Raw genomic sequence first — 133,886 nt, 5'->3', positions numbered from 1 at the left:
TTCGTTAAGTTTCGTATATGCCCATCTACCATGTTTCGGTCGGCGTTAAGTTTCGTCATATATATATCGTACAATATTAGTTAAGTATTTTTTTTAAAGAAATGACAACCCACGTTTATTGTTCAATCTTCTGAAAGTATTTAACTTATATAATAAATATAACAAGGAGAGTTTAACTGTATTACGTTATAATATCGATCGATTTGATTGATGAGGGAGGGGGCGACGGAGAAACATGATGCTGATGATGGCATTATTCGTACAACCATTTATTTGCGAGGAGTGGTGTATACAAAATATTTAAACCACTTGGTGGGAAACTATTGACAGGACCATAATTGAACTCTGGTGCTATGGACGATTGAACTTTTTTGTTACGTTTGTGCTATGGTCTATGAGCATTTTCATCAGGTTGAAGGTATATCAATAATGGTTTGATTTATAACATTTGCGAACAATTGAAGGTTAAACCCTTTTTATTCTTAAGTTTAAGGATATATATGTATGTTTTCTTTTTTAATTCCTAGGACGGTAGACATTGTGACAGCGAATGAAACGACAAAATGGTAGCTAAGCAGCATTTAAATACGTCTGCCGTTTGGCTTGTCAAATAACACATACATTCTTTTATATTTCGCTTGTCCTGTTTTGTGAATCAAGTGTTTTGCAAATATGCAGTCGATAAGTATAGCATATTAAATGATCAGTTATGCCTTTCCCTTAGTGTAACTGTTATCACCTAAGATTGTATTAGCGTACCTATACTCTTTTTTCTCCCTTTCCCATTCACATAGTTTCACCTTCATTAACCTCACCTACTTTCCCTTTCGCCCTTTCCCGCCATTGTCTTTTCCGTCGTACTCCTCCATCTTTAACAGTTTCTTTTTCGTCTGCATTTCATTAGGTTTCCGATTGCGAGAATTCCTCTCGATTCATTTCAACCTTTCCTGGTACCTACTATGACTTCCCTCCATTGTTATGATTTCTCTCCGTTCACACCTTCACTGGTTCCTATAATTTATCTCCATTCATTCTCACCTTTACTGGTTCCTTACATGATTTCTCACCATTCATTCTCAACTTTCCTGGTTCCTACTATGATTTCTCCCTATTCATTCTCACCTTTCCTGGTTCCTTATATGATTTCTCTCCATTCATTCTCACCTTTCCTGGTTCCTTATATGATTTCTCTCCATTCATTCTCACCTTTCCTGGTTCCTGCTATGAGTTCTCCCTATTCATTCTCACCTTACCTGGTTCCTGCTATGATTTCTCTCCATTCATTCTCACCTTTCCTGGTTCCTACTATGATTTCCCTCCATTCATTCTCACCTTACCTGGTTCCTACTATGATTTCTCTCCATTCATTCTCACCTTTCCTGGTTCCTTATATGATTTCTCTCCATTCATTCTCACCTTACCTGGTTCCTACTATGATTTCTCTCCATTCATTCTCACCTTTCCTGGTTCCTGCTATGATTTCTCTCCATTCATTCTCACCTTACCTGGTTCCTGCTATGATTTCTCTCCATTCATTCTCACCTTACCTGGTTCCTGCTATGATTTCTCTCCATTCATTCTCACCTTTCCTGGTTCCTGCTATGATTTCCCTCCATTCATTCTCACCTTTCCTGGTTCCTGCTATGAGTTCTCCCTATTCATTCTCACCTTACCTGGTTCCTGCTATGATTTCTCCCTATTCATTCTCACCTTACCTGGTTCCTGCTATGATTTCTCTCCATTCATTCTCACCTTTCCTGGTTCCTGCTATGATTTCCCTCCATTTATTCTCACCTTTCCTGGTTCCTACTATGATTTCCCTCCATTCATTCTCACCTTTCCTGGTTCCTGCTATGATTTCTCTCCATTTATTCTCACCTTACCTGGTTCCTACTATGATTTCCCTCCATTCATTCTCACCTTACCTGGTTCCTGCTATGATTTCTCTCCATTCATTCTCACCTTACCTGGTTCCTACTATGATTTCCCTCCATTCATTCTCACCTTTTCTGGTTCCTACTATGATTTCCCTCCATTCATTCTCACCTTACCTGGTTCCTGCTATGATTTCTCTCCATTCATTCTCACCTTACCTGGTTCCTACTATGATTTCCCTCCATTCATTCTCACCTTTTCTGGTTCCTACTATGATTTCTCTCCATTCATTCTCACCTTACCTGGTTCCTACTATGATTTCTCTCCATTCATTCTCACCTTTTCTGGTTCCTACTATGATTTCCATCCATTCATTCTCACCTTTTCTGGTTCCTACTATGATTTCCATCCATTCATTCTCACCTTTTCTGGTTCCTACTATGATTTCTCTCCATTTATTCTCACCTCACCTGGTTCCTGCTATGATTTCCCTCCATTCATTCTCACCTTACCTGGTTCCTGCTATGATTTCTCTCCATTCATTCTCACCTTTCCTTGTTCCTGCTATGATTTCCCTCCATTCATTCTCACCTTTCCTGGTTCCTGCTATGAGTTCTCCCTATTCATTCTCACCTTACCTGGTTCCTGCTATGATTTCTCCCTATTCATTCTCACCTTACCTGGTTCCTGCTATGATTTCTCTCCATTGATTCTCACCTTTCCTGGTTCCTGCTATGATTTCTCTCCATTGATTCTCACCTTTCCTGGTTCCTACTATGATTTCCCTCCATTCATTCTCACCTTTCCTGGTTCCTACTATGATTTCCCTCCATTCATTCTCACCTTACCTGGTTCCTGCTATGATTTCTCTCCATTCATTCTCACCTTACCTGGTTCCTACTATGATTTCCCTCCATTCATTCTCACCTTTTCTGGTTCCTACTATGATTTCCCTCCATTCATTCTCACCTTTCTGGTTCCTACTATGATTTCTCTCCATTCATTCTCACCTTACCTGGTTCCTACTATGATTTCCCTCCATTCATTCTCACCTTACCTGGTTCCTACTATGATTTCCCTCCATTCATTCTCACCTTTTCTGGTTCCTACTATGATTTCTCTCCATTCATTCTCACCTTACCTGGTTCCTACTATGATTTCTCTCCATTCATTCTCACCTTTTCTGGTTCCTACTAAGATTTCCATCCATTCATTCTCACCTTTTCTGGTTCCGAATTCTATGATTAATCTCCATTCTCACTTTCCCTGGTCCCTATTATGATCATATATATTTTAAGGCCTGCCCTCATAGAGACTTGATATTAAGTTCGCACGAAAAAAGTTATTTTCAAATCGAAAAATCAAATAAATACATGGTTGAAAAGTATGTGTAAAACAGGGTCTACAGTGCCGACATGCAACATTCTTTTTACTACTCTTTAGTTTCTTGTCACCCAAATAAATACCGCCCTATTCTTTCTTGTCTCATATCCCGTATCCTTAATCATCCTCTCTAATATCCCCCTCCCACTACCCTTACTAGTGCATATTGAAAGAAATTAAAATAGTCTAATATGTTTTAGACGTCATACAACCAGTGATTTTTTTAGGAATTACTTTCACTGCCTGTTCCTTCCAAATTGGGATTTTTTTTCAACTTTGGGGAAAATACAAAATCATGCTAAAATAGCAAATATAATAGCAAATACACATATTTTCACTTTTTTTATGCTGTAACAGAGCTAGACTTGTCAAGATTTTGTTTATTTTTTTTAATAAATGCATTGCTTTTTAATTCATTCAAATGATCTTTATTCAATTAATTGGGAAAATATCATGAATTTTTGGGGAAAATGAGCACTTTTTCGCTAGGGAAAACAGCCTTTTGAAGGCAGTATATTGCATCCAAAAATCACTGACAACTAACTTGTTTATGAACAGCTTGATACCCACGACTGCCTATAACGGTTTAGGTCGATCACGGGTACCTAGCCGACAATTTTGGTAAGTAATACTTCTGTTATTTTACAGTTTACTTACACTGTGGTTCTGTCGAAAACATCCACCAGTTGAGAAAACTTTCCAGTACGCACAGACGATCTTAGCGTCATCATTTCGTTCACACTTCTGTCCTGACATGCGCACTTAATTACATGACGTCACGGGGAATAATAGTTTCCGAGTAGTAAATATTTTAGACATGCGTAGTTCAGTGTAAAAAAGGAGTCAGGTGACCGACGCATGTCCGAATTTTTAGTAATCAGTGGATATTTGAAGTGACACTCATAAATGTTTCATGTCAACATTAACACTATAGGCAGACACATGCTTGTCACAAGTCATTAATAAGTAGGTGTTTAACTTTGTTAAATTGTCCGTCAACGCGTGTATGCGAGTAAGTATCGAAACGTATTAAAATCCCATAACGGATATGCTATTGTCCGTACTAAGACACCATGTTGGTATCCTATTATTACGTATAGTAAATATTGTATTATTTTAAATGTATCCAGTGATAAATGCTGTGTGCAGTATCAAATACGTGAATAAGCATGAGCAGTATATCACATCGCGTAGAAAAACATCGACACCTCACCCAGATACAGAAGCTGTGTATTACACTCATACTCCGCCACCCGCCTGGTCCGAGTCACGACAGGTCGACCATTAATTCTGACACACGCCATGGTTTAACGTATATTATTATTGTCCACAACCATCAATAAAAGTGTAAGCAGCTTTCATGCCAGGTTGGTGTCTGTATGTATACATATTTCCTTGTATTTACTTAAGCCAAATCGTTGGGTGAGTCAGAAAATAAATTAAGTAAGCTGTATTAATTCATCAACATACATCAGTCGCCTATCTATATACCATATAATGTGTGACCGACCACTATTCAAATAAGTTCTGGTTTTTGACGGGCCTTTTCAACAGTTAGAGGTAAATGGAATGATAGCCAGTTCAACAGTTATAGGTGTGTTGAATGATGAGCCAGTTCAACAGTTAGAGGTGACTGGAATGACGAGCCAGTTCATTAGTTAGGGGTTAATGAAATGATGAGCCAGTTCAACAGTTAGAGGTGAATGGAATGATGAGTCAGTTTAACAGTTAGAGGTGAATGGAATGACGAGCCAGTTCAACAGTTAGAGGTAAAAGGTATGACGAGCCAGCTCAACAGTTAGAGGTGAATATGGAATGATGAGCCAGCTCAACAGTTAGAGGTGAATGGAAAGACGAGCAAGTTCAATAGGCGAAAGTCGAGCTGAATGCCGTCTGAAGGAGCACATATGTTCAGTGTCAAATGTATACTTCCTATAAGCACACAGCAGTATAAGCACGGACTTTGTGCTATGTGCAATAGTGGACACCTGTATTGACAAGAAGAAATTATAATTCTTAGGACAGCCTGTATATCTTTGGAATCTCATTGCAATTCTAATTCAAAGAGTTTGTGTATGTTGCTTTATGCTTTATTCCGCAAATGATACTCACTTGACACAAAGTATCTCAACATTGAACTGAAGTGCTTACGTTCGTGCTTCTGTCCATAACCAACTGCTTTGTCATGTGTAACTGTTAAACAAAAAACTTGTACTAAAACCGTTTCAAGCGTCTGAAGTAGCGGACTTGATAATTAAAATAATCCGCTCATATATTCGTCAGCTCATATATTCTTCCGCTCATATATTTCACTATTACATGCCTTTGGTATTATTTGTTCAAGCTTAGAAAGCATTTATACATTCAACATCAAGAGTCATTGGTTGTCTGTGTTTATCTCTTAAAAATCCACCTTTGCAATATTTTTATTTGACACCAATGATAAAATTTGTAATATTAACAAAGTCCTATCAATATTTTCACTCCAGTTTTGTTTAAGCCGAATTCTCATTGATAGCAATATTTCAGCTTTTGGCTTACTCTATGAACGAATATTCTAATATATACGATCGGATTACTTGTAGTTTTTCATTAGTATGAAGTGGTGTATACTTTCTTCTTTTTGCCATGAATTAAATAGGTGTTTATGCAACAACCATTTAATATCTTTCATAACAAACTTATGTTTTTCGTACATTTTTCCTGGTGTAAAATTCAAACATATTTGACATTGTTACGGAAAGGTGAGGAGTCGTTCACAACTGCGGCCGTTACTTCAGCTGGTGGGCAGATCACACAATAGTATGTTGACCACTAAAAAGTAAGGTTATCCACGTTTACAAAACAAATGGTTATACGACTGAATCTCATCCCACCATCTTTAACCATTACGTAATAGAAATGTATTTCGCGCTTGGCCAAACTATTTGAATAAATAATTTTGACCCGTGAGCTGTGACCTATTGGACAAGTCCACGGTTATATTTCTTTATAGGTAAAGTGTGTTACCTTCACTTGTGCAATGAGGATATTCATGAACACGGGTCGATTACTTGGAAGAATAGCACTAGCTGTCCGACTGCAGCGCTTTAAAATAATAAAGCACTGGTCTCACTGATGTTACTAATAACTTGTGGTATAATCATGTTCAATATTATGTAGTAAGCTGCACACTCTCAATGAAGATGTTAATATGATACCAAATGTATCCTTCCCTTCCTTAGCTCCAATCTGGACGCCGCACTGGCCTGCATGTGCACGCATAATTCCTTAACAGACAGACGGACGGCCTAACACAATATATTGAACCCCCTTTCGGCTGCTAAACGTGACGTGAAATGCTTGGTCGGAACGTGCGAATTTTGATAGCTGGCTTATTGTGTATCCACAGAGAAAACAAACACTTGATCTAACCACTTTAGTCGAATATGTATATTTTTTCTTCAAAAAGTCAGTCTTGTGAATTAAAATGATTAATTATATTTAATATATTTTACATTTATGGCTTTGTGAAAGCGTTAAGATTAGCTTTAGTTTACGTTTCAAATAGCGTTTAGATATTTACTTGTATCTGTGTCATATTGCTTCCAAACAAAGTTGAAACCATCATAAATTGAAAACGACCTCAATATAGTAACGACATATTGTTTGTATTAAACGCCTACTTCACCTAATATTTGGTTTAAAAAGAAAAGTAAATGAATCGTTAGTCACATGAATCTTAATAAAATAAACAAAACTGTTGTAAATCAATTTCAAATTTTATATAAACAGATCGTTTACTGTAATGTATCAAGTAGCGTAGTGAATGGGACGGGAGCACGGAGAGAAGGGGACGGGAACACAAAGGGAAGGGGATGGGAGCCCAGTAGGAAGGGGACGAGAGCATGGAGGTAAGGGGGTGGGAGCCAAAAGGAGACCAATCAAGAGCATGGAGTCGACGGTAGGGACAGAGGCCTGGGTGGTATGGGACGGGAGCACAGAGGGAAAGGGATGGTCCGAAGGTAAGGAAACAGGTGCAGGGAGCCCTGGAGAGTAGACGGCAGCCTAGATGGTACGGGACGGAAGCCTGGGGGAAAGAGGACCGGATCATGGAGCCGAGGGTAGGGGACGGAAGTTCGGAGGGAAGGGGACGAGTTCAGAAAGGAACGAGTGCACGGATGGTAGGGGAAGGGAAGCTTTTGGGAGGAGACCCGATCCTGGAGGGTTGGGTACGGGGGCCTGGAGGGAAGGGGACGGGTCCGGGAAGCGACGGGATCGCGGAGGGAATAGGACGGGAGCATGGATGGTAGGGGACAGGAGCCCAGAAGGAAGGGAACAGGAGCCTGGATGAGGAGATGGGAGCCTGAAAGATAAGGCGCGGGAGCCTGAAGGAAGGGAAGGTGATGGGCCGCGACAGCAAACGAAATTGATTAGCGTCTCTATAAGTTTGGTTTTTACCTTGAAAGCCATATCAAGGTATTGAAATTAAACCTGCCAACATTGTTTGATAAGTTAAAGGTTGGCCTTCAACTTCATAGCATAAGCAGACACGAAGTGTCATAATCCCCATGTATTCAAATGATTAAATTATAGACATGCCTCAAAAGTCTGTCTTTTATTGATCGCCATTTGGCTAAAACAAAGTTAATCTTTGTTAGAAATTGTGTTCCAAGTAGTTTCATTTTGTGTCATTTTTTGTAAGTTTCAAAAAACATGTACTTTAATTCATTTATGAAAACATGTTTAAGTTCGTTATGTGTATAAGAACCATTACTGTAAAATTAATGCATAACAACATGAAGATTAAAAAATACTGGAGGTCAATTCTGGTAACGCTGGGTGCCTCTTTATCTATTTTATTCCAAAACAAACTGTTACGCTTATCACTTGAGTCATCTTGTGTCGTGTTTTAATTTGCAAGTTAAACACAGTTTGAACGCAATCTGTTATACCGAATATGTTTCGATATTATGTCGTTAATAAGGCGGCCCCAATGTGTATACATCAGTAATGTCCACAGCACAACTGCATTGAGTTAAGGAAAGTGAACCAGCATGTTAGTACAAAATACTTATGATTTTATAATCATTACGTAGCTCACATTTTCTAAAGGGAAGATTGAAGAATAGAACACACTGTATGACGTTTCCATCTTTTGTTGGCACTATTTAAAAACATGACAAACAATACCTTAAAAATATTGATACATAGCATTCATTGAAATACATGTATTTGGAAAACATTACACAATTTTGGTACAGTTTTATGCATGGCTTGGTAGATAGATATTTCTGTAACAATTAAATCATTCTTATCTTAATCTTAAAAATGAAAAAAAACAGCAATACACAAAAAACGTGCATTTTTGTTAACACATACAAAACATGATAAAATGATTTGTTTCTTAACATGACAAAATGAAATATGCAACATAATTTAAAAGAGTCCAAAAACAATACACATTCATTGTAATCTAGGATAGCCCAGGTTCTTATCATTGTCCAGTCTTTCATCCACATTATATGCAAATATTTAAAGAGTTAAAAATGTTAACATGATAAGAATAATTGCATACAAACATTTTAGTGTGTGTATATTGGAGATTCAAATCTCATGTGGGACAATGTTTTTTCCAGTCCGATGAACAATAAGTGCATTCTTGAAATGCCACAATGCCACTATTTGTAGTCATGAGGTTGGTGCTGTAGTTATCTTTGTAGTTTCAAGGTCGAATAGGGCTCCTGTCTGTCCTTGGCTTTTTTGATATGGGTGATCCAATGTGACTCTGTCAAGGATCAACATGTGATTAAGCTATTTTTATTATCATCATAACTATGTGAGTTCTGCTACTTCCTTTACAGAATAAACAAGAAATGCCACAATGCAACGAAACCTGGTTTTCCATGATTGACAGAAGAACTTCAGCTTTCATTGTGAGATTCGGTTTCAACTGTTTTTCTATTTTCAGTAACAGTGGCCTTGATCACAGGGGCCTCAAACACAATCCAATAAAAGGACTCCATAAACTCTTCCTAAATACCAAGTTAAGTCAAGATATGTAAATCAACCGTTTTTCAATTTTTAGTAACAGTGACATTGACCTCAGGGCCTCAAATGCAACCCCATTTACAGTCTCTATAAACTCTTCCTACATACCAAGTTTAGTCAAGATATGTCAACCCTAACAAAAGTAATTCAGTTTCGTAGATAAATTTGTCGGCGCCCAACAATGAAGTATGTCATTCTAATAACCAGGTATTACTATGTGAAATCCTTGTTAATAACAGAGAAAAATAAAAATATGGTATTTCTATTCAACAGTCTCAACACTTGGCAATACTTCTTGAGAGCTCATATTATTTATTTATCACTTTTTTGCTGTTGATATAATTTTAGTCAAATTGATCACTATAATTTAAAATGTAGTTCAAAGAGAAATGAACACATTGTTCTTTTTTATAATGATGAATCAAAATTAAATGTTTGATCCTACCTTCTGCCATTTCTCCATGAGTTTGTTATACTCATGCACATAATAGTTGAACACTTCATCACAATCCCGGCGGACCACACTTTGCTCCGGGTTGTAGAGGTAACAGTTCTCCTTCACTAGCATCATTTCACAGTGAAACTCCTCAAAACCTCCGTATCCCCCTGTCTGTAAAATAAAACAGGGAGACCGTAAATAATCACCCCCTTCCATAAAATCATAACAAAATTTCTCAAAACCCCTGTATCCCCATATTTCCAAAAGAGAGATAAATAATCAGCTTCAAACACCAGCATCATCTCATAATGAAACAACTCAAAACCTCTGTATCCCCCTGTCTGTAAAAGAGAGAGGTAGGTAATCGACCTCATTCACGAGTATCATCTCACTGTGAAACTACTCAAAACCTCCATATCCTCCAATCTAAGAGGGAGGGTAAACAATCAGTTGTCCTTCAACAACACCATGTTCTAATGAAACTAGGGATGCAAACGAATGGCAAAATTGATATTCGAATATTCGGTAATTGTTTCGATCGAATATTCGAATATTCGATTACCAAAATACTTTTTTGGAAGATGTAGTAAACTACTATTATTATTCGCTTAAGTAATAGTCGGGGTAATTTTACCCTACTTTGTCGTAGCGGCGGACCCCGATTTCCCCAAATGAAACTTTGAAATACGCAATTTTCAGGAAGAAAAAACAACGACAATACATTATAAACAGACAAACAACAAAATCGTATAATTTCAATTCCGCAGCCTTTATATTTTTAAAAAATGTGAACCTAGATGGATTCCTAGTCAAAAAGCGATTTGCGCCAACGGAGGGTCTTTCCGTATGACAAGCAGCCTCGTTCTAAGATTGACCTCTAAATTTACTAAATATAACTATGGAAAACCCAAACCAACTCGGGAACTAGTTAAATAATAAAACAAAAACATATCTGGATTTGACTCATCTTTTGTTCAAAAATGGAGGGAATATATCCTTAAACGCTATACTATACATTTCCATTTCAAAGCACGGACATTGTATCGAAACATAGAAAACAGGTTAAACACATCTATGTAACAACATATTTGAGTACATGGCATTATTGGAGCTATGTTGCACAGCTTAATTTTAGCCAATACAACACATTGGTGTTAAAGCCGATTCCTAGTCAGTTATTGTAAAAGTAGGGGGACTTTTTACAGTACCTGACGATATGTCCCTAAATGACACATGACGTGTGTTTAGTGTATTGCTATCACATTCACACCTCTGGCATTAGGGGACAGTCGTTGTAAAAACAAAACAAACAAACTTAATTAACAGCAACAGTGTTGTAGGCAAAATGTTTCTTATTCTCTTTGTTGAGAATAAGTTTTATTACTCTTTTTTTTCTTTTTTTTTTTCGAATATTCGAATACCGATTTTGACATTCGAATACCAAATGTTTGATCGAATATTCGAATATTCGTTTGCATCCCTAAATGAAACTCCTCAAAACCTCTGTATTCCCCTATCATATTGGAGATATGGAGCATCATGTAACTCCTCAAAACCCCTGTATTCCCCTATCATATAGAGATATGGAGCATCATGTCACCATGAAACTCCTCAAAACCCCTGCATTCCCCTATCATATAGAGATATGGAGCATCATGTCACCATGAAACTCCTCAAAACCCCTGTATTCCCCTATCATATAGAGATATGGAGCATCATGTCACCATGAAACTCCTCAAAACCCCTGCATTCCCCTATCATATGGAGATATGGAGCATCATGTCACCATGAAACTCCTCAAAACCCCTGCATTCCCCTATCATATAGAGATATGGAGCATCATGTCACCATGAAACTCCTCAAAACCCCTGTATTCCCCTATCATATAGAGATATGGAGCATCATGTCACCATGAAACTCCTCAAAACCCCTGCATTCCCCTATCATATAGAGATATGGAGCATCATGTCACCATGAAACTCCTCAAAACCCCTGTATTCCCCTATCATATAGAGATATGGAGCATCATGTCACCATGAAACTCCTCAAAACCCCTGCATTCCCCTATCATATGGAGATATGGAGCATCATGTCACCATGAAACTCCTCAAAACCCCTGCATTCCCCTATCATATAGAGATATGGAGCATCATGTCACCATGAAACTCCTCAAAACCTCTGTATTCCCCTATCATATGGAGATATGGAGCATCATGTCATGAAACTCCTCAAAACCTCTGCATTCCCCTATCATATGGAAATATGGAGCATCATGTCACCATGAAACTCCTCAAAACCTCTGTATTCCCCTATCATATAGAGATATGGAGCATCATGTCACCATGAAACTCCTCAAAACCCCTGCATTCCCCTATCATATGGAGATATGGAGCATCATGTCACCATGGAACTCCTCAAAACCCCTGCATTCCCCTATCATATAGAAATATGGAGCATCATGTCATGAAACTCCTCAAAACCTCTGCATTCCCCTATCATATGGATATATGGAGCATCATGTCACCATGAAACTCCTCAAACCCCTGCATTCCCCTATCATATAGAGATATGGAGCATCATGTCACCATGAAACTCCTCAAAACCTCTGTATTCCCCTATCATATGGAGATATGGAGCATCATGTCATGAAACTCCTCAAAACCTCTGCATTCCCCTATCATATAGAGATATGGAGCATCATGTCACCATGAAACTCCTCAAAACCCCTGCATTCCCCTATCATATTGGAGATATGGAGCATCATGTGACCATGAAACTCCTCAAAACCTCTGTATTCCCCTATCATATAGAGATATGGAGCATCATGTCACCATGAAACTCCTCAAAACCTCTGTATTCCCCTATCATATGGATATATGGAGCATCATGTCACCATGAAACTCCTCAAAACCCCTGCATTCCCCTATCATATTGGAGATATGGAGCATCATGTCACCATGAAACTCCTCAAAACCTCTGTATTCCCCTATCATATGGAGATATGGAGCATCATGTCATGAAACTCCTCAAAACCTCTGCATTCCCCTATCATATGGAAATATGGAGCATCATGTCACCATGAAACTCCTCAAAACCTCTGTATTCCCCTATCATATAGAGATATGGAGCATCATGTCACCATGAAACTCCTCAAAACCTCTGTATTCCCCTATCATATTGGAGATATGGAGCATCATGTCACCATGAAACTCTTCAAAACCTCTGTATTCCCCTATCATATTGGAGATATGGAGCATCATGTCACCATGAAACTCCTCAAAACCTCTGTATTCCCCTATCATATTTGAGATATGGAGCATCATGTCACCATGAAACTCCTCAAAACCTCTGTATTCCCCTATCATATGGAGAAATGGAGCATTATGTCACCATGAAACTCCTCAACTCAAACCCTCTGTATTCCCCTATTGTATAGAGATATGGAGCATCATGTCACCATGAAACTCCTCAAAACCTCTGTATTCCCCTATCATATGGAGATATGGAGCATCATGTCACCATGAAACTCCTCAAAACCCCTGCATTCCCCTATCATATAGAGATATGGAGCATCATGTCACCATGAAACTCCTCAAAACCCCTGCATTCCCCTATCATATGGAGATATGGAGCATCATGTCACCATGAAACTCCTCAAAACCCCTGCATTCCCCTATCATATAGAGATATGGAGCATCATGTCACCATGAAGCTCCTCAAAACCCCTGCATTCCCCTATCATATAGAGATATGGAGCATCATGTCACCATGAAACTCCTCAAAACCCCTGCATTCCCCTATCATATGGAGATATGGAGCATCATGTCACCATGAAACTCCTCAAAACCTCTGCATTCCCCTATCATATGGAGATATGGAGCATCATGTCATGAAACTCCTCAAAACCCCTGCATTCCCCTATCATATGGAGATATGGAGCATCATGTCACCATGAAACTCCTCAAAACCCCTGCATTCCCCTATCATATAGAGATATGGAGCATCATGTCACCATGAAACTCCTCAAAACCCCTGCATTCCCCTATCATATGGAGATAAGGAGCATCATGTCACCATGAAACTCCTCAAAACCCCTGCATTCCCCTATCATATAGAGATATGGAGCATCATGTCACCATGAAACTCCTCAAAACCCCTGCATTCCCCTATCATATAGAGATATGGAGAATCATATCACCATGAAACTCCTCAAAACCTCTGTATTCCCCTATCATATAGAGATATGGAGCATCATGTCACCATGAAACTCCTCAAAACCCCTGTATTCCCCTATCATATAGAGATATGGAGCATCATATCACCATGAAACTCCTCAAAACCTCTGCATTCCCCTATCATATAGAGATATGGAGCATCATGTCACCACGAAACTCCTCAAAACCCCTGCATTCCCCTATCATATAGAGATATGGAGCATCATGTCACCACGAAACTCCTCAAAACCCCTGCATTCCCCTATCATATAGAGATATGGAGCATCATGTCACCACGAAACTCCTCAAAACCCCTGCATTCCCCAATTATATGGAGAAATGGAGCATCATATCACCATGAAACTCCTCAAAACCTCTGCATTCCCCTATCATATAGAGATATGGAGCATCATGTCACCATGAAACTCCTCAAAACCTCTGCATTCCCCTATCATATGGAGATATGGAGCATCATGTCACCATGAAACTCCTCAAAACCCCTGCATTCCCCTATCATATAGAGATATGGAGCATCATGTCACCATGAAACTCCTCAAAACCTCTGTATTCCCCTATCATATGGAGATATGGAGCATCATGTCATGAAACTCCTCAAAACCTCTGCATTCCCCTATCATATGGAAATATGGAGCATCATGTCACCATGAAACTCCTCAAAACCTCTGTATTCCCCTATCATATAGAGATATGGAGCATCATGTCACCATGAAACTCCTCAAAACCCCTGCATTCCCCTATCATATGGAGATATGGAGCATCATGTCACCATGGAACTCCTCAAAACCCCTGCATTCCCCTATCATATAGAAATATGGAGCATCATGTCATGAAACTCCTCAAAACCTCTGCATTCCCCTATCATATGGATATATGGAGCATCATGTCACCATGAAACTCCTCAAACCCCTGCATTCCCCTATCATATAGAGATATGGAGCATCATGTCACCATGAAACTCCTCAAAACCTCTGTATTCCCCTATCATATGGAGATATGGAGCATCATGTCATGAAACTCCTCAAAACCTCTGCATTCCCCTATCATATAGAGATATGGAGCATCATGTCACCATGAAACTCCTCAAAACCCCTGCATTCCCCTATCATATTGGAGATATGGAGCATCATGTCACCATGAAACTCCTCAAAACCTCTGTATTCCCCTATCATATAGAGATATGGAGCATCATGTCACCATGAAACTCCTCAAAACCTCTGTATTCCCCTATCATATGGATATATGGAGCATCATGTCACCATGAAACTCCTCAAAACCCCTGCATTCCCCTATCATATTGGAGATATGGAGCATCATGTCACCATGAAACTCCTCAAAACCTCTGTATTCCCCTATCATATGGAGATATGGAGCATCATGTCATGAAACTCCTCAAAATCCTGCATTCCCCTATCATATGGAAATATGGAGCATCATGTCACCATGAAACTCCTCAAAACCTCTGTATTCCCCTATCATATAGAGATATGGAGCATCATGTCACCATGAAACTCCTCAAAACCTCTGTATTCCCCTATCATATTGGAGATATGGAGCATCATGTCACCATGAAACTCTTCAAAACCTCTGTATTCCCCTATCATATTGGAGATATGGAGCATCATGTCACCATGAAACTCCTCAAAACCTCTGTATTCCCCTATCATATTTGAGATATGGAGCATCATGTCACCATGAAACTCCTCAAAACCTCTGTATTCCCCTATCATATGGAGAAATGGAGCATCATGTCACCATGAAACTCCTCAACTCAAACCCTCTGTATTCCCCTATTGTATGTCACCATGAAACTCTTCAAAACCTCTGTATTCCCCTATCATATTGGAGATATGGAGCATCATGTCACCATGAAACTCCTCAAAACCCCTGCATTCCCCTATCATATAGAGATATGGAGCATCATGTCACCATGAAACTCCTCAAAACCCCTGCATTCCCCTATCATATGGAGATATGGAGCATCATGTCACCATGAAACTCCTCAAAACCCCTGCATTCCCCTATCATATAGAGATATGGAGCATCATGTCACCATGAAGCTCCTCAAAACCCCTGCATTCCCCTATCATATAGAGATATGGAGCATCATGTCACCATGAAACTCCTCAAAACCCCTGCATTCCCCTATCATATGGAGATATGGAGCATCATGTCACCATGAAACTCCTCAAAACCTCTGCATTCCCCTATCATATGGAGATATGGAGCATCATGTCATGAAACTCCTCAAAACCCCTGCATTCCCCTATCATATGGAGATATGGAGCATCATGTCACCATGAAACTCCTCAAAACCCCTGCATTCCCCTATCATATAGAGATATGGAGCATCATGTCACCATGAAACTCCTCAAAACCCCTGCATTCCCCTATCATATGGAGATAAGGAGCATCATGTCACCATGAAACTCCTCAAAACCCCTGCATTCCCCTATCATATAGAGATATGGAGCATCATGTCACCATGAAACTCCTCAAAACCCCTGCATTCCCCTATCATATAGAGATATGGAGAATCATATCACCATGAAACTCCTCAAAACCTCTGTATTCCCCTATCATATAGAGATATGGAGCATCATGTCACCATGAAACTCCTCAAAACCCCTGTATTCCCCTATCATATAGAGATATGGAGCATCATATCACCATGAAACTCCTCAAAACCTCTGCATTCCCCTATCATATAGAGATATGGAGCATCATGTCACCACGAAACTCCTCAAAACCCCTGCATTCCCCTATCATATAGAGATATGGAGCATCATGTCACCACGAAACTCCTCAAAACCCCTGCATTCCCCTATCATATAGAGATATGGAGCATCATGTCACCACGAAACTCCTCAAAACCCCTGCATTCCCCAATTATATGGAGAAATGGAGCATCATATCACCATGAAACTCCTCAAAACCTCTGCATTCCCCTATCATATAGAGATATGGAGCATCATGTCACCATGAAACTCCTCAAAACCTCTGCATTCCCCTATCATATAGAGATATGGAGCATCATATCACCATGAAACTCCTCAAAACCCCTGCATTCCCCTATCATATGGAGATATGGAGCATCATGTCACCATGAAACTCCTCAAAACCCCTGCATTCCCCTATCATATGGAGATATGGAGCATCATGTCACCATGAAACTCCTCAAAACCCCTGCATTCCCCTATCATATAGAGATATGGAGCATCATGTCACCATGAAACTCCTCAAAACCCCTGCATTCCCCTATCATATAGAGATATGGAGCATCATGTCACCATGAAACTCCTCAAAACCCCTGCATTCCCCTATCATATAGAGATATGGAGCATCATGTCACCATGAAACTCCTCAAAACCTCTGCATTCCCCAATCATATGGAGATATGGAGCATCATGTCACCATGAAACTCCTCAAAACCTCTGCATTCCCCAATCATATGGAGATATGGAGCATCATGTCACCATGAAACTCCTCAAAACCCCTGCATTCCCCAATCATATGGAGATATGGAGCATCATGTCACCATGAAACTCCTCAAAACCCCTGCATTCCCCTATCATATAGAGATATGGAGCATCATGTCACCATGAAACTCCTCAAAACCTCTGTATTCCCCTATCATATAGAGATATGGAGCATCATGTCACCATGAAACTCCTCAAAACCCCTGCATTCCCCTATCATATAGAGATATGGAGCATCATGTCACCATGAAACTCCTCAAAACCTCTGCATTCCCCAATTATATGGAGAAATGGAGCATCATGTCACCATGAAACTTATAAAACTTACTGTATCAATCTGTCTTATAAAAAGGGTAAATAATCTCTTTTCCTACACCAAAATCAAGGTCACTGAGAAAATCCTCAAAACCTGTGAATCCTCATATCTGATATAGGGGAAATGTTTAGTTGTCTTTTACCAACATCATGTTACTGTATAACTATCAAAATCTCCTGTTTTTAGAGAGGATTATTTTTAGCATCATTGTCCAGCATCATGCCATTGTGAAACTTATGAAAACCTCTGTATCACCCTGTTAATCAGAGAGGGCAGACTTTCAGCATCCTTCACTCCCATCTTGTCATTTTATAATTATAGGCCAAATCACCCTCCATCTACATACATACTTTGAAGAATGTAACTTTATACTTTTTAAGTAATGACAAGGTTCAGTCAAAGTGGTATTTTAACTATTCAAGTCCATCAAAAATAATGGACAAGTATTATCTACTAATGGCTTTCAAACCACATGACAAGTTTCATGAATGAAGCTTTTATACTTTTTGAATTATGCAAAGTTCAAGTTTAAAGTGGCATTTCCACCATTTTCGTTTCCATATTAACCACAATGCATAATCTCTCAACGGCCTTCTTACCACATAACAAGTCATGAATGTAGCTTTTATACCTTTTGAATTCTGCAAACAAGCACATCTGACTATGAAGGGGAAATTACTCTCATACCAAGTAAGATTTAAAAAAAAAAATTGTTAAAAGACATCCAGCCTTAATTCATCAGTAAAGCCATAATCATGAGGCACTGGAGTACCACAGCCTTTAATGTGAAACATTTTTTCAAAGAATTCCACAAAGACACCATTATGACTCGCAGAGACCCATGGAGGATTGAATGTAAGGTTTTCTTATAAATGAGAACTATAGAAGGGTACAACCATCACCTACCTCCAGTTTATTTTTGATGGTGCCAAAGTCCATGGGGTTCTGTACTATGGCATAGTAGTCTGGGGCATCAGCCGGGTCCACTGCAGCAAAACATATTATTCACATAACTCAGTTCTGCTAAACTAAATTCAGACAACACAATAAACATACATCGAAATTAACTGTGCTAATGCTGTTTAATAAAGTTATTCTTAATTTAAGATATTATTTTTTCAATGAAATTTAAAAAGTATAAACTAATTTATTTAATAGAATTATCTAAAGAAAGCAATCTAAGATTAAGTTTTCTGCATGGATATGAAGTTGATAGGTCTCAACATTTAGTCAATAAAGAGGTATGAGAGTGCAGCCTGATGCTTACCTGGCTGTGTGAACCAGGAGGAAGCGTTAAGATCATTCTTGTCCCTGTTCATCCCTCGATACTTGGATACTTTGTTCAATACACTGCAATGTCAAACATGGCCATGAAGGAGGTACAAGCAGCTAATTGTATAATACTCGTTAATTATTTGGTTTTGTCAAAGTTAGCCAAACTGTTAGTTGATTGGTCAATATTTATCAAATAATGGTTTAAACAAAACTAGCCAACAAGTAACTTGTGGACAAGCTATAATTTCCTTTACTGGCAGCTGAATGTATTCTAATATAAATAATAATTCAGAGGTAATACTAACATTCACAGTTTATTTATTCTACTCTTTCTATTACACAGAAAACCTGCTTGAACACTTTTTCCATCTTATGGTAACATTAAACTCCTTTCATGTAAAATTGAGATTTAGGCATTAAAATAAAATCAGTAGCACCCACCCAAGAGCAGCCCTTGACCAGCTACCAGGAGCCCCAGAGCCAGCAGGAGGGGAGCCCGTCACATCCTCCCCTGACAACACCTTCCTCTTCCTGCGCCCAGCAACATCAACACCACTACTGCCCTCTACAAACATGAACAAATATTGTTTTGTCAGGTGAGTTTAATATAATACAGTCAAACCTGTATTAAGTGGCCACCTTTGGGAAAAGGTAAAAGTGGCTGCTTACTACAGGTGGCCACTTAGTCCAGGTTGGACTTTCCTGACACTTTGGCTTTGTTCGAACAGAGGTCGATTGTGTATCTTAAGCACCACCTCACATCACATTCAGTATCATCAGTTCCATTAAAGAAAGTTGAATACTAAATATAAATGTAGAAAAAACAACATTATTGCAAATTTACAAATAGAGTGCAAAAGATAAAAATTAATACATTGCATAAACAAAAACACCTAAAATGAGTCCACACAACTACATGTACATTTTTAAGTTCAATTTTTAAGTATTCCGTCATTTTCGTTTGCGTGACTTCCGTCTCTAATTTAAAGTGCATTTACATTGAGCCGACATAATCATGCCAAGCATGTCACTCTGTGAGTCAAAAACCATGAATACACAAGTTCAATGAGTTCCTCGTTTCCTGTAATTTTTCTTTTAGTGTTTGGATTTGAATTGTTAGCATAAGCAAGAAATTGATTTGAGTCCATCCACCGTTCTTCTTGCAGTACGACCATTTTCTAATATTAAATACACGAGACAGGTTCTTTTAGCGTCAAACACTTTCAATTTGTTTTATTGTCAGCCATAATTAAAATTCAAAAGAATATAACGAACAATGTTATAAACAAGATTTCTCGATAAATAAACATGCATGGAATCTTGTGATGTTATATGCATTTTCATTTGACGACGGAAATATCCGAGGCTGTCGTTCTTTTCCATCAACTTCAGTATCAATTAAAGCTGTGTATTGGCAAAATTACTTGCGGAAGTGTCAGGATTAGTAGCAGCTAATTAGTGTTTTAATGGCTTCACGGGGACAAATATTAGTGGCCGTGGCCGTGTTAGACATTTGGCCGCTTAATGCACATACTTTATATAGTAACAAGAGCCGTCGTAAGACAGCGCGCTCGACTACGCCGCTTTGTCTTAGAATACATTAACGATGTAATAATACCAAGTTTGGTCTCTTTTTGTCAAACCTAACTAAAATTATTCGATTCATAAGGTGACTTTGATGCTGCCCTCCCACCAGCCCGCCCAAACAATGACGCAAGTCATTCAAATAACTTGATTTACCATTATGAAAATGTGGTTAAGAATATACAAATATGCCTTTCAAAGGAAATTAAAAAAAAAATTAAATTTTTTTTACAAAATTCAAGGGCCATAATTTGTATTTAGGCTTAAAACAATATGCCTTTCAAAGGAAATTAAAAAAAAAAAAAAAAAAAAAAAAAATCAATGGCAATAATTTGTATTTAGGCTTAAAACAATATGCCTTTCAAAGGAAATTAAAAAAAAATAAAAATAAAAATTCAAGGGCCATAATTTGTATTTAGGCTTAAAACAGAGTTATGTTTCTTGTTGTAAGATGGTCGTTAATATTTTTGAATTTTATTAAGTGCATTTAATGAACAGTATAGAAGTTTTTTTATTAAAATCCCAACTTTGGCCTTTGGCCAGTAGAGCTAAAAACTGTTAATGTGAAATTCAGCCAACGTTTTATATACATGAGCTTCTAGGGACTACCTGTTGGAACAGTTTCCTCGCATGCAATCTCCTCCATATGCCCGATACTGACGTCCGTGACGTCTGATATCTGCTGGCTGGTAAAATCTTCCATCTGCATGTAGGATGTGTCCATCCCGCTAGGCTCCACTGTCACATGGATAGAGCCAGATGACGCTGAGGCCGTGGATGACACTATCTGGGAACATATAGGCAAGCTTTAGCAAGGTTTGCTATGGTCAACCCAAACATATCTAATTCTGCCAAATACTAAACCAACTGTTGATCTTATAAAACAGTTAATAGAACAAAACATGACTAGAGCTATCACTGGATGTGATTTATAATCCCACTACACCACTTTCTTGTAATACGAAGTACTACTGGAGTGATGTATGCTCCTTGACCATTATGTTTCTTTTGTACAATTGAAGTAAATACCTCAGAAACATATAAAGTTATGGAGGGAAGTATAAACTACAGCAATCAGATACTGTCATAACCATCGTCAAATAAAGAGCAGTATCAACCTGACCTTATGATCTATCTGTATCTGAATGTTTAAGTAAATACCTCAGACTTTTTGAGTGATGCTCTGCATAATAAAAAATATGAAATTTGACAAAGGGCAATGATTAAAAAATACTGACAACAGGATTATGGCTTCTGTGCACTACACTTCTCCTAAGTTTTCTTTAAGATTTTACCTAGTTTTTGACCTCATGTGACCAAGTTTCAAATTGGTCATTTTTTATCAAGATAATCGTTCTGATTAGTTTTTTCTAAGATTTGAACTAGTTTTTGACACTACATGATCTAGTTTTAAATTAATCCTAGGATTCACAAAGGAATATATTCTGGTAAAGTTTCATGAATATTGGACCAAATATAATGTCTCTAGTGTGTTCAAAATATTTCCTAAGATTTGACCTAGTGACCTAGTTTTTTACCCCATGTGTGTGTGGGGGGAGGGGAGGGGTGATATATAATGAAAGGCAATAACAAACAAATACCGAAGCCAGAGTTATAGTTCCGGTGCACTGAATTTTCCACAATGAGATCTAACTGTAGTTTGAAGTCAATACCACAAAAACATATGGAGAAATGGAGAAAAGTAGACTTGTCCCAATGTCCCAGCACAAATAGACAACCAGTCGTTCTCAATTCAACCTGTGTTAGGTTTACATTACATCCATTATGAAAATATACCCACAAATGCCCTACTAAACGTAACCAACAAGGGCTACCTAACCAATCTTTATACAGAATGAAGGAATGAGTACAGTTACTGTACCCAATATATATATACTCATTCGCTTTATGGACAGGCAGATGGACACAACAAGGTTAGCCTACACAACTGTGTTGGGGTACAATAAGGGAAGCATGCTTATGTGTATGTAAATATAAGTTATATTTTTCAGTTAATTGTTGTTGTATATTGCATACTTCAGGCAGTATGAATGCTCAGGTTCATGACTGTTAATCCATGAAGCACACTGGGTACTGCACCTGTTTGGTAGCGGACACTGTTGTGACAGCATTAGACGACCTGATCACATCCTGTAGGGGGACAAACGTGTTGGGCTGGATGCGTATGGCAGGTGTTGATGTGGTGATGGGGGTGGAAACAACCACCTTCTGTACCAGCACCTGCTCCGATGACAGAGAACTCGAGGCTAAGCTGCTTCCTACTGACTCCACTGGAAGAGGGAGAGTGAATACAAAAGGAGAATCAAAGTTATTTAATTCATTTCACAAAATTTGTAAAGCTTATGTTCAGTTAGAACTTTTCAAAATACAAATAATATTCTTTAGTTCAAATTATTGTGGTATTACTTGGAGGATCGCATCAAACACCTGGGAACATGCCAAAGAGAAATTTTTCCCATAAAAGTCAAATCATTATTGACTTCAAGTGTCATTTATAACTGGTTAGGGACCGTTTTCACCTGGAAATGGAAGTTTTTCTTGAATAACTTGGGAAGAACTAAGTATTTTCGAATGATATTTGAAAGGGAGAATGTAAGGCGATTGAAAATAAAAAAAATGATAATCAGTATGATAACATTTACAATGGATGCTTATTTTATGAAAGAATTCATGTGCCAAACATACTCAGTTAGAAACACTGAAGTAACGATGTACTGTACCAATTATTTGCCCACTTTAGAAAAATGTTATTGTTTAATGGATTACTTTTGGGTGAAATATTTTCCTTTTCATCGAGTGGTATAATCAATAAGCCCTTGCTTGAAGAAATATGGTGCAACCAGGTGCAATTTTTATATTACTTATGAATTGTTCATTTTTAAAGAAACATAATTATAAGCTTTCCAATTTTGAATCTTCTTCCCAACACAAAATATCATTTGTATGAAAGACAATAAAAATGGAATCATTAAACAAGATCTTCACCGGATAGGAAATTGTTATGTGCTAAAAAGTGGTCCCTAATCAGTACAATAATGATAAAATACCTGAATCACTGCTGGTAGCACTGTGTATTGGTGTAGCGGTGCCCCCTACCCCCTTGTTGCCGTCCTCTATGAACTGGTAGGGGTCCAGGTCAATCTGTGCCTGGGCCAAGGAGCTGCTTAAGAGGTCGTAGCGAGATTTACTCTCCATGTCCACACCGCTCACAATTACCTTTGAGGGAAAATATTGTGCAAGTTACAGGCATGATTGATATCATAACTGGAAATTAGAATTATGAAATGGAGTTAGTTACTACAAATACAAATGTATGACCTGACAAACAATAAAAACTCCAATAACATCCAGCCACTATCTTCCAAGCACAATGCTTTTATCAGCTGATCTCATGATGTTATCATTAAATGTGAACATCATGTCACTACCCATTACCAACCATGCCCAAGACCCACTAGTTGGGTAAAAATGAGAACCAGTGATCATGACATAGACATTTGGTGAGTTACTCATGTTTATTCTCCTACAATAACCCAACCTGTTGTCCATCAGCATTGATCTTGATACCACTTATGGTTCCCCCTTTCTCCACATAGAACATGCCAGTCTGGGGATCTAGGTCCGAGCTGCTAGAACTGCCCGCCTGAAACAAATTAAGAGCAAAGCATTGTTATGCATTGAGGAAACTATTATCCAATATACAATATTCATTCACATTATTGGGAAAAGCCCATCAATTGCAGCCAGGTAAAAATTTTCATCAGGAAAAACAACAACATCATTGTATATGTTTCCTTTGCAAACTATTCTACAGTCAAAGGTAAATTTGCTTTGAACAGCAATGTGTTGAATATGTTATCGTGCATGAAATATTTCAAATGGTTACTTGAGATGTAAGTGGCCCAGATTCAGCTTGTCCTCCCTCGGATGAGATGCTTATGGGCACTGCTGTGAACATCTGGTCATCCTCAGCAACCTGCCCCGCTCCCTCTGTCTTGGCCGGCCCTACCCCGTCAGCCCCGGGGCCCCCAGTCTCTGTATCATTCTGGTTCAGTAGTGTCATTGCCTGCTCTATAGTGTAGAACTGTTGCTGGTTTAGCTGGTCAGAGAGCTGGCTAATGTCTACATTTGCTCCTTGTTGACTACCAACCCCCGTGGCCCCACCAAGCCGGACCTTCTGTGTGGTGACCCCGCCAACTGTGCTGGTCCCCTGTTGCAGTTGCTGCTGCTGCTGCATGTCTAACAGTGACTGTATTGCGGCCGCAGTGTCCGCAGACTCTGCAGTGTGGGTGTATGTGTTCCCCTGCTCGTCTGTCACGTCATACTCAAACCATTCATTGCTAGGCATGCTTGTTACCACTGGAAAAATGAAACAAAGTTTTAAATGACATTTTAAATAATCAGATATAGACTGGGATCCTTTTATTTTTCTGGGACTTGATGAAATGAGAACAGGTTCCTCTGATTATTATGTCAGTGAGATATAGATCAGTAAATAAGCTGAATGCTTTTTTCAAACAAAAGTTTTTAAAATCTACAATCTACCACAATAGCCTAAATGTCATTCTTTCTGCCTGCCATATATATGACACCCTCACCTTTAGCCTGGCTGGACTCGTGTGAAGCAGCGGCAGATGTAAGGGCAGCTAACTGTGCTTCATCCAGGTTGATGGTTACCTCCCCTGGTGGCCCATCACCACCGCCCTCTGGCACGATGCCTGCTGCTGTAATCAGGTCCTGCAGAATGTTTGACTGTTGACCGCTGCTTCCCTCCCCTGGGGGCTTTACACCCTTCTGGAGACTGGCAGTTATCTGAAAATGTTTGGTGTTGGGTTTATTTATCAGACTAATCAAATTATTCTTTCACCTTGTAAATGAAACTCCATGTCTATTAAAGCCATCCTAATAATTGTAATTTTACTGCACACCCTTCAGCTTAAGTAAGTCTGATTCTCTTTAAATATGCTGGTACTTTGCTAAGTTTGTGTCATTAATGACCCGAGGTATAAGAAGTATAAGAAGATTTGTCCCTAAAGTATACTGATACAGTGAAACTGCGTTCCCTCAAACAAGCGGTCGTTCGAGAACCGGCGTTCCCTCGACGTCGGAGCTTGGTCCCGAACTTTTTCCTTCTATTTTCATATAAAATATACCCACGCTGCATCGAAACCTAATTATGTCGAGCAGTCGAGCAATATCCTCGGTCCCAAGTACACAAATCGTGCACAAAACCTTATGGCTCCCTCGAGGACATTATTTCACACTTTTTCCCGAACGCGTGTTCCAAAATAAACAAACAATTGCTCGGTCTTAAAATTTTCGCAAGTTGTAAAAATTGCAATGACAGTTGAAAGGCAATTTGATAAGGTGTGAAAAACCTATTTTCACTGTTAAAGCATGACCGATATTAGTTGATATGGGCATTTGAGATGATAATTATTATAAGTTAACGCTTTAGATGTGGTCAGAAGGTTCTTGGAATTCACTGCTGATGCTGACCGTGATCTTCAGACGCTCTGTACGCTGTCACGTCACATTAGGCCTAAAAAAAAAAAAATGTCCGTTTCGGGTAACCCGACCCTACCTATAAAAATGCGCCGACCCTAACTATTTTTTTTCTGTTTCTGAGCAAAAAAATATTCGTAAGCGAATAGAGAGTTACAAAGGGCGGATAAATGCAGATTTTAATCAGAATTATTGTTAATATGATAAAACAAAGTCAGGCAATGACAGTAATGTAGGAAAGACTGCCATGTGCAAGAAAACACTATGAACTTAGGACAGATTTTGAAAAAAAAATAAAAAAAAATATCCCTACCTACCCTACCTAGAAATTTTGGGAAGGTTACCTTAAACAAACAAATTTTTTTTTGGCCTTACGATTGAACAGTTTCGCGAAACCGACAAGATGCGCCAATCAACAATCCTTGATTTTAGGAAACTTAAATCTGACTAATGCTACAACATTTACTGTCATTCAAATGTTGATTGTTACGAAAATGTGCTTTTTTGTTAAAATAAACATTTCTATTTATTAATTTATTGTTTTTTCTTTGCGTTTTACATTTAGTTTACGTCAACCTTTGAACATATTAGCAATTTCCACAACGCAACACATAATCGGTGTCTTAATAAAGAGTCTGTTTGACGACTTCAAACTAAAAATACACTGAAAGATAGATATTTCATATCGAACTGGAAAATCTAAAATCGGGTCGTTCGAAACATCGGTTCCCTCGAGGTTTTGACTCGGTCCCTGGCGACCTCGAGCGATCGCAGTTTTACTGTATAATGTTCAGGGTAAAAATGGATCTGAATCTCAAACAATTTGCATGCTTATCGGGGAAGCCCAAATCTTTTAGTGAAGGTCGCAATGACCATACGGGTCATCTACTGACCATGAATTATGTGCATACCAAATTGTTGAAAAGTTATTGATCAGAACAGAAAGGGTGGTGTCAATGCACCAAAGCAGTGTGTGTGTCAGCCATCTGCCGCCAGGTGACACAAAAAGCACTCAGTGACAAATCTATTGTACAATCAAGGCCCATAATAGCTAACCTGTTTAGCAAGATCTCCATGCCCCGTGGTGGTGACAATCACCTTCCTCTGGGTGTCCGCTGTGCGTGAAAGGTTGGCTGTTGTAGTAGTCACAACGTACTGCTTTGTTGGGTCCTGCTTCTGAAGAAAACTCACCAACTCCTGCAACACACATGTACACCACAACATTTGATAGTTTTGTTACACTGATTGTTTTGTATACCAAATTTCCTAGCTTACAAGATAGGGAAATTGGGTCCCGAGTTTAGCCTGTATGTATGGGGCCCATCTTAAAAGGGAGGCTATAAGAAAGTCAGACAGAATCGAGTCAGAATCTTACTTCTACGTTTTCCTCACAATTAGGCTGTGACTATATCATGCAGGCTAACTGGCAGGTTTCAATACAAATTTCATTTATAGTTACATTAATTTATCCATTATTATCAATGGTTATTTAGTTCGCCCAATTTAAGGCCCATAAACTGCAATCCAAACAAACACCTGCAAATTTTTTACTTATTTACACATGTATTGGAATGTGTCATGTATGTCAGCTGCAGATCAAACCATACAATTTGTGACGTCACAGCACGAGCTATTTACAGATCAAAGGCACATGGAATTGGTTTGTATTAAAATTGGTCAGTCAGATACCGTATTAATCCATTTTAATCCAAAATTGCGTCTAGGCTGGTTAGAAAAAAACATACGATCCGAAAATAATCATCGTCTGAGAACCTTCAAATCATGGCCTAAATGTTCACAACAAATATGAATGAGCCTTTGGGTGTATGAAAATAAGACACGTGAAATAAATCCTAAACCACTCTACCTTGTTATTAATCTTCCTCCACATTGGAGAGTTCACAGTTGACAAGAAAATCAGCGACTTGCTTCAAGCAAATCAACAAATTTAGTTGTTAATTGACTGTTAAATTGAACAGTATCACAGACTTGAAGAAATTAATGTTCTGGATTTGCTATAAAAATCGACCCTGTCTTATAAATGAGTCTATACAAAAAACACCATATCTCATATATCAGGCAGGGCTAGCGGATTGCATTATAGGCGGGAAAATACAGTATATTTAGACTCCAGAAGCATTGCCACTGTTGTATCATTAACTAAGCTAGCATAACAATCTTCTTCAAATAATGAAACCATTTGAGAAGAAATAGGACCTAGAATGATCTAACACTGTCATAGGTTGCACAAATGCTTCTGTTGTACCTTTTCAAATGGGCTTGAGATGACAGCTGTCTGTTTAACTGGTGTGCCAGTCTGTGAGCTTGCTACTCCGACCCTGCGAGGCTGAGTCTTTTGTACAACTATAACGTTTGGTTTTGACCCTGTTGGAAACAAATAATAACATACTATATCCTTACAATGTCCTAATACATACACATTTTCAAATAAAATGTCTCACAGCCAATAAACAATTAACATAAGATATCTTTAAAGCACCTGCACAATCATTATGAAAAACCCACTCTACTATGCAGACACTTTTCAATACCTCACTGATAATATGTTTATGGCGTGACAAACTTTATAAATAATCATTTCCAGAAAGTATATCAACCTAGAAACACAAATAATCGAAACTTTAACATCCATTCAAAATCTAACCAGATATTCCTGCAGCATTTTTCACGGCTGTGAGGTGGAGGGTTTTCGGGTTGACAGTGACAACACTGGAGCCTCGGGGAGCTGTGATAATCTTCCCTCCCTGGGTCTGAATGTTCAACACCTTTGTGCCTGCACTCGACCCTGTTCAGTCAGGTAACAGAACAGTTAAATGTAATCTTTTGAAATGTGGGCTCTGTTGTCAAAATAAAATTACAAATAAACAAAACTTGTCTTCAATTCTACATGAGCAATGTATAGACAGGTTAATCTTACTTTTGAATTATGAGTATGAGTAGGGTGATTGTTTGTAAACACATTTTGAATTTGACTTTTTAAAATTTACTACCATCATTACAAGTCATATGTTACCAGTGAGAGATTGTCCAGTGCGTGTAACCATAGTAACCCCTGAAGACTGGGAGCTGGCCCCACTGACCACCACTACCGGGGTACCTGTGCTTGTACCAGACATTTGGCTAGGCTTGGGCAGGATCTTACTGGTCGTCCCAGCAGCACTCTGGGTGATAATTTTCATACCTGTGTATAAAGAAAAATTTAAGTTGTTTATAAAGCTCAATGACTAAAATCTACATTACAAGATAGAGAGAGATTATGAGTTTGGTTAGCAATAACCACTAATTGGTTACATATAACACCATATAATCTATCAGCATTCCTACTTCCCTGTGTATCCATCTAAGTGTATGGTGGATTAGACCCAAGACTGACAACTGCTTCCCTCACGACAATACAGTTTAACAGGCTGTTATTACACAACTGTGCATTACATTTGCCAACAACTACATTCCTAACCGCACACATACCTCCCTCCTGGCGTATCTGTATGGTTGGCTTGAGCCCAGGTTTCATACCAGTCAAAGTCTGTGGGGATGGCTGTACTGGCTGAGGGCTCATGGGTATCACAACGCCTGGGCGCGGAGAGGGTACCTGTGCAGGTATATGAAGTATGCATGTGAAAGAGGGATGGGATAAACCAGATCATAAGCCAGATAGACTTTCTCCATCCACGGCACTAACCTAGTATTCTATTTATCCTGTTACATTATTTATTCAGTGTGTGTAAACCACGTGACAAATTGCGTCATAAATGCTACGTCGGAAGGCAACATTTTGCTTCGAATGATGACTTTAAACAAAGATATCTTCACTTTTTCTTCACAATTTTAAATTAAACGTTAAGAAGTCTACGCCGCTTACGGTGCCCCGCCTTCGGACTTTTACCAGAGATTGATTGACAGTTTAGTTTCTTTACACACTTCGACAAACCTTTTCACAGTGCGGCCGTATGACAGAGCACTGTCAAAACATTATTTTGAAATAGGTTTGTCGAAGTGTTTGATGAATCTAATCACCTTATCAAACTCCGGTAATAAAACGAAGGCGGTGCTCTTAAAGCGGCATAGACTGCCCTTTGTTTCATTTAAAATGGTGTATTAAAAAAAAAGTTATCTTTGTTTTAAGTTTTCATTTTAAGCAAAATATTGCCTTCCGACGTAGCATATATGACGTAATTTATCACGTGGTTTACACACACTGTTATTTAAACACTATAAATAACCTTAGAATTATTAAGTATCTTTAAAAATAAGGGGGACAACTGTTTTTTCCCTGTTGACATCGCTTTAATATAGTCAAAGTAATTGCTTCCCCCACCACACAAGACCACACACTTGTGCAACATCGTGCCAACAAAGTGACTAATATAAGCTATCATAGCTTCCTTCACATTCGTTGTAAAATATATAATGGTTAAATCAAAGAAATTGCATTTTAATATGTCAATATCAATTCAAAACATAAAAAGCTTTTAAAAAAGCATAAACATGGATCGGCCACCAAACATTATCTGATGATGTAACAATTATTCTGCAAGTCGCTGACTACAGTATTCAGGTCATGGTTCAAGATCACGAGTGTTTACAAACAATCGCCACATGTTAGATGGATTTAAATCATGTCGATAGTTGTGGATGTTCTGAACTGCACCTGCAGAGATAATTCATTTCTGTTGTTAGTGAGATTTTGCCATTCACCACAGGAATGGAATTAACTATCTTAGATTGCTGCACAGTTTTCAGCATTTGCAGGTAGGGTAAGATTTTCTGGGTGATATTTTTGCCAGTATCATTTGTATGCAAGTGACATGAAAAAATAGAACCTCAAACTGTAAATCACGGTGTAAAGGACGCTCTCATAGATAGGACGCAGACTATTGTAATAACCATTGCCATTTTCATGATTCAAAAAATCCGACAAAACAAATATTGTGACTGCTGATTTTGACATCTTTCACTGCGTCCTATATATGCTGTCCTATACACTAATCTTAAAGTGAAACTCAAAATCGATACATACACATGTAAAATAAACATAAATTTTGAGTCATACACCCTCAACTACTTACTAAATAAAGCATTTATGTAAAATAAATATTACTAGTTACAATATTATAACTGTGTATTGAAAAAGCTAAATATTAAATGATTGGTGAATGCTAAAAGATTTACTGCAATCTACTATGGTCTCCAACAACAAACCTGCAAAGCCAATGTGTCGTTTGTTGTCATTTTCTAACAAAGTCACAATTACCTTAACACTTTGAATCTCAAATCAATAGGGGTCTTCCACTGACCATGACTAATGTGAATACCAAGTTGTTTAAAAGATATTCATCAGAAAGAATAAAAAACACTTAAGGATTACAATAACCTTTGACTTATTGACCCCAATATTGATAGGGGCCATCTACTGATCATAACTATTGTGCATACCAAGTCTGAAGACTCTGCACCAAGTAATGCAAAAGTTATTGATCACAAACAAAACCGCCCATAATTCTAATGGTAAAGGTCACTATGGCCATGACCTTTCAAAGTTTGACCCAAAACCAAAGGTATCATATACTGACCATAATTAATGTGCATACCAAGTTTGACGATTCTACACCAGGTCATTCAAAAGGAATAAATCAGAAACGAAAGCAACCATCCTATTTCTAGTAAAGGAAACCATGGTCATTACCACTGTGCATACCAAGAATTCCCTGTCTGCCATGCTCCACAGAAGGCACACACATAAATAAGAGCATTATTTGAAAGCTGCAGAATAACCTTTAACCCTATGCAATCCATTACAGAGGTTGGAATATTTCACCAAGCAATAAACTAGTCTTTCTCTACACACCTGCATGATTTTCTGCCTGGGAATGGTCTTAAACCTGGGCCTGGCTACACTAATCGTTGGAGTGAGGAACGCCGTGGTTGAGGTCCCTATTGTGCCTGATGACACTTGTGATATTCCTGTAAAAGTAATATATAATGATAAATTTACAGATTTACTGAATTATACTGATAATCCCTTTTCTGAATGCCTTCAGTTCTCTTTTGTAATACAGTTGGTTGGATATTGGACAGAACTTTTCTGACATTGTATATTATAACATTACCCAACACAAAACTGGCTAGGAGACAGCATCGTTTGTGGCATGATTCTTTCACTTATTAATTGATCCGATTCCAATCTCAAACTAACAGTGATTAAGACTTACAAAGTCCACAAGTAAAACACAGTATTTTTCGCTTTGTTCATTTTTTCACTAAGTTGCTTGAAAACAGACCTGTGCTGGAGACAGCGGTGTTGGTGACATATGAAGGTGTTGGCATGGAGACCATGGTTGCTGGGAGACTGGAGACAGGCAGGAGGGTGGACCTGGGGGGTGGAGCAGCAGTGCTGGTTCCCGTGGAGACAGTAGACCGGGAACCAGCCATACTCACGATCTTCTGTGAGAGACCTGGGGCAGGGCTTGCATGGCCCTGGCTTGATACCAAGATTACCTTCAAAAACAGTTTCAAAGTCACCACGTTGATTGTACTTTCTAGATTTCCTACCCAAACATAATTATTTCTTTTTTACTTTGTACTGATATTAAAAAATGAGTCTTCTGTAGATTTACATTGTAATATACACTACACAATGTAGGTCTGAAGATACCTCTGTTACTTTGGGTATCAGAAATATAAAAACATACAAGTTTTTTTTGCACACACTGATCACATTCTTAACCAAGCCAAGATAAACAGCCGTTACCTTTTGTGTTTGACTGCCACTGGCTACAACCCGTGGCTGGGCCTGGGGACTCTTACTAATCGTGATCTTTTTGGGGGACACAGTGGTCGCACTTGCCATTGTGGTTGTGTATGTCACCTGAAATACAATTATACATAGGAAATTGGCTAGAAGAACTTCTGCAAAAATGTTCCATTCTAGTGGTCAGTGCTGGACACATTAAGATCTATTTTATGACCTTAACAAGTAATTTAGTGAAGACAAAAGATGAGAAGCATACCATAACAAAGGCTATTGTATATAACAAAGTCTGTTAGTGGTCAATAGCATGCTTTATATGGCAGTAAATATTAGTGATTTGAATATTATTTAAGCAGCTACATTTGAATTTTCATGATCAATTTATAATGTGAACAACTACAATCTCTTGAAAAAGACATAATATAACAAGAGCTGTCACAGTATGTGACGAATGCCCCCGAATGTGACATTGACCTATGAACAAGGTCATTACATGAAAAGTTAAAGATCAAACAAATACATATGGCAAGTTATTTTAAATTGCCTCTGAACATAAAAAAATACCACCCATACTTGACAACCTACATTCTTATGTCTTTATATTCAGCATTCCATTGTGAATAAACACTGAGTGTATCTTTCACCTTAGAGGTAGGGACATGGGTGTTGCACGTGACACGTCGTCTTGGTATGTCGAACACAAGTTATTTTCAAATATGTCCATACAAGAAAAAGTTACAGCCCGGACATAACAACCAATACTCTGTATCCTTATATGCAGCATTCCATTGTGAATAAACACCTAAGTGTGACCTTGACCTTTGAGGTAGGGACAACGGTTCTTGCACGCGACACGTCGTCTTGGTTTGTCAAACACATGTTGCAAGTTATTTTAACATCTGTCCATACAAGGGAAAGTTACAGCCCGGACACGACAACCTATACTCTATGTCCATATACCCAGCAATCCATTGTGAATAAACACTAAGTGTGACCTTGACCTAAGAGGTAGGGACACGGGTCTTGCACGCGACACGTCGTCTTGGTATACCGAACACATGTGGCAAGTTATTTTGAAATCTGTCAATACAAGGGAAAGTTACAGCCCGGACACGATAATCTATACTCTATGTCCTTATATGCAGCATTCCATTGTGAATAAACGCCTAAGTGTGACCTTGACCTTAAAGGTAGGGACACGGGTCTTGCACGCGACACGTCGTCTTGGTATACCGAACACATGTGGCAAGTTATTTTGAAATCTGTCCATACAAGGGAAAGTTACAGCCCGGACACGACAACCTATACTCTATGTTCTTATATGCAGCATTCCATTGTGAATAAACAATAAGTGTGACCTTGACCTAAGAGGTAGGGACACGGTTCTTGCACGCGACCCGTCGTCTTGGTATGCTGAACACATGTGGCAAGTTATTTCAAAATCTGTCCATACAAGGGAAAGTTACAGCCTGGACACGAGTTATTGAGCCGGACACACGGACGGTGCGATTTTAATATGCCCACCTTCGGGGGCATAAAAAACACTAATGAGACTGGCTAGGAGCCACACATTTTAAGCCTTTTATCTTGCAAACTTCCCATGCACACTAGTCTACCTGCGGAATCTGTGAGCCCGGTGGGGGAGAGAAGAGGTTCTCTGTGGACAAACTTCGCCGACGTTTCCTGGTCTGTACTTCGTCTTCTTCCTCAGTGTTCAAACCACCTTACAGTAAAAAACAGTATAATGTACATCTTGAAACAATCTCAAACAAATATTTAATGAGTAAATTAAAAAAAGTGCTCAAGGGTTTTTAGCTAAAGAGTTGTGGAAGGTTGCTAAGTCCTGCCTTTTTTGTTAACACCCCTCTGCCCTTATGGATACCAGCATATGCACCTTCTGCCTTCATAGAATTCAATTCTTTAGATAATTTCCTTTGTTTTGTATAAAGTCAAATTCAGGAATAATTCTAAAAGCCAGTGTTCATGATTTCTCGCATAAAAATCATGTAAATTGCTCGAAAATATTTCAATGCAAAATATTTTACACTCCCTCAGCACTATGTTTCTTTTTTGCAGACTCCTGCCTTTTTTTTAAAAACTACCTAAGACCCCAAATTATATGATAGTTAAAAAGATCTCTGTGCATTGTTATATAAAGTGCATTCCAATGTTGAACAAATATTCAGAGAAATGTTTACATAAATCAATGTTTACCTTTGATGTGTATGGACATGCCCGAGGGTAGTACAACCACATTTGATGTCGGGCTGCTTGGTCGTGAGGTCCACACCGGGGTTGGGGGAGGAGATGACAGACCAGATACACTCGCTTTATGGAAGTCAAACAATCCACTTATTAAGGTGAAACAAGTTATCAGAATGACTGACATCATGATCATGATGCATTTATTTTATTTCTTGTCTAAGTTTTGAGTCAAAATCCAGGGATTACCAAAGGAACTCACTTAGAATACGGATTTTAATCAACAAAATATTAGAGAAAGTTTCCAATTATAAAAGTTACCAGATATGAAGAAAAAGAATTATATACATTACATGTATCTGAGTCTTACTTATATTTTCCCTTCCACCAGTCTGAGCTGGACTGGGTAGGGCAGCATTTTTCTCTGCCTGTAGACTGGCAGCCTGGTTGGCAGTGACAGTGAAGGCCGTCTGGGGAACCAGTCTTGGCATGAGAGGTACTAATCTTCGACCCTCTATCAACCACTCCTGTGTCGAGTTGGCAGGGGATATGCTGTACAAACAGTTAGCATGTTGTGAATGTCATAGATAGGATGACTCTGTCTCCCTTTTCTACCTCAGCTTAATGCTTTAAGCACCAGATTAACACATCTATTTGCAGAATTAGCCTTGATGGCCTTACATCAATTCATACGCGTGCCATCATTTACTTGTATTTTACAATTTTATCTCATTTTAAATGTTCAGAGAGCTCATAAATAAATTTAACCATTTTACTAGACTTCAATACCAGGTACTATATTTATAGGATTACATCTTATTGTTATAATGATTATCTTAACAATTTGTATGCTTTATCAAACAATTATACACAATTAGGTATTGAAGATGTGAACCCAGGAGCTTACTTGTCTGCTATCGTGGCCAACTTTTCATCATTAACAGCCCTCCTAACTTCTGCCCGATGTCTCTCTGTTGATATACTGAAATAAGAATGCCAGCACTATACTTTATCACTCACCTATAAGCATCATTGCTCTTGAAAACAAACAGATTTCATATGTCTGTTGAATAATGGATACGAATTAGGGATGCCAGAGCATCTAGAGCGTTAACAAATTGTGAATGACAGACATTCATCAATAATAAAGGCTCTCCCTGAGCACCTGTCCCTAAGTGAGCAAGTTTTGATCTGTATAGACTGTTTAAAATGACTCGTGTTTGAATAATGTCCTACCTCAACAATTGTTGGAGATCAGCCAGCATCTTTTTCTTCTCCTTGGTGAGGTCCCCTTGAGCCCTAAAGGCTGAGACTACAGAGGAGTAGGCCTCCAGCTCCACACGACGAAGGATACGCTTACACTCTTCACGAGTCATGTCAAGCAGCTCTGGCCACATGGCTAGCACTTACACAAAACTCTGAAATATTGTTTGAAATTTTAATTCAAGAAATAATCTATATAAATTCATTTTTCTAAATGTTCAGTATCAAGTAAAATTGACAAATACATAAAAGTACTATATTGTAACTCGCAGGCTTAGTGCAAGACCGTTGTAATTTGATACAGAAATTACATTACAACAGCCTTGCGCTTAGCCCTTGAATAAGATAGGACAGTGTAGTTTCCTGTCCAAACCTGGGCAATTTATAGACTTTACATAATCATTCATAAAGACTTCACATTAGGACAGTTTAAATGCTTGCAATTTTACACTTAAAAAAATATTTTCATATAATTTTCTTTCCAGTATAAGTGTTTTGGATGAAAAAATATGCTGTAAACAATATTATCAGCAAGGCCTATATTGTGTTAAGTTTCAAAGAGCATTAGTTCACTGTTCAGTCTAGACTCCACTAAAGTCTTTAAGAAATCTGAAATAATTGTCATGTCTGATTTTAATAAAATATATTTAACAAAATGTAAAACTCTTCTCATACAAATGGGAGTTTAAGACTTTATAAATATGCCTCAGACTGTCTATTTGTCTCTGCAGTACCCAGTTGATTAAAAACATCCTAATTATTAAAAAGAAAATTGCTAAACACCAATAACTGCAGCTTGAATTCCTTTCAAGAAATGATAGAGTTCAACCCTGAACAAATGAATGTATATTTTAATAATACGTATATTTTTTGCTATTAAAACTAACTTGTGAACTAATTTTGAAGCCTTGTCATATCATAGATGCCATAATATGGTTTAATGTAACCGGAGACAAAACACAATGTTGCAAAGCTTTACAATTAAATACGTGGTTCAATGAAGATGCACATATTCATAATATAATCATCGTGAAAATGAGTTATATCAAAAAAGATAATTCTGTATTATATATGCATAAAACTTACGCAATTACAGAATATGTGTTTTCCAAATAACACCGGAAGAGTTTTCTTTCAACTCTCCGCCATACTTGCTACGGACATTGCGCATGCGCCACTTTCCTAAACCCGTACAAAATGCGTACTATTCTAATAGATGGTATGCCATGTATTCCTATTGTTACACATTTTTGGAAGGGCGCCAACTAATTAAAAGTGAGTTTTAAATAGTCAAAAGTTGTTGTATTTGATAAAGGTAGAAATATGGAACATACCTGTTTTTTTAACACTGAAACTAACAAAAGTTGATAGCTTTAACGTAAACTGCAATGGCCATATCATAAAACCTATAGATACAATCTGTTAAATATCTTGGAAATATACTGGACAATGATCTCAGTGCTGCATCTGTTGTTAACAATATTGTCAGTAAAGTTAATTTTAGGCTAAATTTTTTATATAGACAAAATCGTTTTTTTAGATATGAATCTAAAAAGATTGTTATGTAACTCCTTAGTACAATGTCATTTTGACTATGCATCGACATCTTGGTACAGTGGTATATCTAAACAATTCAAGAACAGATTACAGGTCACTCAGAACAAAGTTGTCAGATTTATTTATGGCTATGATTGTAGAAATTCCCTGAAAGTCTCGGCTTTCAGTGATATTGGATGGCATAATATAGAAAATAGGATAAAGCAACTACGACTAAACCATGTACATAAAATCTTTAATAGCAGATGCCCATCATACTTAAACGAACATTCTACTTTAGTCTCATCCACACATTCTTACACAGACTGACAGTTTTATATTAAATACTTTCTTTTATCAAGCAATCCAGGACTGGAACAGTCTTCCAATAAAGTTAAAAGAATTGAAAAATAAGAATACTTTTAAAAAAAAAGTGAAATCACATCTCATTGTTGGTATGAAATGTGCAGAAATGGAAGATTTCCTATTTTATTAATTGTTATTCATTTAATCTTGCATATCAGTCCAAAGATTTTTGTCATATTATGCTAAAGTGTCATATGGTTTTAACAGTCGGTTGCATTATAACTGTAAAAGTTCGATATCAAACATTTAATCATTCTTTAACTGGTCAAGAGTACATGCATGTTATTTTTGTATAAGAAAACCTAATTTGAACAGCTTAAAACTGAGATTTTGGCAAAAAATTATATTTTTCATAAGGACCCCATTGGAAATAAGTTAAATAACTTTAATGGGTTATCCTGTGTTATATATTTGTCACATTGAATTAAATCTTTGTTAACGCACGTATGTATCCAAAGCATTCTAATGATAATGCGCTTTAGTATAGATATCATCACTAATACTTTGTTAATCAGTCTGTGTTATACATTTATGAGATATTTGGTTTGTTACTATGACATATATATGCACGAATAAATCTACTAGTATCTATCTAAACAATAAGCTAAAGGTTGTTGATAAATGTGTAGTATTAGCTGATTAGGAATATTGACTTTTTCACTGAGTTACTCCAAGTTTAGCAAAACCAAAACACATGTGTGATCAACCTCGCAAAGCGAAGTCATGACTTTACATGATGTACTGTATTTTCCAAAAGAAATCAAAATCTACAGCTTCATTTGTTTTGATGTTATGCTATGCTATGCAATGTCCGTACCGTGCAGCTCTCTAGATCATCATCATCATCATCATCATCATCATCATCATCATCATCATTATCATCATCATCATCATCGTCGTCGTCATCATCATCATCATCATCATCAATTCCAAAACAGACAGTCGGACCATCTTATCAAAACACGTCTCGAATTTTTAAAAATTATTTCTTAGAAGTTAAAATATTTATTTCGAAGCTAACAGCATTATTGGTCAGTTCAGGTAATGTTTTTAGTTTTATTTTCAAGTAAAACTTACAAATATTTGGTGGCACTCGCTTCACATATAACTTAAATTCTAGATGTTAGAATATTTTGTTGTACGCTCGTTAATGAAATTGTTCCCAACGAACGACGGAAGAAAGCCTAATCTGGCTCCTACAGTTTAATTATGACCGACGGACGTTATGGCTTCTTGACCTTCTTGCACCCATTAATGGTCGCTATGGCTTCTTGAATCCCTTGCTCACATGGACGGCCGATATGGCGTCTTGACCCTCTTGATGCTATATATGTGTATTTTCCAAACTGCTCATATATATATATATATATATATATATATATATATATATATATATATATATATATATATATAATGACGTCTTGCTTTCGCATACAGACGTTATGACATCTATCGGCGCATAAGATGGTATGCCATACTCATGTCTGGCTCAATGTCAAAACAATAAAGGGTAACGGTATTTAGGTTTTCAAAACATATAATGGAACGCCTGCTCAAGGTAAGATCCAATACATAGTTTTCGGGTTGACCTTTGTATTTTATTTCCATTCCCTATCTCGTACACCCAGGGAAGCATTTTATTTCCATTCCCCATCTAGCTTACCCAGGGAAGGATTTTATTTCCATTCACTATCTCGTATGCCCAGGGAAGCGTTTTACTTCCATTTCCGATCTCGTACACCCTGGGAAGCATTTAATTTCCATTCCCCACCTCTTACATCTTATTTCCATTCCCTTATAATATGCATTGAAAATCGATATGGTAGGAATTAAATCGGGTGCCATTTTACCATGCATTGTTATAATGCTTGTTTTGCTTATATGTTGCGGAAATAATAGGCTATGCGAAATACCTTAGTCAAAGTGAAAGTAATTCCGAAAACAGTATGTGAAGTTGTACTTTGCCATTAAACTGCCTCTTTCCGACCTCAAGTGATGTCTGGTGGGTCGAAATGTTGGGGGTTGGTGCGCAATAAGAAATTATGGTTTCCACACATGTTAGAATTAAGATGTTGACGTGTAAAACGTACCTTTTTGTGAGACTAGTGTACATCAGAGTTGTATGTCATTGACCGAGAAATGCCCATAGCTTTTGTGGCAGACCTCAAAGTTAATCAAGATATATGATTTTCCTTATATCGCTATCCTATCCAAAAATATACATTCGATAGTATCGTCTTTGAAAACCTGTCACTATTTCTATAAGGTATTAGTTTGCGCTCTGCGATGATTGATCTCGAGTTTACTAACAATTAAAAAAATGTTGACTTTGTATAATTTTAAGTACAAATAATGCCTTATACATCGTAGATGGGGATTGTCGAGGAAAATGCTTGTTTTTGACAAACAGATAAAAAGAGAAACCGTTTCAAGTCTCGATCGTACTAATTAAGGCTGTTCCGATAAGCAAAAGACGCCCTGGAAGACGAGCTATTCAAAACGAAAACGGACTCCATAGAAACCTTCGCCATGCAAATGGGCAATACTAATTCCACCCACTATAAAAGCTGAAAAAAGCATGTTACGGTATTAGCTTGACCGATGTAATTATCAACAAAATACTGAAAGATTATGACGGTTAACTTATTGCGCCCCTTCCCATTCCGACTCACCAGACTTTCGAGCCGCTTTGAGGACTTGGTGTCTAAAAGGGTCAGGTTTATGGTAAATTACACCGGCACACACCCTTCTGTTTTCGGGATTGTTTTCTCTTTTTAAAAGTATTTTGAATATTGTATAATAGCTTCCGCAACAGAGAGGCACAACCGATATTATAACAATAGATGGTACCAGTACTGTAAAATATATCAGTATGTCGATGTCGAGCACATTAATAATTAAACCAGTAAAACAATATCCATTCGGAATGAATGAATACTTTAAAACGGCAATAACTTAGAGACGAAGTAAAACATTTGTTGGATAAAGACTGCATTGATCCAAGTCAGAGCTATAACAGTTATATATAATGTACTCAAATGTGATCAAAACGGAAAAGAAAATCCCATACCGAGAATTGATGATTGCATTACACAAAGTGGGAAAAGCGAAATATGTGACCAGATTTGTTCTTATTATAAAGATTCTAACAATTTCCATTAAGAAACCGAGCTAAGGAAATATCAGCCTTTGTAATACCTGATATGGCTAATACCAATACATTCCATTCCATTTGGGGTGAATAAATCGCCAGTGACATTTCAGCAGCTTGTAAACATGATGATCTCTGGACTTGATGGTTGTGACGCATATAACGAAGATGCAATCATTTACTCGAGCACTTGGAATGACCATCTTCACGAAATAAGGGCTTTCTTCAATGGGCGCACATGTAGAAGCCGAGTTGCAGAAGTGAATGTCATGCTACTATTACAATGTTAAGTCATGCTGTTGGACAGCGTAAAGTCAAACCTATATAGATGCAAATGTCACAGATTGTGCATACATTTATATGTAAAATACAACTAGTGCGTTTTTTTGGTATGTCTGGTGAGTCATCGGAACTTTTGTTATAAATTTTAAGTAATCGCAAAACCTTTGACAATTTTCCTTTACGGTTCTAAGCTTATTTGACATATGTCCAAATTTAACGCTTTTGGTAGACCGAAAGCCATACTTAAAGCAAACACTTGCTCTCTTGGAAGCAGATTTTTACAAATCTACCGTTAAGTTAGATGTAGATGCCTTGACATTGGCGCGGGTGCTTTATTGATAAATGAGAACAATTATTGGATTGAACATTCAGTTTGCTTTTTTCTAAAACGTTTTTCTAATAAACATCAGGGAAACTAACCTTGTTCTTGTTTTGAATCATTTTGACCTTTATTCAACTTCTTCACAAGCATTGTTACCGCTCTTTTTTTTTTACACAAATTGAAAAACAACAAGAAATGCCGCAATGCGACGAAACCAGGTTTTCAATGATTGACTTAAGAGCTTCAGCCTTCGTTATGAGGATTAGTTTCAATTGTTATTTTATTTTGGTAACAATGACCATGACCTTGACCTTGATCCCGAGGATTCCTAAATGCATCCCCATGAAAGTCCTCCATAAACTCTTCCTATAACCCAAGTTGGGTTAATTCGTTATTCAGTTTCAACCATTGTGTTTGTTTAACAACATACTTGGACCTTAAACGCAATCCCATGAAAGGTCTCCATAAACTCTTCCTATATACCAAGTAAGTTCACATATGTCAACCATAACTTAAGTTATTCAGTACCAAGCATTTTCCTATTTCTAGTAACATTGACCTTGATTTTGACTCTAAGGACCCCAAACACGACTCCATGAAAGGTCTGCATAAATTCTTGTACACCAAGTTTGGTCGCAAAATCTCAACCATAACTTGAGTTATTCAGTACACACTGTTTTTCTATTTTTAGTAACAGTGACATATTAACCTTGGCACTTGGGCCCAAAACGCAATGCCATGAAAGATCTAAGAAAATATTCCTATAAACCAAGTTCTTACCGGCCATACCTGCGTTCTTTAGTAATGTATACAATTTATAGATATTGAGTAGAAAAGAACTGAGACATACAGACTGGTGACCAACAAATCCCCTTTCACCTGAATGTCACTATGACCCTTACCTACTTACCTCAAAATCAACATGGGTCATCAACTTATCATGACCATCTAGCATACCAAGTATGAAGTTCCTGGGGCCAAGCGTTCTTTAGTTATTAAGCGGAAGTATTTTCAGCTCACGGTCACCTAGACCTTGACCATTGACCTACTGATCCTAAAATCAATAGGGGTCATCTACTAGTCATGACCAACTAGTATACCAAGTATGAAGTTCCAAGGTGCAAGCATTCTTTAGTTATTAAGCGAAAAACGTTGTTTTTTCATCTTAAGGTCACCACAACCTTGACATTTGACCTACTAATCGAAAAATCAATATACATTACTACTACTATTCATGACCAACTGGCATACCAACTAGAAAGTTCCTGAGGTCAAACATTTTTATTTATATAATGGAAACAGGGTTTTTCAACTCAAGGTCAACAAGACCTTGAGCAATGACCTTTTGGTACCAAAAGCAATAGAGGTCATCTTCTAGTCTTGATCAACTGACATACCAAGTAGAAAGTTCCTGGGTGCAGGCGTTCTGTAGTTATAGAGCAGAAACAATTTTCAGCTTTAGCTCATGGCCAACATATCCTTTTTTACCTGAAGGTCAGCACGACCATGACCTACTGATTTCAAAATCACCAAGAAACGCCGCAATGCGACGAAACCAGGTTTTTAATGATTGTCAGAAGAACTTCAGCCTGTGTCTGTTTTTCTATTTTTAGTAACAGTGACCTTGACCCTAGGGACCCCAAATGCAATCCATTGAAAGGTATCCATAAACTCTTTCTTTATACCAAGTTGGGTCAGGATATGTCAACCCTAACTTAAGTTATTCAGTTTTAACCATTTTTCTATTATTAGTTACAGCGACCTTGACCTTAAATCTAGGGACCCCAAACGCAATCCCATGAAAGGTATCCATAAACTCTTCCTTTATACCTGGTTTGGTCAAGATATGTGGACCCTGACTAAAGCTATTCAGTTTCAACTATTTTTCTATTTTTAGTAACAGTGACCTTGACCTTGACCCTAGGGACCCCAAACGCAATCCCATGAAATTATCCATAAACTCTTCCTATAGACCAAGTTTGGTCAAGATATGTCAACCCTAACTAAAGATATTCAGTTTCAACCTTTTTCTATTTTTAGTTACAGTGAGCTTGACCCTAGGGACCCCAAACGCAATCCCATGAAAGGTATCCATAAACTCTTCCTATAGACCAAGTTTAGTCAAGATATGTCAACCCTAATTAAAGTTATTCAGTTTCAACCGTTTTTCTATTTTTAGTAACAGTGACCTTGACTTTGACCCTAGGGACTCCAAATGCAATCCCATGAAAGGTATCCATAAACTCTTCCTATAGACCAAGTTTAGTCAAGATATGTCAACCCTAACTAAAATTAATCAGTTTCAACCGTTTTTCTATTTTTAGTAGCAGTGACCTTGACCCTAGGGACCCCAAACGCAATCCAATGAAAGGTACCCATAAACTCTTTCTATAGACCAAGTTTAGTCAAGATATGTCATCCCTAAATAAAGTCATTCAGTTTTAACCGTTTCTTATTTTTAGTAACAGTGACCTTGACCTTGACCCTAGGTACCCCAAACGCAATCCCATGAAAGTTATCCATAAACTCTTCCTATAGACCAAGTTTGGACAAGATATGTCAACCCTAACCCAAACGCAATCCAATGAAAGGTACCCATAAACTCTTTCTATAGACCAAGTTTAGTCAAGATATGTCATCCCTAAATAAAGTCATTCAGTTTCAACCGTTTTTCTATTTTTAGTAACAGTGACCTTGACCTTGACCCTAGGTACCCCAAACGCAATCCCATGAAAGTTATCCATAAACTCTTCCTATAGACCAAGTTTGGACAAGATATGTCAACCCTAACTAAAGTTATTCAGTTTCAACCGTTTTATCTATATTTTTAGTAACAGTGACCTTGACCTTTACCCTAGGGACCCCAAACGCAATCCCATGAAAGGTACCTATAAACTTTTTCTATAGACCAAGTTTGGTCAAGATATGTCAACCCTTACTCAAGTTATTCAGTTTCATAGGTGAGTTTGACGCCGCCCGGCTGCCCGCACCCCAGCCCGTCCGAACAACGACGTTCGTCATTCTAATAACCAGGTTACACTATGTGAAAACCTGGTTTATAAAGGTCAGCATCTGGTCATGACTGGTTATACTTTATATGTAATTGTATTTTTCAACTGCAATTTAAACATCATAGAGTTAAATTATTATATAAAATAAGTGTTTTCAGACGCATTTCCAGGGTAAACTAATTTTGGTCCAAAAACATTTGGCAGCCCCATTAAACATTTGTTTTAAACATTTATCATTGCAATGCCATCGTAAATTGTAGGAAATGGAAAAGCCGTACTCCTTAGATTAAAATAAGATCACTCACATTTTAACATTACATCTTATACTGCATTTTTTCTAACCAATCTAGGACTTCTATGGATTGTAAACTTAATTGTTTAAACGCAACCAATTCAATATTTACTACTAATAAAAATAATTAGGATTAACAGGGATAAAAATGATGCACTGTTTTACTGTACTCTGTTAAATGCATGCTCGAGTTAAACATGAAGTTGGAGGACATAACACCATGCCACATGAACTTGCTATACATGTTTTATTGTTTTAGGTTGTCCGGGGTAGCCCAATGGTAAGCGCACTCACTTCTCATCTAGGCAACTCAGGTTCGATTCCCGGCTTGGGCGCATGTCAGTTTGGTTTGTGGTCACCAAGCCAGACAAGTGGGTTTTCTCTGGTTTTCCCCCACAACACAAGACCACACTCTCTCATAAAATTGTGCCAACACGAGTGATTAATATAATGTTGTAATAACTTGTTTCACAATCATTGTAAAATAAATAAATTTATACTACCTATGTTTTATTGGCTATGATTTTAAATGTCGATATCTGGTGTCCACATGTAATGTTAGTATAAATAGAAAGGTGAAGGCCTACTGACTACTAATATTAAATAAATGATCTAAAAACATATGACAGGTAAAGTTTTGGCAGTTTGTAACCCTGCTTTTTCTTTCACTTTAACTCAAAATTGTAATGAAGGATATTGCAATCTCAAAAGGCCAAAAACAGCGTGTTTGTAATATATATTTATTAGTATGATATTTAGATATTTTTTCAAATGATTCCAACATAATATGGGTTCACCATAAACATTTAACATTTCGTACATAGCATACGTTTACCAATCTCATTTCGATGATTGCTCCTAAAGTTTGAACTTTACCTACAGATATTGGTATTGCAAGTACACATTGTCTAGTCATGGTTAACATGTATGCCAAGTTATTTTAAGAATCCCAGGGCATGACAAAGTGAGAGCCCGGTCAAGCGGAAATACAAAGCATTTTGACAATTAACCGTTAAGTGTGACCTCTGCCTCTGACATGCACACCTTGGTCTTGTGTATGACACACTGTTTTGTCATGGAGAACATTTGTGCCAAGATATTTCAAAATTCCTCTATGCATGGCAAAGTTACAGCCTGAATACGAAGTACAAGGTATTTTGACCAATGGCCTTGTAAGTACAGCATTGAACATGAGTCATGCACCTTGTCATTGGCATTAATAAAGTTTAATTATAGCCCAAACACAAAATGACATAGCCTGCCAACATGCCGCAATCTAATAATCTAAGTTTAAAATGTTGTGGCCAGAAGCAGTCAATCCTGGATACTCTCGGTCAGCAGTTGGCATTTCTGTCCGCTACACCATGATGGACAGGTATTTTTCTAGGATTCCATAAAACATACACAATTTATAATTGTGGATTTTAAGGTTAAAGTTTCTAAGTCCTAGCTCAATTGTCTATTTATTGCATTGTTGTTTATGGTCACCTGACATACTGACCCCGAAATAAAAGGATTCTACTGGATTTCAGAAATGTTTTCAAAATAGTGCAAGCATAAACTGGACCTAATTAGCCCTGCTGACCACAAAAACTATCAGGATCATTTACTGGTAAAGGGTACAGATTAGAGTACACAAACAGCAAGCCATTACTTTATTTATTGCTCAAAAGGATTTGCATAAAAATATATTAAGGTATTTAAGTACACAAACAATGTACAAATTTGAAAAACACATATTAAAAGATGTTTATCAGATATAACAATTTTTTAATTGTGTCAAATACTCAACAAGTCAAGTCCTATACAATATACATAATAAATAAAAATACATAATTATGATTGTGTGATATACTAGTATTAACAATTTCAAACACATTGCAGATGGATGCTACTAAACACTATATTCTAATACAACAAATATGTTTTAAACCTTTCCTAGTGAAATGATGAAGACCACAAATTGTTCTGATAAATATATTTATGCATTAATTCAAACAGGCTTTTTTTTATACCTTTTTCTTAGATAGCTATATTTTGACCAGCATTGATCCAATTCATTGAGGTGAAATTTTGCCTATAACACTAGTATAAAACAAGAGATGTTTGTCAAACATTATGCCCCCCATGAGCGCCATGTTGTCAGGATTATATGGACAATTGAATGAAATATGCATGGACCGAAATGACAGCTGATTTGTTGCCGTTAAGGCAATTTTAAGATTATGACCATTAAAGTGTGAGGATAGAGTGTGTTATGACCATGACCTTTTACTCTATGAACTCAAAATCCAGAGTCATCAGCTGGTCACTAGAAACCTAAATGTCAAGTTCGAGGGCCATGGGTGCAGGCATTGTCAAGTTATCACACAGACAAGTCTTTTTCGTTCAAGGTCACTGTGACCTTGAACTTTGACCCAATGACCCCTTAAATCATAAGTGGTCATCTACAAGTCAGATGCAACTCCAAGTCAAGTTTGAAGGCCATAGGTTCAGGCATTGTTGAGTTATCACTCGGACAACCTTTTACCATTCAAGATCACTGTGACCTTGACCTTTGGCTCTATGAATCCTAAAATCAAAAAGGGTGATCTACTGGTCAGGCTTAACATCCATTTCAAGTTTAATGATCATAGGTTCAGGCATTGTTGAGATATCAGTGGGAGAAGATTTGTTAACTTTTTTGCGTTAAAGGTTACTGTGCCATTGACCTTGGCCTGATGACCCCCAAAGTCGATAGGGGTCATCTACTGGGCAGGCCCAACCTTCATGTCAAGTTTGATGACCATAGGTCCAGGAATTGACGAGTTTGGTTTCAAGGTCACTGTGACCTTGACCTTTGACCCCTAAAATCAATAGGGGTCATCTACTGGTCAGGCCCAACCTCCATGTCAAGTTTGAGGGCCATGGGTGCAGGCATTGTTGAGTTATCACTCGGAAAACCTTTTATCATTCAAGGTCACTGTGACCTTGACCTTTAGCCCAATGACCCCTTAAATCAATAGGGACCATCTTCTGGCCAGGCCCAACCTCCAAGTCAAGTTTGAGGGCCATGGGTGCAGGCATTGTCGAGTTATCACTCGGATAACCTTTTACCATTCCAGGTCACTGTGACCTTGACCTTTAGCCCAATGATCCCTAAAATCAATAGGGACCACCTTCTGGCCAGGCCCAACCTCACAGTCAAGTTTGAGGGCCATGGGTGCAGGCATTGTTGAGTTATCACTCGGACAACCTTTTACCATTCAAGGTCACTGTGAACTTGACCTTTGACCCGATGAGCCCGAAAAACAATAGGGGTCAGCTACTGGTCAGGCCCAACCTCCAAGTCAATTATGAGGGCCATGGGTGCAGGCATTGTTGAGTTATCACTCGGACAACCTTTTACCATTCAATGTCACTATGACCTTGATCTTTGACCCGATGAGCCCCAAAAACAATAGGGGTCAGCTACTGGTCAGTCCCAACCTCCAAGTCAAGAATGAGGGCCAAGGGTGCAGGCATTGTCGAGTTATCACTCGGACATCCTTTTACCATTCAAGGTTATGTGACCTTGACCTTTGGCCCGATGACCCCCAAAAACTATAGGGGTTATCTAATGGTCAGGCCCAACTTCCATATCAAGTTTGATGACCATAGGTCTAGGCATTGTTGAGTTATCACTCGGACAAGCTTTAAAATTATTTTACCATTAAAGGTCACTGTGACCTTGACCTTTGACCCGATGAGCCCTAAAATCAATAGGGGTCATCTACTGGTCAGGCCCAACCTTCATGTCAAGTTTGATGACCATACGTCCAGGAATTGTTGAGTTATCACTCGGACAAGCTTTGGTCTACCAACGGACCGACCGACATACCGACATGCCTGTGCAAAGCAATATACCCCTCTTCTTCGAAGGGGGGCATAATAAATGTAAAAATATTAATATCAGTTTTGAAGAGCATTGGCAGAATTGCTTGACATCTATATTAATTAAAAAAACAAACTCTTAGCATAGACCCAAAGCGTTTTTGCTTAAGAATCAACTCCAAACAAAAGCATCGGTAGAACTGCTGGCATACACACCATATCCCCTGGTGGGGGGAAAAATCCCCCGGAATTTCTACCCATCCCCTGGTCCCCCGCCAGGGGATCCATATCCCCTGGATTTTTTTTTTTTTTCAAAACTTAAGGTTGACAGTGGAAAGCATCAATAATGTTATGAGTGTGAAATTCCATGAAGGACCATGATGACTAAGTCCAAAAATTATTGTAATTTGAATGTATTTCAGTATTTATTCTTATATTATAAATGCAGATATTGCGCAAATTTTCGTCGTGTAAAAATCCCCTGGTGTAATATCAAAATCCCCTGGAATTCAGACCAAAATCCCTTGGGAAGCCTCTCAGAAATATGGCATGTATGTGCTGGTCACAGACAACTTCAGAAATACAAATAAACACATCTTCACTATACAATGTAGTAAAACTCTGCTTAATAGAAAATGAAAAAAGTGGAATGTAATTGGTATAAAAAGCATTTACATTTGCATATTTGTGAAAAAATCTCACAATTTCATCTATAAGCAAGAATACTTCTACATGTAAATACAATAATGATAAAGAGTAAAAGAAAAGAAAATCATCACAGTAACAAAGAACTATAATAAAGTCACTCAAAGAAAACTAAATGAAAGAAACACAACATTTCATTTGATAGCAAAGGTCATTTGGGACTGTCGAGTATAGACATGTAGACATGTTAATGAATGGTATCCAACATGGACTTTCATTGCAACGGACATCGCAAAAGTGTCTGTCATTCCACAGCCTCAGATATTTTGTTTTAGCCTTTTAAAACACTGCATAAAAACAGATATATACATGGTAATATATATTATTTGTTAATGTATAGCAAAGGGAGGCAAATGCTGCATGGTGTTTCAGTTTGTGAGGTACTCATTCCGACCTTTTCAGCAGCAAAGATGACACCAGATTCGTGAACAAATGGTTATTTGACAATATCATTGAAAAAATGTTTTTCTTACTTTTAAGTGGTGTTTGATAATTGATAAAATTAAATCTTTATATCTTTTACAACTGTCAGTCAGACGGACCAACCCCATTAAATACTTATTTCGACAAAGTCAAAATTTACTGGTCAGGACTGTCAAACCGATGGGTTCTGTCTGTTTCAACAGCATTCTTATAAATAAAAATGATAAAAATATTTTTGCAACATTTTTCAATTCATATTTAATTTCATACTGTCTTAAAATACTTTACTTGGAGCTTAACATCTAGCGATTTACTTTCTATCCTTCAACAAACACCCAAAACAAGTAATGGTCCCAGTAACCCTGTCATTGCACAGAACATGGTGCCAGTTATACTGTCATGACATATATCTAGTCGCAGTAACACTGTCATGACATATATCATGGTCGCAGTTACACTGTCATGAAATATATCTAGTCGCAGTTACACTGTCATGACATATATCTAGTCTCAGTTACACTGTCATGACATATATCATGGTCGCAGTTACACTGTCATGACATATATCATGGTCGCAGTAACACTGTTATGACATATATCATGGTCGCAGTTACACTGTCATGACATATATCATGGTCGCAGTTACACTGTCATGACATATTTCATGGTCGCAGTTACACTGTCATGACATATATCATGGTCGCAGTTACACTGTCATGACATATATCATGGTCACAGTTACATTGTCATGACATATATCATGGTCCCAGTTACACTGTCATGACATATATCTAGTCGCAGTTACACTTTCATGACATATATCATGGTCGCAGTTACATTGTCATGACATATATCTAGTCCCAGTTACACTGTCATGACATATATCTAGTCGCAGTTACACTTTCATGACATATATCATGGTCCCAGTTACACTGTCATGACATATATCATGGTCACAGTAACACTGTTATGACATATATCTAGTCGCAGTTACACTGTCATGACATATATCTAGTCGCAGTTACACTGTCATGACATATATCTAGTCGCAGTTACACTTTCATGACATATATCATGGTCGCAGTTACACTTTCATGACATATATCATGGTCCCAGTTACACTGTCATGACATATATCATGGTCACAGTAACACTGTTATGACATATCGAGGGCTCAACGCAACACTATTGTAACTTCAATTTTTACAGAATTTAGCTTTTTGGCATTTTTGAGTGTATTTTGTTAAGATGCATTAACTCATAAAATATTTTAGATGTATTCCTAAAATAAGTGTATCTTTAAAAATATTTGCTACCTAATTGTATCTCTGATGTGTTAAATTCCAAATTGCAACACTATTGTAACTCCAGTTACAATAGTGTTGCATAAAAATTATAAACACTTTGAAAAAATGTCACAGTGCAACACTATTGTAACTCTGTTATATATACTATATCACTATGATGTCATAATGTTTGATTACATCATCAGTTTCTTGGAAAAGAAGCTAAATATAGTAAGTAGATTACAACTTTACAACTTCAAGTATGGAAGAAATCAATAACAGTATGATGTTTATTTATAGAATTATACAGGGTTGACCATGGCTTTTGGTTGATAATTGCCCCAGTGGAAGAAATAATTATTTTCACTGGGGCAATTATCAACCAAAAGCCATGGTCAACCATTATTATCCTGTATAATACATATATGTTTTGTCATTTGTCAATGATTTCAAATGGATTTAAAGAACATGATTTTGTGGAACAATAAAAGATATGCATTATGATTAGCATACGTACAATAGTGACTTAAGTCTTAACGTTTTAAAAATGTAAAATAACAAAATGGTTTTGAATGGCATTAGCTGTGAAAAATAACGAGTGACTGGAAATCACATTAGCAAACCTTTTCGTACGTGTTTTCAGAATAAGCCTGCAATATTCTCATTCTTCAAATATTTCATGTTTTACATTGGCTGTTTTGGTTGTTCACTTCAATTATAAGGTGGGCACAGCCAGGGTCGTCAAGCCTAGGAGCAATTTCATAAGCATCTCGACTTAAATGACTCTAGCCATTCTGCTGGAATAATTAAAAATTCTCAGCGAGTAAAGTAAAAAAAAACGTTTCTACAAAACATTTCCTTGCCTCAGTGCTTTATGACCTTTAACGGATGTAAACATCTGGTACAGTTTCGGGTTGTACTCATTACTGAAACAAAATGTTTGCCTACAAAGTATACAGCGGCCATTCTTATTAACGTGAAATTGATGTCAGTCTTAAATTACGTTCTCGTTCTCATCGGGCAATTATGCAATAATCGTAATAATCTCACAGGTTGGGACGATAATCATTATTACGGGAACGAATTTCTATAGTGAAATGTTACTATTTAAAGTAACATGTGTATTATCCCAAGATAAAGGGTAAGAATCATATCACATCATCAGCTTTCACTAAAGTTTGTGTCAATATTGCAATAATGCGCTTTATACAGAAGTGTTTTACTTTTCATATAAACAATTTCTTATTGTAATAATATGTTATGAAATTATAAATTAAATAACAAGAAAAATATTATTATGTTATGTTCATTACAAGGTAAAAATAAACTGATTTCTTTTATTTTTTTAATAGTTGGCTGTACTGTATATGAAGATTAATATGTGTAACCATTCTAAACATTTTCTTTAATTATTTTTTTGTTATATTAATAGTTCAATTTTATTACAGATTTAACTTTAATTGTGTGGCCCTGACACCATAGAACCATAATCTATTTAAGTGAATACTATGACATTTTGGTACATGTAGTTCAGGTGTTATATAACATCCCAATGCAATACAACGGAAATTTAAAAAAAACCACTCACTTTTTTAATACTATGGTCCAAATAATGGTCCAAATAATTTTATAATTGACCTAATTAGGAAAAATATCATTTAGTGTCCTAAAATGTTAATACAAACAATGTCAACAAATCTGTTATAAGACCCTGATACAAGTCATTTAGTCCGGTCAATTTAATGTTTTTTCATAAAAGTTCTTAGAAATATGCCATATTTGCATTCCATCCGATTTGTTAAGGTTTTGTGGGATAATAGAAGTATTTGCTGAAAAAAATGCTACTTTTTCTGAAAAAAGGGTTTTATCCATAATAACAACATCCTATAAAATATTTAATACATTTTTTTGTATCTAGGAAACAGATAATATGTTGCAAGATTCTAAACACCAGAGACACGCTTCCCATAAAGGATGTGACCGGCAGTGTGTTGCAAACTCAGTAGCTGCCATATGGCAAGGCTACCAGTAGCCTCCTGCAAAGGGGGAGCAGCAAACTATGGACAATCACACATAATTATTTGCAAAAAGGTTATACACAAAATGAAAGAGATTCAATACATGCTGAAGTTGAGAGAGCATCAAAACATGACAGTGTGTATACAAGTGGGTAGTGGGCAGCAATTGTCCGAACTGCATCACATGAAAGGCCATATTTTGTGAAAGAAATGAGTACGACTGACATTTTAGACATTAAACAGGTTGCAAGCAATGTGAAAAACTTTTCAATAAATGAAGATAATGAAAAGGTCAAATACAATGAAATAAAGATGGTATCATATACCTCAGAGAGGCCAAATAGCTTCTTTTATCAAATAAGCTATATCATGGTCCTCAGAAGGAAGTGAACTTGATGCACAGAGATTATAAGTATCTTCCATGGCTGAGAGTGTAAGACGAGGTTTACTGAGTTCCCGCAAAACACCCTGCGCGAGGGTCGGGATGAACCTATAATCTTACACGAGCGGCTATGGTAGATACTTATAATCTCTGTGAATCAAATAAACTATTAAACCAAAACAGTACTATGCCACTAGTACAGTGTTCTTTAAAAATTAGAACATATGAAAATTATGAGATCAATTATAGAAGTATAAATCTATAAATTAATTTATTTATATCTAATTATTCATCGTCAGACCAACATCGCTATGCTTCATTGTGTATGAAATTTAACAGAAAAAGTACTGTAGTTGCCAACGATGCTAATATTATGATGTATTAGTTTAACATCAGATTATTAATTTGAATGCCTAATTGTGATTTCAGTGTATTCCCCGTTTGCCAAACATAGAGGATAATCGACCTTTATTCACATTAAACACGAAATCTATGTCTGACCCTCTATAATGTGGAGTTCAATAAGGAATTTATTTTTCATTTATTTATTAAAGTTTTCTAAAATTGATTGAAATACCGTAAGCTGTGAAAACTTTATATCAATTTTTGACAATTCAGTAAACATAACTTAATAAATTTTGTTTAAATGACCACGAATGGGATATTCTATTTATATAATAAATTGCATTTCTATGATTTACAGGGCATTTTATGATGGCAACATCATGTTATAAAATATTTTTAAAAAGTCAGATTGTTAAAGCTGCACTCTCACAGATTGAACGTTTTGACAACTTTCATTGAAAGCAAGTTATCTAACTTGATTAATTTAGGAGGATGGATGGTTGAGTACCATTGTATAAAGTCTCAATGCAATACCTCAAGCAGTTGCTGAGATATTAACCTATGTGTGCTTGCACGCAAAACCTTAACCAGAATTTCTAAGTTGAATAATAAAGGGCAATTATTTGCATTAAATGCAAACTAGAGTTATCATACCTGGTTAATTAAGTAAGTTGGATGGTTGAGTACCATTGTATCGAGTCTCAATGCAATACCTCAAGTAGTTGCTGAGATTTTAACCAATGTGTGCTTGCACGCAAAACCTTAACCAGATTTTCTAAGTCGAATAATAAAGGGCAAATATTTGCATTAAATGCAAACTAGAGGTATCTAACCTGGCCCCAATATCACGAAAATACTTAAGTCAAATCTCAAACTCAATCTCAACTCATTTAACCATATTATACAAAATTTATTGGAAACAAGAATATGTTTTCACATTTTTTTTAAAACGCATTCTTTCATTGAATATGTTGATCAAACCTTTGGTCTCGATTCCAATTGAAAACTTTTTTATTGCCAAAAAATGTACTTGAGTTCAATTCATTGCCTTTTATCAAATACTCAAGAGAAAATATGTTTACAAAAAGTATGAAAACATGCAAGATTTTGAATAATACGATGCTTCTATGTGGTAAAATGAGTTGAGATAGAGATTGAGATTTGACTTAAGTATTTGCGTGATATTGGGGCCGGGTTATTTAAGTACGTTGGGTGGTTGAGTACCATTGTATAAAGTCTCGATGCAATACCTCAAGTAGTTGCTGAGATATTAACCTATGTGTGCTTGCACGCAAAACCTTAACCAAGGGGTGACGCTGACCCCGACGCTTTGGTGAGTAGTATAGCTCTCCTTATTCTTTGAATAGTCGAGCTAAAAACTACAAAGAACTATGAGGAATTAAATGTGTTTTCAGCTATGTTTTAAATTAATATGTAAGCACAACTTAAAAAAAATAATATCATTGTGTTGCTCTGCAAATTGTAAATATAACTGGAAAACTGGTAAAAAAAGATAAATGCAACACTATTGCAACTTCAGTTACAATTGTGTTGCGTTGAAAAATTAAATGATATTTTCTCATTTTCAGAGGCAACACTATTGTAACTAATATTTATTCAAATATAATAAAAACACAACATTATACTTCAAATTTCTATTTGGATTATTAAATTGATTCTACTTTCAAAGACAAATATACTAAGAATCTTACAAAATATGTATAATACAAAAAATTGTGAAGTTTTTTCAACCTCCTGTAAAATTTGAAAAAATGAGTTACAATAGTGTTGCGTTGAGCCCTCGATATATCTAGTCGCAGTTACACTGTCATGACATATATCATGGTCACAGTTACATTGTCATGACATATATCTAGTCCCAGTTACACTGTCATGACATATATCTAGTCGCAGTTACACTTTCATGACATATATCATGGTCCCAGTTACACTGTCATGACATATATCTAGTCGCAGTTACACTGCCATGACATATATCATGGTCGCAGTTACACTGCCAAGACATATATCATGGTCCCAGTTACACTTTCATGACATATAACATGGTCCCAGTTACACTTTCATGACATATAACATGGTCCCAGTTACATTTTCATGACATATAACATGGTCCCAGTTACATTTTCATGACATATAACATGGTCCCAGTTAAACTTTCATGACATATAAAGTTTCTATTGTGTTAATCAGCCGTTATATACGAACTAGACCACCCAAAATAAATCTCTCATTGACATGTGCTTCATTATCACCTAAAACCAACGTCTGTGTGTCATTACAGTATGATGTGTAAACAAAAACAAAAATTCATTTGAAGTATCGATAATTTCTGATAAACGGTGTTCAGATTAATGTTGTTTAAATGTATATTTACTGCCAATTCATTTACCAGTTTAAGTTGTTTTTGCTTTACTTGAGTAATTGTTCAGTCTAAGCAGTAGGGAAAAGCAGTGCACAACATTCTAATGTAAGAGAAATCTATGAATTAAAGGACAAATGACTGCTTTAAAACATCTTATGATCCTTTAATAAAATGTTAAGCCTACAAGTTTATTGCTATTGGATGTAAACAGGTAGCATTTGGATTGAAACAGTTCATTCACTGTATAATAATTCACTTGTATAGTATCATAATACAAAGAAAGTTTGGACCTTGAAACTTGCATTTTTTTAAATTCACAATGTATGTTTGACTGACAAAACTTCATTTGAAGTTCTACACAGACATTTTTCTTGATGGCTCCTGCAGTGTTGTCTTACCCAACTCTTGCAGCTCAATGTCCCCTCGAATATCCGCATCCTTTAAAGCATCCTGTCGTAATAGTTCATGCCCACCATGATGACTATCAGCACGCTTGGTTAAGGATTTCTTTGGATCAGTCTTGTCACTGTCATTCTGTCTCGGGTCAGGATGATATTCTTTAGAAGGCACCTCTTTACTCACAGAGAATCCCTGTGACAGTGCCAGATTGTCTTCCAATACATTGTGTGCATTTTCCTTCTCCAAGTCAGCACTGTCAATCAAGTTTGCCTCAGCCAGAAGTTCCCCCATCCCTCCTTGTACATGCACACTCACATCCTGCCCCTTCACAGTCCCTTTACCCTGGCCTTTTTCACCTACAGTTCCCTGTTTCTCAACATCAGAGAAGTGAACGCGTTTCATATGACCCATTGTGTTGTTGCTAAGTAATGGATTATGTTCAGTATTGTCGTCTTCTTCAGCCTCAAACACCGTGTCATCAAGAGTAAATTCCGCTGACTTCGACTCCTCCAACTCACCCGGAGAGAAATCGACAGTGACGGCCCTCCCAGCACGAAGGTTTAACTTTACATCAGAAGTTCGTCTGGTAAAAAGTTCACCTTGATTCTCATTCCATGACAATGCACGATCTAGCTTAGGACGACACATGGTACTAAGACGTTGGTTTTTCTTGTATTTCTGTCGAAGCTGACCAACCAAATGGCGATGCTCATCCTTTACATAATTCTTGTCATGGAAGTGCCTTCCAGTTTGCTGAAATACAAGATGGTCATTAGCATTGCTTATTGAAATTATGAAGATTTAAAAATTTGTACCACTTTATGAAATTGAAGGATTCAGATTTATCTGTCTTCATCGATAAAGATTGGTCACAAGTAGAAGTTGCTGCAAATTCACAGTCTATTAGCGCATGACATTACAATGTAATTATTGTTCAGGAATTACATAACCTTTGTCAGATGTTCGTACTGGAATGAACACTTTGAATAAACATCACAATAATCATCACAATAATCTATGTTCAGCCTTTATGTATACAGCAAGATATATTCTTTTATCATACTTTGACACAGACATTATAATTGCTCTGTCATGTTAATATGACAAATGGAAACATTCTACAAGTTGTTACAGATAAAATAGAGGTGTACCATTATGTTATTAAAATGTGCACCTCTAACTAAGTAAAACTTCAAAATATCAACCTTCAATTTTTGTGACCTTGAAGTTTCAGACCTGGGTCTTGCATGTGAAAGACAACCTCTTTATGGTGACCACGAGTGCTTAGTTTACGTGATAATCCAATAATGCATGTTCAATATGTAACTAAAACAAGTTACTGGCCTATGAACACATATCATTTTGATCTGTAAGTGTGTCCATACCCAACACACTGCCTCATCATGGAAAACGTATGTGCTTAGCCAGTGGATATTTCTATGATGCATGCTTAAGATGGAGACTGGACAAGGTAAAGTCCGAATAAAAGAACTAATTTTAGCTAGAGTTTGACCTTTGATGTGCAGAACTGGGACTTGTGCCCAACATGCAGCCTTATCATGATGAGCATTCATTCCAACTTACTTGAAAATGCTTTAATACATGGTAAGGATTAGGACCAGAGAAGGTACAGCCCTATGAACAGTAAACATTTCAACCTTTGACCTTTAAGTGTGACCTTGACCTTTGAGGTTCAGACCTTGGTCATTATGATGAGCCTTCATGGCAAGTTATTTTGAAAATCCTAAAATGCATGGTCAAGATTCCGTCCAGATGGACAAATGCATGCACAGACAAAGGACTGCCATAGCTATGTTTCTCTCACCGCACATGGGCTTGACAAAGATGAACGTTAATCAAGACAACAAAAACTCAAAAGTCAAAAGTATATCAATTCATTCCAACCCTTTATTTACAATTGCAAAACATACAAGGGTATAAAATATTTATTATCTCACTGGTGATTTCTCATTAACAATGTATTGCCCTAACCTGGAAGTACACTATAACTAGCCTTACAAATTAACTATTATGCAGAATTGGTAAATGTTAGATTTAGGTAATGGTAATACTTTCTTAGTTACATTGCAATGATAAACAAATAACATAAGCTCTACAGAGGTTTTATGATAACCAACACTTCATTCACATTGAATGAGCCATAATGGGGCACTCGCAAGGGCCAGTGTTAAATTCTTATTGAGTATGTGTTGTAACTACTTTTGATACATGTAGTTTGTTATGAAGACTTAAGCTTGTCCAGTTAGCGCAGTGGTTAGCACACTCCCTCCTCACCAAGGTGACCTGGGTTCCATTCCCGGCCTGGGCGCATGTGAGTTTGGTTGGTGGTCACCAAGCCGACCAAGCGGGTACTCCGGTTTCCCCCACACTAAGACCTTAGCTGTTATCTTTACTTTAGTGTCAAAGTTATATATATATTTATAATTGTTATACTTATTTTTGAAATTTGAGTCAATTAGTCAAACAAAAAGGCACAGCAGGACGCAGTAAAGGACAGAATGATGCTGGAAAAGGGCAGCAGGGTTCCCCATCCTGCTATTCAAGTCTAGCTTGAGCACTGCGAACTGCATGAAATCAGAGGCCATGACTACAAACCATCTCTAGACTCTAGTCTAGACTCAAATTCAGAATTTTTTTTTATAAAGTAACAAATAATCATCTTTATTCCATTTCTTTTACAAAATTATATGTTAATATTAAAAAAAGCATTCAAATAATGATATAATAAAGCAAACTTCACCTTGAATGGTTTTCTAGATGGAAAGTTACAATGAAATGAAGATTTGCAGTTTTAAGTCTTGAGTCTGAACTCAGACTTGAGACTGGTTGTAATCATGGTGCCAGGACCCTCTCATCCTTGTATCCAATACACTAACTGCTTGGTCATCACCACCAATAATTAAGAAAAGGGATGGGAAAATGGTTACAGTAAGAAGTTGTCAAAGGCAAATTGATAAATGTAGAAAATTGAAAATAAGCAAATAAATCATAAGAATATTGTTAAGTATAATAAGATTAGGCGGATCATTATTGTAGTTCAATTTGAATAAGCATAATATGTTGCCATGACAACCTTAGGAGCATGCATTATGAGTAAAAGCCAGTACATTTGAAGTGAAAGTGGTTTACCTCGAAGTCAAACTATTTATTATAATAAAAAATGTTTAAAATAGTCAGAATAATTCACTGAATATGTTTAATGTATTATATAATGCCCAATTAGCGTTGAAACTCACAGTCCCTTAATATAGATTGTTGAAGGCGATTGTAATCTATATGAAATGCCTATCAATCCTGTAAGTTCGGACTGTTCTCAATGTTTGCAGGCATTCAAAGCCTGAAGTACAACATTCACTGCAATCCTGCACGTACACTTATAACTTGTATCCATTACTGCGACATGAGCGTTTTCACAGTTGATATCATCAAATCAAAGTAGATTACTCAAAGAAAAGATTTCTCAATCAAGATTGGCATGCATGTTAGTGGATGAATTAATAACTGCATGAAAATAGTCCTTATAAACTGTTCATAAACTTCTTCACTCATGTGAAAATGTTAAATATGTATAGCAAAGATCACTAACAATAATGTTTTAATATTTGGCTATTGATGTTCCATGTTTGTTTAAATAAAGAATAAGGAGACACAATTTGAACACATCATCAACATGTAATATTAATAAAGTTATTAAAGTAATAAAGTTTATTCTTAAATAATAGTTGAAGCTTTTCAAGCAGATTGTATTTATATGTAGTATTGGGTGAAAATTGTACTCTCAGTCTAACATTAGAATTACCATGTTACTAAATTTCCAAATAATTCAATTGAAGCTGTTTGCTTTTGAACTTCATGTATGAAAGTTCCATATTCAATATTGTTTGTACGTTTTTTATCAATGTAAGTTTAATTGATGTTGAAAATCTTATCTTCCAAATATTTGTCAAATCTCTTGACTAGCTTGAAAGGACCAATATTATCTATAAAATATATCATGTATTTACTAAAACATGTTGTGAAATACTCTGCATACATTAATACTATATATACAAGTTCTTAAGTATGCAGTCAGTCTTGACCCTAGGAAATTTAAATATGATAATTAAAACCTTGACCCTTTTTTTAAGGCACCCTCCACTAAAACTCCTCTAATTGGGCCAATGCAGCCATAGCATTCCATAAATGTAGCAAGTGTTAAAGCAACATACAGAAAACTATACTCACATTCTCGTGCTACAGAGGAAAAGGCACAGAAATATAAATGCATATCTGGATACATGTACCACAATACAAGGATAAGGTTTCACAGAGTGGGGCATACTGTAGACTGCACTATAAGATCAATTATATTAAACAAAGCAAAAGCTGAAAGACCAAAATTATATAACAATACAAAAAGTACTAAAAAGCTAAATTGACAAGAAACACTGTAAATAGTAATAGAACAAAAAGAGACAATATTTAATCATGGCAATTATTATCTTTTCATTTGAATGTGTTTCTCTAAAATGAAATAGTTTCCGAGAGGAGCTGTCACAGGAACATGACAATGGCCCCACATTGGCCTTGTCAGAGTGATAACTTACTGTATAACATGCAGGTAATTTAAATTGTTGTAGAATAGAACAAGGAACTAACATTTGGCCCTAAGCTTAGAAAACTTTTTCATTCATTACAGCTAATCATAACACACATTCTGTGATGTTTGATCAAAATCCAATTGAAAGTGATAAAGTTGCAGCTGTACCGGGAATAATTTCTATTTGACTCCATTGATGAGGCATAAATAAAGACATTGACCTGTTTTAATGAGAGCACATATGCTACACTTGACACACTTTCCCATGCTGCTCTACAATTCTGTAAAAATTGATTGAAATCTGATTGAAAGTGGCAGATGAGACACAAATAATTCCTATAAAACCTCAGTGATGCGCCATTTTGTGTCAAGTGTGACCTTGACCATCTTTGGTGAGAGCATGAAAGCTATAGATAATTGATAATACAAGATACATAATAGGCTGAAGCTTTCTTACATTTCTAGATGTGGCTAGGGCGTCTCTCAGCATCTTCTGCACATCATATTCACCGTCTGATCTGGGAGCATTGTCAAGAGAACGCTGGGATATCAGTCGCCGACGACGGTCAACCCGCTCCTCTGTAAGAACAACAACAGTTTCCTTGACAGCAATTAAAGCACAGTATTGATCTGCTTGGGATTTAATTGAATTTGGAAAACTACCTATCCTTGTATCTGGACACAAAATGCAATAATATCTGCACTTACACCTATTTTTTAAATATACATGAATAAACAAATTTTCCATTAATGAATATTATTTACCTTCTTTTTCCAGTTGTTTCTGTTCAAAACCATTGTCCATCCCTCTCAGGCAGGCTGAACTGTCTACAGCACGACTGAAATGGGTTTAAATATCAGAGGTATATACATGATAGGATTGATATATTGTTTTATCATAATAAAAACAATTCCTCTATTTACTTTTATTTGCCCAATTGTTTTCATTGGTCTGTGGAACAACTCTGATATTTGCACCAAACATCATTTAAGATAAATTTGCTAAATGCCTCATTTTCATGATTTAGATTTAAGCTTAAAATTTAGAATTGTTTTCATTACATACAGTCATGTTAACTTGAAAGTATTATGAATCATTACTAATAGATTCTGGGCCCCACTGATCTTTAGGTAATGAATCATTACCATGTACTTACATAGAAGAAGCGACCCTGGGTGGATTCTGGGCCCCACTGATCTTCAGGTAATGAATCATTTCCATGTACTTACATAGAAGAAGCGACCCTAGGTAGATTCTGGGCCCCACTGATCTTTAGGTAATGAATCATTACCATGTACTTACATAGAAGAAGCGACCCTGGGTGGATTCTGGGCCCCACTGATCTTTAGGTAATGAATCATTACCATGTACTTACATAGTAGAAGCTACCCTGGGTAGATTCTGGGCCCCACTGATCTTTAGGTAATGAATCATTACCATGTACTTACATAGAAGAAGCGACCCTGGGTGGATTCTGGGCCCCACTGATCTTCAGGTAATGAATCATTTCCATGTACTTACATAGAAGAAGCTACCCTGGGTAGATTCTGGGCCCCACTGATCTTCAGGTAATGAATCATTACTATGTACTTACATAGAAGAAGCGACCCTGGGTAGATTCTGGGCCCCACTGATCTTTAGGTAATGAATCATTACCATGTACTTACATAGAAGAAGCGACCCTGGGTAGATTCTGGGCCCCACTGATCTTCAGGTAATGAATCATTTCCATGTACTTACATAGAAGAAGCTACCCTAGGCAGATTCTGGGCTCCACAGATCTTTAGGTAATGAATCATTACCATGTACTTACATAGAAGAAGCTACCCTGGGTAGATTCTGGGCTCCACAGATCTTCAGGTAATGAATCATTACCATGTACTTACATAGAAGAAGCGACCCTGGGTAGATTCTGGGCCCCACTGATCTTTAGGTAATGAATCATTACCATGTACTTACATAGAAGAAGCGACCTGGGCAGATTCTGGGATCCACAGATCTTCAGGTAATGAATCATTACCATGTACTTACATAGAAGAAGCGACCCTGGGTAGATTCTGGGCTCCACATATCTTCAGATAATAAATCATTACCATGTACTTACATAGAAGAAGTGACCCTGGGTAGATTCTGGGCCCCACTGATCTTCAGGTAATGAATCATTACCATGTACTTACATAGAAGAAGCGACCCTAGGTAGATTCTGGGCTCCACATATCTTCAGGTAATGAATCATTTCCATGAACTTACATAGAAGAAGCGACCTTGGGTAGATTCTGGGCTCCACAGATCTTCAGGTAATCAATCATTACCATGTACTTACAAAGAAGAAGCGACCCTGGGCAGATTCTGGGCTCCACAGATCTTCAGGTAATGAATCATTTCCATGTACTTACATAGAAGAAGCGACCCTGGGTAGATTCTGGGCTCCACAGATCTTCAGGTAATGAATCATTTCCATGTACTTACATAGAAGAAGCAACCCTTGGTAGATTCTGGGCCCCACTGATCTTCAGGCAATGAATCATTTCCATGTACTTACATAGAAGAAGCAACCCTGGGTAGATTCTGGGCCCCACTGATCTTCAGGTAATAAATCATTACCATGTACTTACATAGAAGAAGCAACCCTAGGTAGATTCTGGGCCCCACTGATCTTCAGGTAATGAATCATTTCCATGAACTTACATAGAAGAAGCAACCCTGGGCAGATTCTGGGCTCCACAGATCCTCAAGTTCTTGTAGTGTTCTCTAAAATGAGACAGTTCTTCATGAAGACCACGCTTTTATTTCTAAGTACCAAATACATAATATTTTGGTGTTTTACAAACAAAATCAGAAACTTCTGTCATTATAAATGACAATTTCATTTTTACTTATACCAATTAATAACACATTTCATTTTTCTTATTGGACTGAGAGCAGCTAGAGAAGGCAAGGCAAGAAAAAAATTGGAAAAAAATATCTTAACATTAATAATATCTCTTTGGAAGAAATGTAAAACTGTATGTATATAAATGTCTGGATCTGCACAATCTAAAAGAGGTCAATCTTTGTATATATGGCAATTATACTTAACCAAAAACAAAAAGCTTGACTAGAAACGGCCTGCAAATCAAACCCGCCGATCGATACCAAACTGACCCATTAGCAACCATTATAGGTGGGGCTTATCAGTTGCCATGGCATCAGACAAACTGCACTTACTGACAATAGTGTAATATGCTGTCTTGTATGTATTTATTCTAGCATACTAGAAGAAATTGCTGGATTGGTAAAAAGTTTGAAATTGACCTGTATTTAATATAAGTTTTAAACATGTGTACTAAAAACCTGTTTAATCGAAATGTACCTGTCACAAGTTTTTGTCCATACACCAAATTCATTGAGAAGGGCCCATAATTCTGTAAAATATTTGCAGTTAAAAAACAAATTAAAATTTGACTTGTATTTTATGGTGCTAAACATCTTTACCATATTTTTTGCAAGTTTTAAAATCAAAAATGGCCATAACTCCAATAAATATAAAATTAGTGGTTTGTACCCAATACCAAATTTGACATGTAAGTAATGGTGTTAAACATGTGTATCAAATATGAGTTCCATTTGTAAACCTTTTCAAGGGTAATAGAACGGACATAGTATTTTTGGCAACTTTTAAGTTGAAAAAGGGCTTACGGCCAAAAGTGGTTTGTAAGGCAAGTCAAACTTTACCTTTATTTTATAGTGGTAAACATATGTAGCAAATAATACATCAATATGTACAGCACACAGACCAGTATATGAGATTAACTATTGTGTATGTATAGCACACAGACCAGCATATGAGATTAACTATTGTGTATGTATAGCACACAGACCAGTACATGAGATTAACTAGTGTGTATGTATAGCACACAGACCAGTATATGAGATTAACTATTGTGTATGTATAGCACACAGACCAGTATATGAGGTTAACTAGTGTGTATGTATAGCACACAGACCAGTATATGAGGTTAACTAGTGTGTATGTACAGCACACAGACCAGCATATGAGATTAACTATTGTGTATGTATAGCACACAGACCAGTACATGAGATTAACTAGTGTGTATGTATAGCACACAAACCAGTATATGAGGTTAACTAGTGTGTATGTATAGCACACAGACCAGTATATGAGATTAACTATTGTGTATGTATAGCACACAAACCAGCATATGAGGTTAACTATTGTGTATGTATAGCACACAGACCAGTACATGAGATTAACTAGTGTGTATGTATAGCACACAAACCAGCATATGAGGTTAACTATTGTGTATGTATAGCACACAGACCAGTATATGAGATTAACTATTGTGTATGTATAGCACACAAACCAGCATATGAGGTTAACTATTGTGTATGTATAGCACACAGACCAGTATATGAGATAAACTAGTGTGTATGTATAGCACACACACCAGTATATGAGATTAACTATTGTGTATGTATAGCACACAAACCAGCATATGAGGTTAACTATTGTGTATGTTTAGCACACAGACCAGTATATGAGATTAACTATTGTGTATGTACAGCACACAGACCATCATATGAGGTTAACTATTGAGTGTGCATAGCACACAGACCAGCATATGAGGTTAACTAGTGTGTATGTATAGCACACAGACCAGCATATGAGGTTAACTATTGAGTGTGCATAGCACACAGACCAGTATATGAGGTTAACTATTGTGTATGTATAGCACACAGACCAGTATGAGGTTAACTAGTGTGTATGTATAGCACACAGACCAGTATATGAGGTTAACTATTGTGTATGTATAGCACACAGACCAGCATATGAGGTTAACTATTGTGTATGTATAGCACACACACCAGCATATGAGGTTAACTAGTGTGTATGTACAGCACACACACCAGCATATGAGGTTAACTATTGTGTATGTATAGCACACAGACCAGCATATGAGGTTAACTATTGTGTATGTATAGCACACAAACCAGTATATGAGGTTAACTAGTGTGTATGTATAGCACACAGACCAGTATATGAGGTTAACTAGTGTGTATGTATAGCACACAGACCAGTATATGAGGTTAACTAGTGTGTATGTATAGCACACAGACCAGTATATGAGGTTAACTAGTGTGTATGTATAGCACACAGACCAGTATATGAGGTTAACTATTGTGTATGTATAGCACACAGACCAGTATATGAGGTTAACTATTGTGTATGTATAGCACACAGACCAGTATATGAGGTTAACTAGTGTGTATGTATAGCACACAGACCAGTATATGAGGTTAACTAGTGTGTATGTATAGCACACAAACCAGCATATGAGGTTAACTATTGTGTATGTATAGCACACAGACCAGCATATGAGGTTAACTAGTGTGTATGTATAGCACACAAACCAGTATATGAGGTTAACTATTGAGTGTGCATAGCACACAGACCAGCATATTAGGTTAACTATTGAGTGTGCATAGCACACAGACCAGCATATGAGGTTTACTATTGTGTATGTACAGCACACAGACCAGCATATTAGGTTAACTATTGAGTGTGCATAGCACACAGACCAGCATATGAGGTTTACTATTGTGTATGTACAGCACACAGACCAGCATATGAGGTTAACTATTGAGTGTGCATAGCACACAGACCAGCATATGAGGTTAACTAGTGTGTATGTATAGCACACAGACCAGCATATGAGGTTAACTATTGAGTGTGCATAGCACACAGACCAGTATATGAGGTTAACTATTGTGTATGTATAGCACACAGACCAGTATGAGGTTAACTAGTGTGTATGTATAGCACACAGACCAGTATATGAGGTTAACTAGTGTGTATGTATAGCACACATACCAGTATATGAGGTTAACTAGTGTGTATGTATAGCACACAGACCAGTATATGAGGTTTACTATATGAGGTTAACTAGTGTGTATGTATAGCACACAGACCAGTATATGAGGTTAACTATTGTGTATGTATAGCACACAAACCAGCATATGAGGTTAACTATTGTGTATGTATAGCACACAGACCAGTATATGAGGTTAACTATTGTGTATGTATAGCACACAAACCAGCATATGAGGTTAACTATTGTGTATGTATAGCACACAGACCAGTATATGAGGTTAACTATTGTGTATGTATAGCACACAAACCAGCATATGAGGTTAACTATTGTGTATGTATAGCACACAGACCAGCATATGAGGTTTACTAGTGTGTATGTATAGCACACAAACCAGTATATGAGGTTAACTATTGAGTGTGCATAGCACACAGACCAGCATATTAGGTTAACTATTGAGTGTGCATAGCACACAGACCAGCATATGAGGTTTACTATTGTGTATGTACAGCACACAGACCAGCATATTAGGTTAACTATTGAGTGTGCATAGCACACAGACCAACATATGAGGTTTACTATTGTGTATGTACAGCACACAGACAAGCATATGAGGTTTACTATTGTGTATGTATAGCACACAGACCAGTATATGAGGCTAACTATTGTGTATGTATAGCACACAGACCAGTATTTGAAGTTTACCATAATGTATAACACAGATACCAATATATGAGGTTTACTATTGTGTATGTATAGAGCAAAGACCAGTATTTGAAGTTTACTATGTTAAATGTTTAACACAGAAACCAGTATGAGGTTTACTATTGTGTATGTATAACACAGACCAGTATATGAGGTTTACTATTGTGTTTGTATAACACATAGACCAATATATGAGGTTTTCTTTTATGTATGTATCACACAGGGTGACCTACTTCATCATGAGTTTCTCATAGTATTTGTTGAGTTCTTCCACATCACACTCGTTCGCATCACGTAGCAGCAACGGGCGGAAAAATTTGTTGTCCAGGTTGTCAAATTTCTCCTGAAATCAAACCATAATTTTCCTTGACAAGTAAAAAATTAAAACAGTTGACATCTTTCTTTTAAATATACATATAAACTTAACAAGGCAACATGTGTTCCAAGTTTCATTTTAATATACTGATAGTATTTTAGTTATGACTATGGTTTAAAAATGCACAAACATCAATGTTGATGCAAAAAAAACAATAGCACCAAAGCATGGTGATACCTCAACCTTTTTTCATTAGAAACTCACTAGATCAAAATGACTTGTTAACACTCATACAGACTTACTGCTAATGAAAACAAAGTTTTTGTTTTTAATTCAAGAACTAGAAATGTGTCCACATGACATGGCTACTCACTTAACCCTTTGCATGCTGGGTAAATTGTCGTCTGCTCAAAAATGTTGTCTCGTTTATTCCAAATTTCTTTCAATTTACTTAAAACTTTGGGGATATATTGACTGAGTGTCAAACAGCTTGGAACCTGACCAGGCGCCGAGTTACTCAGCGTCTGGTCTGGTTCCAAGCTGTTTGCAAAGCCTTTAAAATCGCCATCAGCAGCTTAAGGGTTAATTATCTATCCGATGAATGTTAGAACCAGAGTCGGTGCATTGGAAATTGTGAATGAGGATTTGGCACAAAAATATTTTCATTATAGCTAATAGAGAATAAACAAAGGTCATAGTTGTGGTTTAGCTGTACACAGCACATGATGCTTGATCATTTGTAAAATTCTCTAAATGGTGCAAGAGGAGTAAAACAGACAGATGTTTTCACCAAACTCAATAATTTTTACAATATAACGAAGGGCTTGCCTTAAAAAAAGTCATGAGTTAATACCCGTTAAAAACCTCCTGAGGAAGTGTTTGCCTGACTTTCATGTATGTATACTTGCCTGACTTTTCAGTACACGTAGGTTTTAACATAAGACATGCTTTGAGGTACATGTGCCTGTCTTTTCAGTACATATAAGTTATAACCTATCACATAACTTGAGGAGGTGATTACCTGACTTTCCCATACACATAAGATATATACAATCACATACCTTGAGGTAGTGGCATGCATGACTTTCCCATTCATATAAGTAATAACCCATCACATACATTGAAATAATACTTGCCTGACTGTTCCATATATTTAAGTTTATGCCCATGTAAATCAATTATTACACATCAAATGCTGAGGTTAGCCTGACTTTTTCCATATGTTGGCCATTCCAATTATATACTCTTGAGGTAGTGCTTGCCTTGCTTTCCCATAAGTTATAACCATTCACATACTCTGAGGTAGTGCTTGCCTGGCTTTCCCATACATAAGTAATTACCCTTCACATACCCTGAGGTAGTGCTTGCCTTGCTTTCCCATACATAAGTTATTACCCTTTCACATACCCTGAGGTAGTGCTTGCCTTGCTTTCCCATACATAAGTTATAACCATTCACATACCCTGAGGTAGTGCTTGCCTTGCTTTCCCATACATAAGTAATTACCCTTCACATACCCTGAGGTAGTGTTTGCCTTGCTTTCCCATACATAAGTTATTACCCTTCACATACTCTGAGGAAGTGTTTGCCTTGCTTTCCCATACATAAGTTATTACCCTTCACATACTCTGAGGTAGTGTTTGCCAGATGTTCCAACTACCTCCTCTATACCAGCCATTAGATGGTCCGTGATCTGAAACGATCAATGTTCATAAAAACTCAAAATTCAATAGCAATAAATAAAAATTTGCTCTTTTCATCATTGAAAATGTAATAAATCTTTAAGTATAACTTTTTGGTGGTTATATTTTAATGCACTATTTTAAGAATTTATAGTAAAGTTCTGTTTTTAAAACTATACAAGGTTACGATTAATTTTTAGAAAAAATATGTATGTGGTTTTTCGCTTTGAACAACATAGATAACTAAATTTCAGTTCAATCCAAGCAAACTTATCTCTCCATCCACACTTGTAAATGTAACATAGCAAACCCAAGCAATCTGCCCTCTACGACCATTAAATGTAATATACTAACACTGTTGTATGTTACATACCCTGCCCAACATTCACAATGCTATATATTATATACTTACATGTTGGTTGAGTTCCTGATACATGATCATATCCTTAGTGCTGTCATTGAGTGAGATCCGCATCTTCTTCACCAGCCACTTGATTGTCCCACCCTACAACACATTACACGTATAACTACAACATGCCTACGTTATTGAAATAATCATTGGAACCTTAAAGTCAAGCAAGTACTTTGTGCGAGTTAGACTTAACATTGTCCTCAAGCCAGAGCCTGCCTGTCCTCTAAACATCTCAACCATCTGACCTCCAATCCTGACAGGTCAAATAACTGCATCAAACCATCTAGATGCGCACATATGTAGCTAGATGTTGTGTACTTTCAGACGGCCATTATCAAGCATCAACCATCACAAGTATCAAATAATAAATAAATTCTAACCTAAAGCAATTGATTTTACAAATTCTGATTCTCATTTCAAAGAAAAAGAAAGCAACAAACATGCAGTTAACATTGAATTTATAATACCTGTATGAACACTGTAAAGAAAATGATGACAAGGGTTGTTGTGATGAACATGTTTTTCATCGGGAATTCTTTCTCACTCAGCAGTGCCACCAGGGAGAAACAAACAGCACCACGTAGGCCTCCATAACTCTGTAAGTAAAGACATACCCAATAATAACTAGTTGAGGGCGAGATAATTTTGTTGCTTCCACTCCAATTACTACAAATTACTTCCAATGTAACACATACGCATAGCCAGAAAAAAATCATAACAAAATTGTTGTTTTTTTTGTAGCTGTATTGCTGTTTTTTATTTAAGTTCATGCAAAACTCTTCATATTTGCATGGAGCTCTTAACATCTAATCATTGGTCATGGAAACATGTAAACTTCTACCAGGAACAATCTTCCATGTGTAAAATGACTTGATATCCTGGTCCGGGGACAGAGTAAAATCTGCACTTACAATCATGAACATCTCATCCAGCTTGATCTTCCTGACCCTGTGTCTGTCACACCTGTTGATGGACCACGAGATGCCAAATGTTACTGAAAATCAATGTAAATGTTATGTTAACTTCACTGAAAAAAAAATCAAGTTCAGGTGCACATAATGTTTTTGTTCAAAGTTTAACACCTAAATGCGCATTGAAATATAAAGTTATTCAGAGTGTTTTCTTAAATTGAAGTCGAGATGTCCTTTGGAACCAAGCTAAACTTTGAGTACCGTATATACACCAAAAACTAAATGCCAACATGACCACAATGAAGTAAGCTTACTTTGTGCAATTTGTGCTTTGTGTCTGTCCAACTACAATGCATTGTATGTTTATCATATTGTAAAACCAATGTTTCTCTTAATTACTTCTTCATTATTTGAATATTCAAAGATAAAGAAGTTTTTATATATAATTTTTTGGTGCGTCTTTTTGAAGCAAAATGAAAATTGTGACAAAAAAAAAAGATTTTTTTTAATAGTACATTTTTCCTCTTTCCAATAACATTGTATTTTAACGAAAAACCATGTAAAGAAATATAGGACAAATTAGGTAAATGTAAGACCTAAATGTATATCACAAGGTGAAAACGACAGTTAAATATAGTTTTTTAGAAAACCATGCTTAACCCTTTAGCGCATGTATACGAGATAGGCCGACATAGCTCATTAGCAGATGTATACGCATCTGGCCGACCGTATCCATTACTGGATGTAAACGCATCACCCACATATTTCAATAGGGTCATTTTGATATTTCAATTGTGCATCTTTCTTTTTGTAAACAATATCCCGGATGATTATAAAAGTAAAGTTTAACCTTTTGTGTATTGATTTTCCCTTGAAAATATCGTCTGCTAAAATTAGAAGGTGTTTATACTCCCAATTGCAGGTGTGATATCCCATTGTGACGTAATAAGACCACGAGCAGAGTACTGTATGGAAAATCCCCCAAATTCATTGATGCGTAAATCATTAAATATATTACGTCAGTTTAGTTTACCATTAAAATAGAGATTGTATTTATTTAAAGGGAATATTTTGTTTACAAACAATAGAAACAATTAGTAGCTGAGAAAATGATGAGTAAATTTTCTGTGAAGCTGATAGATGTCCAGCATGATTCTGGCCGTAAAATAGGTCAGGTAAACACATTTGTGCAAGCGTTTGATGATCTATATCGTTTTATTCATATCGGAAAAAACATATTCTGTATATTATACACAAGAACATCAATGTCAGCTTTTTAATCCAGATGGGTCTTTTTTATAATAGGGGTAATCAAATTTAGAGCATTTTATTACCCTTTGATTTAATGCAATTATGACATTTCAAAGAAATGTTACAATTCCATCTCGGAAATGCATTCACAGATTAAATAAAATAATTTAGTATTTCATCATTGACACCATTTATTAGATAATTTAATTATCATTACAAAATGTATTCACATAAAAAAGATTTGGCCACAATTATTTGGAGTAATATTGATTTTAAGGTCATACTGCTGTATTCATTTGCTCATTTTCAAATCTCCTAAAAGTACCTATTCAGATAAGGACTGCCTATCAGTAAGTTGGCTATTGACTGGGAGGTGTAATCTGGCCACTTGTCTATGTGCTAAAGGGTTAACAGTATGTGATTGTAACATCATTTTGGAAATTGTGTCCCAGCCTGTGCAGGCTGACCTTTCAATTGGGATGTGAAATCTGGCTAAAACTTCAAAACAATAAAAATATCAAATTGATATTTACATTGTTTGGAATAGTGAAAAATATTTTTTATTTCATTGATAAATCACTACTAGAAAACATATAATAAATGGGTATATCAACTCACTTATAAATCTATACACGACACACAGCAATAAGGTCCAGAGCACAAAGCCTGTATTCCAAACATGGTGTGTAGTTACTGTCTTCAATCCCAGAAACAGGAAAATGATTATCTCACTGGTGTTACTGAAAACATTGAACAATGTAAACACAACCAAACATGATAGATCGTAATATTCTGTTACCCGATTAAGTGTCTTGGTGAATACTCATTTGTCAACTTGCTGAAAGTGCCAATATATAAGTTAAACCATTACAAGGGACTATATTACAGTTTTAATTTTGGCAACCATTTTTAAAGCCTGATAAAGTTGAGTAATGTTTTTAATTTACTTATACACATCACAAGCTGCAACTGCCAGATACTCATTTGAACAAATTGTAGAAAAGCTTCAACTCATTTAATTCTCAATAGCGGCTTTCAACTTTTAAGCCAGATGTAGCAAATGTTTGTTTTTTGGAAACAGGGATTTTTCTTTAAGTCTCACTGAGGATGTGACAGGATGTACCTTTATAGGTGTAGGCAGACAGGCCTCAGCAAGGAGTGACTTATGTGACCAGATTCATCATTCTAGAGTCACGCTAACATGGGTTTTAGCGAGCACCAAAGCTAACATAGAGAAACTGGTGTTTCAAATCAACAAGTAAAACTACCTGATGACCTTGGCGAAGAACTTGACAGCCAGTTTTGACTTGTTGGTGATGTTTTTGAAGGCATACTGCACCTGTGTTAGCCCACATCCTATAATACTGTAGGGCAGAGGGAATAATATATTTGAATGTTTCATGTCTTTCACATTCATTAATTTAATACAAATAACAAAATAACATCTAGCCAAACCAAAGTGGTCTAGAAAACATGTATTCAACAAGAGAGCCCCAACACATCTTACAATGAACACCATTGTATGCACTAGGTTCTTGCTGGGTATTGAACACATGCATGATATTGTAAGCTTTCATGTATCACCTCACTTATAGCAATATAAAATGATATGAACACAATCATCAATTTTAACTTTCATTTAGTACTTTAATACAAAGTATCATATGCTGCTTAGTTTTCCCATTTGCAATCATTCCCTGACATAAAAAGTAAGGTAGTTATTTCTGCATATAGATAAAGCCAATACTTTACCTTACAATACCAGAGAAATGGAACATTTCCGCAAGAATGTATGACTCATAGGCAAAGGCAAATATGATGATTGGTTCGGCCACCTTGACCAAGTTAGTATACTTTGTGATGAAAGCCGATAATATCCCGAGTATAATGCCAATAGCCAGGCCTCCAAACACAACAACAAAGAACTTCACTATGCCCAGTACTATCTGAGGAAAGAAGAAATCAACATATAACTAACTTGTTTGATAATGAGGAAAAATTGATGCAAATCGCACATAATAAATCTGAATCTCACAAGAAGATATGGTAAGTTTTAAACCTCAATTTTTAAATATAAATCACAGTAAATCTGGCACCCTAACATCACTTTTGTTTAGTCTTGGATCACAAAATGTCCAAATCATAGAATGGGACATTATAGTTTTACCTTAGAATATCAAATTTGATGATGAATTGACATTGGCTTAGAAAGTTATTGATCAAACAAGATTAATTTTATGAATATTAATAATAAAAGGGCAATAACTCTCGAGTCACTTAAGTGATATGACAAGCTATCCGAGTTTTACTAAAGTTAGACAATTTCTTTTAAAGTCATTGTTAGGACAACATACTTGATGCTGCTTAACCATAGGCAAGACAGCCACATGTATAAGTAAAATACTTCCCGTTCTATCAATGGGCGTATAAAACAATGATAACTATTTTTACTTTTAAAGGAACATGCAGATTAATTCCAAATGATACCAAATAAACTTAAGTTATCATAAATAAATCAGTGATAATAATTATGACAAGAGACTACTTATTTTATGCTTCCTTTTAATCATTTTCCATTTGAATGAAATATACATGTAATATGTAAATATCCAACTACATGTAAAGCACAAATCATTCGCCATACTAAATTGCAATGTAGTATACATACTAGAATACTCACAAGACAACACAAAGATTGTACATGTTTAACGTAAGTTTTGCCCCGTTTGTACGAAGGTAATGGGATCATTGGACATCATTTCACTACCTGGTCTGCTTCTATGGTATCCATCCGGTTGTAGGTCTGCATCACATTATAGAGCACCACTGTGACACCATCATTCAGTAGCGACTCCCCAAACACCATGAAGTACAGCATCTGGTTAACCCCTACTTCTTGGAATATTGCTAGCACCTTTATTATAAAAGGAATCTTTAAATATACTTTATTTGGACTTACTTTTGACTTTTTGAAATGTGTGTTCGAACAATAAATTCCATGGCAAATAAAAAGTGGACTTAAAATATATGAAAAAAAAACATTGATAAGTTATGAAGGAAATTATTGCAGTCAATAATTTTACAGTTATTAAAAATACACTACCGGACTAAATGCAATATGCAATTTAAGATGACAACAAAAACTTTTCAGTTTCACTCACAGCAACAGGGTCGACGGCCACAATGAGTGCAGTGAACACAAGGATCTGAACGAGGTTAGCCTCGGGGTCCGACATGGCCCCTGCCAGGGATAGTCCATACAGCGAAAGGCCTGTTAAAAAGGGAAGGCGCCAATAAACATGCAAGTCAATTAAGTCACACTTAGTGAAGTTTGGAAATAATTTAATTAAACATACAGTTTTTCCATTTCCATCAGAGCAGTAATTCCTGAAAAACTTGTGGCAAATAATCGGCAAGAGAGATCTAGTTATCTCCAGGTAATTTGATACCATTATTCACACGAACTAGGTGTATTGTAAGCCTAACTACAAAAGCTGTCATAAATATACTTACCTATGGCAAAGCAAGCGATAATCGTCCCCTATAACAAAACAAAGCATGCAAGGTCACTACATGCTCTATATCACAGCAACCTCATTAATATGCGTCATGTAACTAATGTGTTAATAAACAAATGCCAAACTATACATGCAAATAAAATAAAATGAAGTTGATGTTCAAAAGTTTATCAATGGTTTTCTTTTAAAATATGAACAGGTTTCCTTAACCTTCTATTACATGTACCTTAACATTGTTATGATCGTGAAGACTTTAAATGATATAAATGAACATTAGATTTTTATTTACTATACCTCTTGCAGTTCTTTAAGATCAGTTTTAAGGAAGATATCAGTTCAAAATTAAGTTTCTATTCATTTTAATACACGAGAACAGGAAAGTTAAGTATGACACTGTTTTCTAGACCAGGAAAGGTCAAACAGCATATCAGCCCAGAATTCAGCTATGATTTGGTTCAACTAGGAAGCCTAACACCTGGCCCCAATGTCTTAAAACTTCTTAAGTCTGTTATAGCAGGATTTAGCTAATCTCACTATTTTTGTTTCTCTTTAATTTTATTTTCTCTTTTTTTTAAAGAGATTTTAGACTTTAAATAGGAAGTACGTTAATGATAATCACAATAAACAATCTTTAACCATTTTTCATTTATCAAAATAAAATTTAAGTATGTATTTTGGTTAAGAGAAATAAGCTACTTAAGCCTGTTCAGCTTAAAAGTTTCAAGAAATTGGTGCCTCGGGTGAGTTGTTAGGCGGTTCACTATCTAGCACTATCAACTAACTCCTATGCAGTGTCCTACCTAGACAAACTACAGTGAGCCCAGGTGTGCAAATGAATTTCAGCTTCCGTGAAATGGCAAGTGTATTAAACACAACAAATGGAATAGAAATCAAAGGCTTTCTGTATAACTTTTAACATGACCAAGTTTCAGCATCCAGAATGCTTGAAAATTGTTCATTTGCAACAGTATACTTAAGAATTCCTACGACAGGGACATCTGCTCTAACCCCATGTAGACTTGTATTCCTACGACAGGGACATCTGCTCTAACCCCATGTAGACTTGTATTCCTATGACAGGGACATCTGCTCTAACCCCATGTAGACTTGTATTCCTACGACAGGGACATCTGCTCTAACCCCATGTAGACTTCGAACTAAACTAAGGAAATACCCCGCGCAAGACCACACTCTCACGCAACATCGCGCCAACGAGAGTGATTAATATAAGTTGCAATAGCTTGTTTCACAATCGTTGTAAAATTAAATAAGTTTAAACTAAAGACCCCTCGCTTATCCCCTGCTGAATTAAGAACAATATTAACTAGCCTTACAAAATGAAGTCAATGCTTTGAAGAGTTTTCAAGTTATGCACCAGACAAAAAAATAAGTATGAAAATTAACAAAGGGCAATAACTAAAAATAAACCAGCCAGATTAGTGGTTCCTGGGCACTGCACTTCTCAATAATGAGATCTATATGTATATGAAGTTTGAAGTCAATACCTTAAAACCTTTTAAGATATGCTCCCAACAAGATTGCCAACACACACTCACGCACGCCTGCTTAACTGGCCCCTTACCATAATTTCTTGAACAATCTTTTAACAGGTGATCATGATGTACTATTTTTGCCTTGCTAAATTCAAATTTAGATCTAGCGATTTGGCTGAATGAAATAAGGGTCTGAAGCATGTTACACTGAAGATATTTTGAGAATTTGGGGAAAGCGACTCAGTTCTTTGTTAGAAGTACAACACGACTATTTTGTCCAGATGTCAGTGAATAGAGCAGTATATTTCTAAGCTTGAGTATAAAACTTTTGTACACTGACACTTTAGTTTTTGTCAAATGTCACTACCAAACCCTGGGAAAGATACTTACAACAACAGAAAACATGATAATACTGCCGAGATTGTCGGAGAAGGCTCTGTCATGGAGGCTGAAAGCTGCCTCAAGGATGATCCTAAAATCAAAGCAGAATTGAGCTCATTATGCTAGCTCCACCATCACCACCACCATCATCACCACCAACAACAAAACCAACACTACCATCATCATCATCATCATCATCATCACCACCACCACCATCCTCATCATCATAACCATCGCCACAACCATCACCATGATCATATTCATCATCTTAAAATTTATCACCATTATCACCACCACCACCACCAACACCACCACCACCACCACCACCACCACCATGATCTTGATCATCGTCATGAGAAGCAGCACTTATAATCATCATCATAAAATCATCATCATCATCATCATCATCATCATCATCATCATCATCATCATCATCATCATCACCATAACCACCACATCTGTCATCATACTTACGGTGGTAGAAGGTAGATAAAGAAAGTATCCGGAGTAAAGAAGTCAACATTTTCTGCAGCACCGGTTACACTGAAATAGCAGACAGGAAACACATTCACTGGTACCCCAGATATATACCAGCATTCACTGGCAGCCCAGATATATACCAGTGTTCACTGGCAGCCCAGATGTATACCAGCATTCACTGGCAGCCCAGATGTATACCAGCATTCACTGGCAATCTTGATGTATACCAGCATTCACTGGCACCCCAGATGTATACCAGCATTCACTGCTAGCCAAGATATATACCAGCATTCACTGCTAGCCCAGATATATACCAGCATTCACTGGCAGCCCAGATATATACCAGCATTCACTGCTAGCCCAGATGTATACCAGCATTCATTGCTAGCCCAGATATATACCAGCATTTACTGGCAGCCCAGATATATACCAGCATTCACTGCTAGCCCAGATATATACCAGCATTCACTGGCAGCCCAGATATATACCAGCATTCACTGCTAGCCCAGATGTATACCAGCATTCAATTGCAGCCCAGATGTATACCAGCATTCACTGGCAGCCCAGATGTATACCAGCATTCTGGCAATCCAGATGTATACCAGCATTCACTGGCAGCCCAGATGTATACCAGCATTCACTGCTAGCCCAGATATATACCAACATTCACTGCTAGCCCAGACATATACCAGCATTCACTGCTAGCCCAGATATATACCAGCATTCACTGCTAGCCCAGATATATACCAGCATTCATTGCTAGCCCAGATATATACCAGCATTCACTGCTAGCCCAGATATATACCAGCATTCACTGGCAGCCCAGATATATACCAGCATTCACTGCTAGCCCAGATATATACCAGCATTCATTGCTAGCCCAGATATATACCAGCATTCACTGCTAGCCCAGATATATACCAGCATTCACTGCTAGCCCAGATATATACCAGCATTCATTGCTAGCCCAGATATATACCAGCATTCACTGCTAGCCCAGATATATACCAGCATTCACTGACTCTTATTCATTATCTACGCTATATCTGAGACATGAAGCTGACACTTTTTTAAAGAGTTCAAATCAGCATTATAGGTTTAATATAATCAGAAAATAAATAATTCAGTAAATGTTGTTGTTTTTTAAAAATGAACAAGAGATGTTTGTAAAACATGCATGCCCCGTTTAATGGCAGCCAATTAGTGGTTTTGCATTAAATGATTGGGGGGAGTTATTTGTGTTACTTTTTAAATATACTCCTGATTAAAAAAAATAAGTGTAACAATGACATGTTAATCAATCAACGGTCCAATTATGGGTCTAAATATAACTGATTGTATAAGATGTATACTTACTACAAGATAGCTCCAAACAGGATGCCCAATAAAATGAGAACACTGAAAGGAAATATACACAAGTTATAACTTTACCCCTTCATTGTAGTATTTGTTTGACCAACTGCAAATGAAGGTTTTATAGTTGGATATAAACATACAGGTCATTTACATTCAAAATCATGTATATTGCAACTCATTGTTATATATATTGTATACCTACAGATAAACTTGAGTCAAGAGTCCTTACACTGGCAAACACTGTACAACACTTGAGACAAGAGTCCGTACACTGGCAAACACTTTACAACACTTGAGTCAAGAGTCCTTACACTGTCAAACACTGTACAACACTTGAGTCAAGAGTCCTTACACTGGCAAACACTGTACAACACTTGAGTCAAGAGTCCTTACACTGGCAAACACTGTACAACACTTGAGTCAAGAGTCCTTACACTGTCAAACACTGTACAACACTTGAGTCAAGAGTCCCTACACTGGCAAACACTGTACAACACTTGAGACAAGAGTCCGTACACTGGCAAACACTGTACAACACTTGAGTCAAGAGTCCCTACACTGGCAAACACTGTACAACACTCGAGACAAGAGTCCCTACACTGGCAAACACTGTACAACACTCGAGTCAAGAGTCCTTACACTGGCAAACACTGTACAACACTCGAGTCAAGAGTCCTTACACTGGCAAACACTGTACAACACTCGAGACAAGAGTCCTTACACTGGCAAACACTGTACAACACTAGAGACAAGAGTCCTTACACTGGCAAACACTGTACAACACTTGAGTCAAGAGTCCTTACACTGGCAAACACTGTACAACACTTGAGTCAAGAGTCCGTACACTGGCAAACACTGTACAACACTTGAGACAAGAGTCCGTACACTGGCAAACACTGTACAACACTTGAGACAAGAGTCCTTACACTGGCAAACACTTTACAACACTTGAGTCAAGAGTCCTTACACTGTCAAACACTGTACAACACTTGAGACAAGAGTCCTTACACTGGCAAACACTGTACAACACTTGAGTCAAGAGTCCTTACACTGGCAAACACTGTACAACACTTGAGACAAGAGTCCCTACACTGGCAAACACTGTACGACACTTGAGACAAGAGTCCCTACACTGGCAAACACTGTACAACACTTGAACACTTGAGACAAGAGTCCCTACACTGGCAAACACTGTACAACACTTGAGTCAAGAGTCCCTACACTGGCAAACACTGTACAACACTTGAGACAAGAGTCCCTACACTGGCAAACACTGTACAACACTTGAGTCAAGAGTCCCTACACTGGCAAACACTGTACAACACTTGAGACAAGAGTCCTTACACTGGCAAACACTGTACAACACTTGAGACAAGAGTCCTTACACTGGCAAACACTGTACAACACTTGAGTCAAGAGTCCGTACACTGGCAAACACTGTACAACACTTGAGTCAAGAGTCCGTACACTGGCAAACACTGTACAACACTTGAGACAAGAGTCCTTACACTGGCAAACACTGTACAACACTTGAGACAAGAGTCCGTACACTGGCAAACACTTTACAACACTTGAGTCAAGAGTCCTTACACTGTCAAACACTGTACAACACTTGAGACAAGAGTCCTTACACTGGCAAACACTGTACAACACTTGAGTCAAGAGTCCTTACACTGGCAAACACTGTACAACACTTGAGACAAGAGTCCCTACACTGGCAAACACTGTACGACACTTGAGACAAGAGTCCCTACACTGGCAAACACTGTACAACACTTGAACACTTGAGACAAGAGTCCCTACACTGGCAAACACTGTACAACACTTGAGTCAAGAGTCCCTACACTGGCAAACACTGTACAACACTTGAGTCAAGAGTCCCTACACTGGCAAACACTGTACAACACTTGAGTCAAGAGTCCCTACACTGGCAAACACTGTACAACACTTGAGACAAGAGTCCTTACACTGGCAAACACTGTACAACACTTGAGACAAGAGTCCTTACACTGGCAAACACTGTACAACACTTGAGTCAAGAGTCCGTACACTGGCAAACACTGTACAACACTTGAGTCAAGAGTCCGTACACTGGCAAACACTGTACAACACTTGAGACAAGAGTCCTTACACTGGCAAACACTGTACAACACTTGAGTCAAGAGTCCTTACACTGGCAAACACTGTACAACACTTGAGACAAGAGTCCGTACACTGGCAAACACTGTACAACACTTGAGTCAAGAGTCCGTACACTGGCAAACACTGTACAACACTTGAGTCAAGAGTCCGTACACTGGCAAACACTGTACAACATCCTTACACTGGCAAACACTGTACAACACTTGAGACAAGAGTCCCTACACTGGCAAACACTGTACAACACTTAAGTCAAGAGTCCCTACACTGGCAAACACTGTACAACACTTAAGTCAAGAGTCCCTACACTGGCAAACACTGTACAACACTTAAGTCAAGAGTCCGTACACTGGCAAACACTGTACAACACTTGAGTCAAGAGTCCTTACACTGGCAAACACTGTACAACACTTGAGTCAAGAGTCCTTACACTGGCAAACACTGTACAACACTTGAGTCAAGAGTCCTTACACTGGCAAACACTGTACAACACTTGAGTCAAGCGTCCTTACACTGGCAAACACTGTACAACACTTGAGTTAAGCGTCCTTACACTGGCAAACACTGTACAACACTTGAGTCAAGAGTCCGTACACTGGCAAACACTGTACAACACTTGAGTCAAGAGTCCGTACACTGGCAAACACTGTACAACACTTGAGTCAAGAGTCCGTACACTGGCAAACACTGTACAACACTTGAGTCAAGAGTCCGTACACTGGCAAACACTGTACAACACTCGAGTCAAGAGTCCGTACACTGGCAAACACTGTACAACACTCGAGTCAAGAGTCCGTGCACTGGCAAACACTGTACAACACTCGAGTCAAGAGTCCGTGCACTGGCAAACACTGTACAACACTTCGAGTCAAGAGTCCTTACACTGTCAAACACTGTACAACACTTGAGACAAGAGTCCCTACACTGGCAAACACTGTACAACACTTGAGTCAAGAGTCCCTACACTGGCAAACACTTTACAACACTTGAGTCAAGAGTCCCTACACTGGCAAACACTGTACAACACTTGAGTCAAGAGTCCCTACACTGTCAAACACTGTACAACACTTGAGTCAAGAGTCCCTACACTGTCAAACACAGTACAACACTTGAGACAAGAGTCCATACACTGGCAAACACTGTACAACACTTGAGTCAAGAGTCCTTACACTGGCAAACACTGTACAACACTTGAGTCAAGAGTCCTTACACTGGCAAACACTTTACAACACTTGAGTCAAGAGTCCTTACACTGGCAAACACTGTACAACACTTGAGACAAGAGTCCTTACACTGGCAAACACTGTACAACACTTGAGTCAAGAGTCCGTACACTGGCAAACACTGTACAACACTTGAGTCAAGAGTCCGTACACTGGCAAACACTGTACAACACTTGAGACAAGAGTCCTTACACTGGCAAACACTGTACAACACTTGAGACAAGAGTCCGTACACTGGCAAACACTTTACAACACTTGAGTCAAGAGTCCTTACACTGTCAAACACTGTACAACACTTGAGACAAGAGTCCTTACACTGGCAAACACTGTACAACACTTGAGTCAAGAGTCCTTACACTGGCAAACACTGTACAACACTTGAGACAAGAGTCCCTACACTGGCAAACACTGTACGACACTTGAGACAAGAGTCCCTACACTGGCAAACACTGTACAACACTTGAACACTTGAGACAAGAGTCCCTACACTGGCAAACACTGTACAACACTTGAGTCAAGAGTCCCTACACTGGCAAACACTGTACAACACTTGAGTCAAGAGTCCCTACACTGGCAAACACTGTACAACACTTGAGTCAAGAGTCCCTACACTGGCAAACACTGTACAACACTTGAGACAAGAGTCCTTACACTGGCAAACACTGTACAACACTTGAGACAAGAGTCCTTACACTGGCAAACACTGTACAACACTTGAGTCAAGAGTCCGTACACTGGCAAACACTGTACAACACTTGAGTCAAGAGTCCGTACACTGGCAAACACTGTACAACACTTGAGACAAGAGTCCTTACACTGGCAAACACTGTACAACACTTGAGTCAAGAGTCCTTACACTGGCAAACACTGTACAACACTTGAGACAAGAGTCCGTACACTGGCAAACACTGTACAACACTTGAGTCAAGAGTCCGTACACTGGCAAACACTGTACAACACTTGAGTCAAGAGTCCGTACACTGGCAAACACTGTACAACATCCTTACACTGGCAAACACTGTACAACACTTGAGACAAGAGTCCCTACACTGGCAAACACTGTACAACACTTAAGTCAAGAGTCCCTACACTGGCAAACACTGTACAACACTTAAGTCAAGAGTCCCTACACTGGCAAACACTGTACAACACTTAAGTCAAGAGTCCGTACACTGGCAAACACTGTACAACACTTGAGTCAAGAGTCCTTACACTGGCAAACACTGTACAACACTTGAGTCAAGAGTCCTTACACTGGCAAACACTGTACAACACTTGAGTCAAGAGTCCTTACACTGGCAAACACTGTACAACACTTGAGTCAAGCGTCCTTACACTGGCAAACACTGTACAACACTTGAGTTAAGCGTCCTTACACTGGCAAACACTGTACAACACTTGAGTCAAGAGTCCGTACACTGGCAAACACTGTACAACACTTGAGTCAAGAGTCCGTACACTGGCAAACACTGTACAACACTTGAGTCAAGAGTCCGTACACTGGCAAACACTGTACAACACTCGAGTCAAGAGTCCGTACACTGGCAAACACTGTACAACACTCGAGTCAAGAGTCCGTGCACTGGCAAACACTGTACAACACTCGAGTCAAGAGTCCGTGCACTGGCAAACACTGTACAACACTTCGAGTCAAGAGTCCTTACACTGTCAAACACTGTACAACACTTGAGACAAGAGTCCCTACACTGGCAAACACTGTACAACACTTGAGTCAAGAGTCCCTACACTGGCAAACACTGTACAACACTTGAGTCAAGAGTCCCTACACTGGCAAACACTGTACAACACTTGAGTCAAGAGTCCCTACACTGTCAAACACTGTACAACACTTGAGTCAAGAGTCCCTACACTGTCAAACACAGTACAACACTTGAGACAAGAGTCCATACACTGGCAAACACTGTACAACACTTGAGTCAAGAGTCCTTACACTGGCAAACACTGTACAACACTTGAGTCAAGAGTCCTTACACTGGCAAACACTTTACAACACTTGAGTCAAGAGTCCTTACACTGGCAAACACTGTACAACACTTGAGTCAAGAGTCCTTACACTGGCAAACACTGTACAACACTTGAGTCAAGAGTCCTTACACTGGCAAACACTTTACAACACTTGAGTCAAGAGTCCTTACACTGGCAAACACTTTACAACACTTGAGTCAAGAGTCCTTACACTGGCAAACACTTTACAACACTTGAGTCAAGAGTCCTTACACTGTCAAACACTTTACAACACTTGAGTCAAGAGTCCTTACACTGTCAAACACTTTACAACACTTGAGTCAAGAGTCCTTACACTGTCAAACACTTTACAACACTTGAGTCAAGAGTCCTTACACTGTCAAACACTGTACAACACTTGAGTCAAGAGTCCTTACACTGTCAAACACTGTACAACACTTGAGTCAAGAGTCCTTACACTGTCAAACACTGTACAACACTTGAGTCAAGCGTCCTTGCACTGTCAAACACTGTACAACACTTAAGTCAAGAGTCCTTGCACTGGCAAACACAGTACAACACTTGAGTCAAGAGTCCTTACACTGGCAAACACAGTACAACACTTGAGTCAAGAGTCCGTACACTGGCAAACACTGTACAACACTTGAGTCAAGAGTCCTTGCACTGGCAAACACTGTACAACACTTGAGTCAAGAGTCCTTGCACTGGCAAACACAGTACAACACTTGAGTCAAGAGTCCTTGCACTGGCAAACACAGTACAACACTTGAGTCAAGAGTCCTTGCACTGGCAAACACAGTACAACACTTGAGTCAAGAGTCCTTACACTGGCAAACACTGTACAACACTTGAGTCAAGAGTCCTTACCAGGATTCCGGAACCTTGGAAGACAGAAAATCAGCATGGTGGAAACCTGCAATTAAATAAACCTTCATTAGAGAATGTTGAGAAACACTTTGTTTCAGTTTCAACTAGGAATGGCAAGAAGTACTCCAGTATTCGAGTAATCAATTGAACACTCAAGTATCAAATACTAAATGAATAACCATAAATACAGGGGCAAGTGTATCCATTAACTTTCCAGAGCGGTAACAATTTGAAAGTTAACAATGCTATCTATTTTAACAAAGTTCTGAACCATCATCCATCCCATACTGAGTTGACATTTTGCAAATTATAGATGATATAGTGTTAGAACAGAGATATAATTCTTGAACCATTCTTTTTCTTATCAGTACCAGACCAACAAAAATGACAAATTCAACTGAGCTTATTTTTTAGCAAGTACAGTGAAACTGCGTTCCCTCAAACAAGTGGTCGTTCGAGAACCGGCGTTGCCTCGAGGTCAGAGCTTGGTCCCGAACTTTTTTCCTTCTATTTTCATATATATTATACCCACGCTGCATCGAAACCTTATTATGTAGAGCAGTCGAGCAATATCCTTGGTCCCAAGTACACAAATCGTGCACAAAACCTTATGGCTCCCTCGAGGACATAATTTCACACTTTTTCACGAACGCGTGTTCCAAAATAAAAAAACAATTGCTAGGTGTTAAATTTTTCGCAAGTAGTAAAAATTGCAATGACAGTTGAAAGGCAATTTGATAGGTGTGAAAAATCGTTTTTCACTGTTAATGCATGACCGATATAAGTTGATAAGGGTATTTAAGATGATAATTATGAGAAGTTAATGACGAGAAGACCCTTTAGATGTGGTCAAAAGGTTCTTTGAATTCACTGCCGATGTTGACCGTGATCTTCAGTGCTCTGTACGCTGTCACGTCACATTACGATTGAACAGTTTCGCGAAACCTACATGATGCGCCAATCAACAATCCTTGATTTTGCGAAACTTAAATCTGACTAATGCCACAATATGTTCTGTCATTCAAATGTTGCTTGTTACGAAAATATGCTTTTTTGTTAAAATAAACATTTCTATTTATTCATTTATTGTTTTTTCTTTTGCGTTTTACATTTTGTTTACGTCAACATATTAGCGATTTCCACAACGCAACACATTATAGGTGTATTAGTAAACAGTCTGTTTGACGACTTCAAACTTAAAATACACTAAAAGATATTTCATATCAAACTGGAAAATTGAAAATCGGGTCGTTCGAAATATCGGTTCCCTCGAGGTTTTGGCTCGGTCCCTGGCAACATCGAGCGATCGCAGTTTCACTGTAGTGGATTACCAAATCTTCTACTCTTTGTCAACCTTAGTTTAACCTTAAATGTTTCAGGTAATATAATTTAATATCATAAGCACCTGCTTCTGTTTGCATGTTCCTGTACAACAGCCAGATGAACAATTATTTTATAAGTCATCAATAACAGACATTTTCATGACTAGCACCATTATAGATTTACAAAACAAAAGGCCCAAGAGGGCCTATGCTCTACCACCATGGCTCTTGGGTCATTTTCAATCCATAGCATGTACGTATCAGTAATAGGAAACAAATATATAGTTCACTTTTAGTGTTTGGGTTAGCTGAAAATGCTGGACGTTCAACATCTGAGGACAGAAAGTGTTGTAAGCAGATAAGTTGCATGAACTATTTTAATATGTGCCAAGTAAACTGGTAATCTGAGAGTAAAAAAAATTTGCTTCCAAAGCTGGACTCATGGTCAAAATTTCATTACTGTAGCTGTAAAAAAAAAAAATTGGTCAAAAAGTCAAAATCAAGGACATTGATGCTCGTTTGCAAAACTGTACACATGGTCAAAATTTCATTGCTGTAGCTTTTAAAATTAACAAGAGCTGTCACAGTATGTGACGAATGCCCCCGAATGTGACATTGACCTACGAACAAGGTCAGTACATGAAAAGTTGATCTTGCCTTTACGTGTCAAATACATATGGCAAGTTACCACCCATACTTAACAACCTAGACTGTTATGTCCTTATAAGCAGCATTGTGAATAAACACTAAGTGTGACCTTGTACTTAGAGGTAGGGACATGGGACTTGCACGTGACATGTTGCCTTGGTATGTCGGACACATGTGGCAAGTTATTTTAAAATCTGTCCATACAAGGGAAAGTTACAGCCCGGACACAACAACCTATACTCTATGTCCTTATATGCAGCACTCCATTGTGAATAAACACTAAGTGTGACCTTGACCTTAGAGGTAGGGACACCGGTCTTGCATGTGACACGTCGTCTTGGTATGTGGAACACATGTGGCAAGTTATTTTAAAATCTGTCCATACAAGGGAAAGTTACAGCCCGGACACGAATTATTGAGCCGGACACACGGACGGACGGAAGGACAGTGCGATTTTAATATGCCCACCTTTGGGGGCATAAAAAGTTAGTCAAAAGTGGTGGGGCCAGCTTTTGCCCAAGAGGCATAATTTTAAATGTTTTGCTAGACGGTCATCATATGATGCTCCACAACAAATATCAAAGGTGTGGGCCTTGTGGTTTAAAAACAAGAATATTTTAAAAATATTTCTTTACTAAGTCTCTAGGAAACTTGTGACCCCCGGGGCAGTGCCAGTTTTGACCCAAGGGCCATAATTTGAACGACCATGGTAGTGGACCACTAAATTAAGCCTTGTTCAAAATACAAATGTAGCAAAGATCTGCATAGCTGTTTCAGACAAAAAAGGTTTTTAACATTTCCCAATTTAAGTATACCAAACCTGTTAACCCAAGGGCATGGCCAGTAATAAACCCAGGGGCATAATTTGAACAAACATTCACAAGTAATTGTGAGCAATTGTGACATTACATGTAGACTTCGCTAAAAATATACTTAGCTAAAAATAGCATTTTCTAGGCATGCATGGGCAGACCTGGCTGGTTTTCAAAAGGAACTGAGCTTTAATGGATATCTAAATACTGTAAAAGTTTCATCGAGAAACAATCAAAACTGAAGACTGTATCGTGTTCACAAGCATTTGTTTACATAGCACAGATTTTTTTATACTTTTAAGACCCATAATCTAGGCATGCATATGCTGATCTGGCTGGTTTTCGAAAGGAACCGAGCTCTTATGGATATCTAAATACTGTACAAGTTTCATCGAGATACAATCAAAATTGAAGACTGTATCGTGTTCATAAGCAATTGTTTACAGACGCATGGACGCACATGCTACGTTCACAGTACCATCGCATAAGCTTTACTGGCTTTTGGCCAGTAGATTTAAAAATGAAAATTTTGATTAAAGCATCTTTAAACAACCTACAACAGTTTTCAAAGCAACAAAAATAAACATTCAAATGTTTTCCATGGTGTAATGTTTCATACTACTCGTCCATTGGCCATGGTGTAATGTTTCATACTACTCGTCCATTGGCCCTGGTGTAATGTTTCATACTACTCGTCCATTGGCCCTGGTGTAATGTTTCATACTACTCGTCCATTGGCCATGGTGTAATGTTGCATACCACTCGTGCATTGGCCATGGTGTAATGTTTCATACTACTTGTCCATTGGCCATGGTGTAATGTTGCATACTACTCATCCATTGGCCATGGTGTAATGTTTCATACTACTCGTCCATTGGTAATGGTGTAATGTTGCATACTACTCATCCTTTGGCCATGGTGTAATGTAGCATACTACTCATCCATTGGCCATGGTGTAATGTTGCATACTACTCGTCCATTGGCCATGGTGTAATGTTGCATACTACTCATGTTCATTGGCAATGGTGTAATGTTGCATACTACTCGTCCATTGGCAATTGTGTAATGTTTCATACTACTCGTCCATTGGCAATGGTGTAATGTTTCATACTACTCGTCCATTGGCCATGGTGTAATGTTGCATACTACTCGTCCATTGGCCATGGTGTAATGTTGCATACTACACGTCCATTGGCCATGGTGTAATGTTTCATACTACTCGTCCATTGGCCATGGTGTAATGTTGCATACTACTCTTCCATTGGCCATGGTGTAATGTCCATTGGCTATGGTGTAATGTTGCATACTACTCGTCCATTGGCCATGGTGTAATGTTGCATAACACTCGTCCATTGGCCATGGTGTAATGTTTCATACTACTTGTCCATTGGCCATGGTGTAATGTTGCATACTACTCATACATTGGCCATGGTGTAATGTTTCATACTACTCGTCCATTGGTCATGGTGTAATGTTGCATACTACTCGTCCATTGGCCATGGTGTAATGTTGCATACTACTCGTCCATTGGCCATGGTGTAATGTTGCATACTACTCATACATTGGCCATGGTGTAATGTTTCATACTACTCGTCCATTGGTCATGGTGTAATGTTGCATACTACTCGTCCATTGGCCATGGTGTAATGTTTCATACTACTCGTCCATTGGTCATGGTGTAATGTTTCATACTACTCGTCCATTGGTCATGGTGTAATGTTTCATACTACTCGTCCATTGGCCATGGTGTAATGTTGCATACTACTTATCCATTGGCCATGGTGTAATGTAGCATACTACTCATCCATTGGCCATGGTGTAATGTTGCATACTACTCGTCCAATGGCCATGGTGTAATGTTGCATACTACTCATGTTCATTGGCAATGGTGTAATGTTGCATACTACTCGTCCATTGGCAATGGTGTAATGTTTCATACTACTCGTCCATTTGTAATGGTGTAATGTTGCATACTACTCGTCCATTGGTCATGGTGTAATGTTGCATACTACACGTCCATTGGCCATGGTGTAATGTTTCATACTACTCGTCCATTGGCCATGGTGTAATGTTGCATACTACTCTTCCATTGGCCATGGTGTAATGTCAATTGGCTATGGTGTAATGTTGCATACTACTCGTCCATTGGGCATGGTGTAATGTTTCATACTACTCGTCCATTGGCCATGGTGTAATGTCAATTGGCTATGGTGTAATGTTGCATACTACTCTTCCATTGGCCATGGTGTAATGTTGCATACTACTCTTCCATTGGCCATGGTGTAATGTCAATTGGCTATGGTGTAATGTTGCATACTACTCGTCCATTGGCCATGGTGTAATGTTGCATACTACTCTTCCATTGGCCATGGTGTAATGTCAATTGGCTATGGTGTAATGTTGCATACTACTCGTCCATTGGGCATGGTGTAATGTTGCATACTACTCTTCCATTGGCCATGGTGTAATGTCAATTGGCTATGGTGTAATGTTGCATACTACTCGTCCATTGGCCATGGTGTAATATTGCATACTACTCGTCCATTGGCCATGGTGTAATGTTGCATACTACTCGTCCATTGGCCATGGTGTAATGTTGCATACTACTCGTCCAATGGCCATGGTATAATGTTGCATACTACTAGTCCATTGACCATGGTGTAATGTTGCATACTACACGTCCATTAACCATGGTTTAATTTAACATACTACTCATCCATTGACCATGGTGTAATGTTGCATTCTACTCATCTGTCTACCATTATGCAATAGACAAGGTGCATCCATCTTCAGACCTTAAGAACTTGGGTTCAATCCTTGCTGCCAGCATTTGTTTTCCATTTGTTTATTTTCTCATTTTATTATAATTATTATATTTATAAAATTAGGCACTTACATCTTGGTGTGTTTTACAAAAAAAATAAGGTTTTTAATATTTGGTTACATGAATACAGGTGACAATTCCTCTTATAATAAAGAATTAAAAATATATATTTAAACAATCACGTTTTGTCAAATAATACACTGTAATGTACACTCTGGTACACTTGGGGGATTGCAGTAATCGACACTAACGGGGTCCCGGGATCCCGAGGACACCAATTTTTCGGGAGGGACACCTAAACTTCGAAGTGCGGTATTCCGTCGGAACACTTAAATTTCTGACCGATAAACACTAAATATCAATAAATAAGCAGCATTTCATTAATTTATTACCTATATTCGGGTCCCCCTAAATTCCTTGACAGTGCATGACAAAATGATATTATATTATTATTATCGTACACACCAAAGCAAAAGTATAGCTGACTTTTTTACTATAGTTACGTCATGAATCTATAAATAAACAGGTCATGTCACAGGGCGCATGCGGGTTAACGTTTTGTTGTTAACATTATTAACAAGGTCAGAGGTGACAGATATTTATTATCGGCAAACAACTTATGTGGAATTATTATGCGTATGTGTCAGAACCGCCCAAAAAAGATGCCAACACTGCTGACTGTGATGCCTTAATGATGCGACCTTACAGTAGTTACAGTAACATTTACGGCACAAAAGACCGACATCCTACATTCAGCATTCTTTGTTAATTGGCATTCAACTTATCAGTATTATTTGTTAATTTTAAAGACATTCATTTTAATGCTTTGATCAAAACAAAATAGTAATAAAATTTGCAAAGTTTAATTAATTATCTAGAATCAATTTATAAAATTTTACGACTTTTTGGCACGAAAATTAACATACACAATTTTTGGTCGTCTGCTCTTCCAGTATGCACGACACCTGTTGGGGAGTCTGATTGATTTATCAGCAGCTCTACTAAATATTGACTTGAGTTTTCACAAGCCAGATGTAATATTCCTACTGTTTCTCAATAAAAGGCACCGACATATGACAAGACCCTGGACCATGATGTATTTTATGCGTATTTCCCGAAAATCTAAAAATAGTAACAACATCAAGTTTTTGTTTACATTGTATTCATCTTTGTTTTTGACTGGGACATTCTACCGCTTTTGAACCCAATACACCGACTTAGAGACCCAAATACACCTCACTGCCATTGCCAGAGGTTCACATGTCTGATATTCAGTGCTAGTAACTTGTCATTACATGCTGTTAAAAACATGTATAATAGGGTGTATACTTGAATTACAAATTGAAAAGTTAAAAAGTGGAAGGGACTCCTAATTTCAGGAAGGGACACCTGATTTCAAATGTTGGTGTCCCTTCGGGATCCCTTGGAAAAATAGTGTCGACCCCTGGGCATTGTTATCATAACACATGCCATCGTTTAAGCCTTCCTGTGATTGAACTAAATCAGCAGTATTTCAAATTAAATCTACAGACATTAAGCTTAAAGTTTATCAAAACATCATATTTCTCATCATTGAAAAAAAAAATTCACATGGGAAATTTCTTGACATATTTTTTCCAAATAACTTATAATTGATGATGAAAAATTTGGCATCAGCGTGTTGGAAGTGCTGATACACTGGTTCTATTATTTTATAAATTTAATTTTCCATTTCAAGAAAAAGACACAAAACAACTTCAATTATTTTAAACCACACATATTTGAATATTGAGCTCACCTATTTTGCTAAGTCCTGCAAAGATTATTACCAGCACCACAATCATTGGGCCTTTGACATGGTCATAGTTTAATTCTGCCACATGGATACGGTTGCTAGCATGATGACCTCCATCATCATCATGACCTTCATCACCATGGATACCACCATCAGGTGACAGGTGCTTGTCTTCTGTCTTGTTGCTATGGCTACTTGTTGTGGTATTGCTATGCAATGTCTTGGAGTTTGTAACTGGGTCATTTCCAATAGAAGATGATGTAGCTATGGCAACAAAACACAACAGCACAACAAAAGCTACGTGAATTCCTGTAGAGACCAGCATGTTGGAATCTGGAAGATATACAAATGACATTATATAGCAACAATTTATTATTGTAAAACACACATGAAAAGTAGAAAACACATACATGTTGTTGTTGTTTTATTATACTTGTAGATTTGCTTGAAAAGACCATAATATTATATTTGCAACAGCAACAAAATCTAGTATAACTTTAACATGACCATACATGTGACTCTAACGGCGGTAGGTAAAATATACCGCTTTTGAGACCCTACTAACGCCATACCCCTTTCCCGTCAAAATCTACCGTTATTGAAAGCGCTTTTAAAAAAAGTTATTCTTATCAAATTGGCCTTGAATTTCTTTTATAAACCTCAAAATTCTATCCACCATGCTAAAATACCTTATATGTCTGTTCACTTTAAAGAACATGATGCAATAAACAACTTGTCAAATCACTTCACACTTTGGCCGAGATCGTTGCTAAGTTACCAGAACGGTACGAAAGACAACTAATCAGAATTCTTTGTTAATTGGCATCCTACTATTTAGCATTTTTGTAAATATCAAAGACATAATAAAACTGTCAAAACATCAAAGAAAACAACATTTCCAAGGTGTTATTAATTATCTACAGTGTATAAAAATTTACGACATTTTGGCGGGGAAATTTGACATATACAGTTCTGCAGTTGTCAGCACTAATACTTGTTTTGGCAGTCTGATTTTATTTTTCTAGCAGCTCTTTTGAATAAAAACTTGTTTTTACAAGTCAGTTTCTCAATTAAAAACACTGACATTTGACAAGTCTCAACCATGACGTATTTTTTGTGTATTTTCAGAAAATCTAAAGATAGTAAAAAATATCATGTTTTTGTTTAGATTGTTTCCATCATTGTTTTTGACTGAAAATCAAAGGAATTAGAAATTCTCTCTGTCATTGCCAAAGGTTCACATGTCTGACATACACTTACCAAAATTTACACTATAACAACGTTAGAAATATTTTCTCCATTATAGCAAAAGCTACTAATACTTAGTATACACTGTGCCAGGTTGAGCATTTTCCAAAAGATTTCATTAAAATGATGTCATGACTTTATGTTTATCACATGGTTTTTCAATAGACGCCCATAAAATTGACATATTTCTTAAATTCAAGCGTAAAAAACACCAGAAAATCCATTGGTTTCATGGAGTAGGATCAAAATACAGTTCACTTATTATTACAAAAAAATCTATTTTCACCGTCTTGTTCACTCAGAAACAAAACAAATCTGCCAATATTGAACATCAACACAAGCCTACCAGATCAATCTTCTGATTCATCCAATAACTGGTTTCATGAAGATGACATAATGAATTTTCCAAGCTGGTTATCTTGTGTAACAGTTGTTAGGTTTCTCAGCTGAAGTATACAAAATATGGGATTATTGGCATTAGCATCACAATAAAACCTTTTTAATATTCTTCCTAAATGCATTCAACAAACAGTTTCCATTAGTGTATCATAAATCAAATGAATTGTTTTAGATTTATTGCTATGAAGCCCAAATTTTGAGGGTTTTTTACCACAGGTTTTATAATGCAAAACAGCAGAGGACATTAATGTGTTTCTATTGACATTAGAACTTGGAGTAATCCACAGATTCTAATGATATTCCACAAATGTCATTAATTGCATCACAAAAACCCACCTTTGTCCCCAGAGAATACAGGGATTTCTAGCCTTGAATGGAACTTTGGCCATCTTTCAATAAGACAAAGAATATATGGGAATGTGACAAAACATTAGAAACATAGTCCTAACAGAATTTGTGCAGATGTAAGATTCATAGTCCTAACTCCATTTTTGCAGGCAGATGTAAGATACATAGTCCTAACTCCATTTGTGCATGCAGATGTAAGATTCATGGTCCTAACTCCATTTGTGCATGCAGATGTAAGATCCATAGTCCTAACCCCATTTGTGCAGGCAGATGTAAAATTCATGGTCCTAACTCCATTTGTGCATGCAGATGTAAGATTCATAGTTCTAACTCCATTTGTGCAGGCAGATGTAAGATTCATGGTCCTAACTCCATTTGTGCATGCAGATGTAACTAAGATTCATAGTCCTAACTCCATTTGTGCATGCAGATGTAAGATTCATGGTCCTAACTCCATTTGTGCATGCAGATGTAAGATTCATGGTCCTAACTCCATTTGTGCAAGCAGATGTAAGATTCATGGTCCTAACTCCATTTGTGCATGCAGATGTAAGATTCATGGTCCTAACTCCATTTGTGCATGCAGATGTAAGATTCATGGTCCTAACTCCATTTGTGCATGCAGATGCAAGATTCATGGTCCTAACTCCATTTGTGCATGCAGATGTAAGATTCATGGTCCTAACTCCATTTGTGCATTCAGATGTAAGATTCATAGTCCTAACTCCATTTGTGCATGCAGACTTCAGATTCATAGTCCATTTGTGCAGGCAGATGTTAGAATCATAGTCCTTACACCATTTGTGCTGCAGATGTTAGATTCATAGTCCTTACACCATTTGTGCATGCATAATTATATTCATAGTCCTAACAGCATTTGTGCATGCAAAATTAGATTCAGAGTCCTAACAGCATTTGTGCATGCATTATAAGATTCATAGTCCTAACAACATTTGTGCATGCATAATTAGATTCATAGTCCTAACAGCATTTGTGCAATGCATAATTAGATTCATAGTCCTAACAGCATTTGTGCATGCAAAATTAGATTCATAGTCCTAACAGCATTTGTGCAATGCATAATTAGATTCATAGTCCTAACAGCATTTGTGCATGCATAATTAGATTCATAGTCCTAACAGCATTTGTGCATGCATAATTAGATTCATAGTCCTAACAGCATTTGTGCATGCATAATTAGATTCATAGTCCTAACAGCATTTGTGTATGCATAATTAGATTCATAGTCCTAACAACATTTGTGCATGCATAATTAGATTCATAGTCCTAACAGCATTTGTGCATGCAAAATTAGATTCATAGTCCTAACAACATTTGTGCATGCATAATTAGATTCATAGTCCTAACAGCATTTGTGCATGCAAAATTAGATTCATAGTCCTAACAACATTTGTGTATGCAAAATTAGATTCATAGTCCTAACAGCATTTGTGTATGCAAAATTAGATTCATAGTCCTAACAGCATTTGTGCATGCAAAATTAGATTCATAGTCCTAACAGCATTTGTGCATGCAAAATTAGATTCATAGTCCTTACACCATTTGTGCATGCATAATTAGATTCATAGTCCTAACAGCATTTGTGCATGCAAAATTAGATTCATAGTCCTAACAGCATTTGTGTATGCAAAATTAGATTCATAGTCCTAACAGCATTTGTGCATGCATAATTAGATTCATAGTCCTAACAGCATTTGTGCATGCATAATTAGATTCATAGTCCTAACAGCATTTGTGTATGCATAATTAGATTCATAGTCCTAACAGCATTTGTGCATACAAAATTAGATTCATAGTCCTAACAGCATTTGTGCATGCATAATTAGATTCATAGTCCTAACAGCATTTGTGCATGCATAATTAGATTCATAATCCTAACACCATTTGTGCTGCAGGCATTAGATTCATAATCCTAACACCATTTGTGCTGCTGACAATGCCCTGAAAAAACAGATAAACTCAAAACAGGCTGTTTCCCCATTTAATTCTTAATTCTTCAAAGAAAATATTCAGAATGAACTTACTGTGACATCATTGTATAAAAGACTACTTTCCAAGGTAAGACATTTTAATACCCTGATGTACAGAAAAATATCATTGAAGATATTCATCTTATTTACCATTACAGATATATTATTTACCATTTTGTTTACACATCCTGCATTAAATTTTGCTGTTTATTTTTTATCATTAAAATGTGAAAGTATCCCTGCAAATGGAAATATTGATTGCGTAATCTGTTTATTAATGTACAAAGTGCAAGATCAATTATATAGGCGTTCTATAGCAATTTGAAATGTCATGTCCTGTTGCCCTAGCTGCTTCATGTATATATCTCTTCATACTGTACATCTGTTTATCATCAAACCAACCAACCAACATTTAATGTTTACATAGCTGTTTGAACTTATAAAATACCTGACGTATCCGGATACTGACAAACACAATTTATATAGTTAACCCATCCAAAGAAAAAACATAATCCTAGTTTCACCCAAATATGATACTTCGGCTTTATATTCGAAATTCTCAATAAAGGATATTTTGTTGAAATTGATATAAGATATTAACTTAACACAAAACTTTGTTATCACAAAGGGTTTTAAAAATCCAGTATGCTTTTATGCTTAAAGGTCCCATTTGAAATGATCACATGAAAACTCTTAACCTATATCCATCAATCCTCACTCATATGATTGTTCTGCTAGTTTTCACTTTTGAAGAATGAATTACCGGTAATGAATGCACAGATATAACAGATACTATGTTAAACTTCAAAACTGCAATTAGACACAAACTTATTTCTTACAATACCAAGATATTTGAGGCATAGTTTGAACCATAAGTATAATCATTATTATGAAGTATGAGACAATAGAGATAACTGAATCAGAGGTCAATGGTTATTTAAAGTTTAATATTTTCACTGCAGTACTAAATTCATTCCCCTTTAAGAGTTTGGTTCCTGTATTGCTTAATAAAAGTAAAATGCAGAAATTGGTTCCCAAATTGCTTTATAAATGTAACAAAGCATTCAGTGTGATATTTTTTATCTAAAATAACAACACTAGGGATTAAACGCTAATTGAGCACTGTCACAAAATTGGTCATTAATGCATGAGGCAACAGATAATCGACTAATTTATTTTCTAAGAATCTATTATTGCAACTTGCTATATTCTCTCACACCAGTGTTTAAATTGTGCCATCCAATGGCTACAAGATAAGCAATGTTTTTTATGTGTGTTTTAAGTGATAATGGTTATGAATGTTATACTTAAATTTATATGAATATCTTAAAAGCAGGAGAGGATCCAGAATTAGACATAAGAGGGGGCATATCTAAGGGGCGCACCCCCAACCTGGATCCGCTAGTGGCGCTAGTGGAAAGCAATTTGTGGAGAGAAGATGGAGGATACTTCACATATAAGTGGACATAATCCTATCGGTGGCCTACAAGCAGTGGTGATATTCTTTTCATGAAAGGCATATCCTACTCATGTTCAAGGATTGCATTCTGCTACAAGACTGGAGAGAAGAAATATTTTTTCTCAGTTTTATGGCATGTATGCTTTCCTTGTTTTCAACAAATATCACATGGATGATGGTTTCATTTTCATCAGTATCAGAAGTTATTCAGGAGACCAGGAAACTGTTGTTTTTTATGCATGAAACATCAAGAGGATGTAACATTAAAGGGACTGTACACCAGATTGGCACCAAAAAAAGTTTTTTCTGTAACAAATCTCAGAACAATTATTAAATAGAATGTGTCACGCTTTGATATCATAATTGTAAAAAAAGTACCAAAATGTAAAAAAAAAATTGTGTAGGAGACCGGTTTCGAACACGTGTCTCCAAAATTGCAGTCTAGCCTTGTATCCACTGAGCTACGACGGCTTACGCTAATCTGGTGAAATAATTTTAAGCTAAACACCTAACTGGGTAATATCACATGATAACACCGACTAACCAATCACGCATAAGGAATGAATTCTACTAGGTAGACATACCCCAGTAATCTTTTTTAATGGAAAAGTACGAAACATCTGCTAAACTTAAATAAATTGCAAACTATGTGGAACTTCCGTTAGTAAGTTTCAATGCATTGCACACATTAATACCAAGTTTATGACAGTTTTCAACGAAAAAAAAATGCGTGCAAATTGATCATCTGGTGCACAGTTGCTTTAATGGAAGTTGCGCTGTTTGAATAATTATGTTGTTCTTAAAGGCCCTGTCTCACGTATGATAAAATAGCGAAAAAAAAGAGAAAATTGTTGAAAACTGACATAAACTTGGCATCAATGTGTACAATGCATTGAAACTTACTAACTGAAGTACCACATAGTTTACAAATTAATTAAGTTTAGCAGTTATTTCGTATTTTTCCATTAAAAAAGATTACTGGGTATGTCTACCAGGTAGAATTCATTCCTTATGCGCGATTGGCTTGTCGGTGTTACCACATGATATTACCGAGGTAGGTGTATAGCTTAATTATGTCACCTAATTAGAATAAGCCTTTGTAGCGCAGTGGGTAAGACGCTGGATTAGAATTTTGGCGACATGGGTTCGAACCCGGTCTCCGACACAATTTTTTTTTTACATTTTGGTACTATTTTTTACAATTATGATATCAAAGCGTAACACATTCTATTAGATAATTGTCCTGAGATTCGTTACAGAAAAAAACTTTTTTGGTGCCAATCTGTGACACAGTCCCTTTATGAGTTCATGTCGCCTGCACATTATGGCATTATTTTGAAAATGGTATCCTTGTGCTTTGATCAGGCAATGGGATATATTCATTTTTGAAGAAGAAGCATTAATAGAAAATACCGGACCTCGTAAGAAAGCTATGAAATATCAAAACCTGAAACCAAGAGGTTCCATGCACAGAAAAAATATTACAAATAAAAAGTGGCAGAAAGGGAAAATGGGAAAATATATGAAGAATAAAAAAAATTGAACTTTCAACATAAGTTCCTTTGTTAAAGATAATAAGTCTTCCTAGTATTGACTCCATCCAGCATTTACAGAAATATAAAATTTGGGAGACATTTTTATGAAAGCAATTTTATGTTAAAACAACGTATCACTTTGATGTGTTTTACAAGAAAATAAGTTTAGTTACAACAGCATCACAGCTGATGTGCTCTTGAGGTGGCACTGGGTATCAAAATATGTTCAATGAAAATGTGTTTGATAAACAATAAACTTTTAAAAAATTAAAAAATCAATAACATAAATTCTGTTGCTTGTCCAACATGGTGAATTTGGGGCATATTTCATTATTTTTTTTCTCTTTTATTGACATAAAAAGCAATTTTTGAAGATTTTATGGGTGGGCACATGCCAGGTGTACACCCTCCCTCTGGCTCACTGATCTTGTGCATCTTCATTGAATACAACTATTTGTCTAGGAAAAATCTGTGATAGACTCCAGACTGTTAGCTAAAAATATTGATTGGCAATTCAAGCCAATTCAATTTTATTTATGATAGACAATTGTGTGATCAATATACTCTTCTATATAAGATCAATGAATATATATATATATACATAGATTCTATACAAAATATGTCAAATGATTTTGTTAATATGTACCTTCAACTGTCTATCAAAGAAATAATATATATTACAGTAGGGTTATTTGAGGGTTATTTTTTTATGACATACATTTATATTTAATTAAAATATTTCTTTGATAGACACAAAGTTTTAAACTCAATAAAAATACATATGATATAACTACCTATATTATGTTTGCTCAATAGCCTTTTGACATGCTATAATCTGTAATAGACAATAACTCTGACGGTTTAAATGTTGCATTGAAAATATTTCATGATAGACTCCTAAACAAATGAATGTATTTAAATAGGCTTATAATATGGCTATATTGTCATTCCTTTTATAACAAAAAGTTTTTAAAAAATGTGTATAACGACAATGTGAACTACATTAATAATTGTGATGGCCTCGAAACAGGTCTGATCATAATTAGGGATAGACAACGGGGCCGACCCCGTATAACACGTCTATTATTGTAGATTAAGTAAAGATCTTACTACAAAAAAAAAACCCTGGGGGTTGATTAGTCCATAAAAACAGCTGCTTCAGAGTTTTTGACAATTTTTTATTTGGCGACTCTACGCATCCATGTCCCACTTGTTATTTATCTAGTCCAAATAATTGTACATTAGATGTTTTAAACGATTTTTGATATGGCAAATCCTTCACATACAAATTGTTTTGTACGAAAAGTGGGTAGTTATTCTGGTCGGGATTCCTGGTTAAAGCATATTGCGTCTACAAAATATCATAAAAACAAGAAATATTACCAGATAATGTTATTTTATATTAGTTCCATACACAAAAAATCAATATCCAACGAATAATCATGAGTTTGACGGGTTTTTCTACATTTCATTTTGTCAAAACATAACAATATATACATGACGGGCACATGCAAGGCTTCAGTTCACAATTTTAAAACAATCGGAACATTTCGGCCATGGCCGAGTTGTTACGGTTGTATTAACGAGGTCTATCTCAAAGCTTGTTGGAGGTGGCCGAGTTATTACGATTGGGTCAAGTTGTTCCCCTTGGCATAATTGTTGTCTGTGTCAGTCAACATTCGAATTATTGGAAAGGGAAATAATGTGTTTTAATGCATTAAATGCTTGTTTTGCGTAAAATAACTTTTCACTTACATGGTAAAATATGAATATAAACCTTTATCCATTTCAACCATAAAATACTTCACTTTATACAATTTCATTTTTTTTCAAACACCCCCGGTTTTTGCACAAACACATTTAGACGTTAGATATTGGAAGAATCCTGTATAACACGTCTATTATTTTAGACTAGTTGTTAACCAAAGAATGACAGATCACAGCGCTATATTGAGCGGAAAGATAACAGGCACATACTAGATGGTTTCATTGTGTTTTTACTTAACAGTGAAGTGTTAAGTATTGTTGATTTACAGTTGAAGAAAATATTTTACATTGGTATGGATCAGTCGACTTTAGGGAACAAAATGAATATCCAAATGTTAAAAAGAGTTCCCTAAATGCGCATTATTGTGGCTATGGGTTTATGTTTCGGGTGAAGTTGATGGCTATCATTACGTTTTTCATATGAGCTCTTGTACAAAATAACAATACCTGTCTTTCGTTGTAATTCGTCAAAACTGCACACCTTTACTTCCATTTCCGTGTTTACAATTTTAGTTACCTCCCTTTTCCCGCAATTCATTCGGAACTCCTCGGCTATTTTTATCGAAATGGCCGAGGAGCTCCGAATGCCCGCAATTGCGGAGATTTATATAAGCCGGGATCCGGTATTAAACGCAGATACCCAAAAAAAGAGAAAGGTTTTAAGAAACACAGATAACAAACACACAGTAGGCCATGGAGAAACGCAGATAACATATAATAAGAAGGATTTCTTTGAACATATTTTTTCAAGTGATTGTTGAACAACAGCAACAGAATACCGTAGACTACTGCTTTGAGAATTCCTTTCTTAATTCCCTCTATTTTGGGTATAGAAGTCGAAAATGAAATTAAGATTCGACCTGATTCATATTTATCATATTATACATATTCTTCCATTCACGGTCGTGTTAGTATAGCTACCCGTCTCGATTCCTAGTCTATGGGCAGACGTTCTAATCGTGCAAGAGCCGTTATAAGGCCAGGGGCGGATCCAGGAATCAACGTTAGAGGGGGCGTAACTTAGGGGCGCAACCTTTTGACATGCGCCCCTCCCTCTGAACCGAAAGTGTATGGCATAAACTGTTTGCATATGGATTGGGGGTTAAGCAATCAAGAAAAATTAACAATTTGTAGTTGGAAATGATGCATTATAGGCGTATTTTATTATTTTTTATCTCCTAAAATGACATAAAAAGTAAACTTTGACGATTTTAGAGGGGGCGCGCGCCGGAAGCGCCCCCCTCTAAATCCGCTAGTGAAGGCGTATGTTAGGCCTGAGACTTTTATAACCGTATCTCGAAAATTAATGAGCGCACGGGCGTATCAACCCTAGCGCGGTTAAAACTGCGGTGGTCACCGTCCTAATTAACATAAACTTTTACATCGAAAATACCTAGTAAACCGTCTGCTCTAATAGCTACGGACTGTGTTCTGCACACTAATTAGCTTTCTATAAATAGCGCTGTAATGAGTTTTCAATCTATATGTTATGCGGTTTATAACGTTCGAATAAGCTGCGTTTTGCGTAATATAACGCAATTGAAACTATTAATGGAAACAAATATTCTAATATCGGCGAGTTACAGAACGCAATATAAAAAGCAGAATCCGCAAACAGTTTCAAAAATAATGTTTAAATTAAATTATAATACTTCATTTTATCCTACAATCAGTCTGGTGATTGCAGTTCATTCATATAAAGTATATTTTCTTTATTTCAAATTGCCTAAATCGGCTATTGACATTTTTATTGAGATTGTTAGTTTTTACTTGTGTTTGTAATACATGTATGTGGGTCGCATAAAACCATTCTCTTGAATAAGTACGTACCAACAAACTTTTAACCATTACTAAATGAATATTATACACTTTTACCATTCAAATCAAATCGCGTAAAGCGTTGACAGGCTATCGAACTGCTACATTTTGTGTCATAGTCACGTACGTAGTGCCGAATGAAACGGAATGTGTGTGAATATTTCTCAGTTTGTCTCAGTCATTTCAGACCAATATCTTGAGCATGTAGCATAATGCATATATATGCATATTTAAAAAAACAATTAACTGATATGAATCTGTTCGTTTTGTCCACGAGTGGCATGTATGTTAAGGGCATTATTAAGATACATGTACATAAAACATACAGGGAATAAATAGTGGCTCTAGAGGTATTTTGCGTTGTAAAAAGAAGCCTTAAACATAAACCTAATTAATATGTGGAATGCATTTTGTTGGGATGCATTTGGTTTAGCTGGCATACCCTGGTAGTAAATTAAATACGCCTAAGTCAAGTTTGAAGTGTAGAGTAGATTTTACTAAAAATGCCTTAATGCTTTATCCGTGGCAGTGCATTGTTTATGAAACCAAATCTCTGGATAAGGTTTTATATATTATTGAGAATTACTCCATACCCTATAAGTAACATTTAGCGAGATACGCATTTGGCAAGCGGCATAGCTGTCCTAGGAGCTGTAATTTCCACTTGTCAATACAAGTCTCCACTGATGTAATATCGTCAGAAGCTAATATCTATTTTAGTATACGTTTTAGGACAGGTCGATTTTTAAAGGTGTCTGCTTTACTTTGTCACGTTTAAGTTAACCCGCGTGTCGCATATACGAAAGACGGTTGCAACATCGTTGGCCCGAACCCGTAAACCATTGGCAATGCAACGTTGGTGCATGACTCGGTATCCATGCAGAGGTCCGGAATGTTCAATTGTGTTGCTAATGAAGTCAACCACAGTACGAGAGTCACTATAGATTCTTCGTCGCAACAATAATCCGCAACACACTCTATGTAAATGTCAAAGTGATAAGTGTATATCATGCTGATCGCCTAAAAGAAACCGAATTTCTTCATACGTTAACCCTAGATTAAATATGAGAGAATAAAATCGTTTCTGCTATCAGCCATTTTCAAACAACATTCATGTATGTAAAGTGTATTCTGATTGGCTAATTATCTCGTGCGCACGACTTAGTCACTCGTGCGCACGGCATAGTATCTCGTGCGCACAACTTAATTACCTCGTGTGCACGAGTAAGTAACTCGTGCGCACGACAAAGTAACTCGTGCACACGACATAGTTTCTCGTGCGCACGAATTAAGTATCTCGTGCGCACGACTTAGTAACTCGTGCGCACCACATATAAGTAACTCGTGCGCACGACATATTATCTCTTGCGCTCGACTAAGTATGTTGTGCGCACGAAGATAAATAAAAAATATGCACATGTCACCTCTGTGCCACCGTAATTACTGATAACAAGATTATAATCATATGTATTAAATAGCTGAATACCATGAATATGCAAACATATTGTTTGATTGGTGAATGCTAAAATATTAACTGCAATCTTCTTTCGTCTCATAAGGTAGAAATACCATGCTTAATGAACCTTTCTGCCATATTAATCTTGGTATACTTCATAAAAACATTGAATTCGAGATTTTCATCATTTTTTGGCATATCTAAACCATGCTTTTAAGAGTGGCAAGTTTTATTTTGTAGTAAAACTTAAAAAATAAAGCAAACATATTGGATCCGGATGTATTTGGACGGTTTACATACTCAAAAAGTGGTACGTTTAAGTCCGCTACAAGAAGATCGCGTAGTAATTTAATCAAGCAGTTAAACGCTTTGACTTAACTCCTGGGAATCTTAATGATATTTGCAATTAGCGACTGACATTCAATTTAAACTTAAATCAATAAATACAACTCTAAAACACTATATTTAATTAATAATACAATTCATAAATGTACGAACACATCCAACTGATGTACCAGCATACACCCGACACGTTTCGATAAAAATGGCCGAGGAGCTCCGAATGGAAGAATCGGAAAAGACATATGATGCGAATGCGTGTTATAAATCGTTACAAGAAAATGAAGTAAAACAATGCTGGCTAAGTCCTTCCTTGTCAGAATATGTTTACGATTGAATAAAGGTCCTGTTTTTACAGTGATTAAACATAACAAACATTGAACTGCGGCTTGAACTGTTTCATGACACTGCTGGCTGTGAATTTTACCTTTGATAAACAGGGTCATGTTAGTGAAGAGTAACATAGCCTACAAGTTTTATGGCTTTAGGTAACGTTGTGTTTGAGTCGTTTGGAGAACAGAATTTTCATAAGATTATTGTGAATTATCTTACCTATCGAACTGGTATATATATCCGGAATAGTCACCACTATGGCATGAGTCAGTGTTTTTAATTCTACATTTTTACAGAGCAATGTGGCAAGGATATAAGCCCAGGAATACTTTTTACAAGGACACTGTTTAATTCACTGTACATGTATTCGTAATGACATAATATATTATCACCTTGAGATTTATATGAAGACAAGTGAATTATGTAAAGACATATGCCACCAACGGAAGTAGGATGATACTATTGACGTTATGTTCATAAAATGTTTTAAATCAGTACAATTGTAGGCCTACATGCTAACATCATAATACATCCTAAATAAACAGCCTGAAGTGTTTTTAGTGTGTCACTGACTCAAAGCAAAAAAAAATAACATTTCTTAAAAAAATCATTTCTGGAAATGCCAAAAATACCATATACCATATTCCAGTATTATATCCCCAACATTGTTCCTCCTCAACAAGATTATAATACACGTATATCAAGCTATGTCTTGACTAAACTAATATTTGTAACATTTTGAATATGATATATTCACAAACGGGGCGTTATTCATAAAGCATCTTAAGTCATTTAAGTATCTCATTAGCCATATGATAGAAAAGAATTGAGAAAAACATACTTTGATGTTAAAAAATACCTATACAATTCCTTTTATTTGACTCTTAATATTCAATAAAGAAAAGGACTTTTATTAAAAAAGTTAGAAAAAGAATTCAAACGGCTTTAATGTTGGGACTTAAACAGCTTTGGTTTCAACACTTGAACAGCGACTGTCATAGGCATTGGTCAGTGTCTATTTAATATGTGCTGTGTTATGTGATGCATATTAAGCATGTATGTAAATAAATGTATATGTAACCCTAAATTGGTGTAATTTTTTTGTTTGTTTTGAAGTAAATTTGCAGAAAACGCTCTAAACTCTCGTGTGGGGCTCTTTACGGGGTTATGCAGTGATGAAATTGATAGATTAACCGAGACTTACCTTCGTAGAGGGGAAGTTGAAGGTTGATCGGAATTTCATCTACTGCAAACCCCATAAGAGCTCAACACGCCCACCCTGAACCCACCCTAAATTCATGTCTAGTTTTCTTCAAATTCAACATTTACTGCAAGGATTTGGTGGAAACCCTTGCTTTCTCTAAAAACCTGAATATCTCGGCTGCGGTAACTGCGTGTCTCTCTCGTGTTGAGCTCTTAAGGGGTTTGCAGTAGATGAAATTCCGATCAACCTTCAACTTCCCCTCTACGAAGGTAAGTCTCGGTTAATCTATCAATTTTCAGGCTAGTTAACACTGCCAGAACTCCAGCATTTCAGCTTTCCTTTCATTATTTATACAAAAAGTACCCAGAAAATACAACATTGACAGCATTGGTGACCACTGATACTAATGGTGTTCCATTATGTATAGAAAGCCATTTTAGCTCAACTGGGCCTTTATTATTTGACTTAGAGATTCTGGTTAAGGTATTGCATGTAAGCTGACGTGGGTAAATATCTCAGCATTGAGTCTTTATACAATTGTACTCAACCATCCAATCTATTTAAATAACCAAATAAGATAACTCTAGTTGCATTCAAATAATGGCCCTTTTTATGTGACATAGAAATTCTGGTCAAGGTTACCACTTTTAAGTCAATACCTCAGCAACACATTATGTATTACATTGAAACTTTTAACACAGGCTCCCAATCATTCAATCTTCTTAATAAATCAAGTAAGATAACTCTATCTTGCATGTTATATAAATTTTGCCCCTTTAATTTGCGACTTAGGAATTCAGGTAAAGGTTTTGCATGTTAGCACAAATAGCATCTCAGCAACTAGTTGATGTATTGTATTGAGACTTTATACAAAATACTTAACCACCCAACCTACTGGAATAACCAAGTTAGATAACTGTATATTGCAAATAATGGCCCTTTATTTTTGGCCTTAGAATATTATTGTATACAACCTATAATCCTTTAATGTATTGCCTGGTATTTCCATCAAGTCTGTATTTCCTTAAAGGCTGAATGTTTTTAAATTTTTCACAAATCTTCGCAGGCATCATTCTTATCTAATTTTACAGTGATCCATGCATGTTTCGCCAAAACTCTTCATTCCTTACACTGAAAAGCAGCGGAATAGCCGAGCGCTCTGTCTCTGTGACATCTCTTGTAAACGCTTTAAAATCAAACAATTAAAAGGGTTTTTCAATGATTTTTAGAGGCCTTGTGGATTTTTCATTTTTTACTGGGGGTAAGAGCAGATTTAATGTGTAGGAAGGTTGGGGTGCAGGCCTTTCTCTATAGTACCCATGGGTCTGGCTATCGGACCCATTCCCAAAGCCAATTATATGGTATTTTTCCCAGTAATAAGAAAAAAAAATAAAGTAATGAAACTTACATTTAAAAATTCCCCCATTCGCAGGAGACTGAAAAGCTTGTTCTTTTAACTGCAAAATTTCCCAATTTGAGCATATTTCATGATTTTTTTGAGTCACCACTTTCAAGCTAATTATTGTATATCTGCATTATGTGCTAAAAATAAATCAAATTTACAACTGTTATATTTTTTATCTATAATATTCAAGTATGAAAATGCATGATTTCATTGACAATTCAATGTTTTGCTATCATTAAGCTCTAAAATATACATTTTATGTGGAGAGAAGGGGAAGGGAACAGTATAGTATAACACAAACGCTATTTCATGTTATTATATTTCATATAAATATTTTAGTCATATCTGGAGAAACTTCAAATTTAGTCTGATCTCCATTTCTCAGAAAATGTTAGGCTGTCCAAGAGCTGATCCTATCAATGAGTATCACAGTGTCTTTAAATTGTTGGCGCGGTACAATTTTTCTTAGCAAAAGGAAAAAAAAGTGTATTTTTTCTTAGATACACATTTAACAGTAAGAAAGTATTACAGTCAAAACTCGTTAATTCAAGTTTACCAGGACCTAGGGAAAAAGTCGTTTTTAACAAATATTCTACACATCTGATTAATTTTACAAAAAAATAAAATCCTGAACACACCTTGAGCCTGATTTATGTTTTATGTTAATACATCTGCAATTGAATGTCTTAACACAACTGGAAAATCAAGATATCAGTTGTTGACGTAGTGAGTTTGGACTGAAGTTTTTAAAGTTTAAAAAGTTTAGGTATGCATTAAAGGGACTGTACACCAGATTGGCATCAAAAAAAGTTTTTTCTGTAACTAATCTCGGGACAATTATTGAATAAAATGCTTTACTCTTTGATATCATAATTGTAAAAAGAATTACCAAAATGAAAAAAAAGAATGGGTTCGAACCGGTGTTGCAGTCAAGTGTTGTTTCCACTGTGTTACAACCGGCATTTATTTTTTTTATTTTTTTTTTAGATATTTTACATCATGCAATAATAACAAAGTGAAACCACAGTATGTGAGTGCAACTGGTGAGTACAACTGGTGAAATGACTGTTTAAAAATGGTTTGATAAATGACAAAAGGAAACCCTAACAACAAGTGATCAATTCATTTGAAGTAATGATCAAAGGCAAAGAAATATTAACTTTCATTCCTTTCTCTTAGTGTCTGTACGTCATCATAGCTGATAGTATTAAGCAGAATTTTTTAAAAGACTTTGGAGGAAGTTAAATTTAATTTACATTATTTCAGTAAGACATGACAGTGTATCATAAGAATATGATAAATCATGACATAAAATAATTATGTATAATGAAAAAGTTAGAGGTTTTCATAGCAAAATATATGTGAATGCATTTTTTCGTACTTGCGTCTAAAATTACTTTGAAATTTCGCCAACTTAAACCTGCTAAAAATTTCCCCTGAATACTACCAAATTCCTCCTAAATTTTCAGCCTTTCTAAACAAATCCCCATGAATGGTCTCCAGAAATTATGGCATGTATGCAAAGGTTTACTCTAACCATATGGAATATTTAGGCTATGTACCTAACTTGGAAATATCTCGTGATAACATCGACTAGCCGCATAAGAATGAATTCTACTAGGTATTCATACCTATAGTAATCTTTTTTTAATGGGAAAATACGAAAAACTGCGAAAAATAAATTAATTGTAAACTATGTGGTACATAAGTTAGTTAGTTTCAAAGCATTGTACACATTAATACCAAGTTTATGTCAGTTTCAGTAATCATTAATGTGATTTTGAATTATATTTTTCAGGACCTTTTTCTTGGTTGGATGGATTCAGAGATGACCCCAGAGATGCGGCCATGACAGTGTCGAATGGACAATATAGACAGCGACTGTAAAAAAATGATGATAGCAGAAAAACTTCATATGGTTGTCTGGTGTTAAATTAACACACAAAGTGTTCATAATTTGTGGGAAAATAGTGTCAAAGGTGAAATCTTCAAATTCATGCACATTCATAATAAAGTGGTGAACTGGAGTCATTTTACATATAACAAAGAAGAGAATTTTGTTGTAGACAAGACCCTACAATATTGCATGTGAGGCAGCAGATTCAAGAAATCCAACTTTATTCAAGGCACAGGCAAATGAATCAATAAAACAGCTTGAAGACTATCCCAAAGCCTCTGGAACTGGAGATGACATTGCCAAGGTATGACATTGATGACTTGATTTGTGGAAACGTTCTAATGGCTTCTTAGCATCTTAGAGGAAAACCCCTTTTAATTCTGCAAACAGAATTATTACAGATTGCTTTGTATTGCAGTTATACCTTGAAATGCAGTAAGCACGAAACAACACACCAGTGAATAATAGTTATAGCACTGACTACCTGAGCAATTGAAATAATACACAATACAGTGGTGTGTCTAGCGAGGGCACAAGGGTTTGTGCGGTACATAAATGCAGTTTCCCAGATTTACACCCTTTTGCAGATACTGCCCAGAGGGAAGTTCTGGTGCAACGGACCGGTATTCCAGCTGTAAGGAATCATCATCTCCAGCTAAACTGAGACTGGGAACAATATCAGACTTCCTAGCAGCATGGTGAGCTTTTGCGTATTTATTCCAAGGCTGGTAAACTCCGCCAGACATTGGGAGCTCCTCTGCCTTTTTTATCAAAAACAACCATGGATGTATATGGACAGTTTTGATAGTCAAAAAACAGTTCTGTTCTGCAAGTTCGCTGCAAGTAGATCACATTGTAATTTTATGGGGCAAAATGTTTGACAAACATTTCTTGTTTTGTTTGCTATGATACACTTCACTGGCAATCAATTCAAACTTAGATCGCTTTAAGCTACAGGACACATTACATAGCTTTAAGCGACAGGACACGTACATTATATAGCTTTAACCCTTTAGCACATAGACAAGTGGCCAGATTACACCTCCCAGTCAATAGCCAACTTACTGATAAGCAGTCCTTATCCGTATACTTTTCAGGAGATTTGAAAATGAGCAAATGAATACAGCAGTATGACCTTAAAATCAATATTACTCCAAATAATTGTGTCCAAATCTTTCTTAATTAAATTATCTAATAAATGGTGTCAATAATGAAATATTAAATTATTTTATTTCATCTGTGAATGCATTTCCAAGATGGAATTGTAACATTTCTTTGAAATGTCATAATTGCATTAAATCAAAGGGTAATAAAATGCTGGGATCGATCTATATTTTATTACCCCTATCATTAAAAAGACCCATCTGAGTCCAGGGTGTCTGTTTAACTTTATTACCCCCTCATAAAATTGTTTACAAAAAGAAAGCCAATAAATGTTTTTCCGGTATGAATAAAAAGATCTAGATCATTCAAAACGCTTGCACAAAGTTGTTTACCTGACCTATTTTACGGCCGGAATCATGGCATGCTGGACATCTATCAGCTTCACAGAAAATTTACTCATTATTTTCTCATCTACTAATTGTTTCTATTGTTTGTAAACAAAATATTACCATTAAATAAATATAATCTCTATTGATTTCAATGGTAAACTGAACTGACATAATATATTTAATGATTTACGCATCAATGAATTTGGGGGATTTTCCATACAGTACTCGGCTCGTGGTCTTATTATTGTTCGCCGTCGTAGGTCGTCCGTCCACACTTAGTTTGTTAACACTCTAGGGGTCACATTTTTGCCTCCATTGTCACGAAATTTGGTCAGGATGTTTGTCCCAGTAATTACTCGGACGAGTTCGAATATGGGCCATCTGGGGTAAAAAACTAGGTCACAGAGCCCAAATATGAAACAGCCTTGTTAACACTCTAGAGGTAACAATTTCTAGCCCAAATATGGAAATACCTTGTTAACACTCTTGAGGTTTCATTTTCAGCCCAAATATCCTTGAAATATGTCAGAAAGATAGTTTTGATGATTTCTAGCTCAAGTTCGAATATGGGTCATCTGGGGTCAAAAACTAGGTCACAGAGCCCAATTATGGAAATACCATGTTAACACTAGAGGTAACATTTTCAGCCCAAATATCCTGGAAATTTGTCAGAAAGGTTGTTTCAATGAGTTCTAGCTCAAGTTCAAATATGGGTCATCTGGGGTCAAAAACTAGGTCACAGAGCCCAAATATGGAAATACCTTGTTAACACTCTCGAGGTAACATTTTCAGTCCAAATATCCTGGAAATTTGTCAGAAAGGTTTTTTGATGATTTCTAGCTCAAGTATGATTATGGGTCATCTAGGGTCAAAAACTAGGTTATAGAGCCCAATTATGGAAATACCATGTTAACACTAGAGGTAACATTTTCAGCCCAAATATCCTGGAAATTTGTCAGAGAGGTTGTTTTAATGATTTCTAGCTCAAGTTCAAATATGGGTCATCTGGGGTCAAAAACTAGGTCACAGAGCCCAAATATGGAAATACCTTGTTAACACTCTCGAGGTATCATTTTCAGCCCAAATATCCAGGAAATTTGTCAGAAAGGTTGTTTTGATGATTTCTAGCTCAAGTTCGATTATGGGTCATCTGGAGTCAAAAACTAGGTCACAGAGCTCAAATATGGATACCTTGTTAACACTCTAGAGGTAACATTTTCAGCCCAAATATCCTGGAAATTTGTCAGAAAGGTTGTTTCGATGATTTCTAGCTCAAGTTCGAATATGGGTCATCTGGGGTCAAAATCTAGGTCACAGAGCCCAAATATGGAAATACCTTGTTAACACTCTAGAGATAACATTTTCAGCCAAAATATCCTGGAAATTTGTCAGAAAAGTTGTTTTAATGATTTCTAGCTCAAGTTTGTATATGGGTCATCTGGGGCCAAAAACTAGGTCACAGAGCCCAACTATGGAAAAACCTTGTTAACACTCTAGAGTTAACATTTTCAGTCCAAATATCCTGGAAATTTGTCAGAAAAGTTGTTACGATGATTTCTAGCTCAAGTAAGAATATGGGTCATCTTTGCTCAAAAACAAGGTCACAAAGCCCAAATATGGAAAAACCTTCTTAACACTCTCCAGGTAACATTTTCAGCCCAAATATCCCTATAGAGGTAACATTTTCAGCCCAATTATCCTGGAAATTTGTCAGAAAGGTTGTTTCAATGATTTCAAGCTCAAGTTTGAATATGGGTCATCTGGGGTCAAAAACTAGGTCACAGAGCCCAAATATGGAATACCCTTGTTTACACTTACGAGGTAACATTTTCAGCCCAAATATCCTGGAAATTTGTCAGAAAGGTTGTTCAGATGATTTCTAGCACAAATTCGAATATGGGTCATCTGGGGTCAAAAACTAGGTCACAGAGTCCAAATAAGGAAAAACCTTGTTTACACTCTCGAGACAAGATTTTCAGCCCAAATATCCTTGAAATTTGTCAGAAAGGTTGTTTTGATGATTTCTAGCTCAAGTTCGAATATGGGTCATCTTGGGTCAAAAACTAGGTCACAGAGCGCAAATATGGAGTTGGAACAGCTTAACATGTTGCTCTCTCAAATGTTGACGATAACTTGTTAGCAAACTTTGGTCAGACAGGGTATCAATAGTCACTAAAATGAAAAACAACCAACACAGTTTTAAGCGCACAATCCAGTTCTTTTGAGACCTTTGATATTGATGAAAACCTTTTACAATATGATAAAAAAATCGTGATTATCTAAGTATTGTACGTAAGTATTGAGTTTTCATTTTTTCAAAACTGGTTTGTGCTTACATGCTGTGCACAATGTTTTCTCTTGTGAACATTTTTGGTAAACCTGTCACGCTTTTGTTTTACAGGACAGATGAGTTTAGTGACCAACAGCTACAGTAACGAGACCTTTAAAGACACTCACTTACAGTCACAATCGTCCACACCAGAAATCTGGCAGGAACAAAAACCAGGTAAAAATAAATTTCCTATCAACTTGGTTATAAAACTTGCTTTTACTAAACATTCTTTGCAGTCATCTCCCTTGATGACTAGAAAAGACCTATGTCACAACACTGGGAAAATACAAAGGGCTGTATTCAGAACAACCACTCTCAATCACACCCAATTAGTTAAACCTCTGTAATTACATCAGATATTTTCACAGGTGTGAGTGAGACTCAAAGTGTTTTGCGTGAGTGGGACATTTGTGAGTGCTCGGCTAGGCCACTTGAACCGCCCTCAAGGATTGGTTGTGAATACAAACTGAATGAGTGTGAGTGTTAAATATACATGAAAAGTTGGAAAGATGGAATATATCAGATATTTGGAACAAATTTGAAACATCCTTGTCCCAGACAATATTAAAGAGACAGTGATTATCCATTGAAGTTGAGAACCAATCCTTCAGCAGTAAAGAAAATTTATAATATGGTACTGTAGTAAAATAATGACTTGATAAGAATATGACTAAATAACTTAACAAAGTAACTAAACATTAACCAGCATTAACCAGAAAAATTTATCAGTAGTGGTTACTTCTGTTGCTTTTATTATCAATTGTTCTGATTTTACTATCGATTGTCGCGGACGTATTTCTTTCCGATCAATTGAAGATTAATCGATCATTGGCACAACACTTAAACAAATGAAACTTGGTATAAAGATAAATGGCTATGCGCCTAGACATTATGAAATGTTTGAAGGTATATCAGGCTATAATGCAAGGTTCCTGTTCTATTCAGTACTGATATTTGTGAATTACAATTACTGCTTTTCTATTTCATTGCTTGAGATTTACTGTAAAATCTTATTCTTAAATTGCACATCTATCCAGGGTAGAATTTTTTCTATACCATTGTATGATAATAATTTAACCATTTACCTTCTATCAACACATAGTAATACAATTTCTGCCCTTTTATAGAAAATGGGCACATGGGGGGGGGTCCATTTCTGTCAGCATTACTCTGTTAAAATATTGTTTACCATAGAACTAATGGTTTCACTCTTTCATGTTCATGTACATTAGTATGCCCCCGTTCGAAGAAGAGGGGTATATTGCTATTGCTTTGCACATATCGGTCGGTCTGTCCATCCGTCGGTAGACCTAAGCTTGTCCGAGTGATACATGTAACACAACAATATCTGGACGTATGGTCATCAAACTTGACATGAAGGTTGGCCCTGGCCAGAAGATGACCCTTATCAATTTAAGGGCTCATCAGGTCATAGGTAACAGTGACCTTAATTGGTAAAATAATTTTGACTTTGAGGTTGGGCCTGACCAGTAGATGACCATTATTGTTTTTGGAGGTCATCGGTGTTTTTGGAGGTCATCAGACCAAAGGTCAAGACCACAGCTACCTTGAATGGTAAAAGGTTGTCCGAGTGATAACTCGACAATGCCTGCACCCATGGCCCTCAAACTTTACTTGGAGGTTGGGCCTGATCAGTAGATGGTCCCTATTGATTTTAGGGGCCAAAGGTCAAAGTCAAAGTGACCTTGAATGGTAAAAGGTTGTCCGAGTAATAACATAATAATGAGAACATTGTACAACATGCAAGATGTTACTGCTGTTAAAAGAGAGCATTTGAGAGAACATACATGGGACAGATCATTGTAAAATCTTGGTACTATGCAATTTGTAAACACCAATTAAACAGTGTTATTATCTGCTAAGGCATATATATATATTAAAATACGGTTAAATTCTTCAGACTTGCTCTTTGTTATTATTTATAATGTATGGTTTTTTTATTTTATTGTTGTTGTTTTCATTTCTCGAAAGATGCAAATTTGCATGTTTGGTTCTTGTTGTTGTTTTCTTTGTCGTCGTTTTTTATAAAACATAATTTTGTATGTTGTTATTGTTGCTGCTGTTTGTTGTTGTTGCTAAATACGAGTATTGTCAGCTGCATACACAAACAAGATGTTCTGGTAGCAACCCCACAGCTATTATATACTTTGAAAATTGTTTGATACAGATTTAGTCAAGTATGTGCATCCGTGCGTCCGTGCATCCGTGCGTCCGTGCGTCTGTAAACAATTGCTTGTGAACACGATACAGTCTTCAGTTTTGATTGTATCTCGATGAAACTTGTACAGTATCTAGATATCCATTAGAGCTGGGTTCCTTTCGAAAACCAGCCAGGTCCGCACATGCATGCCTAGATTATGGGCCATGAAAGTTTTAAAGAAATGCTTTCTATTTTTAGCCAGGCCTGCATGAGCGAATTCTATTTTTAGCCAAGTTTACATGTACATGTAAATTCAAGTCTAGAGCTAAGCGAGACAATTTGCAAGTCTAGGATTTTGAGAGACAATTTGCTTTTTGCTTCTGCAGCTGATTTTGTGAATTACTCTGCCTTGTTCTTGTTGAAAGCCCAAAGGCCATTTTTTAGCTTTAAGTTCTGTAGTTTGTGCATTCATCTTAACAAAATTGGTTGTGAATGTTTAAGTTATGCATCTGGTGTCATTACTGGCCACACCCAGGGTTCACAGGTTTGGTAAACATAAATCTGGAAAGGTTTGAAAATCTTTTTGTGTGTTCGTGCATCCATCTCAGCACAATTGATTGTGAATGTTTGTTCAAATTGATCAATGTTGTTCTAGAATGCCCTTGACTTTGACCTTTTGACCAACTTTTTTTAACTTTTAAAACTACAGAAATTTTTACTAAGAGTACAGTTTTGAAAGCATTTTTTTGTCAGATGACTTTTACTTGGCACATATTAAAATAGTTCATGCAACTTATCTGCTTACAATACTTTCTGGGCTCAGATGTTGAACGTGCTACGTGTTCAGGTAACCCAAACACAAAACATAAACTATATGTCTGTTGCTTTTTACCCATACATGTACATACATGCTTTGGATTAATATGACCACAAAAGCCATGCCAGTAGAGCATAGGCCCTTTTGGGCCTCTTGTTCTTTTTTGTTGCCAAGGCTGTTTCCTTTTATAATATAGTGTTTTATAATAAGTATATTATTCGGCTGCAGCATTTGACAAGTTAAGCATTCTTGTTTTTCGGTGTGTTATTTTGGTTGTTGTAAGAGAATGCCAGCAAACAGAGATGCCGACCTTGGATATCAGCATCATAGTAGCGGTAAGTACTTTTTGTTAGTAGTGTTGGACTTAGTACGCCGGCACAATAAGGTAAGTTATCAATAAATGTTAAATATAGTTTAAATTTAATTGCATTATTTACAATTACAATATTGCATGATATGCTATTTCAGGTCCCTGACGAAACGGGCGAGTCTACCATTGCCGACGAGGCGGCCTACTTGCAGCACGAGGCGGCCGACAACATCGACATGCAGGAACACGCTGGCGATGACATATACATGCACATTACTAGAGATGAGGTAAGCATTTTATGTATCCATTTTTAATTTAACGTTTAAACAAACTGTTTTTGATTTTGTTTAACGCATGTTCAATGAGTACAACGAAACATGTATATATTTATATATTATATATATGTATTATGAAATAATATATATTTTTTATTTATACAGATACCAGACTTGCATGAGGATTCCATTGTTCCCATCGCTGACTCAACAACCATGGATGTGACTACCACATCAAACAACACCAGCATTATAGATTTCGACATAACCGACCGGGATGTTGACGAAGTCCAGCCCATTATGGAAACGTGAGTTGACATGGGTTTTTTGTAGCTAGTCTGTACAGTCATTTTACAGAATATTTTTTAACTAACTAGTTTGTTGCGAACGAAAAAAGTTAACAGCATGTTTTATTTGTTTAATATTTATACAGGCCACCACGATGCACTCGACGAGACCGTGTTGGAAGACAGGGGCATCGTGTACACTATCATTGATGCTGTACTCAGAGGGGGTCGACGGTTTTGGCTTCCAGCCTAGGATTTTCTAACGGAAAAAAGGTATATTAACAGTATATATAAATGAATATGAATGAATATGATGAATGAACATGAATGAATATGAACTTTCTTTTTCATCTGTAGCGGACTAATAAATCGTCTACGATATGGCGTTGCACACGAAGATCGAAAGCCTCACAATGTCCTGTCCTCATCCGCCATCCGAGCGTGCTGACAAAAGGAGCTGAAACTGAAGGTGTGCGCAAAGGTACGTAGACATATTATAGTGTTTAATCATAGTAGATTTTTGATAATATTTTATATATAAGTTTTTTTCTAATCTTTAAACAAAAAGGTAAGGATTCTAGTAAATTATTTTCCTTTATACAGGTTCGCCAGACCGCCCGTAGTGTGGTGATCCGGAAAGCCATGACAATAGCGGAGAATGCATTGTTGGAGAACAGTGGGCCAGATGACGTGGGGCGGCCAAAGAAGAACCTCTTGAAACGGGTTGCCAATCGTGCGCGATCAAAGCTTAGACCGGAAGAACCTAAGGGATTAGATTTTGAGGTACAAAAATGCAAGCCTTTGCAAACATGAAACATATCAAAAGGAACATTGCATTGCATTTTACATAACAACACAATGTTTTTAAATCTTTGTCAGTGTACTGATACCATTTTTCAGTTGGACGGGTCCTTCATCAACAAGGACGACTTTCTAGTTGCCGATATTCAATGTTTTTAAATCTTTGTCAGTGTACTGATACCATTTTTCAGTTGGACGGGTCCTTCATCAACAAGGACGACTTTCTAGTTGCCGATATTCAATGTTTTTAAATCTTTGTCAGTGTACTGATACCATTTTTCAGTTGGACGGGTCCTTCATCAACAAGGACGACTTTCTAGTTGCCGATATTCAGATGGAAAGCCAGCGACACTTCGTTTTCGTGACGGAGTACCAGTTGTCTTTGCTGCGCGACGCCAAACGCTGGTACATCGATGGCACATTTAAGGTATTTGATATGTAATGAAATGTTATGAGATTATTTGATATGATGATTATTACGATATGATTTGATACGATATGATATTGATATCCTACAATTATTTATGTATCGTTTTTCAGGTAGTTGACGAGCCATTCAGACGAAATGGCCAACTTTTTTCAATACATGCGTTCATCGAGAAGGCGGGACAGCTGAAGCATAGTAGACGTACAAAGGTAGACTATGCCAGCAATCTAGAGTCGATAAAGGAGAGGATCGGGACAGCATCTGTCGAAGGCTTTGTCGCAAATTATGAGCAAGGTATACATCAGTAGCTTACTGTTTATTTAGTGAAAAGAAGGAAATTAGGTAAATGTTTTAAAAAATATTGATATACTCATACATGTCTTAATATGTAATTATTTTCAATTCAGCTGCATGGCAAGCAGTGCGAGACATGTTTCCGGGGGTTGAGATGGAGGGCTGCGCATTCCACTGGAGCCAGGCCGTGTGGCGTCATGTCCAATCTGTGGGGCTTGCAGAAGCCTACCGAAGGAGAATTGGTGTTCACAACTTCGTCAGGATGTTACTGGCCCTCCAGTTTCTACATGCGGCCCACAACGCCCGAGCAGTGGATGCACTGAGAGCATAAGCAACATCAGCTGCGACAGAGCAACTTGTTAACTACGTTACGCGCCAGTGGATAAACAATAGAGTTTTTTCGCCACAGGATTGGTCTGTCTTCAAACAAACAATCAGGACGTACAATGATGTGGAAGGTAAACAATGTGCGTGAAGTTAGCACCGTATCACCATATCACCGCGGTGATGCGGTGCTAGCACCGTATCTCCATATATTGTCAGATCAGTATATTAGTTGTATTAAGAGTCTTTTATTCCTGGATATGACACCTATAACACTGTGGGGGCAAGACCTAACCATAGGTAAAAGTTGCATGTGAATAACCTAGGATTTTAGGCCGGCAATGCCGTATTTGAATATAGGCACATAATGGCTATTTGCCACATAGTCAGTAAAAAACCACGCCGAAACGTTGGTTTATAATTAAAAGTAAAGTATACGTGTTATTTTTTGTGTTACTCAATTAACCACATAGTCAGTAACTCATATATAGGGGAAACCTTAAAATCAGCGATGGGACCATAGCGATCAATGTCACCGTGTAGCCAAAACATGGCCATAGGTGATAGAACATGTTAATTTCCTAGGATTTCAGGCTGAATAGGCGGAATAAGGAGATGACATAGGTTCCAAATGACTATTTATCGCATAAAATGGTATAACTATGGTGCGGAAACCTCAAAATGAGCATGGAGACCATAACGACCTATGTCATCGTGTAGCCGAGGACTAGGCCTAGGTAATAGTATTTGTGAATAACCTAGGATTTTAGACAGGCTTTGTGGTAGAGGAACATAAAATAGACCCCCAATGTCTATTTGCCGCATATTCATTAACTGGTTATGGCACGGACACTTTAAAACAAGCAAGGGGACCATATCGACCTATGTCACCATGTAGCCGAGACCTAGTCCTAGTTGATAGTACATATGAATAACCTAGGATTTTAAGCAGGCTATGCGAGATACGTACATGGAAAAGGCTCCCAATGCCTATTTGCCTCTTATAAATGACATGTTATGGTGCAAAAACCATCAAACGAGAAACGGGACCAATGCGACCTATGTCACCATGTAGCAGAGACCTAGTCCTAAGTGATAGTACATATGACTAACCTAGGATTTTATGCAGGCTATGCGAGATAGGGACTTAGAAAAGGCTCCCAATGTATATTTTCCTCATATCCATTACATGTTATGGTGCAGAAACCTTCAAACGAGCAAGGGACCATAGCGCCCTATATCAGTGTGTATCTTAGACCTAGTCCTAGGTGATAATACATATGAATTACCTAGGATTTTAGGTAGGCTATGAGTGTTAGGGGCATGGAAAAGGCTCCCAATGGCTATTTCCCTCATATTCATTACATGTTATTGTGCAAACACCTTAAAACGAGCAAGGGGACCAAAGCGACCTATGTCAGCTTGTTACTTAGATCTTTTTCTAGGTGATAGTAAATATGAATTATCTAGGATTTTAGGCAGGCTATGCAATGCAGGGACATGGGAAAGGCCCCTTATGCCTATTTGCCTCATATTCATTAGATGTTATGGTGAAAAAACCTTAAAACGAGCAAGGGGACCATAGCGACCTATGCCAGTTCGTTGCTTAGACATATTCCTAGGTGAGAGTACATATGAATTACCTAGGATTTTAGGCAGATTGTGACAGAAAGTGACATGGAAAAGGCTCAAAATGCCTATTTTTCCCTCATCTTCATTAAATGTTATGGTGCAGAAACATAAGATCGAGCAAGGGGACCATAGCGACCTATGTCAGCTCGTTGCTTGAACCTAGTCCTAGATGATAGTACATATGAATTACCTAGGATTTTAGGCAGGCTATGCAATGCAGGGACATGGGAAAGGCCCCTTATGCCTATTTGCCTCATATTCATTAGATGTTATGGTGAAGAAACTTTAAAACGAGCAAGGGGGACCATAGCGACCTATGCCAGTTCGTTGCTTAGACATATTCCTAGGTGAGAGTACATATGAATTACCTAGGATTTTAGGCAGATTGTGACAGAAAGTGACATGGAAAAGGCTCCAAATGCCTATTTTTCCCTCATCTTCATTAAATGTTATGGTGCAGAAACCTAAGATCGAGCAAGGGGACCATAGCGACCTATGTCAGCTCGTTGCTTGAACCTAGTCCTAGATGATAGTACATATGAATTACCTAGGATTTTAGGCAGACTATGCGAGATAGGGACATAAAAAATGCTCCCAATGCCAATTTGACTCACATTTATTACATGGTATGGTGCAGAAGCCTTAAAATAATTAAGGGGACCATACGTCACCATAGCGACCTTTGTCAGCTCGTTGCTCAGACCAAGTCCTAGGTGATAGTACATATGAATTACCTAGGGTTTTAGGCAGGCTATGCGATTTAGGGACATGGGAAAGGCTCCCAATACCTATTTGCCTCTTATTATTACATGTTATGGTGCATTAACCTTAAAACGAGCAAGGGGACCATAGCGAACTATGTCAGCGTGTGGCTTAGACCTAGTCCTAGGTGATAGTTCATATGAATTACCTAGGATTTTAGGCAGGCTATACGAGATAGGGACATGGAAACGGCTCACAATCCCTATTTGCCTCATATTCATTACATGTTATGGAGCAGAAACCTTAAAACAAGCAAGGGGACCACAGCGACCTATGTTAGCGTGTAGCTTAGACCTAATCCTAGGTGATAGAACATAAGAATTACCTAGAATTTTTGGTAGGCTATGAGTGATAGGGGCATGGAAAAGGCTCCCAATGCCTATTTCCCTCATATTCATTACATGTTATTGTGCAAAAAAACCTTAGAACGAGCAAGGGGACCAAACCGACCTATGCCAGTTCGTTGCTTAGACCTATTCCTAGGTGATAGTACATATGAATTATATAGGATATTAGACAGATTGTGCGAGAAAGTGACATGGAAAAGGCTCCAAATGCCTATTTTTACCTCATATTCATTAAATGTTATTACATGGTATGGTGCAGAAACCATTAAATAATTAAGAGGAAGGGGACCATGGCGACCTATGTCAGCTCGTTGCTTAGACCTAGTCCTAGGTGATAGTACATATGAATTACCTAGGATTTTAGGCAGGCTGTGCGATATAGGGACATGGAAAAGGCTCCCAATGCCTATTTGCCTCTTATTATTACAAGTTATGATGCATTAACCTTAAAACGAGCAACGGGACCAAAGCGAACTATGTCAGTGTGTGACTTAGATCTAGTCCTAGGTGATAGTACATATGAATTACCTAGGAATATAGGCAGGCTATACGAGATAGGAAAATGGATAAGGCTCCCAATCCCTATATGTCTCATATTCATTACATGTTATGGTGCAGAAACCTTAAAATGAGCAGCGACCTATGTTAGCGTATAGCATAGACCTAATCCTAGGTGATAGAATATATGAATTACCTAGGAATTAAGAAAGGCTTTGCGAGAAAGGGACATGGAAAAGGCCCCAAATGCCTATTTTTACCTCATATTCAATAAATGTTATGGTGCAGAAACATTAAATCGAGCAAGGGGACCATAGCGACCTATGTAAGCGTGTAGCTTAGACCTAATCCAAGGTGATAGAACATATCAATTACCTAGGATTTTAGGCAGATTGTGCGAGATAGAGACATGGAAAAGGCTCCCAATGCCTATTTTTACCTCATATTCACTAAATGTTACGGTGCAGAAACCTTTAAACAAGCAAGGAGACCATACCGACCTATGTCAGCTTGTTTCTTAGATCTAGTCCTAGGTGATAGTACAAATGAATAACCTAAGATATTTGGCAGGCTACGCGAGATAGGGACATGGAAAAGGCTCCCAATGCCTATTTGTCTCATATTCATTACATGTTATGGTGCGGAAACCTTAAAACGAGCATGGGGACCATATCGACCTTTGTCATCATGCATCCGAGACCTAGTCCTAGATGATAGTACATATGAATAACCTAGGATTTTAGGTATGCTATGCGAGATAGGGACATGGAAAAGGCTCCCAATGCATATTTGATTTGAATAACGTAAGATTTTAGGCACGCTATGCGAGATAGGGACATGGAAAAGGCTCCCAATGCATATTTGATTCATATTCTTTTCATGTTTTGGTGCGGTAACCTTAAAAGGAGCAAGGGGACCAAAGCGACTTATGTCACAATGTCGCAGAGACCTAGTCCTAGATAATAGTATACATGAATAACGTAAGATTTTAGGCACGCTATGCGAGATAGGGACATTGAAAATGCCCGCAATGCCAATTTGCCTCATATTCATTACATGTTATTGTGCAAAAACCTTTATACGAGCAAGGGGACCATAGTGCCCTATGTCAGTGTGTAGCTTAGACCTAGTCCTAGGTGATAGTATATATGAATAACCAAGGATTTTAGGCTGGCTATACGAGATAGGGACATGGAAAATGCTCCACATGCCTATTTGACTCATATTCATTACACGTTTTGGTTCAGAATCCTTACAACGAGCAAGAGGACCACAGCGACATATGCCACCGTGTAGCTTAGACCTAGTCCTAGGAGATAGTACATTTGAATTATCTAGGATTTTAGGCAGATTGTGCGTGATAGGGACATGGGAAAGACTCAAAATGTCTATTTTTACATCATATTCATCAAATGTTATGTTGCAAAAACCTTAAACAAGCAAGGGGACCAAAGCGACCTATGTCAGCTCGTTGCTTAGACCTAGTCCTAGGTGATAGTAAATATGAATTATCTAGGATTTTAGGCAGGCTATGCGATATAGGGACATGGAAAAGACCCCTTATACATATTTGCCTCATATGCATTACATGTTATGGTTCAAAAACATTAAAACGAGCAAGGGGACCATAGCGGCCTATGTCAGCGTGTAGCTTAGACCTAGTCCTAGGTGATAGTATGTATAAATTACCTAGGATTTTAGGCAGATTGTGCGAGATAGGGACATGGAAAAGACTCTGAATGCCTATATTTACCTCATCTTCATTAAATGTTATGGTGCAGAAACCTTAAAACGAGCACGGGGACCATAGCGACCTATGTCAGCTCGTTGCTTGAACCTAGTCCTAGATGATAGTACATATGAATTACCTAGGATTTTAGGCAGGCTATGCGAAACATGAAAAAGGCTCCCAATGCCTATTGCCCTACATTCATTACATGCTATGGTGCATAAAATGTAAAACGAGAAACGGGACCAAAGAAACGTAAGTCATCGTTTAGCTGAGACCTACTCCTAGGTGATTGAACATATGAATTTCCTAGGATTTAAGGCAGGCTGTGTTAAATGGGGACATGGAAAAGGCTCCAAATGTCTATATGACTCATATTCGTTACATGTTATGGTTCAGAAACCTTAAAACGAGAAACGGGACCATAGCGACCTATGTAACCTTGTAAACGAGACCTAGTCCTAGATGATAGTACATATGAATAACCTCGGACTTTAGGCATGTTATGCGAAAAAGGAACATGGAAAAGGCTCCAAATGCCAATTTGACCCATGTTCATTACATGTTATGTAGCAGAAACCTTAAAACGAATAAAGGTACCATACCGACCTATGTAAGCTCGTTCTTGGACCTAGTCCTAGATGATAGTACATATGAATTACCTAGAATTTTAGGCAGGCTATGCAAGATAGGGACATGAAAAATGCTCCAAATGCCAATTTGCCTCACATTTATTACATGTTATCGTTCAGAAACCTTAAAACGAGCACGGGGACCATAGCGACCTATGTCAGCTCGTTGCTTAAACCTAGTCCTAGATGATAGTACATATGAATTACCTAGGATTTTAGGCAGGCTATGCGAGACATGAAAAAGGCTCCCAATGCCTATTGCCCTACATTCATTACATGTTATGGTGCAGAAAATTTAAAACGAGAAACGGGACCAAAGAAACGTATTTCATCGTTTAGCCGAGACCTAGTCTTAGGTGAAATTCTTAGGATTTAAGGCAGGCTTTGCGGTAGAGGAACATGGAATAGACCCCCAATATATATTTGCCGCATAGCCATAAACTTGTTATGGCACGAAAACATTTAAACGAGCAAAGGTACCACAGCGACATGTGTCACCATGTAGACGAGACCAAGTCCTAGGTGATAGTACATATGAATAACATAGAATTTTAGGCACGCTTTGCGAGATAGGTATATGAAAAAGGCTCTCAATGCCTATTTGCCTCGTATTAATTACATGCTATGGTGCAGAAACCTTAAAACGAGAAACGGGACCAAAGCGACCTATGCCACCATGTAGCAGAAACCTAGTCCTAGGTGATAGTACATATTAATAACGTATGATTTTAGGCAGGCTATGCGAGATAGGGACATTGAAAAGGCTCCCAGTGTATATTTGCCTCATAGTCATTACATGTTATGGTGCAGAAACGTTCGAACGAGCAAGGGGACCATAGCGCCCTATGTCAGCGTGTAGCTTACACCTAGTCCTAGGTGATAGTACATATGAATTACCTAGGATTTTAGGTAGGCTATGAGTGATAGGGACATGATAAAGGCTACCAATGCATATTTGCCTCATATTCATTACATGCTATGGTGCAAAAACCTTAAAACGAGCAAGGGGACCAAATGCGACCTATGTCAGCTCGTTGCTCAGACCTAGTGCTAGATGATAGTACATATGAATTATTGGATTGTAGGCAGGCTATGTGATATAGGGACATGGAAAATGGCCTCTTATGCCTATTTGCCTTATTTTCAGTACATGTTATGGTGAAGAAAACTTAAAACGAGCAAGGGGACCATAGAGACCTATGAGAGTTTGTTGCTTAGACCTAGTCCTAGGTGATAGTACATATGGATTACCTAGGATTTTAGGCAGATTGTACGAGAAAGTGACATGGAAAAGGCTCCAAATGACTATTTTTACCTCATATTTATTAAATGGTATGGTGTAGAAACCATTAAAAAACAAGGGGACCATAGCGACCTATGTCAGCTCGTTGATTGAACCTAGTCCTAGATGATAGTACATATGAATTACCCAGGATTTTAGGCAGGCTGTGCGAGATAGGGACATGAAAAATGCTGCCAATGCCAATTTGCCTCACATTTATTGCATGTTATTGCGCAAAAACCTTAAAACAATTAAGGGGACCAAAGTGACCTATGTCAAGATGTAGCTTAGACCTAGTCCTATGTGATAGTACATATGAATCACTTAGGATTTTATGCAGGCTATGCGAGATATGGACATGGAAAAGGCTCGCGATGCCTATTTTTACCTCATATTCACTAAATGTTACGGTGCAGAAACCTTTAAACGAGCAAGGAGACCATACCGACCTATGTCAGCTTGTTTCTTAGACCTAGTCCTAGGTGATAGTACATATGAATAACCTAAGATATTTGGCAGGCTACGCGAGATAGGGACATGGAAAAGGCTCCCAATGTATAATTGTCTAATATTCATTACATGTTATGGTGCGGAAACCTTAAAACGAGCATCGGGACCATATCGACCTTTGTCATCATGCAGCCGAGACCTAGTACTCGGTTATAGTACATATGAATAACCTAGGATTTTAGGCATGCTATGCGAGATAGGGACATGGAAAAGGCTCCCAATGCATGTTTGATTCATATTATATACATGTTTTGGTGCGGAAACCTGATAACGAGCAAGGTGACCAAAGCGACCTATGTCACCATGTAGGACAGACCTAGTACTAGATGATAGTGCATATGAATTATCTAGGATTTTAGGCAGGCTATGCGAGATAGGGACATGGATAATGCTCTCAAGGTCCATTGTCCTAATATTCATTACATGTTATTGTGCAAAAACCTTCAAACAAGCAAGGGGACCATACCGCCCTATGTCAGCGTGTAGCTTAGACCAAGACCTAGGTGATAGTACATATTAATTACCTAGGATTTTAGGTAGACTATGGGTGATAGGGACAACATGGAAAAGGCTCCCAATGCCTATTTTCCTCATATTCATTACATGTTATGGTGCAAAAAACCTTGGAACGAGCAAGGGGACCAAACCGACCTATGGCAGGTCGTTGCTTAAACCTAATCCTAGGTGATAGTACATATGAATTACATAGGATTTAAGGCAGATTGTGCTAGAAAGTGATATGGTTAAGGCACCAAATGCCTATTTTTAACTCATATTCATTAAATGATACGGTGCAGAAACCTTAAAACGAGCAAGAGGACAATAGTGACCTATGTCAGCTCGTGGATTAAACCTAGTCCTATGTGATAGTATATATGTATTACCAGGATTTTAGGCAGGCTATGCGAGATAGGGACATGGAAAAGGCCCCAAATCCCTATTTGCCTCATATTATTACGTTATGATGCTTTAACCTTAAAACAAGCAAGGGGGCCATAGCGAACTATGTCAGCGTGTAGCCGAGACCTAGTCCTAGGTGATAGTACATATGAACTACCTAGGATTTTAGGCAGGGTATGCGAGATAAGGACATGATAAAGGCTCCCAATGCCTATTTTTACGTCATATTCATTAAATGTTATGGTGCAAAAACCTTCAAACGAGCAAGGAGACCATACCGACCTATATCAGCGTGTATCTTAAACCTAGTCCTAGGTGATAGTACATATGAATATTTAAGATTTTAGGCAGACTATGCGAGATAGGGACATGGAAAATGCTCACAATGCCTATTTGTCTCATATTCATTGCATGTTGTGGTGCGGAAACCTTAAAAGAGCATGGGGATCATATAGCCCTTTGTCATCATGTAGCCAAGACCTAGTCCTAGGTGATAGTACATATGAATAACCTAGGATTTTAGGTATTCTATGCGAGATAGGGACATGGAAAAGGCTCCCAATGTATATTTGATTCATATTCTATACATGTTTTGGTGCAGAAACCTTAAAACAAGCAAGGGGACAATAGCGACCTATGTCACCATGTAGCAGAGACCGAGTCCTAGATGATAGTACAAATGAATAACGTAAGATTTTCGGCAGGCTATGCGTGATAGGGACATAAAAAATGCTCCCAATGCCAATTTGACTCACATTTATTACATGGTATGGTGCAGAAGCCTTAAAATAATTAAGGGGACCATACGTCACCATAGCGACCTTTGTCAGCTCGTTGCTCAGACCAAGTCCTAGGTGATAGTACATATGAATTACCTAGGGTTTTAGGCAGGCTATGCGATTTAGGGACATGGGAAAGGCTCCCAATACCTATTTGCCTCTTATTATTACATGTTATGGTGCATTAACCTTAAAACGAGCAAGGGGACCATAGCGAACTATGTCAGCGTGTGGCTTAGACCTAGTCCTAGGTGATAGTTCATATGAATTACCTAGGATTTTAGGCAGGCTATACGAGATAGGGACATGGAAACGGCTCACAATCCCTATTTGCCTCATATTCATTACATGTTATGGAGCAGAAACCTTAAAACAAGCAAGGGGACCACAGCGACCTATGTTAGCGTGTAGCTTAGACCTAATCCTAGGTGATAGAACATAAGAATTACCTAGAATTTTTGGTAGGCTATGAGTGATAGGGGCATGGAAAAGGCTCCCAATGCCTATTTCCCTCATATTCATTACATGTTATTGTGCAAAAAAACCTTAGAACGAGCAAGGGGACCAAACCGACCTATGCCAGTTCGTTGCTTAGACCTATTCCTAGGTGATAGTACATATGAATTATATAGGATATTAGACAGATTGTGCGAGAAAGTGACATGGAAAAGGCTCCAAATGCCTATTTTTACCTCATATTCATTAAATGTTATTACATGGTATGGTGCAGAAACCATTAAATAATTAAGAGGAAGGGGACCATGGCGACCTATGTCAGCTCGTTGCTTAGACCTAGTCCTAGGTGATAGTACATATGAATTACCTAGGATTTTAGGCAGGCTGTGCGATATAGGGACATGGAAAAGGCTCCCAATGCCTATTTGCCTCTTATTATTACAAGTTATGATGCATTAACCTTAAAACGAGCAACGGGACCAAAGCGAACTATGTCAGTGTGTGACTTAGATCTAGTCCTAGGTGATAGTACATATGAATTACCTAGGAATATAGGCAGGCTATACGAGATAGGAAAATGGATAAGGCTCCCAATCCCTATATGTCTCATATTCATTACATGTTATGGTGCAGAAACCTTAAAATGAGCAGCGACCTATGTTAGCGTATAGCATAGACCTAATCCTAGGTGATAGAATATATGAATTACCTAGGAATTAAGAAAGGCTTTGCGAGAAAGGGACATGGAAAAGGCTCCAAATGCCTATTTTTACCTCATATTCAATAAATGTTATGGTGCAGAAACATTAAATCGAGCAAGGGGACCATAGCGACCTATGTAAGCGTGTAGCTTAGACCTAATCCAAGGTGATAGAACATATCAATTACCTAGGATTTTAGGCAGATTGTGCGAGATAGAGACATGGAAAAGGCTCCCAATGCCTATTTTTACCTCATATTCACTAAATGTTACGGTGCAGAAACCTTTAAACAAGCAAGGAGACCATACCGACCTATGTCAGCTTGTTTCTTAGATCTAGTCCTAGGTGATAGTACAAATGAATAACCTAAGATATTTGGCAGGCTACGCGAGATAGGGACATGGAAAAGGCTCCCAATGCCTATTTGTCTCATATTCATTACATGTTATGGTGCGGAAACCTTAAAACGAGCATGGGGACCATATCGACCTTTGTCATCATGCATCCGAGACCTAGTCCTAGATGATAGTACATATGAATAACCTAGGATTTTAGGTATGCTATGCGAGATAGGGACATGGAAAAGGCTCCCAATGCATATTTGATTCATATTCTTTTCATGTTTTGGTGCGGTAACCTTAAAAGGAGCAAGGGGACCAAAGCGACTTATGTCACAATGTCGCAGAGACCTAGTCCTAGATAATAGTATACATGAATAACGTAAGATTTTAGGCACGCTATGCGAGATAGGGACATTGAAAATGCCCGCAATGCCAATTTGCCTCATATTCATTACATGTTATTGTGCAAAAACCTTTATACGAGCAAGGGGACCATAGTGCCCTATGTCAGTGTGTAGCTTAGACCTAGTCCTAGGTGATAGTATATATGAATAACCAAGGATTTTAGGCTGGCTATACGAGATAGGGACATGGAAAATGCTCCACATGCCTATTTGACTCATATTCATTACACGTTTTGGTTCAGAATCCTTACAACGAGCAAGAGGACCACAGCGACATATGCCACCGTGTAGCTTAGACCTAGTCCTAGGAGATAGTACATTTGAATTATCTAGGATTTTAGGCAGATTGTGCGTGATAGGGACATGGGAAAGACTCAAAATGTCTATTTTTACATCATATTCATCAAATGTTATGTTGCAAAAACCTTAAACAAGCAAGGGGACCAAAGCGGACCTATGTCAGCTCGTTGCTTAGACCTAGTCCTAGGTGATAGTAAATATGAATTATCTAGGATTTTAGGCAGGCTATGCGATATAGGGACATGGAAAAGACCCCTTATACATATTTGCCTCATATTCATTACATGTTATGGTTCAAAAACATTAAAACGAGCAAGGGGACCATAGCGGCCTATGTCAGCGTGTAGCTTAGACCTAGTCCTAGGTGATAGTATGTATAAATTACCTAGGATTTTAGGCAGATTGTGCGAGATAGGGACATGGAAAAGACTCTGAATGCCTATATTTACCTCATCTTCATTAAATGTTATGGTGCAGAAACCTTAAAACGAGCACGGGGACCATAGCGACCTATGTCAGCTCGTTGCTTGAACCTAGTCCTAGATGATAGTACATATGAATTACCTAGGATTTTAGGCAGGCTATGCGAAACATGAAAAAGGCTCCCAATGCCTATTGCCCTACATTCATTACATGCTATGGTGCATAAAATGTAAAACGAGAAACGGGACCAAAGAAACGTAAGTCATCGTTTAGCTGAGACCTACTCCTAGGTGATTGAACATATGAATTTCCTAGGATTTAAGGCAGGCTGTGTTAAATGGGGACATGGAAAAGGCTCCAAATGTCTATATGACTCATATTCGTTACATGTTATGGTTCAGAAACCTTAAAACGAGAAACGGGACCATAGCGACCTATGTAACCTTGTAAACGAGACCTAGTCCTAGATGATAGTACATATGAATAACCTCGGACTTTAGGCATGTTATGCGAAAAAGGAACATGGAAAAGGCTCCAAATGCCAATTTGACCCATGTTCATTACATGTTATGTAGCAGAAACCTTAAAACGAATAAAGGTACCATACCGACCTATGTAAGCTCGTTCTTGGACCTAGTCCTAGATGATAGTACATATGAATTACCTAGAATTTTAGGCAGGCTATGCAAGATAGGGACATGAAAAATGCTCCAAATGCCAATTTGCCTCACATTTATTACATGTTATCGTTCAGAAACCTTAAAACGAGCACGGGGACCATAGCGACCTATGTCAGCTCGTTGCTTAAACCTAGTCCTAGATGATAGTACATATGAATTACCTAGGATTTTAGGCAGGCTATGCGAGACATGAAAAAGGCTCCCAATGCCTATTGCCCTACATTCATTACATGTTATGGTGCAGAAAATTTAAAACGAGAAACGGGACCAAAGAAACGTATTTCATCGTTTAGCCGAGACCTAGTCTTAGGTGAAATTCTTAGGATTTAAGGCAGGCTTTGCGGTAGAGGAACATGGAATAGACCCCCAATATATATTTGCCGCATAGCCATAAACTTGTTATGGCACGAAAACATTTAAACGAGCAAAGGTACCACAGCGACATGTGTCACCATGTAGACGAGACCAAGTCCTAGGTGATAGTACATATGAATAACATAGAATTTTAGGCACGCTTTGCGAGATAGGTATATGAAAAAGGCTCTCAATGCCTATTTGCCTCGTATTAATTACATGCTATGGTGCAGAAACCTTAAAACGAGAAACGGGACCAAAGCGACCTATGCCACCATGTAGCAGAAACCTAGTCCTAGGTGATAGTACATATTAATAACGTATGATTTTAGGCAGGCTATGCGAGATAGGGACATTGAAAAGGCTCCCAGTGTATATTTGCCTCATAGTCATTACATGTTATGGTGCAGAAACGTTCGAACGAGCAAGGGGACCATAGCGCCCTATGTCAGCGTGTAGCTTACACCTAGTCCTAGGTGATAGTACATATGAATTACCTAGGATTTTAGGTAGGCTATGAGTGATAGGGACATGATAAAGGCTACCAATGCATATTTGCCTCATATTCATTACATGCTATGGTGCAAAAACCTTAAAACGAGCAAGGGGACCAAAGCGACCTATGTCAGCTCGTTGCTCAGACCTAGTGCTAGATGATAGTACATATGAATTATTGGATTGTAGGCAGGCTATGTGATATAGGGACATGGAAAATGGCCTCTTATGCCTATTTGCC

At 37.3% G+C, this 133,886-nt stretch overlaps 3 protein-coding genes across 6 annotated transcripts; 1 reads left to right on the top strand and 2 right to left on the bottom strand.

Moving 5' to 3' along the window:
• Positions 1-8,380: 8,380 nt before the first annotated feature.
• On the bottom strand, positions 8,381-37,552 carry LOC128220593 (BRCA2-interacting transcriptional repressor EMSY-like). The gene is made up of 25 exons (XM_052929041.1): positions 37,463-37,552; positions 36,350-36,531; positions 36,021-36,095; positions 35,484-35,665; positions 35,126-35,239; positions 34,528-34,634; positions 32,912-33,028; positions 32,442-32,658; positions 32,009-32,124; positions 29,629-29,752; positions 29,174-29,341; positions 28,805-28,945; positions 28,406-28,524; positions 27,196-27,336; positions 25,233-25,446; positions 24,521-24,993; positions 24,173-24,277; positions 23,682-23,850; positions 22,714-22,904; positions 21,223-21,400; positions 19,471-19,594; positions 19,022-19,104; positions 18,661-18,740; positions 9,734-9,898; positions 8,381-9,025 (listed from the first exon to the last, which is right to left on the bottom strand). The coding sequence occupies exons 2-25, from the start codon at positions 36,508-36,510 to the stop codon at positions 8,963-8,965; spliced, it is 3,627 nt and encodes a 1,208-aa protein (XP_052785001.1). The 5' UTR covers positions 36,511-36,531; positions 37,463-37,552; the 3' UTR covers positions 8,381-8,962.
• Positions 37,553-51,963: 14,411 nt separating this feature from the next.
• LOC128220595 (sodium/hydrogen exchanger 1-like) lies at positions 51,964-102,975 on the bottom strand. Of its 4 annotated transcripts, none has more exons than XM_052929044.1 (22): positions 102,895-102,975; positions 95,295-95,394; positions 93,704-94,033; positions 86,321-86,366; positions 80,106-80,147; positions 78,744-78,812; positions 78,279-78,360; positions 76,391-76,418; positions 76,039-76,148; positions 75,645-75,791; positions 74,630-74,823; positions 74,146-74,241; positions 73,496-73,617; positions 71,627-71,709; positions 71,183-71,311; positions 70,716-70,808; positions 70,249-70,314; positions 68,539-68,648; positions 64,419-64,481; positions 62,495-62,568; positions 62,187-62,308; positions 51,964-57,882 (listed from the first exon to the last, which is right to left on the bottom strand). In XM_052929044.1, exons 3-22 carry the CDS (start codon positions 94,023-94,025, stop codon positions 57,085-57,087), a joined length of 2,796 nt encoding a protein of 931 aa, XP_052785004.1. In that variant the 5' UTR covers positions 94,026-94,033; positions 95,295-95,394; positions 102,895-102,975; the 3' UTR covers positions 51,964-57,084. The 4 variants fall into 4 exon arrangements, with proteins under 4 accessions (XP_052785004.1, XP_052785006.1, XP_052785005.1 ...); XM_052929046.1 differs by lacking the exon at positions 102,895-102,975 and adding an exon at positions 98,385-98,505; XM_052929045.1 differs by lacking the exon at positions 102,895-102,975 and adding an exon at positions 98,135-98,177.
• Positions 102,976-118,233: 15,258 nt separating this feature from the next.
• LOC128219288 (uncharacterized) lies at positions 118,234-120,427 on the top strand. The gene is made up of 8 exons (XM_052927098.1): positions 118,234-118,299; positions 118,453-118,595; positions 118,721-118,847; positions 118,932-119,055; positions 119,178-119,357; positions 119,659-119,802; positions 119,916-120,096; positions 120,210-120,427. The coding sequence occupies exons 5-8, from the start codon at positions 119,217-119,219 to the stop codon at positions 120,425-120,427; spliced, it is 684 nt and encodes a 227-aa protein (XP_052783058.1). The 5' UTR covers positions 118,234-118,299; positions 118,453-118,595; positions 118,721-118,847; positions 118,932-119,055; positions 119,178-119,216.
• Positions 120,428-133,886: the final 13,459 nt, after the last annotated feature.

This window comes from Mya arenaria, chromosome 15 (assembly GCF_026914265.1).
Source record: "Mya arenaria isolate MELC-2E11 chromosome 15, ASM2691426v1".
Lineage (NCBI taxonomy): Eukaryota > Metazoa > Mollusca > Bivalvia > Myida > Myidae > Mya > Mya arenaria.
Note: the sequence above shows the minus strand (reverse complement) of the source record. Positions and strands in the feature narration are given on the sequence as shown.

Excerpts from the sequence above, each read along its gene's own strand:
- LOC128220593 (XM_052929041.1), bottom strand. The coding sequence starts at position 36,510 with ATGTGGCCAGAGCTGCTTGACATGACTCGTGAAGAGTGTAAGCGTATC. Across the intron at positions 34,635-35,125 it reads CATGTCCATACACATCAAAG|GTGGTTTGAACACTGAGGAA; the intron begins GTAAACATTGAT and ends TTTTACTGTAAG. Across the intron at positions 28,525-28,804 it reads AAATGCTGCAGGAATATCTG|GGTCAAAACCAAACGTTATA; the intron begins GTTAGATTTTGA and ends TGTTTCCAACAG.
- LOC128220595 (XM_052929044.1), bottom strand. The coding sequence starts at position 94,025 with ATGCTGGTCTCTACAGGAATTCACGTAGCTTTTGTTGTGCTGTTGTGT. Across the intron at positions 74,242-74,629 it reads CATTTCTCTGGTATTGTAAG|TATTATAGGATGTGGGCTAA; the intron begins GTAAAGTATTGG and ends TCTGCCCTACAG. Across the intron at positions 71,312-71,626 it reads TGGATGAGATGTTCATGATT|AGTTATGGAGGCCTACGTGG; the intron begins GTAAGTGCAGAT and ends CTTTACTTACAG.
- LOC128219288 (XM_052927098.1), top strand. The coding sequence starts at position 119,217 with ATGACAATAGCGGAGAATGCATTGTTGGAGAACAGTGGGCCAGATGAC. Across the intron at positions 119,358-119,658 it reads CTAAGGGATTAGATTTTGAG|TTGGACGGGTCCTTCATCAA; the intron begins GTACAAAAATGC and ends ACCATTTTTCAG. Across the intron at positions 119,803-119,915 it reads ACATCGATGGCACATTTAAG|GTAGTTGACGAGCCATTCAG; the intron begins GTATTTGATATG and ends ATCGTTTTTCAG.